This window comes from Lagopus muta, chromosome 1, assembly GCF_023343835.1.
Source record: "Lagopus muta isolate bLagMut1 chromosome 1, bLagMut1 primary, whole genome shotgun sequence".
Taxonomy (NCBI): domain Eukaryota; kingdom Metazoa; phylum Chordata; class Aves; order Galliformes; family Phasianidae; genus Lagopus; species Lagopus muta.
Genome location: NC_064433.1, coordinates 69,814,024 through 69,958,202, shown reverse-complemented (window position 1 = coordinate 69,958,202; position 144,179 = coordinate 69,814,024). Strand labels below are relative to the sequence as shown.

The 144,179-nt window shown below is 38.0% G+C and overlaps 1 protein-coding gene across 3 annotated transcripts; it reads right to left on the bottom strand.

Moving 5' to 3' along the window:
• Positions 1-41,122: 41,122 nt before the first annotated feature.
• ATXN10 (ataxin 10) lies at positions 41,123-136,267 on the bottom strand. Of its 3 annotated transcripts, none has more exons than XM_048952567.1 (11): positions 136,114-136,267; positions 129,367-129,558; positions 126,374-126,456; positions 107,490-107,586; positions 106,407-106,571; positions 95,038-95,118; positions 86,760-86,925; positions 81,885-81,993; positions 80,342-80,511; positions 58,847-58,910; positions 41,123-42,304 (listed from the first exon to the last, which is right to left on the bottom strand). In XM_048952567.1, exons 1-11 carry the CDS (start codon positions 136,242-136,244, stop codon positions 42,117-42,119), a joined length of 1,446 nt encoding a protein of 481 aa, XP_048808524.1. In that variant the 5' UTR covers positions 136,245-136,267; the 3' UTR covers positions 41,123-42,116. The 3 variants fall into 3 exon arrangements, with proteins under 3 accessions (XP_048808524.1, XP_048808535.1, XP_048808544.1); XM_048952578.1 differs by lacking the exon at positions 136,114-136,267 and adding an exon at positions 134,157-134,283; XM_048952587.1 differs by lacking the exons at positions 41,123-42,304; positions 58,847-58,910 and adding an exon at positions 80,028-80,224.
• Positions 136,268-144,179: the final 7,912 nt, after the last annotated feature.

Below are 144,179 nucleotides of genomic sequence, written 5' to 3'. Positions count from 1 at the left end.
TCCTCCTGGACTGAAGATGGAATTTTGAAAGCGTGTGAATGTTGTGAATGAAGCTATCCCAGTTCAATCCAAGTGGTATTACAATCAGGCCATTAGGGAGGCCTTCTGAAAATCCTACCCCCTCATTTAAGTCATGATAGCTCATTTTTTTTTTGCCTAGTAACGAACTAACTATAAAGAATAAAAATTTTCAGGACTCAAGAAGAGGGCCAGGAGGGAACTTCAGTGAAAGCCCAGAAATACTGGGCTTTTATCCAGTTTTTGGAGTGAGAGAATAGCAGGAGGACTTATGCCTGGCATTCTGCAGCTCTGATGAGAATCTACATTTAGTGAGTTGGCATAAAAAGCCATGACTCTACTAAAACCAGCACTATTTTTTTTTTCCAGAAAGGATCAAAGATTCATCTGCAAGGAGTAACCTTCCTGTTTTCAGTAACGTGATATACCCAAGCATGAAGCCTCACCATGCTTCTGTGAAATGAGAGGACAACGTAGTCTGGAACTACCAGCAAAACAGCAAAGACTTCTTTTCTCTTTCAGATCAACAGTAGTTAGAAGTGCTTTATTAAAAAGCAAAAACATAAATGTAAAAAAACAGCCTGTTATGTAGCAAAACATCATTTATATGATATTCTGATGCTTTTATGATTCTATGATTTTATCATTTTCTCTCCATTGCATCCAGCTGCAAATATCATTTGCCAGTCTCATTTTTCCTAGCTGCCACTAAATCTGACCACAGCAAAACTTGTATGTCTCATTACTTCAAGGCACTAATTTAGATGAATTATTTTTTGTATAAAACTACTCAGCTCAGATGAGGGACACTTTAATAGTTCTTAGAAAGTCAAATATCAGTGCTAAAAGGGATAAAGCACTTCCAGCTGCACTTCCAGAAGCTAGCGAAAGGAGAAGGTCAGAGAAATGTGTCACATCAGTGTGAAATCATAGCAGAGTTCTAAGAAGGAGCCAAGGTGCCACATCCAGCTCTCTGCTTCTCTTTTGGAAATGGCATTTTATAAAATCTGTTTTTCTCATCTAAATTTAAAGGTTGATTGAAGTTTATCTTAATCAAGGCCACTGACTCACGCACTGTTTCACAGCACTGTAGTTGGGTTTGAAAGACATGAGTGGTTTTGTGCAGGGTTTGTGGACATATCTGCTGTGGGGAGAAAGAATTAGTTTTAGACATATCCTGATGCATCATGGTGTTTATGCAGAAAATTTAAAGAGTTAGTCAGTGAAACTTTGATCTTTACCACATTATCTCATGAATGAGAGGTGACTTATTATCAGAGTGAATCTCAACTACAGTAACCATCATTTCCAGTACTCTTATCTTCTCACACCGTTGGTTATTCCTCTGTATCTATATCCCATACAAGTTTCAACTTTCAAGAACCAAGAAAAAGGGAAGTGGAAACACCCTATTCATTCCAGTATGTAAAACAAACCACTGTTTTTGGGTTAAAATATGGAAAGTAGTTGGAGGACATTGTTAATACTATTCAGCATCTCCTAACTGCTTTGTGCAAAGGTGCTGTTGAGGATACACAGAGAAGCCTCAGGAAGCAGAAGCTGCTCATCTTTAACAAAGAAAAAAATCTTTGCTAAACTATTTTAAATAAAATAAACTATGTTGGTTACTCCAGAAATAATGCCTCCTATTTATTTTCATGGAAATTACAATACATATAATGAGCACAATAATACTATTTGATAGAGAAAATTATTAGCTACAATACAGTCAAAACCTTTAGCTTTGCATTTTCACCAGTCATGAACAGGAGCTTACATGCTGTACTCGTAGAAACCTGCACCAGTGGAGGCGACCTACCATTGCTGTTGACACTGCTGAAATGCACCACCCACGGCCTCACTGTGTCACATCCACTGTTTGGTCTTCATAAACATTCAGCAAGCACTGATGAATATTCATACACATTCATACAGAAACATTTTTTTACAACAAATAATTTCCTTAATAGCTATATTCTGTGGGGTGATGGTAAAACATATTGCTAACAATTTAAAGCACACTGCCTGCAATCATTTTCTCTTGTCATCATTGCTCATTATTAGATTCTCATGACATTTTTTGGAACAATATGTGAAGTTATAGAATCAAAAACACTTGAGATTAGACGAACAATAAATACATTCCTGTTGAGGTAGCAGGTAATTTCTATTGACTGTTGCTAGACTTCTTTCTCAGGTGCTGTGCAAAATTTTTCATGTAGTTATGCCATGATACTTCTTTCTCAGTTCATAATGACCTCTGGTCTTCCAGTCCAGGCTTTCTTTCAATCAAAAGTATCTCATTGTGTGGTACGGTTGGGTATTTTTTCAGTGTTGACAGAAGTCCACTAGCATGCAAACCACCAAACTAATTTTTGCCCTTACCTAAATCAGGATTTAAACTTAGTTGGAACCTAGATTACTAGCAAGTGATGGGTGACCCTCAAATCACTTGGTTTAGATAAGAATATAAAAGCTTAACTTTTTTTCTGAAACCATACTGGTGCAGATATCAGCCTTTTAGTCTTGTGACAGTGGTCTGTCTTGTATGATTAATTGTATATCCAATCTGGAACTAGATTTCTGACACACCATAAAGACAGCTTTTTTTCATAATGCTTTTAAGTAAAGCCAGCAAGTAAAAAATCATGTTTTAAAGAAAAAAAAAACACCTCACGTTTTGAAATGTTAAGTACCAGATTTATTTATTTATTTTTAATTTAGATTATGTCTTATTCATTTTTTTTTCCATAACAGTAAGCAGCAGTGTTAGAAGGGGAACTCTAGTGCTCACACCAGAGTAATGATTTGGCCAAGGACTGTGATTAAAAAATCTAGAAAACAAATTCATACTAACAATAGTGAACCACTGAGATGGAAATGAGTAGGAAAACTGCACAATTTCCAACGCCAAAAATGTGAAAGGCTTGATAAAGCCTCAATAAAGTTTTGAAAAATGTAGGGCTGATCCTGTTCTAGGTTGGAAACATGCATTATACGATATCTCCCAGTTTTTTGGTTCTGTGATTACTTGACTCACACAACAAAATTCTTATGTGTGTTAATGTTCAAGTAAAAATGCCTCAGTGAAAAAAAGTTTTTTTTTTTTTCCATTAAAAATTATTTAAATGAGGGCTGCTCCAAAAATAATGTGTCCATTTCCGTTATGTTGGCCCATGAGATCAGAGGTGGATGTTGGTGGTATGGCAATAGAGGCTGTACCTTCCCGCCAGTAATCCATTACGTTTTGTTGCTGTGACACAGATGGCACAGGGGTAGTCTGTCAAAATGGTCATATCTTTCCACCAGACTTTTATATTTCTCTTACCAGAAATATCCCTCACTTAACAATAACACCTTATTCATGTCATCACTTTTTAGCAGCACATACATTTGTGAACAGTTGGTTTTCAAGCAAAGGAAAAATAAAATTTCATTACAAATCTCTGATGAACATCTTGAGATCTCATTAAGAACTGAAACTACTGCCATCACTAGTCTCACAAAAACAAGGTCAAATATCTCACTAGTTTTTTCTTTTTGTTGCTCTCCTTTTCTATGTTTTAACAAAAAATTTTAAAAAAATAAAATGTTTTGATACTTATATATATTAGTTATAACATATATTCTATGAGGGCCGCCACAAAAATAATCTCTCCTATTTTATTATATGGCCCACAGTGTCAGAGGTGGAGTGGTGGGTTACTGTGCAACAAATGGCAGCAGAGTGACAATGTGACAAAATGATGTCTGACATGGAAGTGTGAATGAAGCAAAGGTGTGTCCCTGAATTCCTTCATGCAGAAAAAGCAGCACCCACTGACATTTACTGACATCTGCTGAATGTCTATGAAGAACAAAACAATGGATGTGAGCACAGAGAGGTGGTGGGTGGTGCTCACTGTGTTACCTCCACTGATGCAGGTTTTATGAGTGCAGCATGCAGGCTCTTGTTCATGGTGAAAATGCAGAGCTGATGGTGGTGACTGTGTTCAAAAACACTGTTTTATAGCTGATAATCTCTATCAAGTAGTATTATTGTTCTTTTTGTATCTGTCGTAGTTTCCATGAAATAAAAGGAGGCATTGCTTTCAGAGCAACCTGTGTACAATAACAAAAAAAAAAAAAAAACCAAAAAAAACCAAAAACAACCAAAAGCCCATATTGCTACAGTAGTTTTCATTTACTCATTTTATTTCATAATGTTTGTTTTGAATTGCCAGTTGTGGAACTGGATCAAAATTCAGCTCTTCAAAAACGTGCTAGTAGTTTTGATGATATAAAAAAAAAAAAGTATTTACACAAAGAAAATCATAGGGAACAGAAACATACAACAGAAACAAAAGAATTGACAGAAAGGACACAAGTCACAACAGGAAAGCAACTTTTTAAGAGACTCAGAAAATAAAAGAGTACAATGAAAGCAGATATAAAGTAATACCCTCAAATTATGCGCACTGAAAACTGACATAGCAAAAGCAGATCTGACTTTGATAGGTGAGAGGACAGTCAGAGAGACCGCTGATTCACATATTGTCTATGGACGTCTGTAGAAACAGGGAAATCTCATGAACTGAAAAATATTAGTATGGAATTTTTTAAGTTAATAGAGGTGTCCTTGTAGATTATGCCGTTACGTTGATTGTTTGATCCTGAGCAAAACCAAAAACAGTTGAGTCGCACCTCTCAAATCCAGCACTATTTGCTCTCTCTGCTTGTGGAGCTCAGGTACTAAGATATAACATTTTTTTGTGAAATGATCTAACAAATTATAGGCTTGATTGCCATAGAGGAGAAAACAATCAAAACCTACATGGGGACAGATGAGAAGAATACTTGGAAAACTGGTACTTAGATAAAAGTTGGTTGGGTTGATTCACAAAAGAAATCTCAAGTCTTACTGCCTTTTCAAGGACTATTAAATTTCTCTAGAAACTTCTGTTTATAACTGGCCAACATTTTTGCCAGCCTACAAAAACAGACAACATCAGTGTAGAAGGGCACAACAGATGAATGAAAACAAATGATTTGTGATTAAGCCACAAATATACTTACCAGTAAGGGTTATGACATTGAATTTTTCTTTTATGACGGTATTTGTGATGTTCTACCTAGTTTCAGCACCATTGTCAACTATTTCACGACAGTGAGTTCAAATCTTGACTTTATTTGCTTTTGTTCTACCTCACTGGAAACAGGGAGTTGTCCACTCTGAGTTGAGGGTGGAGACTGGCTCTAAGAATCTCGGTTTTCAGTGTTTTTTCAGTGGAGATACAGAAGCCAGATGAAAAGCAGCTTGACTTCAGTCAGGCTCCAGATAACTTTTCTCAGCCTGGCAATCAGAAATACCATTTTGCTCAATAAATTAGCATGCGGAGGATTGACACACTGCTATTGCTGTGCTGTGCTGGTTGTGTACTTTATGGTTATGCAACTAAAACTGTGGAGAAAATAAAAGACTTTCCCCCAGTAGCACTAACGGGATCTTCTTGCAATCCCTATACATTCCTTGCACGCACAAAGCTGCAGCTCTGCAGGTAATGGGATAAGGGCACAGTGAGAGCTGCATGGCGATGCTTGTTTTCATCGCCACTCCTGGAGCTGTTTTGGAGCTGTGAAGTTAAGTGACTGACACGTCCTCCTTTGAGATCCCAAATGAGGGGTAGAGGTAGGAGGTGGAAGCACATCCATCTCGAATAATTTGTTTAAAAGCAGCTGGGATGTGGACATACTGTATCAGCTAAGAGCAAGGGAGCACTCTCAGAACCATATGAAGTTTAAACATGGGTGTCCAACCTTTTGGTTTGCCTGGGCTGCACTGAGTGAAGAGGAATTGTCTTGGGTCACGTATATGTAACTCACTCCAAAAGTAATAATACCTCCTATTTATTTCCATAGAAACTACAGCACAGATAATGAGCACAATAACGCTGATGGCTCAAATTCTCAGCTACACAACAGTATATTTCAGCATAGTCACAACGTTCAGTTCTATATTTTCACCATCGATGAAACAGAGCCTGCATGTTTTATTTGTAAAAACCTGCACAGGTGATCCCCTGTTGCTGCTGCCACTTCTGAAACACTGCTCACGTCCACTGTTTTGTCTCCGTAGACATCCAGCAAGCATTGATGTATGTCAGTGAGTGCTGTTTTTTCTGCACAGAGGAATTCAATGACACACCTTTGCTTAATTCACACTTCCATGTCAGACACCATTTTGTCAGACTGCTCCTCTGCTGCCCTTTTTCACCCAGCAACAAAATGTGACAGAATATCAGTGGGAATGTTCATCCTCTACTGCCATAACACCAACATCCAGCTCTGACTTCACAGGCCAACGTAATAAAATAGCAGGCATCGTTATAAAATTGCATCCTTTCTTCATTATGGAAGTGCACAGCTTTATGCCACCAGAACATTACTACAATGTGAGAAACAGACATTGCAAGAGGCAAATTTTGTCTTCAGGCTAGGAACGGTTATGGTGAAGTTTAGAGTTATCCCACCACTGTTGGCTGCACTCTCCATTGCCGCTCCACATGCTGGAAGAGAGTTTGCTAAAGACATGGGCGTCAGTTGGCTTTTCCTTCCCCTTGCTTATCAGCCATACCTCCAGCCAGAGTCAGCAAGAAGCAATGTTGACTGTAGCTACCTGGATTTCTTGAGCATTCCCCTGCTCAAGGGTATATTCAGTAGTGCTGTATTCCAATGCACATTAACATATACATTTTACAGATCACAGTTAGAAAAGCACTCCGATCACAAGTACTGTAAACATAGCTAAGTTATATACTATAGTCACTGCTTCCTGGCTATAATGCAATTCTGTTTATTGTACAAAATATTTACCCACCAGAATAATTTAGAGGCAAAAGAAATCTGTATCTACACATAAATCACTCAGATAAATATGACATCCTATCTCTTCACAACAACTTTTCTAATAAAGGAACTTCCTGGGTCATTTCCTAATGTGGTGTCCTGGTTCTTTCAGAGTCAATGGTAAAAAAATGTGAATATATATAAAATGAAACTTCCTGTAAATTATTTCAGTGCAGTCTAGATGTTGAAGTGTATTAGACAAACAAGATCTTGCAGGTTTCTACTCCAGTGATATGAACAATTCAATCAGCAGGATTGGAAGAAGTCAGAGTACTATGATACTTGGGTTTGTCTGCAATTACAAAGATGAATTTACATGAAACTGTTCTGCTGTCTGTGGCTTCAATGAAGACCACTTGCTTTGCCTAATCAAAAAAAAAAAGTATATATTTGAAAACCAAAAATATCTTGGTTTAATGACGCACATAGGCAGAAGTTTTTAAGTGGGTAAACTTCCTTGCTGTATAGCCTCAGTGCACCTGTGCAACAGCTGGATTTAATCTATGGAGGTCTGTATTTTAGAAGCCATTGCCGGATTTTAGGCTGGAAACTCAACAATGCTCCACCCAGGCATGTCCCAGTCCACAGACTACATTTAACATTTCAGTAAGTGTGGGACAATGCTATTCTGTGGGTTAAAGAAATCCAGGCATGATTTATGTGTTCTTGCTAGTTGAGCTGACAAGAAAATAATCTGAATGTCTGCATTGTGCAGCAAAACAGAACATCTAAACTTATTGATAAGTGTGATTTATATTTGTGCTCATTACAGAACAGACATGTGCAAACAGGATTCTGATCAATACCATCTAAGTCAATAATATCCACTGTTTCATAAGACATGAGCTGTATTTCCTCCATATCTTTCAACAGTCATTTGCGTGTCACTGTTTTATCAGTCTGTACCAACAAATATATCAGTTTAGACATAAAGATCAAACATGCAGTCCGAGGACCAAGCATAAATAACTATCAGCCAAATAACAGAACAGCAAGGGATTCTCTGAAGCTTACAGGCTTTTCCAGCAGTGTTTTATGAAACCTATCTTTGGACAGTATTTTTCCCCCCTTCAATCATGGGTAAAAATCTTGATACCACTGATGTAAGTGGAGCCAGGTTTTTAACCATTCTCCCCACCCTACAAATCCATCTGTTGAACAGATGGTATGAGGTCAGGGTATGATCTCATACCTTCTCAGGCACAGTATCAAACCCACGTGATCACATCCGAAACATCTAGAGCGAAGGATGTGAGTGCAACACAAATACCTCAGCACCATTGCTTCATCAGAAAGACGAGCAGAGCTTTTTGCAGACTTGCACAGAACAGGCTGTTCAAACCTTTCAAGACCATAAAAATGCTGCCTTGCCTGATTTGTAAGCTCTGTGACACTATTTCTAATACCGAAGGTTGGACCAGTTCCTTGATAAACTTCCCTTTCTACCTTCTATTTTCAGAACTACTCCACCAGCAGGGAGGATGACTAGTGATACACATTTTAGTAAAATTAATGGCAATTATTACTGAAAAAATATACCTCCTTACCGTTGTAATCGAGTGCTCAATTTATGGCCATCTGGGAAAGTTATTCCACAAGCACTGAATTTGATCATGTGACCCCTTCTACCTGTCCAAGTCACTCTAAGACAACATCTTAATATTACTCTGTAATGCTCTATTTTATCTAACTGTTGGATGATGCTTTTTCTTGACCTTTACTTTCCATCACTGAGAGAATTATCCTTTTTCACAATTTGGCTCAATACATCTCTGAGATAAAGTGAAGCTGCACCTCAGGAGGGGCTGATTAAAACATCCCACAAGCCCTGACATCCCAGTGGTTCAATATCCATCTAGGGGTGGGACCCTGGATTGTGTTCCTTGTTTTGGGGCCTAATTATATGTGACCTGAAGTGCTATCACAATCACAGAGACTAAGAATCCTCCAGAGCTGAGTCAGTGTCAGGGCCTTAGGTCTGGGAGAAGCTCTGCATTGGTTCAAATAGGTCATTCGAGTCTGAATGAAGTGGGAACACTTGCTTTTCATTTTAATGAGGGAAAGGAAGCAAGAGGGAGAGAAACTTGCTACAGCTGACCTCAAGCAAGTGCTTTTATTATAAGTTCTGCTAAACTGGAAAATCAACTTTTCACAAAGCCCATTATCAACATGGACCTTCATATTAAATACTGGTGGATTAAAAAAAATAAAGCACTCTATTACATTTTTTTTCTTAGATATGTTATTATTTTCTTCCCTTGTTCCACATTTTCCCTGGAATTTCCTTTGCTTAAACTAAACTAAAAGTTTGAGCTTGTACACTTAAAAATGCAAGGTGAGTCTCCTAATCTCATAGTGCAGTCAATCTATGGAAATTAGAAAACCTCATTTTAAACGTTTGTGAATGTGTTTCAGTTAGTGATGCATAAAAGAAGGATTTCAGCCTGCATGTAATTTACTGCTAAAAGGAAAAACAAAGTACCAAAATTGTGTATTTGAAAATACAAAACAAGCAAATCCTCAGCCCTCTCCCTGAGTACAACAACAGATCTCAGTCACCAAGGCTGTGGTGTGAGAAGACCAACTCAAATTCCTGCAGTGTGAGAACACGCATATGCCAATTACATCTGGAAACACAAAGATTGTGATATTATTTGGAGCCTGAAGGTTTTGCCACAATAGAATGTGAGAGGGTCTTTCTGTCAGTGACAAGCCCTTTCACATGTCCTCGCACTGAAAAGAAAGGAATGCCAACACACAGAGTCACTTCTCCTGTCACCATATTTTTCTTTCCCATGCTCATCTTAGCCAGCTGTTACATTGTTCCAGCTCATCTTTATTTGAACAGCTTGATGGTATTCTGGAGCAGCAAGGTGGACGGAGACGCCGTTTCCATCCAGATATGCTGCTTTTGCCAGTTTTGGCCATATTTCATTACACGGATTTATAGGGACAGACAAACAGCCGTCTAACCGAAGACTGGATGGTAAAACTCAGGGGTGCGGGCTCAGAACATCATTTATTTGCAGTTTAGCTCTTGATAAGAGCTTCAAAGCAGAAGTTAGCATATTTTGTAATACAATTGCTTTAACTACAAGCTCAGCAGAAATTCCTTTTGCAAAAATTCCCAGGAAGCATTCTCAACACAGCTCAACGCAAAGCTCATTTATAAGTGAGTTCCAATTAGGCATGGAGACATTAAGAACCAGATACTCAATTTTCTCCCAGCCCCATGATAAAAGGCAAAATCTCAACATAAGTACCTTCTTCAGTGAAGTCAGAGCTCTCAAAATCTAAACACATCTTTCACAAACATTTTGCCTAAGCAAAATATTTGTCAGCAAAAATTTCTAAAATTTTCCATTTTTCTTGCACAAGACTGACAGCTTTTTATCAGAAAAGGGCATCTTTGTTCTCATTTAATGCAACAGGCTGGGAATTATAAACTAGGAGGAGTTCTTATGAACTCCTAAAAAAATCCTAAAATCCCCTAAGAAATTTGAACATATTCAAAACACACTTCTTATATTGAATTCTATACCAAAGACAACAGACTTTGTTTTCAGTGTCTAAAGAAAACATGTTCACAGTTATTCAATGAAGCAAAACGAAACCACAGATAAAGTAGCAAACTCAAATCCCTTGAACAAAGCTACAGACGAAAACAAATGACAACATAAATGGATTCTAAATGTGAAATGATGTAAAGGAAAAAACAAGAAAATCTAACCTGAAAGGGATGCTCAGAGAGGAGCAATAGTAACCTTCCACAGAACACTACTCTGAGCTCAGTATTGGTCCTGTGAGAAACTGTGAATTTAGCAGTAAGAAGTCTAAAAATCACAGTGCTGTATTCTGCACACATGCCATAAATTAAAAGTAGTCACTTGATGTATTTCAGTTTCCACTCATACCATTAAATGTACAGTCTGTTGCACCTTATCAAGCGCAACAGAAATATGCTGCAACAGTGTTTTGATTTAAAGCTCTGCAAAGGAGATACACGAACAAAAAGAGAATCACAGCATTAAAAGACAAGCTGAAGAGCATTCCTGATGTTGGTAGTCCAGCTACTACTACAGTTTTATATTTAGCTCTGTTCACCTGTCCCACTGCACTTTACATTCGCATGCAAAACTTTCTAAAGTGAGTTCAGGGAGAATGGTCAAATATTCCCACTTTGATCCTACAGCATATTATAAGAGTGCAGAAAACAACTTAAAGTGAATCACATAGGAAATAACAGATTTTGTAGTCAACTTATTTTTCTTTTGGACAAGTCTATCAGCAAAAAAGCACCACACTGCCACAGCTGCCAACAGTGACTGCATGCCCAGAGAAGTCAATATAAATGGACAGGTTTGTAATCAGTGAAACTATGCTGAGGTTCATTCTGCTTGCAAAGGTTTACGTCTTGCTTTACGTCTCTGAAGCCTCCATATCCCACAGCTCTGCCTTTTATCACGTCTTGAATTAAAACAAACAAATATTCCTGACACCGAGAAAAGCAATACTGAATTTATGAATCACTGTACTCTGTTTATTAGCTTACCTCAGGTGAATGCTAGCCACAGCTACTGCTTTAAAATAATTTGGCTTTTGATTTAAGGAATTGCTCTCAACTCTGTTTTGCTTGGAAACTGATGAAAATATGAAAAAATATCTGAGATAGTTTCACTCTTGTCTGCTGTAAGCTGCAGTTACAGGCAGTGAAGAAGAGTAAATGGTCACTAAAAAGTTGCCAGTCTCAGAGAGAGGATGTAAGACTGCTGTACACAAGATGCAGACACTAGAGTGATATCTGCCTCTAGATTGATGGAAGCAGGAAAAATACCAGTTCTCTGGCTGCAGGAAGGAGTAACCGCATGTGTACTGAGCCAATGTATTGCCATAGAACCAATCCATCCCAAAACAGGCAACATAACTCTTGTAGAAAATTACCGCCAGTCTGAAGATTATAGATATCTCCCGAGGCAATTACATTCAGTATTCAAAAACTTTGATTGGCATTAAGAGAAGCGGATTGCTTTGTCCCAGCTGTGCTTCCTGTCGGTGCTGACAGGTCTCTCCCAGCTGTATGCCTTGCTCTCAAGATGTTTATCTACTGTAGGGTCCATTGTAACGGATGTAACTGGTGCTGGCAACCACCACCCCGTATCACTGTGCTTCCTACGCAGCTGCTCTTAACTCCAGGCCTCTCCACAGTGCTGAGCCTTCAATCAAAACAAATTGTTTGTTTCTTTCTGACCACAAAAAGAAGTCTGGTTTCATCGTTTGCTTTGGCTATGTTGCCTAAGTAAAAACACACTATAATGCTAGGAACTCTACTCAGCCTCTCTGGACTTAAAGCCATAAAGTTGCAGTTTACAGTTCTGACTGACAAAGCAAAATAATTCACAAGTGCTTTTGAGGCCTGGGCTCTCATTGAGGAAACTTTCTTTGTAGGTCTATTCATAATGAATTCCTGTACAACTCAGAAGGTGAAGATGCTCACTGAATGGTTTTGAAGGACGGCGTGAGAAAAGGTTTTCATGCACAACACTGGAACGTGAGCTAGCCATAGAGTGGGAAAGAACCCTGTCCCTGGTTCACTCTGCCTCCAGCACCAAAGCCCTCTCTCACACCAAGTTGCATTGCAGGGTAGTCATACCCGAAATCGTTTGCTTTGATTCCTCTATCAGCAGTCTGGAAACAGAAAGACTAATAATGCCTTATTTTCTGATTTCTTACTTCACCTGGTTGCTGGAAGAGCTATCCTGAATCCTCCCCTTCTGTCATACCCTGCAAAGGCCCCAGCTCTCTGGCACATCTAATTTCAAAATCAAGCCACCAGCAGAAATGTGCGATAAGAGTCAGCGTGGGCCCAGTCCAGCTAATGGAGGCAGAGGAAAGCTACACTGAACTGGGACAAATCAGTAAATTTAAACCCCATCTTTTGTATCATCTAACGGTATGTCAGAAGGTTGTAATGCAGTCTGAAAGAGGATAACACTGTGTGGTTTCCCTAGACTGGGAGGCACTGGAGCCAGTGACCCAGGAGGTGCTACCCATTCCCATGCTCTTCTTTTCTTTCCACTCTCCTTTCTTGCTGCCACACATCTAAATTTAGGCTGTAAACTAATTTTAACTGTAAGGAGCATGGAGTTGATTCCTTTGAGTATCTAACACACTATAGAAGCAGGATCACTAAAACACAAATGCTTATGTAAATTAATCTTTGATTTTGTAATCAATTGAGTACACTAATTTGTCGCAGGAATTGGCTGAAACAACATGCCTGAATTTTTACTGCCTCTACCATAAAACTGACAAGCGTAGATTTTCTGTTTTTATTTTTGCCTCCTTTCAAATGCAATAACTTCCCTTTTCATAAAATGCCAACATGTTCTTTTAAAACTGTCAGGCTGCCATCAACCTGGTCCTGATACAGTGCCAGGCCATGGCCAGACAAGATGAGTTACAAGGTAATCCTTTCCCTGCCAAATAATACAAAGATGTTGGCACTTTTCTCACGGCTGCAAATCAGCACAAAGGAACACAGAAATCAGAAACCTAAGGATCACTTCTTCCTCTGTTTGATGTTAGTCTTGCAAGAAAAGTGGCATTTTGCACAGAATCTAATGGTTTCATTAATAGCCTGCTGGTTTCTTCCCTTTCTCCAAGTTCTTTCCTCCACACAGGTCCTGGATATGATTTTAATGAAATTGAGGATACTCTCCCCACAACTCACTCACTGGATTCCTGAAGACTGGTTTCAAGGAAATGCCATTCCAGAGATGAAATACAAAGCAGCTGCAGAACTTTGGCTTGGGGCTGTACAAATGCCACCGAACACCAAATCGCTATATGCAGCTGAACTGGAAGCATATCAGGATTCCAATTCAGGAAGGCCATGCAACAGTGGGGACGGTCCCTTACATCACGTTTTTTTTTTTAAAAAAAAAAAAAAAACAAAAAAAAACCAACAGCATAGGAGGCCACAAAACTTGGGAAAGAATCCCATTTCCTCCACTTACCAGTGAACTTGCAAATTGGGTCTTTTCAAATCCATCACCAAGTAAATTAACTCATCAGTGTAGTCTGAGTTTTAAGAGAGACCTTTAAGGTCAGGCATGTCCAACCTGCAGCCTATGGGATGCATGCAGCCTGGCCCAGCTTACAGTATGACCTGCTGACTGCCCTACGCGTACATGGCGGCAGCTCCTCCAACTTGGCCCAGCCCATCACCTTGGCACCAACCAAACATTAGTGTGCTATGAACACTCCTTTGCACCAAAACAAGGGCATGGGGTGCAATGCAGTACCAGCCTGGTTTATGGCAAATAAGTGTATGGATTTAGATGCATTGACTAAACACTGTCCTGTGAACAGCAAAAAATGTGCAGCCATGCGTTCCATTTTGATAAAGGAATTTGAGAACAGGTTTCAAATAGCTAGAAAATTATCTTTTTTTTTTTTGTATATTTGCAATTCTCTTTTCGGTCAACATGAACACATTACCTACAAATTTTCAAACGGAATGTATAGAGTTACAATAAGATATTCAACTCAAAAATCTCTAGCAAACTTCTATAAGCCATCACCTACCAGAAATATGCCTCATTGGGCAATAACACCTTATTCAAGTCATCACTTTTGAGCAATAAGCACATCTGTGAACAACTGTTTTCAAAGCTGAAGCAAAGGAAAAATAAAATTTAATCAGAAATCACTGACAAACATCTTGAGAACTCACTGAGAATTGAAACAACTGCCATTGAACCAGACAGTTTCACAAAAACAAGGTCAAATACCCCACTAGTTTTATTATTTTGTTGCTCTGTTTTTTGTTTTTTTTTTTAATTTTTTAACAACAACAGCAAAAAAGTTAAAAAAAAGTTTTGTTAAATGTTTTGTTACATATCTACAGTAACTATAACATATATTCCATGAGGGCTGCTCCAAAAGTAATCCCTCCTATTGTCTGTGACGTAAGCGGCAGATGTTGGTGTTATGGCAGTGGAGGATGAACGTTCCCACTGATATTCTGTCACATTTTGTTGCTGGGTGAAAAAGGGCAGCAGAGGAGCAGTCTGACAAAATGGTGTCTGACATGGAAGTGTGAATTAAGCAAAGGTGTGTCATTGAATTCCTCTGTGCAGAAAAAACAGCACTCACTGACATACATCAATGCTTGCTGGATGTCTACGGAGACAAAACAGTGGACGTGAGCAGTGTTTCAGAAGTGGCAGCAGCAACAGGGGATCACCTGTGCAGGTTTTTACAAATAAAACATGCAGGCTCTGTTTCATCGATGGTGAAAATATAGAACTGAGCGTTGTGACTATGCTGAAATATGCTGTTGTGTAGCTGAGAATTTGAGCCATCAGCGTTATTGTGCTCATTATCTGTGCTGTAGTTTCTATGGAAATAAATAGGAGGTATTACTTTTGGAGTGAGTTACATATACGCGACCCAAGACAATTCCTCTTCACTCAGTGCAGCCCAGGCAAACCAAAAGGTTGGACACCCATGTTTAAACTTCATATGGTTCTGAGAGTGCTCCTTTGTTCTTAGCTGATACAGTATGTCCACATCCCAGCTGCTTTTAAACAAATTATTCGAGATGGATGTGAGCAGTACTGAACTTCCACCTCCTACCTCTACCCCTCATTTGGGATCTCAAAGGAGGACGTGTCAGTCACTTAACTTCACAGCTCCAAAACAGCTCCAGGAGTGGCGATGAAAACAAGCATCGCCATGCAGCTCTCACTGTGCCCTTATCCCATTACCTGCAGAGCTGCAGCTTTGTGCGTGCAAGGAATGTATAGGGATTGCAAGAAGATCCCGTTAGTGCTACTGGGGGAAAGTCTTTTATTTTCTCCACAGTTTTAGTTGCATAACCATAAAGTACACAACCAGCACAGCACAGCAATAGCAGTGTGTCAATCCTCCGCATGCTAATTTATTGAGCAAAATGGAATTTCTGATTGCCAGGCTGAGAAAATTTATCTGGAGCCTGACTGAAGTCAAGCTGCTTTTCATCTGGCTTCTGTATCTCCACTGAAAAAACACTGAAAACCGAGATTCTTAGAGCCAGTCTCCACCCTCAACTCAGAGTGGACAACTCCCTGTTTCCAGTGAGGTAGAACAAAAGCAAATAAAGTCAAGATTTGAACTCACTGTCGCAAAACAGTTGACAACACTAAGACTTACTCCAAAACTAAGATATCTGCACATATGGCATTGTCCAAAGAAATAAAAGTGGTAAATGCTGTTTTCTTTCGCTACAGTAAGAATATAGAGATATGTTATCAGGTGTTTGCAGAGCATGGTATGTTATGGAACAGTAATATTGTATGGAAGAAAGGTGATATTTCCTCAGAATGATTTTTTAAAGTAGAAATATCCTTTGGGAAGCACTGTGTTATCTAGAACATTACTGATAATTGCTTTCCATTAGAACAAATATGTATGCATATGCATACACACTACTTGTAAAAATGCCCATAAAATGAGTATACTAGCATCGCACACATCCTTTTTGAAAACTGGGGTAACCATTGGAGGTACTGGGCTCTATGCAAACTATTTAGCATCAGACCATTGCCATTTAACTAAGATTTTGGGCCAAGTGTCATCTTTGGAAAAGTTGAATTTAGAGCAGTAGGTTGGGCTCCGCAGGGTCACCAACCTCAAAGCATGTACTGTCAGAGAGATGAGAGTCAAATATAAAATGCACTAATTTTAAGGTGAGAAGTTTGAGAGAAGCATGCAAATGATGATGAGATTTTTTGCAAAGCTCCCTCCCAACAATCATTTGGAAAGCAGGAAAAGAATGATTAAAGGAAAGAACATAAGAAATGTCACACAGCTCATGGAAGGAAGGAAGTGATTCAGAAGTTTGTTTAGTTCTGCTCTGGAAGCAGTTTGAACTGCTCTCCAAGGGAAACTGATATCCAATAAGGGAAGAAAATCAGATGAATACATAACTTATGTACAATCTTGATAACTTCAGATAAGTTTAAATTCAACTACTGAAATCAAGTATTTCCGGTTTCCAAAACTCTTGTGACTTAGACCAACATCTTAATAGCTCTAAACCATGTTGCTGGGATGAAAAAAAACAATAATTCAAACATAGCTTGAGATACTTCACGCTCCTTCTCAATCCGTTACAGGTACAGAGCAAGATAAGGATAAGGAAGTCCTCAGATAATCTTCTGGTTATACAGTACTCCAAACAAAGAAATCGTCTTTTGCTTGCTCATTGTATTTAATCTGGAGTGTTTAACTAGAAAGTGGGATTATATTAAAAAGAAATTTCCAGGGACAGTTGCATTTCATTTGCACTCCAAATCTTAGTGCAAAATATTAGAATGTGATTTGTAATGGAAAAAAACAAATTTCCACTCTTGTATTTATATACAAGTACGTACGTAGCTCCATATGTAATTCCTGCTATTTTACTATGTTGGCCCATGACGTCAGAGGAGAATGTTGGTGATAAGGTAGCAGAAGCTGAACCTTTCTGCAAATACTCGATTACATTTTATCACTGTGCAACAGACGGCAGCAGAGGGGCAATCTGACAAAATGGAGTCTGACATAGAAATGCGAATAAGCAAAGGTGTGGAACTGAATACCTCCATTTGGAAAAAATGGCACCCATTGACACTTGTCAATGCTTGCTGAGCATTTATGGGAACCAAACCATGGATGTGAGCACAGTGAGGGAGTGGGTGGTTGTGTTTCAGCAGTGGTGACAGTGACATGAAAGACAAGCCATTTTCCAGGTGGCCGTGCAGATTTTTATGAGCGTGGCTTGCAGCCTCTTTTCATCGTTGGTGAAAATGCATAGCTAATGGTGGTGGCTGTTGAAAACCAGTGTTTTTCAATTATGATTTTGCTCTGTCAAATAGTGTGTTATTGTGCTCATTATATGTGTTGTAGTTTCCATGGAATTAAGTAGAAGACCTTACTTTCAGTGTGAAATACACAGCATAATTAGTAACAAATCTACATGGACAAATATTTTAAAAAGATTGTAAGGTTTAGCAGCACCTTCTTTTCTCATTATGTCATGTTATTCTTTACATCAACTCTAACCTCACTCAGTAGTAGCTTTTGATATTAAAGAGGAATCTAGTAGTACGAAAGGATATTAAGACCGATGTAAAATGCAGTATGACATGCTTTTCAAGGCATCCTTAAAAATTGGTGTAGGTTTTCTCTCTGTTACTAGAAGCCTGTTTCTTTGCTGATATATGAAAAGCTTTTAAAAGTTTCATTCATCTGTGACACAGAAACATACTAGCATAATAGGCTGTCAGTGAATCGTGTAAACCAAATGAAAAAATACCCACTGGATTTCAGTGTGTCGGGAAATCAGCATCAGAAATGTTCTCTTGTTCAAATTTCTTGCCAGTTTTATAAGCCCAAAGAACTCGGGCAGACAAAACACCAATTGCTCTATTTTGGACATCATACCTACAGCTCTGAGGTTTTGGGACAAAAGCAGTGTGGAAGAGAGTGGTGCAGAGGAAAAGGGGAAAGCCTAAATAGTTTCACAATGAGCTAACCATCTCTTCTAGGAGTAACGTCATGCAAAGTCATCACAACTTTTGCTCCCAAGGTACAGTGACATAAAAATGAAAGAGATAACTGAAGCAGACTAACCTAATTCCATCCTTAAGCAAATACTTCCTTATTCTTAGGAAGTATCATATGATGCTGGATATATTGATAGTGAGTCTTAATTCCAGACACGGGTCTAGGTGCACACAGGATATAAACTTAGTTCTTGCCTCAAAGAACTTCCAAACAAAGAGTTCAAGTGAGAAAATGCAGGTATAGGCAAACAGGTAACAATAGAAGATCCACAGAAATCAAGAAGGAGAAATGAGCGTGATACTAGATGCAACTAGCTACAGTAAAACTTCTTGTATATATTCTTGCAGAGCAAAGGCTCAGTGAAGATTCTTAAGGAAAATAACGTATGATTTTGTATGATATATAGGAGTTCTCTAAAATATGAATAGCAGCAGTAGAAGATAAACTTGACATGCTCAGTATATAGGAATGCACTGCGTTTACTAATTCTCACTAAAACAGCTCAAGCTGTCACCAACATACCTTGAGCACAGAGTGACTTTTTTTACAATCATCCTTATTTGTTCCGACATTTCAGCCTTCATTGTTTCTGTTCTCTTTAGAATTGGTGATAAACCACTCTTGCTTTGTTTTAGCAGGCAACAATTCATTAACACTCTACAATTTTTTTTAAGTTTCCCCAGAAATGCTTTCTAACATGCAACTTGGATAACTGCCAGGCATGAAAAGTCACATCTAAGTGAAAAGTATTAAAAAATGGAATGGACTTTGGAATGGAGAACATGTAACTTTTGTTGCCTAAGCCTTACAAAAATAGAGCAAATATGAGGAGTAAATGGCATGCCACAGTGAAAAGTCTTAAAGAGGTTGATTGCCTAAATCAACACTTCTTTCATGGGTACACTGATTCACAGCATACTGGTGAGTCAAGCAGTGCCAGCACTTTTGAGAATTACCTATGCCAATTTGAACTTTGACAGCATTTAACATATTTACCTCAAAGAAGAAATATCCCTCTGGTAGTCTCACAGTTTACCTTGAACCCTCCACCCCTCCAGCACCCTACAAATGGAAAGTGATAATTTTCTGCAACATAAATGGGTGTGAGAAAATATACTTTGAAACATTTAGCTAGCAATTTCATAAGGAGTAGTTTACCTTGGATAAGAATCCTGGTTTTCCCATGCTCATGGGAGTCAGCATGGCAGAGCTGGAAGCAATATTGTGGTGACTCTCTCCACTTGAACTCCAAAAGCTGTAAACCTTCACTACTCATTTGCTTCAAAGAGAAAAGGTTTTAAAGTAATGAAGGAAAAAACAAGATACTGCACCAGCACTGTCCTTCTCACTTCTGCAGCTGATCAGGAGTGAGGATCAGCTTCCTTTCCAAAACCCTCCAGTGTTTTGGCTATGCAAGCCCAAAAAGTGAAATTTTCCTTGCCCCTCTTCCTGTGGATTTTAAACATGAGCTGACTTCAGGAACAGAACCAGTGGGAGCAGGAAAGTGTTCTCACAACTGAACACCTTCCTTGCATTCTTTCCCAGCATTCATAGGCAGAAAAAAAAGCAACAAATAAACAAACAAACAAAACAATATAGGCAGACCAGAATAAAGTGCCACACCTGGCCATTATTAATTCCATAGTTAATCAATCTGGAAAAGCAACACAACATGATTAAAGCGGAAACTTGGGCAGAACTAACTTTTATTTCTTACTGTTGATCTTCCACTACTCTCTACATGTAGGCAATAAGAAGCTGTTGTTTTCAGAATGTGTGGATAGACAAAAGTCAGAGCTGACATGTTTAACCTGGGAGGAGGAAAGGTGAGATTTATGGTGAATGGCAGGAGCCAGTTAAAAGCTAAACACTTGTCATTTTAAATTGAAAGAAATCTGCTATCTATTGAAACTCTGCTGAGCACAGTTTGACCCCACCTATGGAGAGCTTGAATTACAGGATATTTGTTACAGCAAACAGTAAAATACAGAGGAACACGAGTTAGGAATCAGACTGGGGAGTGCATTGCTTTTCTTTCCCCAAGATGACAACATTTCTCCCAGTTCATATGGCAACCCAGCCAAGGAAGATTTAATTATGAATCAGGACTTGTCACTCACCCAGGATTGGTCTAATGCAGCAAGGAGCTGCTTGCTGTGGGAGCACAGTACATGCATTTACTTCCTTGCCCTCAGCCCACTGTATGCCCTATTTTGTGCCTAGCTGATGATGAGACTATGGGCATGGTTATACAAACAAATCAGAAACGGGACTAGCATCATCAAACATACTACAGCAGGGCACAGGCAGCAGGAGAAGAACAAACTATGTGATTACTTCACATCAAGGTGAAAAAATAGATCCAGCTTGGGAAATTATTACATGAGAGTAAGCTAGGTCAGACCTAACAACTGTCTAATCCAATATCCTGCCTCTGAGGGCTTGAGTGGGTGTATAGGAAACATAACAAGAATAAAACAGTCCTCCAGAGCATTATGGAGGGTTTAGAAAAAACATCATATTGGTGCTGATAAGCTTTACAAACCTGTGCAAATCACTCCTTCTGTACCTACCCCGGCTTGTTCTCCTTTCCCCAGTTTTTCTTCCTGCTCTGATACACATATTAATGGTACCTATTACAAAAGCAGGCCCTGATCTCTCTGTAAGGACTACAGAACACCAATCTCCATCTAGAAAAGAGGGGAAAAAAAAGTAAAGAACAGCTTATATTCTGCTCTTAATATGCAAAAACAGAGTGGTGATCAACAAACCCCTTCAGTATGTAATCCCTCCCCACATTTTCTGCTCCTGGAAAGGAACTAAAGCCAAATTTTCTTTCACAACTTTTTTTTTTTTTAATTTCCTGATGGGATTTGTCCCAGGATACTTAGAGAGCTGGCTGATGTCATTGTGAAATCTCTGAATTATTTTTCAACAGTCTTGGGAATGTGGAGATGTCCCAGTTGATTGGAAGCCAGCAAACGTTGCTCCAATTTTCAGGAAGGGCAAGAAGGATCCTGATAATTACAGGCCTATCAGTCTCACTTCAGTGCCAGGTAAAAATTATGGAGCAAATTATGCTGGGAGTTATTGAAAAACATCTGAAGGACAACAGCCAACACAGGTTCATGAGGGGAGGTCCTTTTTAACTAACTTCATTTCCTTTTATGACAAGATCACCCATCTAGTTGACCATAGAAACCAGTTTCTGTTATCTTTTTGGATTTCAGACAGCTTCTGATACTGCTTCTCACAGTATCCTTCTGGATAAAATGTTCAGCACACAGATAGACAAAAGCATAACGTGACAGGTGAGCAATTGGCAGATGGCTCAGACCCGAAAGGTTAGGTAAATGAGGTTACATCAGGCTAGCAGCCAGCCATTAGTGAGATTCCTCAGGGCTTCATATTAGGACCAGATTTCTTTAAATGACTTGCATGTAGAACCAGAAGACATTTTGAGCAAGTTTGCTGATGATACTAAGTTGAGAGGATCTAAATTGACCCAGTTTGGAGTGGAGAGGCCTCACAGAAAGATCTAGACAAATTAGGGAGCTGGGCAATCACCACTTTCATGACAAGAATAAGTGCCAGATTCTGCACCTTGAAAGGGGCAACCCTGGCTATACATAAAGACTGGAGGATGAGACACTGGAGAGCAGCCCTACTGAAAGGGATTTGGGGGTCTTGGTCAACATAAAGTTGGAAATGAGTCAACAGTGTGCTCAAGTAGCCAGGAAGGCCAATTGTATCCTGGAGTGCATCAAGGCATTGCTACACAGGCAAAGGAAGTTATTGTTCTGCTCTACACTGCACAGGTGTGGACTCACCTTGAATCCATCTGGACAATGCTTTCAGACACATGGTCGGATTTCTGGGTAGTGCAGTGTGGAGCCAGGTATCGGACTCAGTGATCCTTTCAGGTCCCTCCCAACTTGTGATATTCTATGATTCTATTCTGTGATCATCTGTAGCAGAGTACAGATTCAGACAGTAAGCTGAAATGCAGGAGGTACAACTTAAGAGCTGCTATGTTTGCAAAAACTGGATAATTTGATGAGCCATTAAAGAGTGAAGACAGCACAGAAGACTAAAAGACCTATCACCTGCTTTTTAAATGCAAACTGAGTATGCTATTATTTTTTTTAAATCTTCTTACAAATAAGCCAGAATGTCATTTGAAGGCAAAGTTACTCTTAGAAAGTAATGGCAAGTAGAAGCCACAGATTTAGCATAAACTACTTGCTTTCAAATGTATTTGGATACCATTATCATTGCATGCAGCTGTTGGGTTGAACAGCTATAATTGAGGGGTAAATTTGGCCTGTTCTCTAAAATCAGGCTAAAATGATAGTTAAAGCCATATTAAGTGTGGATTTTTTTGTTTTGCTTTGTTTTTCTTCCCTAAAGCATCAAAACCATTAGTTTCCTAGCTTAAATCTCTCCCTGAAAATACACTTTAAAATCTGACACTAAACAGCCCAGCTATAGTCCCAATGCAAAATACAGTACTACAGATGACACACTGGGAAAAATAAAACAAAATTAACATACCAATGTTTGTGGCTGGACCACTATACCATTACTGGCATTTTGCTTATGTAGTGATTCCATTGGTGTTTTGCATTACATGGCAAAACCATAGGTTCCCCTTCTAAGAAAAGAATAGCTTAATGTGCCAAATGGTACATCTGGAGAGAAGTACTGCCAGTCTGCAATGCCAAAAAAAAAAAAAAAAAAAAAAAAAGAAAAAAAGGGAAAAAAAAAAGAAAAGATGAAACTGATGCCTGCTGACTATGTTTCTAAATGATGATGTTCCTCACAAAATTCCTATTGAGAATCATATATTGGTAATGTATTGTCTAAAGCTTCCAGGCTAGAAGGCATCTTTAATCCATTACTCTATGGCTTTTTGATTGCTGTTTTTTTTTAGCAAATCCTGTAGCTGCAGGGGAGATGAGTGTGGTTTTGGTGAGATAACATTAATTATTACTGCTTTGCTTTAGCTTTTTAATTAAAATATTATGTTGCCTTGCACTGTTGGTGACTCTCATCAGGCACAGAATTTGTTTGATCTGAGTAAAATGTAAAATGAAGTCTTGCTTTACTAGTGTGAATTTTGTGTTATATGGTACTTAAGGTTCAGCATGTATATCAGAAAAAACAGAAGTAGAAAAGACTGACTAGATCCTATGTGGTTGATTATAATATACTTCTCAGAAGTACATTACGCTACTACTGTATGATGCACCTCTTCCAAGGCAGAGACTTCTGCTCATCTCTGGAAGGTTACTGCATGAATCAGGCTGTTGCTGGCAGTGAGATTCCTGCAGGGGGGCCTCTATGCTCCCTGTCAGCTCTTACAAGGCTCTGTCTGCATCGGCAAATACAAAATACAATCCATCTCAGCAAAAGTAATGTACCATATGTTGTTGAAGATGCTAATAAGGTACAAGCGTACCTTAAGCGTACAATAAGGTACAAGCGTAACTCATGGTAGACTCAGGACATCACCAAACATCTGTCCCAGCAGACAAGTAAGGGATACAAAGGCTCCTTGGAGCAAAACTGTGCTGCTAAATCTGTGCCAAACCATCTGAGAACACAACTGTACAAATTTTTTGGTAGCTGCAGAAGCCAAAGCAACTCTCTGGTTTTGAGGTTTGTAACAGCTCCTGCATTACAAAAGGCAATCCAAAGAATATGTATGATTTGTTTCCAGTAAAGGTGAGTGACTTTCCAACTGAATGCCTCCCTGGTTTGATGGTTCTAGGCATGTTTTCTAGAGTTTTTGGAAAGAGATCTATGCTATAGATCTCTAAATAAACGTTCCCAAAAATGTTGCTGTAAAGTAATCTGTAACCAGTCTGAAACAGTCTGTGGGCCATATCAGATACTCACTGAAGAAACGATCTCTCAAAGATTATTTTACCTCATAAAACTTCAGACAGCAAGCTGAGATGGCCGAGACAGACTCCTTAATCCAGAAACATGAATGCTCCAGGGATTACAGGTCAGTGCGTGTGACAATATAGACAGCTGGCATATTTAAAAATCTGTAAAACATGATGGGTCACTGTTACTAGCTTGCATTGCTGGGTTATGACTGTAAGGGGGAGGTAAATGTACATTTCAGGGTTACATCTCTTGGAGGCTACCATTATGCTGGGAAATTTCTTATCAGTTAAAACTAAGATATCAATAGAGCCAGTTTGGTCAAGCTACTGACTATGAACGTTACGTATGTTTCCACACCAATTGCTTCACTACCAGTTCATTTGAATGTAATTGTGCTACAGATGTCCCTGCATTTCTGCTGGATAGATACACTAGTTAAGTCTTGTGCTAGATAATTACCAATTCCCATATTTATTACTAATTATTTAAAATTAGAATGAACCCAATGCTGACCTTTTCAAGTCTCCATAATCATCCTACCTACATGGACGTGTAGCCAATCAAATAGGAAGCTTCCCCATTTCATTAAATGAATAGTGAGGATTTCTTTGAAATTCACTTGTTCTCCCTCTATCTGGAAGCACCTCAAAACAAACATACTATGCATATTCAAAGAGAGACAAGGTTGGAAAATAAAGTCTAGTTTGGGAAATGGGTGCTAGTTACTCACCTGTCCTCAAAATATAGTGAATTTTTTCCATTTTAGACATCGGATTTAGTCATTTTTAGGATTACACCTTAGTTCCTTTCTGAAGGAACACATTAGAAAATTAGTCTTATCTAAACTATTTCTCTTCTCTGACAGAATATTGATGGAATTTGAACAAAGAATTCACAGTGTATTTCTACATGTGGATGACATTGTGCCTGCATTCAGACAGACACAATCTACTGAACACTTTGAAAAGCTTTGGAAGACTGATATGTACAGAGCCTAATGATATTTATTTTGTATGTTTCTGTGCTTCATTTTATTGAACAATGAGGAAAAAGAACGTAATAGCAAAAGAACGAAGTTCACAGTGAAAATAGATGTGGCGTGGTTTTATCCCATGATAATGTAACAGTTCCTTAATATTTAACTTTTATAATAACAGCTAAATTAGATACATGCTTTCAGAGACAAACTGTTCCAGGCCTTGTTATTTCACAGATGGTGGATGTAGAGATTAAGTGACTGGCTGAAAGTAACACAGGAAGTCTGTGGCAAAGTCAAAAACTGATCCAAGGACTCCTGATTCCTATCCAGTGACTGAACCACAAGATTACCACTTCTTTCAACACTGTATTGTCATTTTTTACCTGTATATACTGTTGGACATGCTCTGTTAAAAGAGCTCTCAATGCAATTAAAAAGCACCATTTCTTATCTCCTGTAATACCCATGGATGGCCTCAAAAGCCCTGACCCCTCCCAAACCTGGATGGAGGTCCACGAGCCCCTTACACCATTGTTTGTAGATACACAGCACTGTCAGCCCATTTCTTGCCTGTTCTAACAGTCTGCCTCACAATCCATTTGCTAAACCTGCAAATTTGTGTATTTGAAAAGCTCCCCAATGCAATTTGTCCAGGACTGCAAAGCACACACCAGAAATAAAATTCAGAAATTTCCTATACCTCTCATCAGCTCTCTACCTCGGTTCCAACATAGAGTACCTCAGGTTTTTGCTAGGTGAAAAGGGAATGCAGAGGTTCAGAAACCACAAAATCCAGCTTCTGCAAATCTGCTAGAAATTCTGACTGAAAATATTAAATATGAAAAATGCTTGTGTAGAGTAATAAATTAATACAGAAGGCTACAGTAAATATAAAATTATTTTAAAATGGCTATTATTTCACTTTAAAAAATTCCACAATATTTATAAACATAAACACATGCATTTATTGTGCTATAAAACCAGTTCATCCAGGTTTGTTTCAATTAGCCAGATTCCATAATGTATGGTAGATCAAAACTGAAAAGGTGTATCCTTTCAGTGAATGCCAGGCAAGTTATGATTAAGATAGATTTTGGAATGGACTTTCCTGAGCAGCTATGGAAAAATCACATACTGATTGTTTTAGTTGTTCTCCCTTTCCCTAGCATAAAAACATGCTTTTATTAAACATGGGTCAGAAAGCAAGTAGCAGAAGGAATGGCTCTTAATACTGTCCTGTCCAACATAACTTCCGAGCTCTCAGCATATTCTGGTGTGTGAAGATAACCCATGTCAAGTGTACCTTCATTAAACTTCTTGAATTACTTGAAATACCTGTTAGCTATTTTTGAGCAACAAAATCAAAAGTTGGTGGTAACAGATATACAAAAATGCCATTTCCTCACTTAGTTCAAGAGTAGGAACTAGCAAGTCCTACCTGAATTTGTACTTGGATGCCATCTGCATCAACAGGAAGATGTAATTCAGACTAATAATTTTCAGTTGCTTTCTGCACTTTCACCAGTTCTCACAGATAAGTGAGGAAGTTTTGCAATGACAATGACAGCTCTTAAGGCAAGAGGATTATCATTAAAGAGAATTAGCTGAGAGTGGTCTCTTGTCAACATTTCAATCATGTCTTTCACTATCATGGCATTTGTCACATATTCTTTATATACACATAGAAATGCCAAGAAAACATTAAGTACGAACTATTAAGTTAGTCTAAGAGTTCCCATTATGAATAAACAGAGTACCTTACTTGTGCTACTCATTAATTTAGTTGTGCAAGATAAAAACAGGACTGTGCTCATACAGACAGCCATGAAGTGGAAACAAACAGGTCTGGTATGGAGAATCATGCTGTAAATTTGATCAGAAATCTCTGGAAGGCACTCTGTCATTGGTACATTATTCTACCTCATATCTGACAATTTACTGAGAGTTGACTTATGTGGCTATTTATTATTACCCTTGGGTATGCTGGGCAATCCATGCACACAGAAGCCAGTGTGCAGCAGTGACCAAAACAGTACACTCCAAAATTCCAGAACCTTGTGTTCTCTAGCAGTGATAAAACAGGAAGGAATAAGATGCAGAGTATTTCTATGAGGGTCCAAGAAGGCATACATACATTCAGACAGATTTGCAATCCCCCCATTGGCACTGTTACCTCAACAATAAGCCAGGATTTATTTTTTATTGTTTATTTTAACGGAGTGATAGGAGATACTTGCACAGAAGCAAATGAAACAGGAAGTATCTGTTTGGCGTTCAGGTCCTGGTAATTGCTAATGTTGAGGGTTGGAAGTTTAGTCTACAATTTGTCTTAAGAGCGGAGAGAAAAGGGATAATAAAAGGAATATGAGGAGATTTGTGACTGTTGCGGAAGAGCTTTTGGGGTCTGGCATTTGGAGTCTGGTCAATGTATGGGGCACACAAGGAGAAGTAGCTTCCACACAATCCTCCTCCCATCTCTAACACATTTTTCACAACAACAGATTGCCCTTGGCATGACTCACGTTTCCAACTTGAAAAAATCCTCCACTATTCCCCCCTTGATCCCTCAGAAGGCATTCGTTTACTCCTTTAAAAATATCAGGTCACACTATCTCAGCTGCATTATAAACAAAGACAAACAAAACAACCCAGAACAGTTTTTTGTGTGTGGAACAAGAACAAAACACTTCAAACCCAAAGAAGTTTCCAATAAGTCACTCATTGAAATTCAGGAAGAAAAAACCCCAAAGGGTAAAAATACCCCCACGTATCCAAGTTCTCTGAGGCCATTTCTTTCCCTCATCTGTGTTCCATCATCTTCTTCCTTATCCAAAAAAGCTGTGGTGTCCGTGGGAGTATGAAAAAACATTGGTGTGACCACCAAAATGAACTCTCTGTCTGGCAGCACAAAGCCACGCGTTATCCTGTCTCCAGGAACTCAGCCTTGCTTCAACAATCATAAATATTGTTTGATGAGAAAGCAAAAGGTAATCATTCATCCAAGCTGAATAATACTTTAAAACCTTGAAAAACACACTGGGATGTATGCTCTGTCATCAGGCAGAAAGTAAGTGCCATGGAAAGCAACTTGTGATTGGCCTCATGTGAGGATTACAGCCTGAGGGACAGTCAGCACTATCCATCTCTGACATGGGGTTATCTAGGCTGGAAAGAGCACTGGGTTTTGCCCTTTCAAAGGCCAGAATCAACCCTGTGGTCATTAAGTTTATCCGAGGGCAGTATGAATCTTTCAAACTTTCCTGACTCCCTCACATGGTATAATATTTCCCGTTTGTTTTTCTTGTCAGCTCCATCCCATCTTGAATATTTATCAGAAGCCAATCTTCACATTACATAGCCATCACTAGGCATAATTCCTCATAATTCCAGAAATTAAAATACTGTATCAGCAAGAGTGATAAGCCTTGACTACATCACTAAACGTGGTCACTTGAACACTGAAGAAAGCACCTATGCAGAGGCTGAATAATGATAGTTAGCCCATGCTATTAAAGTGTACCCAGAAAGCAAGGTCACTCTTATAGATACACGCTGCCTTCCAAAGTTTACAAGATTTTACAAAACATTTACATACATGTTTTTTAAAGAGAAAGAGAGAAAAAAACCTCATTACAATTTTGATGCATAAACACTCTGCTTGTGTAAGCAGATCCACATGATCTGTAATGTACGTCATAGTCTTACAAAAATTATTCTTGAGAAGATTATCTTTACAACTTGGTTTCACTTAGACAGGGAAATAAAAGAGATCTAAATGTAAATCGCTCTCCTTTCTTGGCCTCTATTTCCATCTCCCAGCAAAGAAGTTAATAATATATTTGCAGCGAATAAGTAGTAACCTTATGCTTACCCATATGCATTCTCCTTTTATGTTAATCTTTTACATTAAATGTGATGTTGGCACTCAAGGTAGAAACAGGTAATAAAACTGACCTGGTTATTAGTCACTGTAGTTTCAGAACTACATTCGTATTTCTTCCTTGGAGAATGTAACTGATTATTGACACAATGGAGGCCAAGCATGCATTTATGGTGCATGATATCATTGTGTGTCTAATAGAGGGAGTTCACTTATTTCACAGATGACTGCCACAAGAGAATGTAATTGCTCAATAATGTGTCAATATACCCATGGGAAGGATTTAAGTCATCTGAGACCTGTATTGGTACCTTGCCAGGGTCCCCAGCAGTACATCAAATTTGCACAAAATGGAGGAACTGTGGCCATTTTCCACAGTAAAGATAAACAGAACAAGCGAGGAAGTCAGGAAGCGCAAAAAAGGCATTCAAAATCAAGAAGTTGGTTAGACTTTCTGTTGTCATGAAGAACTTAAGGGCTTAATGCTAAAAAGAAAAAAAATCTCCTTCTTAAGTTTCTGATTTAAAAAACAAAGAAAAAGAAAGATTTAAAACAAAGTTTTGGGTTTTTTTTGCAGAGGATGAAGATGCTGCGTATATTGCAGTGTAGCCTTGAGCTCTTAGAAAATGTAAATGTCTCCTCATGCAAACTGATCATGATGTGCTGCTTTAAAGAAAAAAAAAAATATATATATATATATATCAGAAAACTGAATACAACTAGAACAAAGAAAAAAATGTTACCCAGATGCAAATAAAAGCTCTAAGAGTAACACATTTTTAAGAGGAGAAGTACAGAGGACGTTCTGCATCAGCAAAAAATAATCTCGGTAACAAAGGCTTAAAACCAGATAATGCACTTGACTGAAAAACTATTTATTGGAAACAAAATATTTAAAACACCTACACTCTGTTATTTTTTTATGTATCAAGTTAAAGTGAAACATCTGATTAAACCTCAGTGAGAAAAAAATTAAAAAAAAAAACCCAAACAATAAAACAAAGCAAAACAGCCAAAGCAGAGTTCCAAGCTCACTGAATATTGCAAATCAAGCAGTGTAATACAAAATCAACTCAATAAACAGAAATATTTTCTACTACTCAAGAACACAAATCGTCATATGGTGAGGATCAGCTTACCGGATGCCAACGGAAGGCTAATCAAACAATTGAAGTTCAGGTACATTCACCCAATATTTTGTATATTAAGTTCTTGATTAGAATTTAATCTTTGGACACGTTGAGAAGCATTTCAAGCCAATGGAAATTGCAGCTCTCTTCACTGAGACCCATAATAACATACAGAAACCCTGAGGTTGTAACAAAGAATGATCCAGACAACCCTCACTGGCCAGGGAAAACCTGGAATTTAAAGCTTCCCTCAGTTTCTCACTGGAAATTTATTCCTACATTTTCAAAATATGTTATGGGAAGTTTTCTTCCCACCATTCTATAATGACAATGGTCAGAAGAACTAGCTCATTCTCAGCATAAAGTGGTTCAAACCTCAGCCCCTATGTCAAATGATCTGATTTGATGAGATGCATCACAATAGGGCCTAAACATAACCTACTGCACTAAAATAAAATAACATCTTATGCGACTTCAGCTTATTTCAGGTTAGTTTTTCCAATGGGTCCTTTCCCTACAGCCCATAGTCTATCCTCCCCCCCTCTTTTCCTGATCTGATTTTTTCCATTTTCAGATACGATTTAGAAATCTGCCCAATGGCAGGTGGGTGGAGGTACTTCACATACTATGTTTTGTTGGTAGCGTAGCGGTTATATGTGCTCAATTCTTTTGGTTGCCCACAGGCATTTCCAGGGTGGTGTAAACAGACAGATGTGGGTTCTTTTCTGCTGTAGATCACACCATAGAGAGATATCAAAGGAAAAATAGGAACCTATGTATAATGTACTAGTGGTAGTGTTTGAAGTTCAGAACTTTAAAGACAGGCCTCTGAATGCATTGTTTCAACTGCTGGGTATGGACACTTAGGCCACTGGATAGCTTCTGAAATCAAAACATCACTGAGAATTTTTCCAAGTATTTGAAAGGCCATACAAATGAAGTGAACATAGGCTCAAGCACCAGTGTGTCAAACCTACTTGCATCTTCACAGCCCTGCCGTATTGTCAAATGCAAAAACTGGTCTTGCCTTCTCCTAGGTTTGGTTTTACTTTAGTGGGGCACCTAAACATCCATGATCTCTGTACTGTTGGCAGAGTAAAGGGGAAGGCTTCAAGGGTACGTATGACAAGACAGACATTCTGTAGGTATAGACTATCAAAGCTCTGTTATCTCTGGCTAGCCCCTATTAGCCAAGAAATTTTGCTCCTCCTTCTCTTTTTCATTTTTACTAGTACATTATACATAAATCATTTTTGCCATGTGATGTTTGTCTGCCATAATGGCATTTCATCCCTTGAGATCAACAAGCAGCACATGATTAAAATCATGTTGACTCAACAGTCACTCTTACTCTGGAATTGCCAGCTAATGCTTTTTTCATTGTTTATTTTTTCAGGAGGACTTATGTTAGGAATTATATTAGTACTTATATTTGTGTCATTCCATTTTACAACATGTCAGGTTACAGAAGGGCTTTGATTCATGGCTGGACAAAGATTTTTTTAAGTAGAAGGAGAAAAGAAACTTGCTTTTAATAGCACTGTACTGATACTTTGTGCTCACAATGCTCAGTTCCTAACCTTTATTTGGAAATGCCTTGAATAATAATTTCGTGTGAGCAGGAAGAAACTGGGGATTGTCTCACCCCTGGGCTTTCGTTTGTTACAAGGCCTGCTTCCTCCTTTGGAGAGTATAAGCATGAGGGGGTGTTTACATGGGTGGACAGTGATAGGACAAGGGGGAATTGCTTTAAACTGAGACAGGGGAGGTTAGATATTAGGAGAAAGTTTTTCACTCAGAGGGTGGTGACACACTGGAACAGGTTGCCCAAGGAGGTTGTGGATGCCCCATCCCTGGAGGCATTCAAGGCCAGGCTGGATGTGGCTCTTGGCAGCCTGGTCTGGTGGTTGGTGACCCTGCACATAGCAGGGGGTTGAAACTAGATCATCATTGTGGTCCTTTTCAACCGAGGCCATTCTATTACTCTGTGATTCCTGTCACTCTTGTGACAACAAGAAAGACAAACGTTGCCACTACTTTGGTTCTTTCCATCTCCTTCCTTCACAAGATGAGAAAAAAACTTCCTCCATAAAAATGTAATTATTTAGAAGACTCCACCTCCTCCTGCCTCCAGTATTTCTTCTATAAACACTCAGTCAAAGAGACATTTTTGGTGCAGTACTTTGCATAGCTCTCTTCTCTGCTTAAACTCTGAAGATGGAATGCAGTCACAGTCAGCTCCTGAGAGACAGCAACAATTTTTTCTTTATCTTGACTCTTTAAGATACCAGCCAATTCAGGATTCTTCAAACAGACCCTTCCAATCAGCTCAAGAGTTAACTTCCCAGGCTTTGCAAAAACAAGAAGGAAAAGAAAGCCCTAAGCTGGGCTTTTCAGAAAGAATTGCCTACAGCTATTTCCATGTATCTCTATGATCTTGCAAATGGATTACCACAGGTAGAATTACGTGTCAACGCAAATGATTTTTACCAAAAAGGGGAATTGTCTAGGGGCCTTGGGATTCATATACATATGTATCAGGGTATATGTGGCAGCTGTATTCTCACACTCCCAAAACACAGTATATTCACTGCATTACTTTTCCCAGTTGTGCATTTTCTAAAATGCTGGAATTACCCACATTATCCTCATACCTTCAGTACAGACATATTATTTATTTATTTATGTATTTATTTATTAGCTTCAGAAAAGAATGAAAAGATGTAAAAATGTTTCAGAAAGAGATGACTATAAAATGATGGGGATTTTGCAAGTGATGGCTACTAGTGGTGTAATAGCTGCTGCAAAACTGAATAAAATGCCAAGAATTCTAACTGTGGTAGATTTAGCTCAGATGTTAGGAACTATTTATCTGACTGATAAACAGTCCTGTCACCAGGTATAGAGATGCCGATGAATGCAATAAATTGCAGAGGGAGAAAAAATAAAAGTAGACAGACTGATACTGTGTGAGTAGGAAAATGTTAGTATCTCCAATGGGACAAAATGCACATGCAATTCAGACAGCATTGAACCAAGCTCCTGCTGCACAACTCCAGAAGAAGGGTGCCTTGGCTCTGTTTCACAGGGACCACCTCTAACAGCTGAAGGCAGTTCAGTGGCTAATTTAGTCCTTCGCCTCGCTTACCGATACTGCCAACAGGGCTGCTAATTAGTACTAGCTGTGATTGTGGTTTCTGTGATGTGGACAGATGCTTGCGAAAAGCTGGATGGAGACCACCAACTCACTTCAGACAGGCCACTAAACAGCTATCTGAGGGTAACCACTGGGTCTCTAGCAACTTTGGTTAGGTTCAAACTAGTGACTTCAAGGTGAAAAGGCTCCATATTCAATTACCAGTCCCCTGAGTCATCCCATCCACCCTCTATAGTTATTCCAAAGAGCTTTGGTAAGCAATATTTGAGGACATTACATGTGTTCAAAATGCTAAAAATATAGATCTGAGAGCGCAAGGGAAAGATCAGATCACCGAAAATTTTCTGTTCTTTTGATTAAGAGAGAAAAAAAAAAAAAAAAAAAAAAAAAAAAAAAGAAGAAGAAGAAAAAAGAAATCATGATCCTAACACCTTAGGAAACAGTTTCTATTTTTTCCCTTTTTTGTTCTTTAATAAATGGAAGTTTTTTGTCGTTGTTATTGTTTGTTTATTTTTCTCTTTTGCTGTCCCAATTAATTTTGTGCAAATATTAGAATACTGAAGAGAGTGTGTTCTTAAAAAAATATATACATTTCTTTTTACCTTTCTATTTTCTAAATAGACAAATGTGTAGTAGAAAGAATGGTGGGGGTGTGAGAAAGCTTTCAAGAGCAAAACATGATGTTAAAACATGGATTTAAAAAAGCCAAGCACTAAAATGACAATTCCCAGGGATTCTGCCCAGGGCTTCTTAAACGTACAGATTTGTTTTAAGAGTGAAACTGCCCTCTGGAACCCTGGGATATGGTATTTTCAAAGCAACTCATGAGTTCCAGCAATCTATTTTTGTCACCTATCCTGGGATCTGACAACTCTCACCAGGAGCTCAGTTAAACAAGCCTCCAGTTTTTAAACAAAGTGGATTTTAATTGAGAAGCACCTGTGGCGAGAGGCTACTGGCATTATTTAAAAGCAAAAAATCACAGAGGGGGAGGCGCGGGAATGAGCAGGAAAGGGTGGGGGGGTCCAAGCATACGTCATACCTGCAGCACAGTACCACTCCTTTCATAAAACTCCCTTGAAGAAATGTGTAGGATTTGACTGCACCCCATGAAGAGTGTTTTTCCCAACAAGCTGTTCCCAGGGTGTTGAAAAGCTATCATTCATAAAAAATTATTGAGGGGGAAGGAGGTAGCAAAGGGGAGTTCAGAAGGCCAGGGATGCCAGTGGAAACCACAGAATGAGACCCTCTGTAGAGCATGCACCTGTTTATGGCGACCATAATAGCTTAACTAGAAAGCTTAAAGTTCTAAATTGTGGGGGGTGGGAAAAGGGGAGAAAGAGGGAAAACATAATGAAAGCTTGTTCTAATATCAAAATACACTTTAACCCATGGAATGCAGGGTCATAGTGGATGGTGCAATTTAGAAGAAAGCATTGACAATGGAAAATATACTGCAGACATATCTTGGTATCATCAGAGACATATAGGCTCAGGCTAGCGATTAGAATAAGAACGAATTTATGAAGCATGGAGTAAAGAAATTGTTCATCAAATAATATTTATCATTGGCCAAGACAGCTGTTGAAAATACAGAGTGAGTGTCAAGGTCTGTCTAAATGCAGTAATGAATGTCTCCTACAACAAGGATTTAACAAGGAAAGTAGAAGAAAGTGAAGCATGAGCCATCCTGCAAAGACTGCACGATACACAAATGTTTAGAATGACAACAAATGTGCTGTAGTTTTAATGACAGTATTAGTGACATTCCCTGGTGATTTGTAATTGTGTTATGAATGCAATTTGTCCTTAGTAAGAGATAAAAATGTATTTGAGCTCTGTTGTCCAACTGAGAAGAAAGAATATTAAGACTGAGACTCCTCGCAGGTATTAGTAACATTGCTGGTTTCCAAGCAGGTAGGTATTTTCATCCATAATTCTCCTATAGGTTTTTTTTTTTTTACTTTTTTGCTAAGAATTCTCAAAAGTTATTGAGAAAACAAATCTTGAAGTGAATTGAGGGAAAGCACAGGCAGAATGGACGTAAGCTGTACTTCATGTTTTTCATTAGGCTTTTATCTTCTAAGGCTGGATGGTAGCATTTGATGCAAAGAGCATAGCCTACATACAGATACACTCATATAGATGTATGTAAATATATATGTACACACCTATATCTATATGTGCATATCTATATACACATATACATACACAGCTTAGGCTGTTTAGGAATTAGAAACACAGAATGTATTAGATTGGAAGTGACCTAAAGATCATCTAGTTCCAACTCCCCTGCTATGGGCAGGGTTGCCAACCTCTAGATCAGTCTGCCCAGGATCCCATCCAATCTGGCTTTAAATGTGTCCAGAGATGGGGCATCCACAACCTCCGTGGGCAACCTGTTCCCACACCGCACCACCTTCTGAGTAAAAAATTTATTTCAAACATCTAACCTAGATCTCCCCTCTTTTAGTTTAAAGCAATTCCCCCTTGTCCTATTACTTATCAGACCATGTAAGAAGTTGATCCTTCTCCTGCTTATAAGCTCCCTTCAAGCACTGGAAGGTTACAGTGAGGTCCCTTAGAGCCTTCTGCAAGCTAAACAAGCCAAACTCAACCTATTTTCACAGAAGTTCTCCAGCCCTTTGATCATCTTAGTGGCCCTCCTTTGGACCCTCTCCAACAGCTCCACATCCTTGCACTGGGAACCCCCAGGCCCGGACACAGATGGGGCCTCACAAGGGCAGAGTAGAGGGGGGCAATCACCTCCCTTTCCCTGCTGGCCACCCTTTTTGGTGCAGCCCAGGATACTGCTGGCATTCTGGCTTGGGGATGAGTGGCTAGATGATTGTGAAGAAGAAAGGGACCTGGGGGTGTTGGTTGATGCTCGGCTGAACATGAGCTGACAGTGTGCCCAGGTGGCCAAGAGGGCCAACAGCATCCTGGCCTGCATTAGAAATAGTGTGGCCAGCAGGAGCAGGGAGGTGATCATCGCCCTGTACTCAGCACTGGTGAGGCCGCACCTCGATTATTGTGTTCAGTTTTGGGCTTCTCACTACAGGAAAGATGTTGAAGCCCTGGAGTGTGTCCAGAGAAGGGCAGCGAAACTGATGAAGGGTCTGGAGCACAAGTCTTATGAGGAGCGGCTGAGGGAGCTGGGATTGTTCAGTCTGGAGAAGAGGAGGCTCAGGGGAGACCTACAACTTCCTGAAGGGAGGTTGTGGTGAAGAAGGGTTTTGGCTTCTTCTCCCAGGCAATGAACAGGACCTGGGAAATGGCCGCAAGTTGTGTCAGAGGAGGTTTAGGTTAGACATGAGGAAAACCTTTTTCCCTCAGAGAGTGGTCAGGCCTCACTGGAATGGCCTGCCCAGAGAGGTCATGGAGTCGCTGTCCCTGACAGTGTTCAAGAGGTGTCTCGATGAGGAGCTACGAGATATGGTTTAGTGCCAGTGGTAGCAATGGTAATGAGAAGATGGTTGGACTAGATGATCTTACAGGTCATTTCCAACCTTGTGATTCTATGATTACTCTGGCTACATCCAGCTTTTTGTCCATCAGGATCCCCAAGTCCTTCTCCATAAGGTTGCTCTCAATAAGTTCTCCCAGTCTGTTTTCATATTTGAAATTGCCTTGACCCATGTGCAACACCTTGCAGTTGGCCTTGTTAAACCTCATTAGGTTCATGTGGGACCACTTTTCAAGTGTGTCTATCTCCTTCTGGATGATGTCCTTCCTTTCTATTGTGTCAACTGCACCACTCAGCTTGGTGTCATCAGCAAACTTGCTGAAGGTACACTCAATCCCACTGTCTATGTCACCGTTAAAGATGTTGAAGAGCTCCAGTCCCAAGATGACCCCTGGGGGACACCACTTGTGACCAGCCTCCAGCTGGACATAGAGCCATTGACAATGACACTCTAGCTACAACCATCCAATCAATCCTTTATCCACCAAATAGTTCAGCCTTTGAATCCATATTTCACCAATTCAGAGGTAAGAATGTATTGCAGGACCATGTCAGAAGCTTTGCACAATTCCAGGCAGACAACATCAGTTGCCCCTCCTTGGTCCACTGATACTGTCACTCCATCATGAAAGGCCACCAGATTAGCCAGATACTGTCTGCCCTTGGTAAAGCTGTGCTGGCTGTTTTGGATCACCTCCACATCTTGCATGTGTAAGCTGCCTTAACACAGCTTCCAGGAGACTCTGTCCCATGATCTTCTCAAGCACAGAGGTGAGGCTCACTGGCCTGTATTCCCTGGGTTTCCCTTTCCCACCTTCTTGAATATGGGAGTAATGTTTCCTTTTTTCCAGTCACTGGGAACTTTGCCTGACAGCCAAGATATTTCAAATATGATGGAGAGCAGCTTGGCAACCACATCAGCCAGTTCCTTTAGAGCCCTGGGATACGTATCATCTAGTCCTATATATCCCGTAGACTTGTACACATTCAGTCTTATAAGAAGGTCTCAGACTTGCTCCACTCTTACACTGGGAAGAATTTTGCTCTCCGTTTTAGAAGTTCAGGGACATAAGAGGCGTGGAAAGCCTGACTGACTGTGAAAACCAAAGCACAGGACTTGTTAAGTACCTCAGTCTCCGCCATATCATTTATCAGAGGAGATACACAAAGAAGGATGCCTTTTTGTATTCCAAATTTCTGAAACGGCTGGAGTCTGGAAAGAATTGGAGGCATATTACTTTCACAATTGCCATTTGATTACCATTTGCCTACAAGCAACTGGAAATGGATCTCAATATGGAAAGCATTATTTAATCCTAAACAAGGACACTGCTAACAGGTCTGCATGTAAACAACAACTACCTAAATATCTCCCACATATAAAAGAACAAGAAACATTTGTCTTCAGTCATGTCTTTAGCCTGCTGTGACTTCCACATACCCAGGAGCAGCTCTTCAGGAAATGAAGTGGCAATCCACCTGGTGAACAACCCGGCGCTTCGAGTATCTCCGCATACGAACAGCTGGGAAGGAACGGCATCAGCACCTTGGACAGCGCCGCTGGGCCTCCAAGTGGGAGGAGGCCAGCTTCGAAGGCTGCGGTGCCCGGCCGCCCTTTGCCGAGCTCAGCGCACTTTTCCCTACGGATACCCCCTCACTGACAGATGCCAGAACGGTGGCATAAGGTGGAGACCTTAGCGATTTTAGGGAGGAAGTGAAAACTGAAAGAAAGAAAAAAGGGTTGCTTCTGCTTACCTCTCAATTTCTTCCTCTCTAGCATTTAATACGAAAAGCAAAGCCTGTGATAATACTGTAAGACAGCAAGTTCTAAGACAACATGAGACAATGATGCAGATGTAGCTAGGTATAAAGAAAGGTTTCGGTCGTTTTAGGTGCCACCTGACATTTGCATTGCTTTTATTTGTAAATAAAGGGGAGATTTTAAATCTCCCTACCCAAACACTTGCACCAAGTTAAAAACATAAAATCAACTGCTAAATAAAGATGGCGACAATGGCATTAAGTGCCAGGGATTTTATTTTTTGTTGGTTACAGTTACAAAAAAATGCATTTTTACAAATACTTAAGGCAAAAGAAATATAAGTCATTAGATGAAGCAGTAAAAATTCAGAATTCTACAAACATTTAAAATTGTTTCTCACAACAAGTAAAAAGAGGCTTTTGAAAATTCTACTCATTATATAAAAACTAGACCTTAAAAAGAGATCTGATCACTATTGTTTGAAAACACTCAAAAGCAATAAGATGGTCACAAGACTTGATCTGACTATTCTGCCTCTTTACAAACTCAATAAAGCTTGCTTTTTATGACTGATTCCTGTGCTGTATTAATCCCCTGCCATATAAAACAAGCCTATTGGAGTCTAGGACTCCACTGGGGGAGTACAGGGAAGCTGTTGTGTTCTGAGAATTAATCCATCTAGGAAAATCAAAAGCCAACCACTCACAATACAGTAATCAGCGTGTTCTCCACCATGAAAGCCCTACATTTCCCATTTAGAAAACACAACCATTACTCCATTATGCACTGAAACACACAAAACGCTTTCACTAATTTGTGTTTGTTATTATTTGCTTTATATTTACAGGTTTGTGCACATGATGGGTACACAACGATTAAGTTTTGTGTTTTTTTTTTTTTTTTTAAAGGAAGAAAAAAAAAGCTTCCTATTCCCTATTGCTTAAAAGGAAAAAGGGACTCCCACTGTTTTTTCCACTACCGAAGGTCTTTCTGGATTTGCTTTGTGGATAGGATTTTAACTCTTTGTTACCCTAAATAAAAGAAAGTTATCTGCATTTTTTTCTCCTCAAATATGAAGTTTATTTTCTGTTCACAATAAGTGCTTTTTTCTTACTTTGTTAACTATCTGACATGAGTTTCCTAACTAGCATAGCTAAAGTGTTTGAGGTTTTATAATTCCTCAGTTAAAAACCTTGTCACTTTATTTCTAGGTGCTACTCTATTTGATGCTTCTTTGTTAATAAGAGCTTTGTCTTTCCTTTTCAAGTCAAAAGATGTTGCCTTCTAAATAAAAAGAGTGAGGTTTTTTAGAGTCTTTTGTTTGCTTGTTTGTTTGTTTTTGTCACTTAGGTTCTAGAACTATGAATTTTCAGATAATGCTATGAAGATTGCCAGCTCTAAATCTGATGTGCTGCAGTAATTTAACTGTTAAATGAATTCTGGCCCAAGTACAAGAACTGAAGCTTAGGAAAATCATTAAGAGACCATAATCTGATAACACACCTTCTCAGGAAGAACCAAAACCATAAGCTCTTCCACTCAGGTAGCAAATGGCATTTATCTGTATAAAAAATTACTTTATGCACTGGATTTTAAACACAACCATTTTTAATATTCTCTGAAATGTTCCTGTCAAATTATTATTTTTTTAAAAAGATTTTTTGCTAAAACACTGTTTTTCTCCATTTTTTAGTTAACTTGTCACTAAAAGAAAAACAAACAAACAAACAAACAAGTACAGTCTTTTTTCCTAGTCATTATCCCTTTACTTTTATCCCTTACTTAATAAACACATGAAGACCTTGCAATTTTGTATCATGCCCTTGAAAACCAAAATGTGACTAAAATCTCACTAGATCAAGTTCATAGTTCCATCCATTCAGAATGAATGACATTGAAGTCTTACAGTAAAACTGAGAAGATCTTAGTAACCTGGCTAAACTCCTTATCAGTTTTAAGCAGCAAAATAAATTTCCCAGAGTTCAAAGTATGTTGTACTTTTTTTTTCTTTCCATTTTTAAGTACAAAACTGGATTTGAAAAGTGAAGCTGATGCATGTGGCACAAAGTCTGTTACAAGTAGTTTCAGGACATAACCTTACCTTTCCAGTTGAGAATTGATTCAATTACAAAAACATAAACAATTTAACTTTTCTGGGACCTTTCCGTTTGGACTGAAGATAAGCAAATGAAAGCAGCGATACATAAGAGCTAGTAACATTAAGTTGTAATTCTTATTTGGTAGATATGTGGAGGACTACATTTCTTCAATACCAGGGCAAGGTATGGCAAACACAGTGTTAACCTTAACTACCCCCCCTAACCCACTCCCACCCCACCCCCACCAATCCTCCCCTTTCGCAGCCCCCCTTCTCAAGCCCCATCTCATTCATGCCACATTCCACAGTGGCAGGGTCCAACAACAATATAGGAGGGTACCCAAAATGAAGAGGCAGGGCCCTCCATTCTTCTGCCTCTCTTGAATTAATTAACTGGAAATGAGTTTTGTCAATGTTTTGGAAAGGCAGAGGGGTGAAAAGAATCTGCTAGAATTAATCACAGTGAGAAACTACCTCTTCAGCAGTCTGCCAGAGTTCAGAAAACCCATGAGAAGTGCAAAATAAAAGGAAAGTGGGCTGACTTACCATCCAAAGGAACAAATAAAATTCAAACAAACACCAAAGTCTCCAAAACAGAGACATGCCCCAGTGCAAAGGAATGTAGCATCTGTTGCCACAACAGCTTCAGCTTTGTTTTTAATATACTTGTCACAAAGAGTGAAAGGTATCAAGGCAGAAAACACAATTTATTAACAATTTAATATGCTGAAGGCATGTTTTGTTTAATTCAATAAATATTTACGTACATTCAACATTCCAGTGATCTTTATGTAAGGACAGTTATTTAAGCATAATGAGAGAAAACAAAAAACTTTCACTGTTTTGCCCTGGTTCAGCACAGATCTTGTAAAATATAGAGGGCAAATTGCAAAGTAGTTATTTTAGTTGTGTTCTTTAATGATAGTTGCCCTCAGGCTTAGCAAAGGAAATTCTAACTCAATAGGTCATCTTTGCACTAATGAAACAGGAAAGTAATGACATTTCAACCGTGTGAAAAAGAAGGATTTTTCTCCATAAATTCATCTACCCTACGTATATAGAAAAAAGCAGACATATCTCTTTGTTTACAACAGGAAGGGAGAACAATTGTATGGCAGTTTCTCCAAGAGTGAACAGAACACATTCAGCCAACTGGAACTAAAATTGAAGAAGTCTTGATTGTCTCAGCAGGGAAAACATTTTAAAAGAGAAATCCTCTTTTAATGAATCAACTGTTCTTAATTTTTTTGTTCATGAAGGCTTTTTTCTGGCAGATCTCAGAATTAACTTCTCATCTTGTTTCTCTATCTGTAAACCCATACTCTCAAGGGCAGAATTATCTGCCAGCCCTTTCTCCTCCATCTGGGCAATAAGCTGTTGGTTTCTTTCATTTTGTTCAGTGAGATTTCGGATGGCATATACTGCCCACTGGTTCAGAACTGTTGAATAGAGTTAAGGATCATTATTTAATTTTTTTTTTCTTTTTCATTGTAATTTGTTAACATCTTTCCCCCCATTCCCTCAAACCCAGAAAAACAGAAGAAATCAAGGGCTTGAAAAAGTAAGATACCTACAGATTATGTCCCTGTACCCAAAAGACTTGCATATGAAGTAATTTACGTTTAAATGAGGTACATCCATTAACTTCAGTCACATTTACTGGGTTTTATCTTGAATAAAAATTTAAAAAGAACACAAACTGCAGGAATTAAAAGGACATTTTAAAAAATAGAATGATAGCTAATTGAACTGTGCTAATAAACTTCTTAATAAGATTAAAATAGAAGATAAAATCATTCACTTCACTGTGCTTACAGTCCTAACACCTCAACACTGCACATCCGAGAACCGGCAAACAACATGAACTGTACAGGTATAAGCAAGAAGATGACTGATTACTCTCAATGCAAACGTTGAAGAAACGCAGATAAAGAGAAACACATCCATGCTAACAACTAAAAATAGCAGAAGAATGTGGGAGACACTTAAAATATTTAACCTTTAAAATTATCTAGATTCAGTTCTTTGTGCCTGGATGCTTTTACAACCTCGCCAACATAAAAGACACTATGATCAGCGGCAGGTAGTTCCTGCTCGTGTTTAAATGGGCACAAGCTGCAACTTATTCACCTTCTAAGGTGGGCCCTTGAGGCCAGGATTGAGGCACACATTAGGGACATAGGCAAAGGATTTTAACTCCCAGGATTATCAGTCAGGCATTTTCCAAATGAGCTACACTGTTCATTTTATGAAGTGTCAGAGTTGTTAGCCCTAATTCTGTAACTGAAAAGCTGTGTGATGATATAATCTTTCCCAACTTACCCATACGGGAGGCAAGCAATTCTGCATCACACAAAAGTGGTTTGCCTGCAGGGCACCAATTATTTAGTACATGTAGCTTCACATCCAGTAGAAGAATATGCATAATTTACTCATCTCATTGATGTGTTTTGGGCTGGACAGTGTCTAAGCAGAGAGATGAGATAGTGCTGTTATGGGCATTTGCCAGGGCATGACTGGAGGGGAAAATCAATGGGGGAAGATGGGAATCTCAGCCAAAAGAATAAAATATGCAAATTGGACATTGTTACACAGTCTATCATGATAACATTTGCAAAATCTGCTATTTCTGCACCAGCCACTGCACATGTATTCTTACAACAGTCTTAATACTTTCTGTACATATCTTGCACGGAATGTTGTGCCCACCTCAATCCTGTCTCCTCATAACCACAGATATAGTTTAATGCCAAAAAATACTAGACTGAAATAAAAAGCCCACAAGGAATCCTCAACAGAGAGAAATGTTTAAATGAAGAGTATATTGGCCAAACATCAGAGGAAACATACATGCTAGGGAACAATACTGCACTGGCATGCATTAGTGAAACGGCCCCCTGCCCTTTAGCAGTAATTCGTATTTACTTAAACATTCATGCAGCACAAAACTGGAAACAGAAGTGGTAAAGCTGCAACAAATATAACACTATTTTTCCAACAGTTTTTCAAACTGTCAGGGAACACGCTGCACACTTCTGTCATTTATTCTGGCCAAAGGCTGGATCCAAGTGGGGTATTGACAAGGTAGAGAAATGTAGAAAAGAAAATCGTATTTCACATGGAAACCTAAAAAGGTGAACCTGACAGAGAATCAATGTATTGTCTTCTGGCAGTGTATCACTACTACGGTTAAATGAAAAGACAAGTGCCAAAATATGTATGTAAGTTAGATAAACTGAGTATTTCCACTGAAGATTACATTTGTGTATAAAAAACCCAACAAAATATCACAGAAATCCAATCATACAGAAGCAGAATCTCCTTAATCAGCTTCAATGGAGAGAAAAAACTTCAGAATGCTGGAACATGCAACGAATGGAGATGAATAAGCACATGGAAAGAGGCTGATACCTATCAGCCTTAGCTCCGATTTAGGGCATTTAATGAGTGCCAGAAAGTAACATGAAGTTCTTCCAGTGTATTTGAGAAAAATGCTGTCACCCCCATGGCTCTTCTCCTAGGAGGAGGTGCAGAGTTCTCCGGTGTTAAACCACAACACTGAATTTCACTTGCATAAAAAAATATCTCCTTAAAAAAAAAAATAAAATTCAAAGACTGATAGTTTTCGTGCAAAGAGCCTCCCAGAAAATAAAAAAGTATTCTTTTTTTTTTTTTTAATTTGTCTTGGGAATACTCCTGCTGCACTTCTAAAATCCACAGCAAATGATGTTTTCCTATTATCATATCCATTCATGCTTAGATAATATCTAAGACACCCCCATTATTTTATGAACTCTGTCAGCATTATGGCATTTATCATTATTGACTACTGTAGCTGAAGCTGCAAAATGGTTTCAATAACGTTTTTCACTCATTCAAAAACTCTTTTCTGTATACAGGTTTTCCATTGTAAATTCAGGCATGAATATGCATGATTTCCCTTGTTCACATGCTGTGTGAGGCTAAGACCTTTGGATGGCTGTGTGCAGAACTAGACAGTCTTAAGTGTCAGCAGAGATTAAAGCTAGTCGCCAGTTAATATTCACATTACCCTCTTGCTCCTCTCCAAAAATAGAGACACACAGAGAAAATTAAACATATTCGAGAGTCTCTAATCCTACCAACAATTTAAGCACTTTATTGTAAGCTCAGCTTTAGAAAGAGAGCTTCTAAAGTTTCCATAGTTACTACAAATAACAGCATGAGCCTGTTTGTTGTCATACAGCATAAAAGAAATGTAGCAAGCACTGTAGAGCTGACTGGAGTAATGCTGTCTAGATTTTTCCAGCAGAACATACTGCGGTGTCAAATTAATGTTACAGACAAGGAAGTGAAGATTACATCTCTCTATTGCAGTGGAGAGGGCATACAAAAGAAATTAAAATTTAATTTCATTTTTGCAGGAGCTTCACTACTAGACCGTGTCCAGTAAACAAGTATATGCATAGAAATTCTTTTCCAATGCAGTTTAGTACTGTATGCTATATGATTCCTAAATTATTTTTACTTATACAAACAATACAGAACCACCTTGTTTTGTGTTCCACACTTGTGTAACAAGTTTTCAAACAGCAATTTAACCATCAATCTCCTCTGGATCATAACTTCAACTGGCAGGGAGGAGGCAAGGAGGCAGAAAGGAAAGGTGTCTGCCCTAAAGAATAAAAAGTGTTGCTATCTGTAATTAACAAATACAAAAACTATGTCCCGTGAATTCTCTAGTAATTTTGCCATTGACTGCAAAAGGGAACTTTTCATAATTCTATTCTTTATTTTCTTATGGATTCTGCTACCACAGGCTGCAAGAGCAAGCTAGTGCTAGCAATAAAATACTGACTGATTTAGGAGTTTACTGCCATATGAAAATACAATTGCGTGTTGTCAGAAGCCAATAACCAATATCCTGTTGTGAAGCATTACTGGAGAGGTGGAGTGATAAAAAAAAACAACTCCTCCTTTTCATTCTCATCTCAGGTACTCAAATTTGCTAAGTCTGTTGTAACCTCCATGACCGCTCTTCTGTTCCTGGAAAAGTGATGGAACAACTTGTTTTGTATACTCTCTCTAAGCAATTGGAAGAGAAGGTTATCAGGAGTAGTCACAATGGATTCACCAAAGGGACATCTCTTCTTGGTGCTGCATAGCAGCAGGACAAGGAGTAATGGCCTAGAAGTTGAACACAGGAAGTTCTGTACTAACATGTGGAAGAACTTCTGTACATTAAAGATGATGGAGCATTGGAACAGGTTATACAGAGAGACAGTGGAGTCACCTATGGGAATAATCAAGATCCGTCTGGATGCCTACCAGTAAGACCTTTTGTAGAGTACCTGCTTTAGCAGGGAGCTGGACTCAATGATCTACTGAGGTCCCTTCCAAATCCTGCAATTCTGTGATTCTGTGATCTTTATGAATTGTTCTGTACAACAGTATGGATTCTACAGATGAAAAAGAGTTGACATAACTATTAATGAGTTTTGAATCTGATTTGGTAGATAAGCATGAATACATAAGTAATGCTGAAAGTACTTAGCTTGAAAAAGGAAAGTAATAAGTTCTCAAGCAAGTTCAGTATTATCATTAACTGATATAGGACATTAAAGAATAGGGGCAAGGAGACTGAACTATGTACTTTGTTCTTCTTAAGTTCTCTTGATGTTTATTATTTCTGAGAATTTCTATATGCAACATAATTGGTGGAGGCCTGATATGCTACATAGTTCAGATACTTTTATTTGTTTCAGTTTGAGAATTACCTGCACTACATTAGTTTTTCTGTAATTAAACAATTGCTTTGGAAACTCTCTTCCACAACAGTCAGTTGTTGAGAGGAGAAAAAGATGATATTCCTTGTCTGATTTCATTAACTCACTTAATTCAGATTTTTTGACTACTTAAACATTAGGTTTATTCAAACCAAATATAGGAAGAGATACAAAACATTATCAAGACTGACAACCCACACAATTTGGAATCATAATTAAACTGACATTTTATGCAATAGCTAAAGCTGTCTTTCTTCTCAAAAAGCTTTTCTGGAACAGGTCTATACGACTGGAAACCAGAGTTAATCAAAACACAGTCCTTGCTAACTATATTTTATACTTTCCAGTCTTCAGCACACAATCCAATTCTTGCTACACCTTCTACAGACAAGAATGAAATACTGAAGTGTTAAATTACAAGAATCACTTCCACTTATGGACCTGACTGGATCACCCTGGCGAGAAATAAAAAGATCTTCCTGTTAAGACTTTCAAGTCATTTTAAGTACTTTCATATCACAGCAACTTCAAAACAATTTTTCTCACCATTAAAACAGGTCTCTAGACAGCTACTGGCACTGTTAATCACGTTTGTTTTTAATGTGCTAAGACTGACCACATGTAGAAGATAGTCATGATTTTGGTCCCTCACTGTCAGACAAATAGCTTACAAAGTTCTACAAGTCTCTTCCTATTGGGGATTTTAGTAGTTTTTTGTAGTACTAGAAGCTGTAGAAAATGACATCAATTTCTTAAAACTTTTCCTTCATCTGTAAATAAGTTTTATGCAATAGTTAAAGCTGTCCTTCTTCTCAAAAAGCTTTTCTGGAACAGGTCTATAGGTTGAAGACATTACCTGAAAAAAGTAATCATAGAAAACATAAAGATCTAAGGATCTTAACATATTTACTTATTTTGAAGAAGTTATATAATATTTTTGGAGCACGTTTGGGACTCCATTTATTCCTGACATTTGATTATCACCATCAGAAAGCTTTAGGAATTCAGTCTATGCAAACTTGGAATATTCTGCTTAGAAGCTACAACAAAAAGGCCTAAAATTCTTTGGTTGTTGTATTTTTACTTAGCAGATTCCACAGCAGTCAACACCATCCATGTCTGCAGTTGCCACATCCTGAATTAAAAAGCTGGAAACAGGCAGTGCCTTATCAGCCAGGAATGTCCTTCCCTTCACCCTGCTTGACCTGGCTCTTGCAGAGAGTACAATCAAACTCATCTCATATAGCAGCTTCAAAGGTGGAAGTACACTGGATGCTGTAAGAGGCATTTATTCCTGATCTATAGCATCAGGAAACTGAGAGCAGAGGTTCAATTTCACTGCAAGTCTCATTTGCTCATAGGTCAGTAGGAGATTTGGACCATCCACCTTCAAGCCAGCTTCAATCTTGACCACTATGTGGCAGCAAAGCTTTGCTGGAAGTGCACTATTAAGGTGCCTGCAGCCAGCCCTGCCCTTCTCTTCCTCCTCCTTCTCACTAGGAGGGAAGGAGCAGATTGGTACAAGCACTTCAAGTCCAAACCCACCTCCATGAGCTATTTAGATTAAGAAAGAAAGCCTACCCATAAAAATCTGAACTAAGGTTTACAGTTAGAATTCCACTCTGCAGAATAATATTGCTTTGCCAGAGCAAGATCTCAAATGATATGATTTCAGAAAAGATCAATGGGCCAAACTACCAAATAGTTTCAATATTAGGACTGCGTATAATTCACAGTCTGAAGAAATTAAGAAACACCTGTAGGAGAAAATAATTACATACTGCATATTTTCTGTTCCTTCTGTCAACCTTCCAGCAGTAATTTTTTCCTTCACCAAACATCATCTTCTTATAGCTACATATACTTCTACCAGTCTCCAAACATCCCACCTGTTAGCTGTTTCTTAAAACATGCCTTGGGTATACAGTTTCCTTTAAAACTGAGCTGATGTACTATGTATAATAGGTATATTATAGGTATGTTATGTCTCATCTATAACTTCCAGTGAAATTTAATCCAACTAAACATCTACGGCCAACAATTTAAGACCCGAATGGGCAATTACTGATCTTTAGTCCAACACTTCTGCAAAGAATACAGACCACTGAAATTTAAGGCACTCTTGAAATCGAGCCTGTCACTTCTGTTTTATTCATATTTTTTACATATTTTTCTGAAAGATATCCAGTATTGACTGGGAGATTTCACTGAATCCTTAATATTCCACTGGCTAAATCTTTTCACTCATTACAGTCTGAGATTTCTTTACAGTTTAGGCTTTTTCAAACACTAGTTTTTATTATGGATTTGAAAAACAACACCACCACCACCACCATCACAAATCTTGATCGCAGCAATCAGTACGGATCTTTTTTATGAACTAACCACAGAAACTGAGGAAGACAAAAGATGCTTTCCTACATTCTTGACCCCTCTTCCTTCCATTTGTACTTTTCAGTGCTTCTTCTGAAGTTCAGGCACCGGGTTTATGTGACGAATTATGCCAAAATTTGCTATTTGGCTACAAGGCCAACACCAGCTGCCTCCTCCTTTCAGCTTTTTTCTGAGTAATTTCATTAAAATGAAAAAGATAACCCAAAAACATCCAGGTGGCCTCTTAGCACTGCCCTCAAAAATAGAGTTCTAGCTCTTCATGTTATTTGGAAATACTTTTCCAGCACTACTTAACCATGCAATGGACAGATCCAGATTTTGAGACTCTTTCTTTCAGGGCTTGCTTGTCTGATTTTAGTTATACACAGCCCACATCAGTGATGGCCAGATAACTGGTACCTGATTTTCGTTAAATTGATGTATACTACTTCAGTAATTTGACTTACTCGAGTAATTATATAGATTTTTTTTTCCACCTGTTTCACTTGTATTTCTAGGTTAGCAGATCACACCAGACACCACCGAAAAGTTTACTATATCCAAGCTCCTTATATATATGTTTTTACATTTGTCAGCTAAGAAACATTTACTCCATATTCTACGCGGCTCCTTTCATTCTCTGCAGGACTTAAAAGGAGAATGTCAACACACCTTAGCACACTAAGAAATTAAACATAATTTCTGTCAAGTACTATGAAGCTACTAAAGCCATACTACATACTTAGTTACACCAAGCTATGTTTTTACATTATTTTAATAATGTCTTATGCAACGGCTTAATTTTTTTTTTTTTTAATGTAAGCCATAACCTCTACTTTGTTACACTTTTTCCTATACTCAGACTTTTAATACTAGCTTAAGACCATGAATATGACACGTTCATTTTCACTGCTTAAGTTGCCCATTTTTAAAAAATTATGACTTACTTTTAATAGAAACTCATAATTTATGAGTAATGAGTCAATAAATCACCTGTTTTAAAACAGAAAGAATCACGCTCTTGATACATTTCAAGCTAATACACTACAGTTACTATATTCTATTACACTACTCTTGTTTTAAGAATTCATGACAACTAAGCTTAAGCACTAGTTATCTATAACAGGTACTAGAAAGTTAGGAAATAGGTACAATAAGAAGAAAAAGCTTCAATTACTGTTACATGTTCAAAATGCCTCAGCTTATCTTCTTTTCCCAAGTACAGAAAGAAAAAATTAAAATTCCACTATGTTGAAACTCATGTATCAAATAACTACTAAAGCTTACTGCAAGCACTGAGGCTTAAAGAACTGAAGCAAGGGGGATGGTAATTGCGTTAACAAACTCAACAGATATCAGGAAGAGTGTGGTCATCTTAAATTTCCTTAGACATACAAACAAATAAGCTCCACCCATACAGAGACATACATTCATGCACATTTGTATGTATACATACAGAAATAAACAGCTTTTCTAAAACCCTTATTAAAATGGAAATTAAAGAGGTCAAATAGAACTTCAAACAATCTTGCACGAGACTGGAAAAAACATCTTAACACATGAAATGCAGTCACGATAACTCTAATCTATATTTCTGAAAACTAAGAAAGTGAGATAAGCAGAATCACAATTTGGATAGAAGCTTTTTCTATTTTTAATAGAGATTCAACTACATGTGTAGATTATTCAACAAGGATCTCTATGCCTACCCACTTTTCAGCATAGTACTCAAGTATTTTATGGATTAAGGGCTTCTGAATAATGCAGGTGCTCTAACTCCCACACTAATGCTTTCAGTAATTTCAAATGTCACTTCATGACAAATAAAACAACGAAGGTAAATGAAACTCCAGTTCCAGTGTCATAGATATTAGATGAGATCCAGCATGCGTCTAAAAATAACATCAGTCAAATCAATGGGTGTTTTGAAAGATGCAACTGAATTATAACCAACTAAGCTTTTACCATCATGTTTTGCAGATAGCCACTGGCCACCATTACAAATGCTGTGATCACAGGAAATGTCAGCATTTCTTTGAAGGAACACTAAGAGATAAGAACAAATCATCAGGGTAAGTGGGGACTGCAAAAATACTCTTAGGGAGACAGAATGCAAAGGTTAGATTTTGGAAAACATTTTGAAAATTACAAGAACAAAGACTATGCAAAGATCCAGGGAAGAGAGGAAAAAGACAAAAAGATCAGGAAGAAGCTATGTAAGACAATGCATTCACCAGCTGAAAGTACAGACTGTTTTAACAATACTGACAGATAATGGAACAACAGAAAAATGTCAAAATAAAGATATTATGCAGAGCATAATTACATAATGTAATTATGTAAAAATACAATAATTAGCCATATTACATCTGAATTTTTTTTTGAGGCATGCAAAAAAACAACATCAAGAAGAAGGACTGAAATACGATAAGGCATTCCATGTAGGAGGCATTCCATACTCAGCAATATTTTTGAACCATTCTTAGGTTTATTTAAACAAACAAACAGAACAAACAAAAAACACCTTTAGGACTCAAATTTTTAGTCTCAATTCAGAGAATTTTTTAAAAGCCTACTGAAAAATTAAGCAAGCTGTCTGAGCTATAAAAACAACAAAGAAATCTTTTATTTGCTTGTTTGTTTGTTTATTTTGTGCTCTTGGTAACTAAAGATCTGCTTTAGTCTCAAGCCTGTCATGGATTTCAGTCCACCAAGACGATTAGGACGGAAGATAAATATGACAATATTTCATTTAGAAACAGAATTATTAAATTCTTTAGTTTTACATGCATGAGTTGGTGCTTACATAGATTACTCTTTTCAAGGGATTACAAGTATTTTAATGTGACATTTGAAAGAGTCTTCTTGCGTTCTGTATAGCTCTGTTAAACATTCTCCAGCACACACATTCTTGATGACAGTTGTCATTTGTTGCAAGTGAGGAGAAGTAAAATACTAAGGAACAGACTTCATATTTGCATGCCATCAAATCTGCTTTAGTATTTTATATATCTTCAAGAAAACTAATACTAACTTCCCTATGAAATTTGTATTTCAGTATTCTCACCAATCATTCATGAAATTAAGGAATCAGCAATTTGAAATATGCCACTGTTAAACACCCAAATAAATTTGATCTATTAACAGTTCTCGAAGAAAAAACCTCTATAAATTAATTCTGAGAGTTTGGGGATTTTTTTTGTTATCTTCTACAAGAGTTGCGTGTTAGGCAAAAACCCCAATATGCTTGGCAACTGTGAACTAATTAAGACATCACAATGTAGCATCAATTTCATTTACCAGGAAAGTACCTTTATGTGCTCTAAAGAACTCAAGAAAGTCATGTTATATATGAAATGAAGCTAGAAATTTGATACCAGAATTGTAACTCCCAATTTTCTTCCCCAGTCAAGAAGCTGAGAAAAAAAGGAGGCAGAACTTTCATTTCCCAGACAATCTCTCCATGAGCTGCACACTACATTCCTCCTGTGGTCTTATATTAAGGAGGACTTTGTATTAAAAAAAAAAAAGAAACTTTATTACTGATCCAGCCAACTGATGCAGAACATCTCACAAGAAAACCCTACATTTTTTGTTCTCAACCTCAAGTAGATATTTTTCCTCCGATAAAATAAATGCTTCAGAAGTGCACTCTGAGTCAGAAATTAAATCAACCAAATATAAGGATTAAGTCTTTTTTTTTTCTTGGTTCTTTTTGTTAACTCTAGGTGGGTTCTGTTCCAAATAATTTTCAAAATATAGAAAAGATAAACAGTGGGTTAAGACATGGAAGTTACATTCCAATTCTTAAGATGGGAAGTCAGTGTCAAGAGTGATTCAAAGTAGGATTAAGTTACACAAATGCCTTCTGTGCCCTTTTCAACAGGGACCACAAACCTTGATCTTGTCTCTTTATAGAAGTCCCACTTTGGATACTTCACTCAATATCCTATTAAAAAAAAAAAAAACAACATAACACAATGCACTACTTATGATGGAATCCACACTTCTGTGGTCCCCTAACACTTCTGTAAGAACAAGACCGGCTACTTGCAATGCTCCTTTCATGAGCGTAAAGATCCCCACATGTATAGTGACAGAAATAGACACTGGTGGGCAGATGACCTTCACAACTAAAACCAAAAGCATCATTGAGGAATAGCTTTGTTTTTCGTTTCATCATGAGAAGTTTGAAGCCTCTTGGGAATCATTTACAAAGTGGGCCCACTGCAGCTGCTACAGAATCCATTATTGTACAACACTAAAGGACTCCCCTGTGTACCACGTGGACCCCATAGGCTCCATTAGTATCAAACAAAATATAGCTACAAAGAGTTCACAGCAACTTGCAGAAACATGATGTCAACTGCTGAACAAGGTGAAAGAAATACGCCCCTCTCAGGGACTGTACTTGCTCAGCAAACAGTCATACTTGCACCTGTTCTAACTTCTGACTGGTTCATCTGAATAGAAAACACAGAAAGGAACCTGAAATTTCTGTATATGCCATTAACCAGAAATTCTCCATGCATTCCAGGGATTTAAAAAAGAATTGTCAGCATGTGGGAGTTCAATTGGATGGAACCAGCGTATGCCACTACATGATTTCTTCCTGCTTGACAATTTTAATTTTCATTTTATTTCCACCTATAGTAGTCACCTGCTACTCAGATGCTATTTAGCTATTGTCTCTGGCAATATGAACCTAAAGGTCCAGGTCAACAAGTTTCTGCTCTTCAACTGTGCTGACAAGTCCCATTTTTTTTTTACTGCCAATCTGTAGCTCCTCAGCCACTGTGGGGACACTAAAAACTGAGTCACTACTACCTTTTTGTTAAAGTCACAGTGCCAACCAGCACTGGTTTAGAGCAATTAAGATTCTCACAGTGTTCTATATCAGAGGATCAGGGTTGCAGCAGCAGCAGCCTGCGATAATGGAAAACTGCAGCCCTCTGCCAAAGAACACAATTCTTTTTAGCCCAAGCAGACTTCAGACTTATGCACCAAAGAAGCTGTCTATGGGATGAGGACAAGGGCAGTTTCTTCCAAATGGACAGAACTTGACAGGCTGTGGAGAGTTTTCATCAGTAGTTGAGTTCTTTTGCATTGACCATAGCCATTGAAATAATGTTGTTTTATGTATGTCATGAAAATACAGTCAAATAGTTCATTTTAAAATGGTGAATGCAGAGGCAGTGCCTAAAGCAAGCTTGCCAAAGAAAGATAACCATTACCGATATAATATTATGCTGTCTTTTCTTTCCAGACAAAAAGGGATAGCCACATTTACATGAAAATGCTCAACAATATCATGATTTACTCTAAAAAGTCAAGTCGCACTCCTGTTTTTGCTTTCTGTTGGCTTCTATTCAGCAGTGAGGCTTTTTCACTGTATGTGGCTTGTTTTACGTGGTACTCTGTAACTCAGAAATAAAATGTCTGTCAGTTCCCCCTAAAGTTTTTGCTGGCAACTCACAAAAACAAATGACCATTGTTGTAGACCATAGCAACTGGATTTCTTCTAATTCCAGCTAAAAGTTTCATGAACCACAATTATACCTGTTGCTGTCATCAAGTCAGAATAAGGCTTATGGAAGGAGCATCTGAAAATTAACTTCTTTTGCTCCATTTCCATCCACAATTCAAATTACTCAGACTAAGGACTAAAGACAATGTATGGATATCCACAGTAGCCACAGCTCCTTTCACTAATGCTGAATATTTTTATTGATGAAACAAAGCCATCTGGGTGTTTACTCATACAAGTAAAATTATGTGCATGCACATACCACACAACAATATCTTTTTTTTTTTCCTATGTGTGACTGCACTTTCACTAACAGAAAAACATGCCTAATTAGGGTTAACATAACATAGACACCTACAGAAGATGAATTCCAATTAACTTCTGTCACAAAATCAATGTATTGAAAACTGACTAAAGGAATCTCATAACTTTAAGACTGGTAAGCAATCTCCCAAAATCAAAATATTATATTTTCAAAACTGCATTTCACTTCTCATCTTCAAAATTGACCACTAACTAGCAGTTACTACATTGCAGTGTTCTGAATGCAATGACCATTTGTAAATTTGCAATAAATATTTTTAAGGGCAGTCATTACATTTTAAAAAGATGAGCCTAAATGTCAGGAAGATGCGAAAAACAGAGAACAACTTTCAGAGTGCCACTGTGAGTTAAGGTAAACTGAAATGTCTTCAATAATAAATATTTTTGGATGTTGGGGATCAACAATACTTTGATCAGAATGGGCTAGCCTCCTTTCTTGTGCTAAGCAACTGGTACCTGTGAAAGGTCAGAAACGAAGCTGGAAGGAGCAGTAAGAGATGAGAAAAAGGTAGCGGATGAGGAGATGGGCCCTTTTCTGATGTTATCATCTGTCAGATATGAGGAAGATGATGGCTAAGGGAGCAGAATAAAATACATTTTATTCTAGACACCAAAATATGAATTCAAATTGAAAAAAGCTGAAGTAATGCAAATGTATCAGCTGAACTTCAGCTTGTAATTTTATAACTAATGAACTTCCTGGTATTTCTATGCACATTACAAAGTTGTTCGAGAACTCAAAGGATGCAATTTTATAGTAATGACAGGTTCACATAGGAATTCATTTTAAGATAAGAGCAGACCCATTTCTCTTTCAGTGTGCTTCAATATGCAAAAAAAAAAAAAAAAAAAAAAGATTTATTAAATAAGATTTCTCCTCTCAAAAATGATAAAGGACTCTTAAGATCTAACATGGCAGTTTACTTTTTCCTGATGAACTGCATATTGTAGGAAAATGATTTTTTTCTACCCAGAAAAGAATTGTATCACTTTTACCACAATTACACCTTCTTTAGACAATTTTGTAGGTATGACTTGGAGGCAGAACTCGATAAAATCTTCAAAATCAGAGCATTTACTTTGTTTTATGTAGAAAATCTAATAACAGCTTAGCTATTGAGCTTGGATGTCTCAAAACAGACAAAGCTCAAATAAAAATGTGCATCTACGCAGAGCTTTAGGAGAAAATACAAGATGATCTTATATTAAAGGAAACTAGCTGAAGCTTTTCCAGCCATTTTTACAAAAGGAGACACAAGCAACACAGGTTTTGTGAAACCACAAAAACAGGCCCTAGGAAAAAAAGAATACAAAGGAAAGTTTCTGGACATGACTTCCTAAAGAAACCCATGTTGAAGAGCTACAGAATGATTTCCCTTCCTTGCAGCATTCTACATCCTCTTGGGAGGTGAGTGATTGTATTCAATTTTCAGCAACTCTTTCAACATCTATCTCAAGAGATGTCTATATACTTTCTTTAAGAAATATTCCTTGAAAGGAGACAAAGTACATTCTCTCTGGATTGCAAGGTTACAATGCGGGTATGTTTCAATTTTAAGCAAGTATGCTTTCAAATCAGTAAGAGCACTGTTCTGTTTCACAAGCACCACAAAATGGGTTTGTTCCAGGCAGAACTGGGTGCTAAGAGGGAGATGGGAATTAGCAAAATCTCTTCAGATGAATGCTATGCAATGCAACGGAGCTGGACACCCACATGCTACCGAGGCCTTGGTTTATGGGGTCTGGAAGAATCCAAACATTCTAAGAAGCAGATAAAAGCTGAATTGGATACAGGCAGCTCAGTACACAGCAGACAAGGAATGCTAACAGGCAGAAGAGAAGCAGGGAAGCAATAAATTCAAGCAGTACAGCACTGTTTGGAATAACTTCATGCCAAAACAATAAATGCAGTAGCCAGAAACTGCTCTCCAAAAGCTGACAAAGCAAATTTTGCCACAGCAGGCTAGTCTCTACTCTGCCCAAGTGCTACTACATTTTCACGTACCTGCATGCTATGGATCAGTGATGAAAGCTCATATTAAGATGTGTTACTGTGTTTAGCAAGCCATTAAAACCAATTAAGTGAAGTTTTAACTTCTGGCAAGAAGTTTATAGTTCAGCCATAAAATGCTGGTTTGTACCAGAAGTTGTAAGAACTTTGACAATTTAGTAAAAGCTCCCATGGTATTTTATTTTCTTTTCACTCAAGACTGTAAACTGCAGTTCTACTCTTTGAAGGCCTCAAATTATTCTCTTTTTCTAACAGTTAGAATGAAAAATTAGTCATAGAAAGATTCCAAAAGTTGCTGCATGGTTGTGCTTTCAAGCAAAGGAACGGTCACTCAGGATCAAAACTCCTTACTATGTTTTTTTCAGGGCTGCTCTTTTGCTTGGAGAAGGATAATGGGATCCTGTTCGTTCTGCAAACCAGCAGTGCCTCTTTCCAGAATGGGAACAGGGAAGTACTGCTCTACTGTTCAATGCACTGTCAGACACACTGCCAAGATTCTCTCTGCAGGAAATGTGATTAACATAAAAACATTACACATAAGGCAAGTAGTGATAAGTTGATGGACACTTCACATTCATTACTTCTCCACCTACCCTTTTATGACATATTTATATGTAGATGATGTTCTACATCGTCTACGTATCATCTACCTATCTACATCATGTATGGAAACATTTTCACAACTTTTCTTTTTTTTAATGATACTTGTTACAAAGAAGCTTTTTCATAAAAAGTACAGAATGGTTTGAATTGGAAGAGACCTTAACAACCATCTAGTTCAAAATTCCTGACATAAGCAGGGACACCTCTCAGCGGACCAGGTTGCCCAGGGGCCCATCTAGCCTGGCCTTGAATGCCTCTGGGGATGGAGCATTCACAGCTTCTCTGAGCAACCTGTTCACAGATCATCCTCTCTACACATGGTAAATAATCTTTTCCCCATATATCTAATCTAAATCTACTCTCCTTTAGTTTAAAAGCAGTACCCCTTGTTCCATGTAGTGAAGCCACTACAAAGTTTCCCTGGAGCCTACTCTTTTCTCGGCTGAAAAACTCCAACTCAGCCTGTCAATAAGACAAGTGGTCCAGCTCTCTGACCATCTTCATAGCCCTCTTCTGGACACACATATGAGTTAAATCAGTTGAAAGAAAAAAGAAAAATATTAGCTCAGTATGGGAAAGCTAACATTACTTTAAAATTGGAAAGGCACTTGATTTCCTGATGCATTTATCAGAATCTTATACAGAACTAATGATTAGCTGACAGAAAACAACTACTCTAGTTAATGCACCAGCAAGATTACACTGCAGTTCATGAACAGATGGGTAGAACAGTCCAGTTAATAGCTGTCCATCTTCAATGTGAACTTATTTCCTTCCAACAACTCTGTCTTAGAAAGACTGCTCTTAAACTCCAGAAGAAACAAAAAACAACAAAAATGAGGAACTATGTTGTTTATATTAAAATCTTCTCAACATTCCAATAACCTGCATCATTAATACTCTTGATTATACACATTATCATTTTGTAGCTTGCCTGCTTTGTCTCCATGTTTAGAGTAAGTTCTCCATAGTTACATTTAATAAGTGAATTGAATTGATTTACTATAGCTTACCGAATAGATTTCAGTTGAAATGAGAGCTCCAAGATCGGACACAACAAATATATTCTTAATTCGGAGTTCTATCACAATCAGCTGTCTGAATTTATATTTGTAAAACATTAATATTTATTGTTTTAAGAAGTAGAGTATAACTGTGTTTCAATTTACTTAATGTCCAGTTAATGAAAGCATCTTCATGAATTCACTCACTTTTGAACCAAGCAATAAAAATAAGCTACAAACTACTGAGGTTAGTAAGACTTAGATACTGAGTGAAAGCAATGTTGACATGCTTACATTTAACTCTTCACCTTCTTTCTTTTACTTTTCTAAAATGTGTCATATTTAATATATTAGAATTCTTCCATAAAGGATACAAGGATTGTTGTCATCAATGCTGCAATTGTCTAGAATCAGGGGGATGCCATCCAACTCGTAAACCTAAAATAAACACAAAAGCTTAAATCAACAGATTACTCAACAGTACTAATGATATTTCACACAAAAAATAAAGCAAAAATGTGAAAGTGATGTTTGCTTGATTTAGTTAAATGTAAAAACTAAATTGAAGAGTAAAAAAAGCTTTCATTAGCAGTAAGTATAAAACAATAGTAATGAAAACAGACGTTAACTTAATAGTCCTCTTTCATCTACCACATATTTGACTGAGGTATTTTTCCATCCAAGTTCTGTCATATGCTTATTATGCTGAGCCAGAGAATCTACACTTACTGACAGGCAATGTTTGCTTTCTGGAAGAAAAATGAAAAGCTACTGGGTGGAAAAAAAATAGGAAAAAAATGTAAAATACAAATGCACACACAACTGCTAGCTAGTGTGGAATTGCCTGTCTTGCTCATCTTCTATACACAGCCTTCAAATGTGCTACCTACACATACCTAAGCACAAACTCTTTGTATCAAACGAGAGCCACCAACTATAATTCCTTTGATAAGGTCTTCACTGTACTAAAGCAAACAAGCAAAGATGAGATCTATTATATTTCATTTTATGTATATACAAATGTGAATTCACAAACACCATCAAACATTCATGTTTGTGGATATGTAATAGTACAGACTTCTTATGGATTCATACACCAATACGCACGATCTCATCAACAGCTTAGGGCAAACTGATCTTAACTATATATGTGCAGCATAGTTATTTTAAGAAAAATATGCTCCATAAGAAATTTATCTATTATTTTAAGATCTACTGCAGTACCATACATCATCATGCATATTTGTAGGCTTAGGAAAGGTTACCAATTTAAATGGAAATCTATTCTAAATTACCTGCAAAATTTTAACCTTCAAGTATCTTCTTAAAACATATGAGCATTTATTTTGAAAATAGAAAACTAGTGATATTTTAATAAGACTTAATCATGTGATGTATATTTTTAATATTTTTAATATTCTTTAAAGTTCTTTAAGCTGTCTGGACATGGTCCTCGGCAACCTGTTATAGGCAAACTTGAACAGTGCGTCCAGACAAGACGTCCCTCCAGCAGCCCCTTCCAACCTCACACATACAATGATTACAATGCAATTACAATGATTTGATGGAAATCATACTTGCTTAAGTCTTACATTTTTTAAAATTCCTTAAAATTTAATTTCAAACCAGGAACTACTGAGCAAAGGAATTTAGGTACAATGCCACTTTAGAATGTGGATTGATCATGGGATTCTTTCTTTCACCTTTTTTTGCACAAGATCAAAAGCATTTTTATCTATCTTATAAAACAGCACATCAAAGTTTACACTACAGGATGGATCAGCTTTCTCAAATGTTGAGAGAAATTGGGTAGGGGGAAATTTACATTTGAAATCCAAAACAGATGAGAAAAACTAACTTAGAGACAGATCTGCACACGTCTCTTACAAGTTGTTCTTTAGATAATCTAATGCTGCAACATAAGAAAGAAACAGTAGCAGAGATAGATATACAGGCAGACAAGGCTTACATGCCAAAAAATCAAAGGCCATTGCTTGGTCTAGACCTAACTGGCACATTTGTGTTAACATGTGTAACTATACTTCCATGAAATACAGTTAATAGAAGTAGTCTTTAAATATTCATTCTTTCCACAATATTTTTGTGTGCTTTCCAAAGGTCATGTATCATGTATGATGTCATACTTCAAAACTTGAACAAATGTGACCTTTCAATTACACAGAAGTTGTGCATTCTTGGAAAATGTTAGTTCTTTGATTTTTACACTGCAGCCAAACTCAGATATGCCTACAACATCACCTCATATTTTCCACCAGTGAATGGTTGAACAGTACGAATTAATCTAGATTAAGTGCTGTCAACTGAAATAAAGTATGCAATCTGTTTCAGTTTGATTCAAATGAGATATTCAGTTAACAAAGTAAGCATTCTGGGAAAATACAATTACAATTTTAATTAAAATCCATGCTTCAAAAAGTTGTGGGGATATAATGAGATTCCTTCATAGCAAGGGGAAACAGAAGCATCAGACCACAGCCTTAGCAGTACCTAATGTAAAAAAACTTGCTAATGACCAGTAACACACATGCACTGAGAGTCTTTTGAATTGCATTCAATTAAAATGAACAGGCCCAGCATTTTTTTCTTTTTTTCTTTTCTAAATACCAGCACTCCAGCTTTAGTTTGTCATCTGTCTCTTATTACATACTGAAACAAGGAAAAAAAACTTTGCCATGTACCGAAGACAAACCTGTCAGAGAGCCTCATGACGTCAACTCCAAGAGCCCCAAATCCTGAGCAACCACTGCTAGAGAAGTTTCAGTCCATATCACTTGATCATGAGCCACAAGCCAATCCACCAAAGCTGCATTTTATGGTAACCCAGAATTAATGCAACTACACTAGGCTGCAAAGTAAGCCAGTTTAGCTCTCCAAATAGCAGAGCCACTTTTGCAACTAGAATGACAAAGATTCTCAAAGGAAAGGATCGTTGGGCCCATCAGGGTACTCCATATGCATGCTGAATCTCTCTCATCAGCTTGAAGAAAGGGTTGTTACTATAATCTTCCATGCTAGCAGATTTTGTAAATATTAGGAAAACAAAATCATAGGCCTCAACCCTTTTAAATAGATTTATTGGAACTTTACTGCCCAATATGAAGAATTCAGTGATTTTTTTCTACATAATTATTGGCCTTAGAGTTCTTCCGTTGAAAAGGAATATGTCATATCTCATTTTAAACCAGGTGCAAAAATATCCTGGAAAGAAAATATGTAGTAGTGTGAATCTGGCTGCAACCCATCCACATTTTTGAAGAAAATACTGGCAGAAACTAAGAAACAGGACAGTCCTGGAATGTCTTGTTAATGTTACAGTACAAAAGTTCATTAAATCTATTCTCCATTTACATTACTGGCAACATAGTTGGCCAATACTATGGAATTGCACTTCACCATGAAAAAGTTATCTTACTATGGAGAATTATGTTCTTTTTAATATATATAATTATAGACCATTTATATATATCTGATTAATTCTGAACAGCATTTAAAAATTAAAGGATGCTTCAGTCTATGTGCAGGCTGAAATCTTTAATTATATAGATTTGAAAAGTTACTCCAAGCAAATTTAAACACATACAGCTCTGCGATGGCTGTCTCAGAGTAGTATATTAGTGCTTTGGTCAAGTCAGTACTGCAAATTTAGACCTAGTATTATTGTGCCATTTTCTGAAGTTGTTTTCTAAAAAGAAGAAAAATGTAACACTCAGCATGCAAAGGCAGATGTCCTTTTCTGCGAGTTAAGAGAGCAATCTTTGGGCAAAGAAGTTTAGCTCCAGATTATTAAATTTCAATTAATGTTATGGAACTTAAAAGAAAAAAGGATTTATGAGGTAACTCAATCAGCAAACTTCACATGACTTGGTTCCTTCACTTTACTTTTTGCAATACTCCTAATTCTGCCACACAGTTAAGTGTCTAGAAACAAGCAAATAGCAGAACATGATTCAGAGGTACAGGTTTGCTATCGGTTGCCAAATGCCAGTCTTAGCTTGCAGTTCTTCAGGAATTGAACTGCCACCACCTGATTTCCCACTCTGAGATTCTCATTAATTTATTCACTCATTCTCATGATGCATAGCAGTAGGAATACAACAATATTTCTGGTACCCATATTTCTTTGTCGAATTTAATCTGGCTGTTGAACAAAAAAGGGAAAGGAAGAGAAAAAGGAAAGAATAACACAGCTGGGATGGCATGACCATGAAAAGCAAAGTATTGATTGCGTTTTCCCTTTTTTCTTAGTATCCAATATTACAACAATTATCATCTTTCAACATACATCTCAAACTCAATCAAGGTACCAACATCAATCTTACATTACACAACAGGTGAATATAATTAAATTTTGCACTTCTCTTTTAAGGAAACCACACTTATTCCCCTAGTGTGCATCATAATGCATGGTCTAGTAACCTTTACAGAAGGAAATGTGAACCTTCTTATTTCAGATAGCAAAGCATTCATTTAGATAATTTCTGTCCTGATCAATAATTCTGTGAAGTTTCAGAAGAATTAGAGAATTAGGCAATCAAGGTTGAATCATCAGGCAAAATACTGTTGCTACTAGTTTGTGGTTTGCTTGAATGATCATTACAGTCAGAGTTCTTCAAGGGCCTGCCGTAAGTTCTATCCTACTTAGGATCTCTATCAGCTACCTGGAGAAGGAGAGGGAATGCACCCACAATGAATTTGGGACAACTCTATTTTGTTGATGCTCTTAAAAGCAGGCTGTCATCCAAGACAGATCTAGACAGGCTATTTCCAAAAGAAGCCTTAAAAACTCAGTGATGACAAATGCAAAGATCTATGCCTGGAATAGACTAATTCCTGGCAAAGATGCAGGCTGTGGCCTGTTTGCATATACAGCAGCGTTGCTGAAAAGAACCTGAGGATCCTGCTGAACAGTAGGCTGAAAAGTAATCCAGCGTGCTCTGGCAGAGACGAAGCCTAACAGCACTACAAACTATATCAAAAGGAGCACAGCCAGAAGACTGAGGAAAGCAATTATTCTTCTAGGTACTGATTAAACAATAAGCAGCTTAAGGGGCTGAAGCTACACCATGTGAAGAGTATTTGAAAGAATGGCTTTTTCAGCCTGGAGAGTAGAAGGCTTAAAAATACTGACAGCAAGCTGCCCATGTCCACAAGGGCATTACTGACCAACTCTCCTGATTCATGTTCATAGGGGATTAAACAAAGAAAAACAGTCATAAGAATGAAACAAAAATTTCTAACTGTATATAAAGAAAATCTTTATTGTGAACATATGGAGCAGTTTGCCAAAAGGCACAGTGGACTTTCCATCTTGGGAGTCTTCAAGACTTGTCTGGATAAAGACCTGAGCAACCTGGTCTGAATCACAGAACCATAGAATTGGTCAGGTTGGAAAAGACCTCAAAGATCATCAAGTCCAACCGCAATCTAACCCTACTATCCTAACTCTAACAACCCTCTGCTACATCATGTCCCTGAGCACCACATCCAAACGGTTTTTAAACACATTGAGGATGGTGACTCAACCATCTCCCTGGGGAGCCTATTCCTGTGCTTAAGAACACTTTCTGTAAAGAAGTTTTTCCTGATATCCAACCTAAACTTACCCTTGCGCAACTTGAGGCCATTTCCCCTCATCCTGTCACCTGTCACCAGTGAGAAGAGACCAACCCCGCTCTCACTGTAAGCGCAGACATTGGAAGAGAGCAATAATGTCTCCCCTCAGCTTCCTCTTCCCCAGACTGAACAGCCCCAGTTCCTTCAGTCACTCATTGTAGGGCATATTCTCCAAGCCCTTCACCAGCCTTGCTGCCCTTCTTTGGACCTGCTCCAGAACCTCAATGTCCTTTCTGTACTGCGGTGCCCAAAACTGAACACAGTACTCGAGGTGAGGCCTCAGTGCTGAGTACAGGGGCAGGATTACTTCCCTAGTCCTGCTCAGCAGGCTATTCCTGATACAAGCCAGGATGCCACTGGACTTCTTGGTCACCCGGGCACACTGCTGGCTCATATTCAGCTGACTGTCCATCAGTACACCAAAGTCCCTTTCCATCAGGCAGCTTTCCAGCCACTCCTTCTGAAGCCCGCAGGGTTTGGAGAACTCAACTTTGAGCAGGAGGTTGGACTACAGATCCTGAAATCCCTTCCAGTGTTAATGACTGTGGGAGGCTAAGAAACTTCCATGTCACTCTACCAACTCCTGTTTGTTCAAGGTCAAGTTCTTTCTACTGTAATATGAACCTTTACTGATAATAACACTAGAAAGAGTTGTCAGAAAATTTATCACAGCATGTAATTAACAGAAATGGTTCTAGAAAAAAAAAATTATGGATTCTTGTCTACTGCTAGAATAATTCTGAATATTCAATGACCTCTCATGACACAGATATCTTAAATAAATTTCTTTTTCAGATGCCAGACTGCTCATTTAAATGTATTCTTTTAAATGCATATAATAAATCCATATATAAATTATCCGTGATTAGTAAAATTTCTCAACTATCTAAAATAAGATAACCAAGTACTCTCTAGAGTAACAGATAAGAATTCTTAATAAACCAATATATTGAAAAATATCTGTGCTGGCTGGAAAGAAAAGTGAGATCTAAAACCATGATATGTGACAAAAAGCATGAGCGCAACAGCAACATCGTTGATCCAATGCAAAATTTTGCTAGGGAACACAATGACCTTTAAAGAGCTTCAAGAAAAAAGTCTAGTCTACTGTCTACATCTACTAGGACAAGAAATAGTGGGCCTAAAGTAGAGAACATTCATATTACAAACACAGAAAATAGCTATAGTGGCAATGATGAGTCAAACACTGCAATATGCTGGAACATGAGACTCAAAGAATGCTGAAGCAGTGTCCAATACTGCAGGTTTTCACAAATGAGCTGCCAAATCTTAACCATGAATACTCTAACCAGTCCTGCTCTGGAAATGCAAATTAGGGTGATTCATTGAGACCCTTCTTTCGGCAAGTATGCAGGACTTCTCCAGTCAGAAAATCACACTGGATTAGGACACGCCAAAGAAAAGCAACCCCATGAAATGAACACTGAAGATTTGCAAGCAATCTTCAGTCAACATTAAAGATATGTTTAAAAACTTATTCCTTCTGAATGTACCTCATGAAAACTACATAATGACTATGTAATGAGAAAAATATACTCGAGGTCCTGCAACCAGACAAGCTGACAAACAGGTGCAGATTTTCTCCTAAGACCTGCTCAAGAACATAGATAATAACTAATAGGAATTGAAAATCTGGACAGAATCCAGCGTTCAGATTTGAGCAACAGAGCAGCTTAATAGGAAAAGAAATAAACCTACTTACCAGGTTTCTTCACACTTATGATAGTGCAGAAAATAAAATTTTACCTTATTTATTAGGGTTTTTTTTTTATTGTTTTTATTTTTCTAAACAGTGGAAGTGATAGGAGATAATGGGATGTTCTAACTCAAAGGAGAAAAGAACACTAATCCTCTAATCCTAGTACTAGTGAATTCCTAGGTCTACTGCAGACTACAGGCACTTTGGCTTAGAATAGAGGCAGCTGTGGCTTGTGGCAATCAAGTCTATTATTGGAGTTCACCACATCCTGCAGATCTACTGAAATATTTGTGGACAGAGGCTCCTTTCTCCAGCAGACTTGCCTGGCTGGTCTGAGAGCAACTTGTACTGGTGTGAATTACTTTGATAGCTAAGAAATATCTTTAAGTCCATTTCAGCGAAGGTAGTGACCCCAGAATACTCTTCCCCTTACCTTCCTGTAGATATATACTTAGGTAAGCTTGTATGACAAAATTGGCCAACTGTTCTTAAATCTGAAATTCAGAAATTGTGGCAATGATACTTACTGCTCCTGCTGCATTAACTTCTAGTATATTCTCCCACTTCAGTATTATTTCTTGGATAGACATGAGGTTGTTTTCAGCTCCCCCCAGAGAGATGACCCTTGCATCTCTCTGGGAAGAAAAAAAATAATTAGAATATAAAAGTGGAATTTCTTTATGATATTCTGAAACTCTCTGAAGAGAACTGGTTGAGAAGCTGGATTTTGACCTTACTGAGGCAGAAGGGAAGACAGCAAGAAGGTACTTTGCACTTCATCAAGACTGAGCGAAAACGAGCAGTAGCTGAAGTGTCCAGCCACTAGAATAGGATAACAAGCCATCTCAGTTGCTGAATAATTTTTTCCACTAGTCTTTCCAAAGCAAAACACAGTAGTTTCCAGCCATTGAGATGATAATATAAACACTTGAGAATTCAGAATAGGTTCCCGCAAGACAGTAACACAATTGGTTCATTTATTTTTAAACAATTCAGCTTTCATCATTCGCTTACGGTTCCTGAAACAGAAACCACTTTTCATGAACAAATAGATGCTGCCACAAGGAGCAGTATCCTAGCTTTTTTAAGGGCTAGATCTGCTACTTAATATGGATAAATTAAGGTCCAACACAGATGGATTTCACTTGAAATACCAAGTATTTTCTAGAATGGTCTTTGCCTATCCCTGTAGTAGGAGTAAGAAAAAAAATCCACACATAATAATGTTAAACATCACAGAATCACAGAATGGCCAGGGTTGGAAGGGACCTCAAGGATCATGAATCTCCAATCCCCCTGCAATATACAGGGCCACCAACCTCCCCATCCTGTGATTTATTTGGACAGTTGAATTTGTACAAATTTGCATCAACAACATAGTGTATGTTTTCTATTTTTAGTCACTTGCTATCTTATTCTCAGTCCACTAAAGACAGTCATCAAATGGTCTTCGTTTGTTGGCTTTCAAAACACTGTCATAAAAGTGGTTCTCATACTCTTCTTTATCACTGGAATAAAAATTATAAAGTTAAAGGAAATTAAATGCAAAAATCAACCATATGACTTGAACTGGGCTGAGGACACTTTTTATAAGAGACCACTGAAATTTCAAAATTGAATTTTGTTCCAAATAAGAGCAATAAGTGAAGATTTCCAGCTACTCCGGAGTTATGAAAAAATACTGAGATAAAAGTTGGGAAAGTCAGATGATTCATTTCAGCTACTATAATTCTTACTGCAATGGGAAGTTCCAAGTCATTCAGGCATGCCTATAAAACTTCCTCAGAAACCTATGAATTCAGCAAGGAAAATAAATATGAATCTGATATGGTATACTCCAACGATGAGTACTGTTGTGTTCAGCTTTACTTAGCACTCTCCTTTTACTTCAGATTGAATCAAAGGTTTGAAAAAATTCAGTGCCATGCATACAAATTAATCTGTGGCAAAGATACCAACACAATACTCAAATAACAAAAATAATGTGAGAAATGCTGTAGGATTACTTCAAGACATTACAATCTGTGCTTGTGATTGATGCATTTCATGGTAAATTTCTGCAGCTAAATACAAGAGCATGTCATACTCAATTGCACTGCTTGGAGAGCACTGACTTATGACAAAAAGTAAAGTAGCACAACCACCCAAGTGGTGGCAGTTTCCCATAATGACACACCCCAGAGTATCCTATTGCAATTCTGAAGTGACTTTAGTAGCAATAAAATGTTTTAAGGAACTGTAAAGAATAAGTTATTGAGTATATTTATATCATCTCAAACCTTGCAGCCAAGGAGGGTTAAAGTAAAAAGCAGAAAGCTAGTAGGCTTGAAAATTGGAAACAGCACACAGACACTATTAATGGCATTCACTATTCTCTGTTTCCATGTTCCCTTGTATGCAGGGCTTCCGAGATTTTAGTGATGGGTCAAAGAACAAACCATTAATTTTCTACTGTGTGTGTAAAGGATGCGCACCCTATTACACATTAAGTATGAAGCTATCTTTTATGATACTTTTTTTTTAGCATAGTAAAATAAAGCAAGTGTTTCAGGAAAGGACTATGAAATATCTTTTTAGAACTCTAGGGAACTGTAAGTAGCAGACTGCAGAACTGAACTGACTATTAAAGCCAGAAGACAGTTTAATGGTGTTTGGTGTTTGTGTTTTAAATGAGACCAGTCAGGGAAGTCTTTAGAAGTCTGCAGACTGCCACACAACTCCATTTTTTTTTAACAGTGCAGGACAGAATACTTCTAAATGAACAATGCTAATCCTATTCTTCATTTTATATGAAATGTTACGTTTTCCAATAAACATACAAACAGCTGAATTATGGTCTTTCAGAAAGAAAAAAGAGACGTCTTGCAATTACAATAATTGCTTTGTTTAAGGACTTGAAGATGTAGCCTCACACTCACTGCAAGGCAGTAACAGCATACTGAAGATAGCTACCAATTAGGTTAATGCATGAAGTCTAAACTTGGGATGAAGGAAAATTTAAGAATCTTTTGTATCTTCTTCCCTATGATCAACTTTTTGTCTTATGATATTTTCAAGTCACAGCATATTCTTCATCCAAAACAGAACAGGTGGTGCGTGATTTCAAACAAAGCAAGGCAAGTATATTTTCTTCCATTTTCTTCCATTTTTCAAAAATAAGTATGGGCTTCCTTTTTTTTTTTTTTTTTTTTTTTTTTTAATCTTATAAACCACTACAAAATATCAACTCTAGCCTTAGCACTTTCCTCTAAGGGCCTTTCATTTCTTCCTGCAAGTAATTTTATAATCAAATACTGTTAAATAATAATAATAATTATTATCTTTATTCAGTGCTTAGTACACAAATCCCAACAACTTTCACTGGAGTATTCAGGAAAAGACTGAAATATTTGATTAACTGCATGATGAGAACTAGGTTATTGTTTAAGGATGATCCAACATGCTGCTCTCCCTTCAATCCTCTTTCACAAGCAGCTATTGGTTTCTTCCCCCACATGACCTAGAAAAGAGGCAACTGAAATGCATCATATTTGCTTCACACGTAACAATAGCAGACTGATAAGTGTTGGGAGTTCATGTATCTATTTTTAATGCCTTTTTCTGCTACTATGCTTTTGTAGAAAGTACCTACTGAAAAGTAAAACAAACTGCTTGTAAGCAAGTCAAAAATAAGAAGTATTATATTATCATAAACTAAGTAACTATAAATGGAGTGACCTCTTTAGTGCAGTGTCCCACTGTTTATGAAGCAGACAATTTATTTTTCTTCACTGAAAGAATGCCATGAACTATTTCAGCAACATTTTTACTGGGACAACTACAGTCATATGTTTTATGGATAAAAAACCCTTGTGTTCAAAAACATTGCTGAAGAAAACAGTCTCCTGGAAGCAGAATATTCCACAGAATCTAAATGATTTCTCACACACTGAAATCAAACATTAAAAGAAAACAGAAAATTTGCACTGAAACATTTAAGAGATTTCACGGTTTTAATGCAAGGGAAGCTGAGGCACTAAAGAAATACTACACAAAAAGAGTTTAAACACACTGAGAGGCTTTAGTCAAGTTAACAATCACTAACACGATGTGTACATTCTTCCCATGGTATGGCGTGCTGTGAAAAGACAGTAGCTTTGAACAAATATTTTGTAAATTTGATTTTTAGCATTTATTTTCCATCAGTTGTGTATTATATAAGATAGCTATTTTAATAAAAAGAAGGGAAATACTCATAAAAGTGTCTTGATTTACCAACCAATTATGGAGTGGCTAGCAGCCAATGAGAAACAGAAAATATCAACGTACACGAAGATGACGAGCAAGACTTTTCCATCATTTAGAGAAAAACATTAACCTCTGTTTTGTAAAACAGAAATAGTTTAATTGGAGTGTTATTCTTTACCAGCTTGACTAAATAAATGGGATAAACCCCTGTTTGTGCTTACTATTCAGGCATTTATTGTTCCTCATATTTTTGAGCAAGAGAGTTATGCGTTGGTTTGAGGTCTTTTCTCTGCAGCTTTTTTACAAACAGATCCTTGACTCCAGGACTTTTCCCATAATGAAAATTATAAATAAATTTTTAACTGAAAAACAAATCTGAATGTTGATCCTTTAGTAACTGTTCATTGTTTGTGATACGTGCAACCGCTTTTGCTAAAGTAACAATATTTTAAACTGCAAGTTTTTCCATTGATAGTCACTACACTGTGTGATACTGGCTGCAGTATGTTTTTATAACGTTTCCCTTGTAGTTTTGGAAAGTCCCAAATTACGAATGGCCAACCACAGAAGGATTCAGAAACTAAATTGCACTCTGTATAATAGCACTTGGCTCCTTCCAGTAGTTCTGTTACCTGAAACACTTCTGTAAGTAATATAGCAAAGCAGAGTAAAATCCTTACACGTCCCAATACACCCTGCAACAGTTGAGGAAACCTGTTATCAAATCACACAGTCCACCTGCTTTACAACCTGGTTCCACTGCATACTAAATAGCCACTGCAAACTCCTAATAGTTAACTCACAAAGCACCCTCTTACAAACAGATAAATGTAATACTTAATGAACCTCCTGTAGATTGAGACTATTCTGTGTTCTGAGAACCATTTTAAAGAAAAACAAGCTACTGAAAAGGTTAGAAATTACAGAATGCCACCATTAATAATACAGGAGCAACGTACAGCAGCTTCAAAACTGTGCCTTGTAATTCAAGAGAATTACAATTGAACAAGCAAGGAATTACCAAATGTTTACTAAGAAATAACTTCTTGAAGAGCGTGTCTTTATTTTTGATTGCTTAGGCCAAGGGGACCCAAGGTCTACTTTCACTTACTGTGAATAAAGTAAGTTCGAGAATCTTTACAGGAGATGCAAGACAGAGTGGAAGCAAGGGAAAGACTCGCAAAGCTCATCCTAAGTAACAATATACTAGTACAGTCTGAAGGCTGCAACAAACTTGGCTTCTACAGCTCATTTCAGCAGAGCTTCTAATTATATTAGAGGACAGCAGCTTCAGCACTGGCTTGTGGTTGCCCTTTCAGTCATTGTAATGTGTTAAGATGTCTCCTGGCAGCTGTTGACTCAAGACAACTAGCATTCCTTGACATAATTTAGGACTGATTGGGTATACAGCATTGGTCTTGGGCTCCTCTCAAGAAGATGCATAGGAAAAGTAATTCTGTTATTTGATTTTGGTGTGGGAAGATGAAAGTGAAGATGCCTCAAACTGAGATAAACCATGTGAACGAGAGCCATGCAGCATTCTGCTACTTCCCCTCAACATTTTTTATTTACTGTAGCCAACAAGGACCAGCCCAGTCCTCACATGATGTTGACTGTATCTCTTTGCTCTGCCTTCCACAAGGCAGGATTGTCAGCAATTATTCTCTAAATTAACCTGAAATTCTGAGAAAATGCATCTTCCTTTAATGAATCAGCAAGCATAACCTTTGCTAAGGATCAGACTCTTATTAAGACAAATTTATCCACTTTGTTGAGATTAAAATCAACTTTACATTGAAAAAATACATGAACCCTGACATTGTGATTTATGTGTCTATAAAAATCATATATTTAGTATGTATGATATACAATAACTCAAGTATGCATGCTCTAGCACTAAATTTCATGCTGAAAGCTAGCTAATGCCTCAGGCTTTTGAACAAGATGATACATGAAGCTGAACATAAGTAGACTGCATATTAGTTTCTTAATTTATCTCTAAATTGCATCTATCAAAGGCTTTTATTTTATTTTATTTTTTTTTAGTATTTCTGTCTATAAATATCTTACAGTCTAGTAATAACAAGTGCAGATAGCATGAAAGTAAAATTCCCAGCTTCTGGATGAGTTCAACCATGTTGAACAGAATTCTAATTTTCTACACATAAATTTGCAAAGGAATTATTTTAACAAGTCTGTAATAAATGCATCTTTCAAATAGTAAATTTACATTAAAACATTATTATGTAAGAGCATATATATACATAGCCACAGCCATAAAACCAAATGTTTAAAACAATTTCAGTATTCTCTATAATTTCAATTATTTTCTTATTTCCTTTCTTCTCGTGCAACAGATCATTAATTTGATTACAGGTTTGTGTCTATGAAATCAAGACCGCAGATTCTATCTGAAATCTAGAAAGAAGTTCTTCTTTCAAGGGACATTAATGCACATTAAATGTATATACACAAAACATAATCATTAAAACTTCCTGAAATGGAAACTACATACACACAGAAACTCTTCCTAACAAAGTCCATAAAAAAAGCTCTCATGAATGAAGAGTCCATCTCAATACCGGATTTTTTTTTTTTAAAGCACCAACACAAATAAGAAAAAAATATTTTTAAGATCTAAAAATCACTATTCATTTTTCTTACAAGCAAAGAAAACTTCTGTACGTCTGCATTACTAAAAATGTTTTCTTTGAAGTTGATTTTCAAAGGAATAGTTTGACACTTTTATAGAAAAGCCTGCAGGAGTAGGTTGACAGTAATAGTGGGTCAGAAGGTGAGAAGAGAAAAAGCATTGAATCAGATCCTCCATCAGCACACAAAACACATCCAGGTTTCTTTTTAAAATTATGGTGCTGTGATTTGGCCTCACATGCTTCAACAGGATTTTCAGCAAACAATTTTCTGGACTGGCAACAGAAGGTATACTGATTGAAGTCAAGCAGGGAAAGCTGCTTTTCTAAAATAGCAATGCTAGGCTGAAGACATTACAGTTCTACCAAATTGATGACATGCTGCCACAGGAGTCCTTTTGTACACATCTTATGCAGATGCATAAAAACACATTTATAAACATATTCTGTAACACACGTCTTCATAAAAAGGCAGGGCATTTGACAAAAAGATGCTGACAGATCTTCTCAAAGAGAGATTATACCTGCAAATGCCAAGAAAACATTCATTTGTGTCACAATGAAGCACTTTTAAGAACCACCTGTGATATATACAAGGGCTTCCTGTAACCCACTCATTACACAGGTGGTGTAATGCTAGTTTATTTTAGTTTTACAGAGACAACTGCCACACAGTGCACAATCCAGGTAAGTATTACATGAGGCCATTCTATAAACAAAGACGTTTAAAATTTTTAGTGGATGTGGTACTTCACTAGGCCTTTAATGGTTGGAATAAGAGCAGAGTACTAACATAAAATCCATACAGGACCAGTACTAGAAAGTTATCCTCTATATTGCAATGGATACTTTGAAAGACACTCTCCCAGGCACTTTTCTAAAGGTGGCAGCTCAACATTACCTGAGTTGTGATCTCATTTCCACAGCAAAACTTATACTTTTAAAGCACTTCTGTGAGAGAATCCTTCTTAAGCTTTGCTGATGACTTTTATAGTACCTGAGCTAGACAAAAGAGCAATTAAAAGGTTCAACACTCTGAACGTTCTTGCTCTTATCTAGTAAAGCATTAAAACATATCGATACCTACAATACCAAAATAGTCCCATCCAAACATCTTATGTAGTGAAACTGTGCTTATTTTTACAGTTAAGCATGCAAGATTTCACCCCTTCAGTGATCAGATCCAAAAGGATCTTCCTTTTTGCTCAAGTCTAAACTAAGAAACTTGTACATTTTAGGCATATTACATTTAACATTAGGAAAAAAATGATTACCATATTGCTTCCTTCCTTCAGAAATTTATGTAGCAGCAGCCCTAATTTTCTACTCCCTCTCCCAACAGCCATACATAAATAAAAGTGGACTGGCTTTCATTGCAAGTTACTCCAGATCCTCTCATGCCATGTCAGGAGGAATATAATTACTTAAAATAGTTAAGTTAGACTGAACAGTTAGAACAGACAAGCACACACAATCTTTCTGACAAACTTAGGTGAGAAATATTTTATTTAACAAGTGGCTAAGTTGTCTTTTGTTTCTCTCCCAGTGAAGGAGAGAAAGGAAAACTGAATTCCAAACACAACAAATCTTGTTCATTCTGCAAGCAGAAGAGTCTTCAATTTAGGAAGAGTAAGTCTTAGATAAAACAACTTAGCTCGAATGTGTATAAAAAAATACAAGTTGCATCAAACAGCATCCTTATATGCTATTTTTGTTTAGACTTTTTAAGCTGTTCTTCTTTTTCCTTTTCTCACAGAAAAAATTTCACTGAGCTCTGTACTGCAATTACATCAGTACAAGCACCTCTATCAACTCAAATAAAGAAAAGGCATGTCAAAAAATCTCCCTGACGAACTGTCCTTCTCAGAGTGAACTCGTTTAGCTAAGAAGATTATAGTCACACGTACCACAGGCAACTTCATACTTATTTTTTTTTCCCCCTACACAAACAATACAACATTTCTGTAAAACGCTTTCTGAGATTAATACCCAGAGTTGGGTTTATCAGCATCGCCATTATGCAAAAACTTCTTGGCATAAGGATATGGATTCCTTTCTTTACTTCTGAGATCAGCTTTTCTTAATTAGAAAAGACATCTCAACAGCATACTTGTGCAAATTCATCATTAAGAGACCTTTGTCCTGTGCTGAATGGGCATCAGACTGGCGTAGAATATCAACTTTACACACTTTGCACAACTTTACACAAAGTAACAAGCAGCAATAAACTATCAATAATGACAATCAGCTGAAGGCAGCAAAGGCAACACATTAATATCACAACACCAAACCCAAATTTTGTTCTCACTAAATTAGCCTTAACCCTGAATTCAGAAATGTTATGATTTTTCCTTCAAGATCCCTCTCAAAAGGCAGCATTATATAGTGATCTCAGCATGCTGATGTTCCAACAGCTGACTGCTCCCTCTGTGCAATACACACAGCTGATGTCTCATGTATAGTTTATTTCAAACAACTCTGCATCTTTCAAAGATGGTATTCGTAGGATAGAATCTCCAGACAATACAGATTTCCTTGTTTGATCTCAAATGTAGTAGTGAACCAAAATGAATCATAATTAAAGACTGTAACCAAACGCTGTCAAATCTTCCTTTCATTTCCCTATTTACTAACTCCAGTAAGGTAATATGATTAAGGTCAACAGAATTCCTCTCTTTATAGAAAAGTCAACTGAAACAATACAGAACAAGGTCTATATTGTTCTGTGGATTATTTGAGGACTGATGACACAGAATTAAATTAATCTAAGTATTTTAGTTTTAGGGAAAAGTAACAAGGTTGTGACATTGTCAAAATAAGGTAGAAAATCAGTCATCTGACCTTCCAGCAGATTCTCCTGTAAATGGACAGGGAAACATGGGTGCAAATTAAATGCAATGACTTGTCTTGTATTTGTTTCCTTTCTACTATAGCTGTAGTATAGATTAATTGCATTCATCAGCCAACAGCCAAATTCCACTCCTCGCTGAGCCTGAGAATCCACCTTCTTTCTTTCAGTAGAGTTAATAAAATGTGTATTTGTGAAGGAAGCATGAAATACAAGCTACAGGACCACCTTCCATGTACAGCAATAACTCTCAGCACCTTCTCCTCCTATAGTGAGAATAAGCACTGTAGAACTGCACAACTAATGTAGGATTCTGGCGAGTTCACATGCAACTAACTCAACAACTGGTATTTTCAGAACAGCAGTTCTATTTGCTCTCTTCTCTTCATGCAAAAGTGTACGAAATCCAGGAGTGATTGATAGAAAAGGTAATAATCATAAAGTTATCAGTTACTATTACTAGTTGCTTATTCTTAAGTATAACAGAATTCAGTAAAAAACATGTAATAACAATTCTTGTTTATACAAGACACACTACAGAAGCCAGAACATACTGCTGCCAGCACGTACGCAACTTTTTGAAGTCCAAAACGATCATTTTATCAAACATTCTTCTTATAAATACCAATCCATTCAGCATATCAAAACATGTAATTCAGCAGTAAGCCTGGCAAGGCCTATTTTAATAAATGCATCTCAGTTAACAGCTTAAACATCTGTCTGCTCCCTTATATCTTCAGAACTGATCATAATAGTGTAAATAAAACTATGAGGAAGTTAAGTTGGAACGAATGCATTCCTAAACTAACAAAGTAGGAGGCAAAGAATGCTTTCTAAAAACAAAGAATGCTTTTAAACAAAATGAAGTAATAAAGCACTAAGATATATTTTTTTAATTACAAGACTTTTCACTACTGCCAACAAACTAGTATGTAAAGCCCCTACAACTTTTGCTCTTACAGAAGGGGGATGTCATAACTAGAGATAGAGAAGTAGCCTTTTGCAGAAGCATTATCCTTCCACTACTGGCTTTCTCTGTTCCTTTACCTCTGTTACTAGTGCTCCTCGTGTTAGCACTGCTCTATCATATGTTAAGACACATCATTTATCACTATTACTGGGAAATGAGGCCTACTGTGACTGAAAGTTACATAGAAATACTAGAAAAAGTAAGTATGAAAGCCTCGGCTTGTTAATGAGTCACGATACAAACAGTGCTTTTTAAGAGGCTTTGATACGGCATGCATAACCCTCTCATATCATGCAACATGTGGAACTGACTGAAGAGAACACAATTCCCAAAGTAAGCCAAAGTCAGTCCAGTGATTGGATGGTTACAGCCAGAGGGTTGTGGTCAACAGCTTTATATTTAAATGGAGGCCAGTCACAAGTGGTGTCCCCCAGGAGTCTGTCTTGGGACCAGTGCTCTTCAACATCTTCATCAATGACCTAGATAGTGGCATTGAGTGTATCCTCAGCAGGTTTGCAGACAACAGGTTCACTGCTGCAGTTGATAAAACAGAAGGAAGGGATGCCATCCAGAAGGACCTACACTAACTTGAAAAGTTTGCCTCACGTGAACCTAGTGAGAATCAACAAGATCTAGTACAAGGTGCTGCACTTTAGTCAGCATAATCCCAGACAGAAGTACAGACTGCCTTCATTAGGTACTGTGAAGTACTGTGTGCTGAAGCTCCCGGCTTGAACAATAAAGATGTGGAACTGCTGGAGTGGGTTCAAAGGAGAGCCATGGAGATGATCAGAGGATTGGAGTGTCTTGCCTATGAACACAGGCTGAAGGAGCTGGGCACGTTCAGCCTGGAGAAGAGATAGCTCTAGGGAGATCTTATTGTAGATTTTCAGTACATACAGGGAGCTTCTAACAGGAAGGAGATCAACTTTTTACATGGTCTAATAGTGACAAGACAAGGAGGAACAGTTTATACTAAAAGAAGAGATTTAAGTTAGATATGAGTAGGAAATTCTTTACTGGTAAGGTGTGGGAACAGGTTGCCTAGAGAAGTTCCATCTCATATCCTTCAACATAATTCCACAAAATATTCCATATATTGCACCTGGAATATTCCAGGTATTCCACAAAAACATATTCCATTCTCATAAACACCTATTACATTGTAAAAAGTCAGAGATGGAGCTGTACAAAAGCCAATAATAGAATTATTAATTTTTTTTCAGAAATATTAAAATCTTTCATTCAATACATTAATACGAACAGGGAGAGGGATCATCATTACCATATCTCCCATCCATATGCTCTGTGCACACATTATTATCACTTGTGAAGCAGTATAGCATTTGTCAGATTTTTGAACTTTCTATACACCTGGAGAAAAAAAATAAAGGAAAAAGGACATACACTATGATCACACCCTGCTGACAATTATAAATGTCTAATTTCAAGTGCTGCAGTTTCTTCAAATCATTTAATGGCTTTATGTAAAAAAGAAACTAACATATTTGTAAAATGAAGAAATCACAAAGAAAATATTTAGTAAATAGAAGCTAACTGATTTTTCAGTATTCACTTGTTTAATAGCTCCTTAGCAACACAGAATTAAACCAAGAGTATCTCATCATATGCAACTTCCTGCAGAGTAAACACTATTAACTGCTGTACTGTTAGTACTTGCTGAAATTAGTCTCATTTGAGCACTGTAAGAGGGAAGGTAAAATACTGTTATATTCTTTCCTACAAATTTGATACAGTCTTTCTTCCATGCTTTTCATTCTTTAGTCTGAAAACTGTTTCATTAAGAACTTTTACTTGAGTTAATAAAACCTATAGGAATAAAGGAAAATCTCCCCATATTTCCTTGTACACAATTACCTACTTGATCTTTTCAGTATTCAAATAAACCATATGACAGCATTTTTCTGCAGCTACAATTCCTGCTGAAATTAGAGTAGTCTAACAAGAGTTGGAGGGAAGATTTTCATAGTTGAAAACATTTTGCTGTTTTCCTCACTGTGAAAAAAAAAAAAAAATCCTTTATTTTCCGCACAGGAATTTCAAATATAAAAGGTTCAAAGTAATGTGATAGAAGCAGACCTATATTTTTGAAGTTTCATGAAAAAATTCAAAGGGGGGAAGAAAAAAAAAAAAAAAAAAAAAAAAGCAGTGATACTAATTCAAAAATTAAAGAATTTTGTACAATAATTCAATTTTCCTTCACAATGAGATCTATTTTCAGGCATTTTAAATGAAGTGCAAATGTGAAAATACTAAAGAAATTGGGCACTGGTAAGCAGTTTATAGGACTGAGGCAAATTCAGTGAGGCATGGATATGCAGAAATGGGCCTCCTGAGGCTAAGTGCAGAGTCCTACACCTTGGGAGAAATAACTCCATGCAGGTTAAGGACTAAGTGCTTCTGGAAAGGAGTTCTGCAGAGAAGGACTTAGGTGTCCCAGTGGACAAGAGGCTGACCATGAGCCAGAAGTGTGTTCTTGTGGCCAAGAAGATTAATGGTATCCTAGGGCACATCAAAAAGAGTGTGGCCAGAAGGTCCAGGGAGGTTCTCCTCTTCCTCTACTCTGCCTTGGAGAAGCTGCATCTGGAGCACGGTATCCAGTTGTGGGCTTTTTAGCTCAAGAAGGACAGGGATCTTCTAGAGAGAGTCCAGCAGGGGGCCACAAAGATGAATAGGGGCCTGAAACATCTCCCTTACATGGAAAGGCTGAGAGACCTGGGATAGTTCAGCCTGGAGAACAGAAGACTGACGGGGAATCTTACCAACGCTTATAAGTATCTGAAGTGTGGGAGTGAAGTGCATGCGGCCAGGCTCTTTTCAACAGTGCCCAGTGAAAGAGCAAGGAGCAGTTGGCAGAAGCGAACATAGGAAGTTCCATCTGAACATAAGGAAAAACTTCTTTACTGTAAGGGTGACAGAACACTGGAAGATGTCTCCTTCTTTGGAGATATTCAAAACCCACCTGGATGCTTTTACGTGTAATCTGCTATAGAATGCCTGTATAGGCCAGGCTAATTGGACTAGATGGTGCCCAGAGATCCCTTCTAACCCTTATAGTTCTGTGATTCTGTGAAAATGTAGACAGACATACTACATTTCTGTACAAAAGTTAACACATCTGTTGTATTAGCTCAAAAACACTCAAAAATAACCTCAAACTTTGCAAGACCTATTTTAATTCCTAACTATAGATCAACAAAATATTTTTATCAGTAATTGTCAATGATTTATCAAAAGTGTCAACGGTTTACAGGCTGGTTCAGCCCGGTTCTGTGACTAGCGGGGCAGGGGGACCCATGGATCCACCCCCAGGAAAGGAAAAAGGGTAGAGAGATGGGTCTAAAATCAAAACAGCGGCAACAACCTGAGGGGAAACAAACTAATTTACTAAATAAGATACTGGAATGTAAGGTAACACACTATAATACAATATAATACAATATAATTAGAATTGAAGCTCATAAAACAATGGAGAGAGAATATCCAAAAGCTGAAGCCCTTACTCTACTGCTGAGGTGAGATGATCTAGGGAGCTCACACACTGCCAGGATCAAAAAGAGAAGGGCAAATGACCTACGAAGGGCCTTTACATCTTTTCCCTCTGAGCAGAAATGTAAGAGAACAGCAAACAGTCCTATGGGGCATGTGGTTCTTCTTCTCTTCTGGAGCAGGTACCTGGAACTGGAGCATTAACTCCTTAACTCCCAGTGCACTGCATGATGTTATGATGTGGAATACCGATAACGGTACACATCTGCTCATATGTGAGAGTTTTGTGAGAAATAAGAATACACTTACCTTGTCTTGGTTTTCCTTATTTTTGTAACACAAGTTCCCAATCAAACGAATGAGATGAGCTTTAAAACCCACAGCTGGATGTGAAATTTCCTCTTGCCATGTCATAGCATGTGTGGTGGTAAAAATATTTACAGTCTGTTTTCCAGCAAGATGAGTTAGTCTCAGGGTATCTACAGAAAACAAAAGCACTTGAATTATTTTCCACGCAAAAAATTAGCATTACTTTGCACAGAGCTTTACTACCATTTCTAGTTGTTAGGTTCAAGAAAGGCAATGAAATTGTGTATTTTTAGCGTTATCTCAAAATAAGCTCAAAAGTTTTATAAATTTTTATTTCTCAATTTGTGCTACTGTAAACCACACAAGACTGTTCTCAAGGCCAGAAGGTACTTCTGAATCTTTTTTTCACACTTACATAGTTCATATATAAAGTCCAAAGGCTAGTTCTGACTATCTCTGCTCTCAGAGTCACAATTTATAGGCTACTGATACTTGTGGCATTGTAAATATGATCTGATTTTTGGTTTAAAACAGAAAATTTCTAGAAAAACTTATTTTAGTTAACAATTCTTACATAAATATGTATTAATTGTGGAATTACTTTTTTTCTCTCTTCTTCAATCTGTTCCTAACTCTGTAGTATGAGAAAAGATATCCTGAACATCTTGCACTCTGACCTATCATTACAAAACACTGACTGTCATAGTTGTGCAAACTGGGAAATACTAATTTATGTTATGGTAGTTGCTAGATGCCCCTGTAATCAAATACAGAGGTTGTTTTTATAATTTATCCTGAGCTCTAGAATACCTCAAAATATTCATAATTAACATGTGTTTCATTCATTCTTAGTATTACATTTTAGTGTTACATTTTTTTCCTTCAGTATTACATATTTCTCTTTAACATCCATCAAATTTTCACAAGTTATTCAGAAAATGGTACTACATGTCAATCTGAGACAGTGGTATAATTTAGGAAGGTCATGTCAGTTATATCATTCTCCTTCCTCTCTGAGTATACAGAGTCTCTATGGACCATCTTGGCTTCATTTCATTTGTGAGCAACTCTCAGTTTGTTGTTTCTTAGCAGAGGAAAGGTTCCTTCAAACTAAACTTCCAAAGTCACAGAATTTGGCTAAAACTTGAACTGTACTTAGTTTCGTGAATTCAGGAAAAAGAAGGAAACAGGCTTGGAGAATTATCTTTTCCACTTTTTGAGGTACTTGTTCACACATTCAGTTCATGGAAGAACAGTGGAAGCACTTCTTTTCGCACAACTTTTACTGTATAAATAGTGCAGTGCTGAGAGTTGAATAAAGGCTCTGTTGGGTAATAGGAGCCAACAGAGCAAGCTGAGCAGCAAAAAAATTCCAGGAACACATCAAATATTTGAAAATGTACATTAATTCAATCTCTTATTTATTTTTTTTTAGAAGGTCAAAATCAAAATTGCTACCAGTTGTGAAAAACATGTTTTCATTCACAGAGCAACATGATTTGGAGCAAGCCAACAGTTAATAAACGCTTTGGCTTTCACTTACCTATGGCTGTTCGAAGCAAATCAGGCAAGGTCTGCAGATACTCTAGTTGTCCATTGTTTGATGTCATTTCACAAAGAATGTCAAGAAGCCGAATTGTAACCAGGGCTTCCTATAAATGAAAGCTACATTTCTGAAAATGTTTTATGAACAATACCATAAGAATACAGAAGTTCAACTTCTATAGGACAAAAACTCTTGGAACCTCAGTTTCTTTTTGCCTTCTCCTTTCCTCTTCTTGATAGCTACTAAGAATTTGCGTAAAGAAAGGGATCCTTATACAACAATGTATCACATTGAAATAATTTATTTCCTACAGTCTAACAGTGTTATACGTGCCTTGAAAAATCATGGGGAAAACAAAACAGAGGCATAACGGATGTTTTTAACAAAAACACAGTAGCTTCCACAAGCAGAAAAGCAGAAAATTACTAGCTGAGAAAATTATTTCTGTATAAATGTTTTCTTTGACTTTATTCAGTAGGACCATCCCACTTTAAAGACACAAACACCGCCTGCAAGACACCAATTTGTTATCCGCAGGAATTCTGTAAAGTTCTGTGGTCAAATGAACTTTGGCTGCGAGAATTTACATTATTCTTGGGTAAATAGGATTCAGATCACAGATGCAGCATTTTGGTTAGGTATGAGACACAATCTTATTTGTGCATTATTTATTCAACTAGAGAACTATATTTTCTCACAGGCTATATTGACACATGTTTAGAACGACAATCCACCTCTATAGGAGTGAATAGTAAAATTTTGAGCACACATATTACTCAACAACCATATTGTGACTGCAAGACGATGCCACACAAGGTGTGGTATGTAAACTGAAAGTAGCCTTAAAAAGACTCATACACAGACCACATTAACTATTTCTGTCTTGTTTTCTTCACATCCAGGAAAATAATACCTTTACAAACAAATATCATTATATTTTTGAATCAATATAAGCCATATATCATAATTTAAATAATCAGCAATGGTGTTTAATGTTAAAGACTACGAATATAACATTTTTTATTTCTTCCAACAACCTTTGACAACAGAAATGGGTTTAGAGGCCAGATGCTAAAATTTCTTCTTAACATAAGTGTACAACTCAACTTGACCTGAATTAATTCAACAAAGTGCTTTCTGTAGCACAGAAACAGTCTCTGAATAAATTGGTCATTGTACTAGAATAAAATTAGCCTATCTCAACTGTATTTCAAAGAAAACAATAAGGTATTTCCATTTTTCAACTCACATTGCACTGTAACAAGACTGTAGCTTAACCAACATCCTCTTCAGCTTGCACACTTAACACTGATCTTTGTGCGACAAAAATTTATCATAGAATCACAGACTGGTTTAAGTTGGCAGGGTCCTCTGGGTCCACCTGCTCCAACCCCTGCTCCAGAAAGGACACCCTGTGTAGGGTACCCAGGACAACATCCGTGCAGCCTCTCAGTACCTCCAAAGAGGTAAAATCAGCAACTTCTCTGGGCACAGAGTTACACTTTGCGACAAGACTGAGTTACCTGCTTAACATCTGCAAAGCAAACAAGTGTCAATGGCAGCCATAAATCACTCTAGGTAGATACAGTAGACCTTGCTGCCTATGTGTACCTCACTTTCTGCCCAGTTACGTGATAAAGCTCTGTAGCAGATAATAATGGGAAAAGCCACACCTTACTTATTTCTCAGTCTTACGCTTTTTCACTTTTCATTACCACAACCCCATTGCCCTCTCCTTTAAACAAACAAACAAACAAATAAATAAAGGAAAATAAAATAAAAGAAATAGAATAGAAAAAAAGAAAACACCTTTGTTCACTGCTCTCTCCATACTTCTCTGCACTACTTTCTCTTCCTTCCTTTTATCTCATGATTTGTCTCAGGTCCACCACTGTTCCACTTGGATTTGGAAAGAGGAACAGATTGCTTAGAAAGCATAAATAAAGTCACAAATTCTTATCTACTTATGAAGCTTGAATGCACATACATTTTTGCACATATCCACATACATATTTTTTCAAAGCTGTGTTTCAAACCTCTTCAGGTTTCTCTATGGCTGCACGAAAGAAAGGCAATAAGGTAGGATATTTCCTTTGCAATTCAGAGACAGTAAGCTATTCAGACTGCAAAATGTTTTGAAAACTGACAGCCATCACAATTTGGATATAACCTGAGAAGTAATCAGTGAAATTACTGAAAAGTTTTTTGAACATATTTTCAGAGAGACACAGAAAAGATGTTCTTTATAGAGAGAAATCTAGGAAAGTGTTTTATTTTACAAGTACAGCTGAAAACTAGTGAAAACAAATTACTGTTGAAGTCAAGCTTGTAATGAAAAGCTATTTTAAACATTGGTTTGAACACTGCAGAAGCACGGAATTAATTTCTCATTGATTTGAGACAGAAGGTACAAGACCTAATGTTCCTTATGGAAAAAAAGCAGCATCTACATATAATAAATTAAGCAGTGGACCTGACCCCTGAGCCAGCATTCTGGGCCAGGTCAATGACTATTCCCAGAAGGCAGTTTTCAAATGCGGCCTCCTAGCTGTGGAGGCCACGTCAGCTTCCTAGTGCAGGCACTGCCTGACAAAGGCACTAAGCCTCAGGGCCAAATGGAAGTCCAGGCAGAGTTCAGTTTAATATCACAGATGCTGAATATAGCATTTTAAATGACAGACATTGTACACAATTGCTCTTTTTTTTTCCCTCCAGTTAAATACCATTTTTAGGCAAAACCTAAAATATTTACCTAAGCAAAGAGAAATTGGTACAGTTTTTCATCATTTCTGACAAGAAACAGTTTAATGAATTTATCTGTTTTTTTTTGTTTTTTTTTGTTTTTTTACCTATGGCAAGCATGTATCATGAATAAATGCATACAGTCAATCTACAAACACTTTAAAAAAACAAGCTATTGCCATTTATCTCACTATATTAAGCTCTTTATGACTTACTTTGTGATCCTTAAATGAGCCTCTCATATACCATACTTGTGAAAAGGATAAAAAGTCAGTGTCAGCTGGACATTATATATTGAGAATATTACTGTTCTCAATACTGCTGCCCCAAAAGATTCAAGCTGGACAGAGGCCTCTTTCTGCTAGGTGCAAACAAATGTTTTTTTTCCAAGAACTGAAACCACTGAATACTTGGAACGGAACCATACAGGAATAAAAAGGAAAAAATGAAGAATAAAAAAAGATGGAACTGTCTCAGCGTATTTCCTCTTATGTCAAGCTGATACCTTTTCCAGAAGTAGTCGATTAAGTCTGGAAATGCAGCTTAGATGGTGCAGTCACTAGTGTTTCAGGGGAAGCACAAGAAGTGAAAACCCCTTCTTTGAAAATAAGGAAAGCATTCCAGTGATTTTTTTTCTTATGCACCCAGCTATCACCTCTCCTAACGTGATTTTAGGTGTACATTCATAGCACTTCTCAAAATACATGTAAAATACTAGTAAAATTTAAACTAGAAAAACACAGTAAGTAAGGAAGTGCAACACATCATGTAGAAACATATAAAAATCACTATGTTCCACTTACATTACAATTATGACAGCTGTTCAGAAGTATTTCTACAAAATAAATTATTACAGCTTAATTTTGCTTACCCATAAAATACTTCCAAGTATTTTGTGTAGTACACACAGTGTACTACAGTGGCCCTCTGTCAAGGCAGAAACTAGTTGTGACTTCTTCTTAAATACAGCTTTTAATTATTAAGAAAATCTGTTAATTACAGTTCTGAAACTAAGTATAATTAATCATTAATATTCAACTAATTCGGTGTATTTCTTTTCTCAGGCTTTGAGTATTCTGTCTCATTGTCTTAAAAGAACAACATATCTTCAGTTGAGCTGAAAAACTAAAAATCTATGAAAGACATCAAGAATTGAGACTGATACTACTGTCCCTACCTGCTTAGAATACAATCATCTATAGCACAACACAAAAAAGCTCACTGCAAGATATGGTGTTAATTGTTCTATGCTCTCAAACGCATTGGTTAGGTCTTTGAGAAGCTTGTTGAAAGTCAAAGGAAAAACTGGACACCAAATAATTTGAAAAGACCTCTACCCTTAGATGGTCTAAATCTTCTTAGAGTACAAAATGGTGTGGCAAGTTGCCAGCAACTCTTGGATACTTCATAAGAAGGAAATAAAATAAGACCATCCAGAACTCAGCTCTGTATCTGAGGCTCCCAAAGTGCAGCCCACAAGCCACTTGTGACCCATAAAATCTTTCCTATTTAGCCTGCAAAGGGAATTTACTGTGGCTGTCCTCAACAGAAACACTTCATTAAGTCTGAAGCAATAATAAATTTCTTCCAACCAGACTGGAGTTGAGGCAAGTGTCTGAGGGCTCAGGAGACAAGAGCTATTTGCCACTAAGAATCCAGTAAACTCCATAACTTCAAACTGAGGACCCAAGCTAACCCCAGGAGAGCCACCTTTTGTGAAGAATGAAGGTCCACCAAAGAGCCCCAGATCACATAGAAACAGGGAAGAGTCAGCAATTAAAGCCCTCTATTCCATGGTGGGTCACAATACATTTCAGACATCAACCTTGCATTGAGCTCATTACATGTGCATTCCATGAAGAGAACTTATGTTCCAGGTCCTGAACAGTCAGGGACATCTGCCCAACAAGCAGCCAAATGCACTTCCAAAAAATCAGTTCTGGGGAACTTACTGGCATATTAAATATTAATTGAAATAACCATCAATTATTGTATAAAAACAAACAGACAGCCCTAACTGTGAACTTATTACTGCTTTCCCCATACAAAGGAAGCTCGGGAATGCAGTCAAGTAGTAATTCACCACTTCACATTCTAATACTGTAACATGTTTGTTTTAATTAGTCATACCTCATCTTCTGCATCTGCTGCAGAAGTCAGCCTGAGCACAGCTTCACATTTCTCTTGGAAACAGCCTGCAAGGAAATCAGCATGTCTCATGAACACATGCATTTCTTCACTGGTAACTGAGTTCTTCTCACTCACTTTTGCCATTATCAGCTCTAAAAAAGTAACCCTAGAATCAGAAGACACCTTGTTAATTATATTCACTAAGCATTACAGAATTATCAGTTGAATAAGCAAAGAGTTGCTTAAAATGATATAAACAATGAGCGTGCTACTAACAGTGGATTTTTAAAAAACAAAGAACACCGGCAATCACTGCCTGTTTGTTGGTTTATTTCTGCACACAATTAATTTAATTCATCCTCTGATGAATACAATCTGGCCAGATGTTCAATATTTTTGTCAGGTCTATTTCAATTTCTTATGCTCTAACACAACGTTATTACGTATATTATATATGTCAAAAATTTCCACCAAAAAAACTTTTATAAACTGTTGTTAAGTTAAGCAAAGCAAACACAGACTATTTGACAGCTTCCATATGGCCCTCGCCTTCCACAGTCCTCCACTAATCTTCCTCCCCAACCCTAAACCAGTTCAGAGAAGAAAATGAGGAAATAAAAATTGATGTGTAGGTTGCTCCAAAAGTAATATCTTCTATTTATTTCCATGGAAACTACAACTGATATAAAGAGAACAACAACTCTATTTGTTAGAGCAAATTTTCATCTACAAAGCACTTGTTTTTACATAATCACCATCATTTACTATGCATTTTCACCAGCCATGAATAAGAACTCTGCATGCTGCATTTGTAAAAAATCTCCACCAGCAGAGATGATCCATTGCTTCAAAGCTGCTGTGATGGCACTGTTGCTAGGAAAACATTGTCCATGCAATGCATTCCATTTTTCATCAGCCTGAACAGATGGAAATCAGCAGGTGCCAAATGCAGACTATACAGTAGATGTGAAAGGAGAATCCAGGTAAGATTGGCAACATGCTCCAAGATCTTCAAAATTATATCAGGCCTGGTGTTATCATATTGCAAAAGAAAGATTTTCTACTTATCAGGAAGTTCAAGCCTTTAGTGTAGTCAGTGATAATGGCTGATAGTTTGTCTAGATTCTAGTAAATTCTTAAGGATCACTCCTTTCCTATCCCAAAAGGCATCACTTTATCCACAGAGGTCTGCACCTTGAACTTATTCTTTGCAGGGGAATTCTCATGTCACCACTCCAGGACTGTCATTTTGACTCCAGCCTGTAGTGGTGATACCATGTCTCATCATCAGTGAGGATGCAAACCAAGACACTGTCACCTCATATTGGCTCAATAGGCTCTGAAAAACTTGCAGACAGTGTTTTTTCTGTCCCAGCATTTGTGGGACCCACCTTGCACAAACTCTGCAATATTCCAACTTTGCCATTAATGTTTCCAACGTACTGCAGCCAATATTCAGCTTCATACACAGTTCCCTGTGATCAACTGATGGAGACGCTCTTCATTTTGTGGTGTGACAGTTGTGCATGGCCATCTGGAACATGGCTTGTACTTCACATGCTGTCGTCACTGCTGGAACACTACACCCACCATTTCACTGTGCTAACATCCACAATTAGATCTCCCTAAACATTCAGCAAGTGTTGATGAATGTCACTAGACACAATTTTTTCCACATGAAGGAATTCATTCACACACTTCTGCTTCATATGCACTTTCATTTCAGACATCATTTGTCAGACTGCATCTCTGCTGTCATCTGTCACATGGCAGCACAATTTAATGAAATGTTGCTGAGAAGGTTCAACCTTTACTGCCATACCACCAACATTCATCCCTGACATCATATGCCAAAATAATAAAATAGAAGGCATTACTTTTGGAACAGACCTCGCATGTACACTGGGCTCTTTTACAATTGTCACTAGATGGATTACTGTAAATTCAAGTTAATTATTCATATATCCAAGGAGAGTAATTCAGCCTATTAAAAGTGGATACATAACATAGCTGCTCAGCTAAGTACTCAGGTCACTTAATTTAACAATTCTAATGCTGCTTTACTTCTGATGTCCCTTCACGCCATCATGGCAAACTCAGAGTATTTTGAGGAAAGAGAACTTTAAAGTGGCAGAGGCTCTACCACAGCTTTGCTGTTGAACTCCAGCACTGAAGAGAGAGCATGGGCTAGTGGAGTTAACTGTAATTCTCTCAATCTGAAAGAGCTCTATTTATTGAACAAATTCAACAGTAGGCTATTTTACTAAAATATTTGCAATTCAAATAGAAAGGCTGACATTTACATAAGTGGAGCAATTCAGATGTTTTTTCGTTCTTTCTTTCTTTCTTTTTTTTTTTTAAATTCACCACGCCAATTGTCAGAAGAGGAAGAAAAATGTCGTCTTCTGTGGAAACAGCATGGTCACTGCTTTATTAACCTCACCCCTACTGATCAAGTAACAGTTAATCAGTTCTTGCTAAACCTAGCCTTAAATGTCATTAATATAGCTGCATTAAACAATTATCTGAATGAGTACAAAATGCTTTTTCAATGTGGTAGCACAGAAATGTACTCAACACATTTGCAGAAGGGTAGACTTAAGTCAGAAGTCTACCAAACACTGGTAAACTCTCTCACAGGCTTCACTTACAAACATGATCGAATAACAACACAGAACAGTCATCATGTTTGTTCGGCAGGTTAAAACTGGGTAACACAAGCTTTCCTGTCTACAACCTACCATTAACCAACAACCTTAGGCTTTCAGCTTTGACAATCTAGACTAAAATCAGGCTAACTACATTGACATTTCACTCATCCCCAAAACAGGGCTAGATATTACTCATCTGTTTTTATCAGGTTTTGAGCATTTCAAGTGTACGTTAAGCTATGAAAGAAAAGCTCCTCATAGAATTTATGATTACTGGAATTATTCCCATAAAATATTATCTCCTGTGTAACAGAACACCAGTCAGCTACTGTTGCACCAGTAAACCAAAAAGCCATGTTTGAAACAGACAAGCAATTCTTTTGTAAAGAATTTAGAGGGTCACCCTATATTTACATAAACTGCATTAGTGATACAAAATTATTACTGCTAAGAAAATTTTTAGCATTACTCTTACTCTTGGAATAAAATCATGTACCTTGTAAGGCAGCCATAATCTTTCTGGAGAGAAATAACAGTGATATTTAAAAGAAATTACATGCAGGCAGTATATGAAGATTTTCTGTTCTCTTGAGGTATTTATATGTCAAGAACTGTTTTATTGAGTTGTCTTCCAGGCAGTCATTTCAGGACATGCCCATCTTTCCCCAGAATTTCCAGCAAGTCTGGCATTCAGCCAAAACTTCCTGAGAGCAATGCTTTTTGTTCTAATGCAAGTTCCCTTACATTCCTTTCTTCTACTGTTCCTGTTTTCCTCCAAGGCTCCCTAGAATTTTTCCAAGTTATTTCTCCAAAACAGTAAAACTTGCTAATTTCTTTTATCTGATCTCACAGTTGTTTAGCCATCAGATGATAGCTAAATGCAAACAGTTAACAATAAAGTGCCACAAAACATGACAAATGCAAGTACCAGTTTTAGCATGTCTCACCATGAATTTTCATTCAATATCTGAATACAAACGTATGTGTTTATTACATTTATTTGGAGTTGATTGTGCCAGTAAGTGCAGTGTTATCTTCCTTTTTTTTTTTTTTTTTTTTTTTTTTTTTTGGCACCACATAGGAAGACCTTTGTCAATCTCATGTTCCCCACTCACCCAACCAAATTTAATTCATTCCTCCTAAATCTAATCAAATTAGCAGGAGCTTGGAACAATTACTATTAAGTATTTGCAATCACATATAAACATGCTGTTGTTTCTCAGAATCTGCAAGCAAATTACAACCTTAATGTACAATTTGTACCTGGAAACCCATTATTACAAAGTACAGTGAAGTTTTGCTAAGCTCAACTAAAAACAGTAACATACAATTTCATAATGTTATTATAATTCAACAATTTTTACTGCAAATGCGAATCATTTATACCTTCCAAAATGCCAGACAATCGTAACATTCTTTCTATAACACTGGGATATCTCAGCATTGAAGCACTCCACTAACAGTGGTTCTGTAAGACAAATTTACCTCTTTCTCAAAATACCTCAATTCATAGAATGGCCTGTTTTGAAAAGGACCTCAAAGACCATCTAAGAGTCACAAGAGCTGAGTAGAGGGGGACAATCACCTCCTTCCCCCTGCAGCCACATCCTTCTTTTAATGCAGCCCAGAACACAGTTGGCCTTCTGGGCTGCAAGCGCTCACTGCTGGCTCATGTCCAGTTTCTAATCTACCAGGACCCCCAACTCATTCTCTGCAGGTCTGCTCTCAAGGAGCTCTTCTCCCAGTCTGTACAAATACCTGGGATTGCTCAGGCCCAAGTGCAGTACCCTGCACTTGGCCTTACTGAACCTCATTAGGGTTTCATGGGCCCACTTCTCCAGCCTGTCCAGATCCCTCTGGATGGCTTCCCCTCCTTCCAGTGTATCAACTGCACCACTCGGCTTGGTATCACCTGCAAACTTGCTGAGGGTGCACTCAATTCCATAATCAGTTTGTAGAAAGGACCCTGCTGAGTTCATTTCACGCACTGTACAGATGGTGATCAGCTATGTTGACAGGAAGTATGTTTGTGTAGGTTTATGGATTTTCACTGAATTTATTACTACAAATCATGTAAACTCTACTATGCTTTTCAAAAAGAAAATCACAGTTCAGTTGTGAATTTGATGCCTCTTGATTTACTGTCAAACACATGGAAATCATGTTGTAGAAAGTCCTTGCATGTCTCAGTTAAAAAAAAAAAACAAACAACAACCCAGCAATGGCATCTTTCTATGTAACATTCTAGAGTATTTAAAAATGCATTTTTTTGAGATATATGAGAAGACAAAACCAGGTCAGATAAACACATTTTGACTGTCATTAACTAGGGAAAAAAAGTGACAGTATAAACCGAAGCATAGGGAATTCATTGTTTCGAAACGAGACAAGGAGCCTTCACCGCAAGAGTGCCGCATTGGTGTCCAATAAGGCTGACTGAGCCAAATAAACGGAGAAAGGACGGATGCGGTATTGAGGTGTCTGGAGAAGGCAGCTTAAGCTCATGAATAAATGGTACCTCTCAGTTACAGTGTTTTCCATCACACACATTAAATACGCTTACTTTAAACATATTTACCAAAAAGAATTAACTATGTTGAGAAAGTTTGTGAGTACATACGTTAGTAGTGACTCTTAAAGTTGGCAGTTGCCTTAGATAACCAAGTATATGCAGTTTATAACCACAATATTTGCACTATTTGCAGTATTTGCACTATTCAAAGCATTTCCTGTAATTGAAATCTAGTATATTTGTGATATTGTGGCCATGATGTGTGCCATAAGTAGCTCTTGTTGTAGAACTGGTTCTGTAATCTGAATTTCCCATTAAAAGACAAATTCCTGACTTCTGAACAATTTTCTTTTTCATTTCCTAAGAAATTTAAGCAATTTGATGTTGCGTGCCTGAGTTTGCAAATTGCATGGAATAAGTACTGAGAAAACGTGATCAGCACTTCTAATGATACTCTTGCTCTGAAAAGTGTATGATGATGTGACAGTCTTCTATTTCTTTGCAAGTGATTACAGCAGAAACATGGTCATAGTACTGAGCCAAAAGACTGTACAGATACTTGAATTCTTTGCCAGATTTGAGATTTCCCTGCACATGTACGCAAGTATTTGGCAGAAGAATGCAGAAAAAGCTTACTCAAGTTAGGCACTAGTGTGGACAGTTTAAATTAATGCCTTGAAAGTCTTAATTACATTGTAAAACTTTTAAAATGCATACATCTACTGTCATTTTTAAGAAGGTTTCTTGCATTAATCAACAGCAACAACATTACAAAACAAATGTTTAAAATTTTTTAGGCCTCTGAACTATTAGATTTGGTTTGGATTAGTGTTCTCAGTGGATGATGTATTCATTGAACTAATTAACAGCAGTGAAATTGGTACTTGAGTAATGTAACTGGCACCACTTCCTGCTACAGGACTGCTGATGACCAGTGGCAGGTTTTCATTTGTGGTAATGTTTATAGATTTACAGACACAAAATAGCTGGAGTTAATTGTGGGATTATAGTCCATCCTGAATTTGAGTTTACGATCAGTTACACCTACATAAGGTGCTTACAAGTATTGTTACAAATCAAAAGAATTTCAGATTAAAAAAAACAGTTTTCATCAATGACATAGACGATGTCCTCAAGTGCACCCTCAGCAAGTTCGCAGATGACACCATGCTGAGTGGTGCAGTTGATACATTGGAAGGAAGGGAAGCCATCCAGAGGGATCTGGACAGGCTGGAGAAGTGGGCCCATGAAACCCTAATGAGGTTCAGTAAGGCCAAGTGCAGGGTGCTGCACTTGGGCCTGAGCAATCCCAGGTGTGTGTACAGACTGGGAGAAGAGCTCCTTGAGAGCAGACCTGCAGAGAATGAGTTGGGGGTCCTGGTAGATTAGAAACTGGACATGAGCCAGCAGTGAGTGCTTGCAGCCCAGAAGGCCAACTGTGTTCTGGGCTGCATTAAAAAAGGGGTGCCCAGCAGGGAGAGGGAGGCGATTGTCCCCCTCTACTTGGCTCTTGTGAGGCCCCATCTGCAATACTGCATCCAGGCCTGGGGTCTCCAGCACAAGAAAGACGCGGAACTCTTCCAGAGGAGGGCCACTAAGATGATGAGAGGGCTGGAGCACCTCTCCAATGAGGAAAGGTTGAGGGAACTGGGATTGTTAAGCTTGGAAAAAAGAAGGCTCCAGGGAGACCTCATTGTGGCCTTCCAATACTTGAAGGAAGCATATAAACAGGAGGGGAAATGGCTGTTTACGAGGGTGGATAGTGATAGGACAAGTGGGAATGGTCTTAAACTGAGACAAGGGAAGTTTAAGTTAAATATTAGGAGGATGTTTTTCAATCTGAGGTTGGTGACACACTGGAACAGGTTGCCCAGGGAGGTTGTGGATGCCCCATCCCTGGAGGCATTCAAGGCCAGGCTGGATGTGGCTCTGGGCAGCCTGGTCTGGTGGTTGGTGGTCCTGCACATAGCAGGGGGGTTGAAACTAGATGGTCTTTGAGGTCCTTTTCAACCTAGGCCATTCTATGATTCTACAATATGATTCTATGATATAAAACAAACAAACAACCTAACCCAGTCTTGGCTGTCCTCAAGAGGATCACTAAAACAAAAAAACAGCCTCTCCCACTAACCACTTTGGAGTTACAAGATATTTAGAGGCTTGTGATAGCAATGGTAGTGGGAGGATGGTTGGACTGGATGATCTTGCAGGTCATTTCCAACCTTGCAATTCTACACTGGGTTAATGAACCTCTATCAGCAGACACAGTAAGCACACACTTCATTTTTTGTTTCCAGTTGGTTAACCTGATGAAAGGAGAAAGAAGAACAGTATATCCCTCATTATTCCCATCTCTCACCTGTATATCTATGCTATTTACCTCAATTTATAACATATTTCTTTCGTTCCTCTATCCTATGTCTGAATGATCATTTGTAATAACACTTTGGTTTTAGACAGATCAAAATTACAGAAAAAAAACATAAGTCACAGGGATTTTTTTAATGTGTTGTCTTTTACCTGCAACTTCCCTAGGCAAAGGGGGAAGAAAGTAGCTATTTTGAATACACAAACATAGGATCACATAATGTGAGAATATTCTAATATTATTATTATTTTTAGTTCTGGAAATACTAAAAAGATTAAGTTATTACAAGCATCGGCACATCTACTTTTGTTTGTTTTTATGTTCCACTAACCAGCACTAGGTATACTTCCATGTTCAGTAAAGTCTTTTTTTTCATTTCTTACAAATACAGTGGGAGCATGAACAGATGAAGACATTTGACATATAGCTGTAAAACACTGCAGGGTGTGGTGCTCTTATGAAATCAAGGCACAGGCATGAAGTCTTGTGTGTTTTTTTTTGTTTTTTTTCTGAAGTATTTCTTTACCAAGTAATGGCGCCAACCTGGATTCTGCAACCCTACATAAATCACTGCCAGTTGTGGCTAAACTGTAATGTTAACCAACCAATTTAAAACCATTACTGACATAGAAACATGTATTTAGAGATTTTGTGCCAACTACGAAACCACACAGTTTTTCAATCATGTGAACAGGATACTCTATATGGAATGCTAAATACTAAAAGCCACATTGGTTTTGGGGTTACCTTTCTTGATTGCTCAGTTTGGCATAGAGGGCTTTTACCAACTCTGGACATTGCAGCAAATAGTCTGTAACAATTAAGAACCTAAAGAAAAAAAAAAGAAAAATATTTATTACTGGTTGTACAAAGAAAACAGCTTCTCCATTATTCCAAATGGTGCTACTTAATTTTACTTGTAAAGAACCATTTGACATACTTCTAATACTACTTCGCTAATTGTGTATTGTTTCCCCTACATTTTCCCATTTCCAAACAAGCTTGGAGGAAAGCTAGTTAAGATCTTTCACCAGTTATAGAAAAGGAATGCCACAATTCCAATAATAAATGACTAATCCAATTTTTAGGTATCTAAGCAAAAAGCCAAAGTTTAGGCTTGAATACTATTATGGTATTCATCACAACACTGATTTTAAGCATCCAAATAAATTCTCAATAAAATAATAAAATAAAATCAAACAAAGCATCCAAATAAACAGAAACTGCATTGTCAGATGCATGGAAGCAAAAAACTTCTCTTAACTTGCCAAAAAAACACTCCCCTTCTTTAACACAAACTGAAGCCAATATCCAAATTCAACTCCTTGCTCTGTAAGGGGATGAAATAGAGTCTATGATCTGTACTATGTACTAGTACTGTGTACTATGATCTTTGGAGAAGTCTACTTCTCCAAAGTATCATTCACAACATTAGACACTGGCCCTGTAATTTCAACCTAGTCAATGTTCTTTCAGCATCATTTAAAAAAATAATTTAAAAAAAAAATCCTTAAATTATGAACCTAGAAGTAGTGACAGTGTTATGTATTCTGCATAGGTATACGAATATTAAACTATGCATTTTTCAATCTATGTTTATTCCTATAAAATATAAATTAATTACTGAACAAATCTCAGAACATCCTCTGCTCATGAAGCTGCTGTGAAGAATAGGCATAGTATGATGAAAACCAAGCATTTCAAATATTCCATCCATCTCCTGCCAACATTCCACTCTCCAAATAGCCTTTTGCTTATCAAAAATCCATTAATAGCCAACAGAAACATTACATAGAAAGCCTAAAGATTTAACAAATTACTTTTAGGAAAAAAAATCAATAACAATTTGGGGAATAAAAGAACAAGAAGTCCAGAAAGTTAATAGCTATTATTGTTTCCAATGCTAAATGTAGACTCAGCCAGCACCTGGTTCAGTTTTTTTAATATGGAAATTTTAGAAGGATAAATGTATATGTATATTTGTACATACACATATATAGACATATCACAGAATGGCCCAGGTTGGAAGGGACCTCAAGGATCATTAATCTCTAAACTCCCTGCCACATGCAGGGCCACCAACTTTCACATTTAATACTAGACCAGGCTGCCCAGGGCCCCATCCAATCTGGCCTTGAACACCTCCAGGGATGGGGCATCCACAGCCTCTCTGGGCAGCCTGTTCCAGCACCTCACCACTCTCTCTGTAAAGAACTTCCCCCTGACATCCAACCTAAATCTTCCCTCCCTCAACTTAAAACCATTTTAACATCAATCTAAGAGTTTCTCAACACAAATTTGAATATATAGACTTCCTCACAATTACCAGCACACATGTAAATGTTGTTCCAAAAGTAATGCCTCCTATTTGTTCCCATGGAAGCTACAACAGATACAAAGAGCACAATAACATTATTTGATAAGGCAAATCCTTAGCTATAAAGCACAACTTTTCAACAGTCTCCATCTGCAGTTTTTTGCCAGCAATGAACAGGAGCTTGCATGCTAAGCAAGGAGACCCACCACCACTGTCACCACTGCTGGAACGCACAACCCACCATCTCACTGTGCTAACATCCACAATTTAGTCTCCCTAAACATTCAGCAAATGTTGATGAATGTCACTGGATACAATTTTTTCCAAATGAATGAATTCATTGACACACCATTGCCTCATATGCACTTCCATTTCAAATGTCATTTTGTCACTGTCCTTCTGCTGTCATCTGTCACATGGCAACAAAATTTAATGAAATGTTGGTGGGAAGGCTCAACTTCACTGCTATCCTGCAAACACCTGACTCTGCTATCATTGGCCAGTACTACTTTTAGTGCAGCCCTTGTATATTTCAACACTAAGCAGCAACGACTCAGATGTAACACCACAATTACATCAAACCATTGACACAGCAGTCAAGAAGAATACTTCCACAGTTCTTGAACCAACAATTCATGGCATAAGAGCTATCCATGGCATAAGAGCTATAAGATGATAACTGACTGCATTTCTTAAGAATTTGAGTAGAAGCAAAGGTTTCCATCTGCAGTCATAAAAGGGACAAGTGAACAAACAAACCCCAAATCCATATCTACGGCTGTGAAAAACACAGCCCTGTGTAGCTTCTCAATGTAAAAATTTCAGCTGACAATGAAGCATGTTAATATTGCATTTAAAGAACAATACAAAGCTTGATTTTTCAATGTGGCAACTGGAACTATAAATTTTGTGTTCTACCTTTCATGATCAATATTGCTTTAGGGAAATCTTATTGGATACTTGTCGTGCAGTTAAAAAAACTAAATACTTCTCACAAAATATATGTATATAATGCTAATAATTGCAAACTGGTGATTACTACTGCTAAATGGAAGATCCGTATTTCAGTCATTGTTTGGTCTTTCAGTCATTATTTGGACTATACTCTTGTATTTATTCACATGCATCTGTCACTAGAATTAGAATTGGATTAGAATTTCATAGCTAGACAAGTCTGAAGTATTTTAGAGGAAAGTTTTTGCTTATAAAGATGCATGTACTTCTATATGTGCTTCTTCATCTTTTAACTTGAAGACAATCCATATTTGATTTTCTCTTTTACCCTATCTACTGCCTACATTACTCCATGAAAGAATACGGTGCATTACATTTTTCAAGAGCATTGCCAGGAGATGTCATAAAAAAATCAGTAGTGGGATAAAGCACTTCTCTCTAGATACCATGTTCAAAAATTCTGGTGGTAGTAAAACAAGAGTGCAAGAAATTAAAGTTGCCATTTTCAGTCTTCAGCTCTCTTGTTTTTCATTTAGGTAAGGGAGAAGAAGAAGAATGAAAGTAAGACAATCCAGAACCTTGAAATAAGAAAGACACTTAGTTTCAGGTTATTGACTTAACATGGCATTACAAATGCCCAAAAAAGGCTTTGATAATAGATTTAAATCTCTTTGGAGGCCAACACAAGAACCACTGGGATAAACTCAGTACCACTATAATTTAGTGAAAGAACTGGTGAAAATTAAAGTTGTTATGCAAGCATTGCAAAGTAACAAATGAACAGTGTTATTAAATATGCTAATGTTCTTGAAATTTAAAAATTGTTTGGCTAAAAATCTTGTAAAAACTTAAAAATATATATATCAGGCACTTACATAGTAGGTAACTACAGGAGGAGATGCTCAAAGATTTAAAAATAGCAAAGGGTTTCACTGTTCCAAATGGAACTAGAGCATCAGACAAGACAAAATAGTATAAGCTACACTTGAACTCAGTATATCCCAAATATATATTTATAACATATTATACTCCAGTCAAAGCTGAGTGTAAGCAATCAATTTGATCACAAAATGTTATGCTCCATATTAAGTTGATTTGATTATATTAGCAAGTCCGGAGGACAGCATCCTTTGTCTCAGAAGACAACAAAATTTTTTTAGGAGAAAGAAGAAAAACACATAGGAATTCTCTGTTTGATCAGCAAATTTCTCATCTCAAAACCAAAAGCATATTTCACCATCTCAAACAAAGTCATGCCACCCATTCCTTAATCAGAATGAAATACTAATTTTTACTACAACAAACAAGCATGACAAATAATGCAAGTTTTGAAGAAAAGAAAAGAAAATTTAGGCAGCCAATTTTTTAAAGCTGTCTCACAAGCCTTTAAAACAAAACAAAAGAAAAGAACAACAGGAAAAAACAATGTACTTGGGACCAGAACACACTTGAGAAACAGAAGTATTCTGGCCTTCCACAACAGCATAAGCATTCTATCTAAACCACTAAAAGAAGACAAAAAATAAACAAACAAAAAACAACTAACGAGAATTGGAGTGCGTGTAATTACTCAAACAGCAGAATTAAAGCACTTCTTGCTCAAAAGGACAGTAAGGGAAACCATTTCTATATTTAAGGCTTAATCCCAAGTACAGTAACAATACTCTTCTCCTGAACGGAATAAAACACAACAGTGAATATCCTTCCATCTTCAAAAGTTATTACTTGTAATGAATGAATCCTCCTTGCACAGGCCATGATATGGTCCACTAAGTCAACTCTCAGGCCTACAAGACCAACTTCAAACTACCTATAATATTTCTTACATTTAGAATACACTCCTGTTCAATTCAATAGCTACATGTGGAAGACACCGAAAGGAGATTTATTTTTACTTTTGGGCAAACTCTGAATCACTTTTTTTTTTTTCCTGAAGTGCTACAAAGTAAAAAATTACTTTCTACCCCTTTGTCTTCGTAAAATACTCAAGAAGAAAGAGGTGAAAGGACAAATAAACACGTGAACCTGAGCTTTGAGAGACTGGGGAGATCTGTGCCAATATGCTGCTTCTGCAAATAGAAAGTAGAAGCTACTCAGATCTCTACAATTAAGGAAACTTTTCCAATTGTCAGTACTATTTAAAACCACAGTTGAACTTGGAACCTGCAACATAACTCGAACTTTCCTGGAATTAAAAATAAGAATTACCTTCTGAAGAGCAGAAAGGAGCAGGGGAAACCCTAAACTATCAGAGAGGACAGACAGATTTGCCAGCCCCAAAAGAAAAAAAAGTAACATTTTCTGGTTTTTGCACTGCATGCATACTAATTAAGCAACAAGCACTCTACTGCAGAGTTCCATCTTTGCCTTCAAATCTGTGTCCATGGGCAAGACTCCTTGCCACAGGAGCAACTAGTTTCTGTCCACACTTCTTTCCATAAGCCAGGACAAAATAACCAAAGGCAAAAATGGGGAGGCGTAGTCCCATAACCTAATCTTTACAGTCATCACCAAGCTGTGGTTTCAAAAAGAAAAAGTAGATGTTCAGAAAGACTTATTTCTAATGCCAAACAGCTGACCATACTCTTAATATCATTTTGTTGGAAGCCAAAAGGCATATTATGCCTCTTATTTAAAATGGAGGATTTCTGTTCCTCGCTTTTCAGGAATCAAAAATGCAACCTGTTTTTTCATAGTAGCAGCACTGCATGTTGCACACACTTGGAAAAAGTGATGACAAAGCTATACTCTCATCTCTAATGGAACCACCAAACTATTTCTAAAATAAACAGCTTTTAGATTACACACTGGTCTCGGTTAGGATAAATTATAATGTAGTTTTGTACTACTTTTTCCTAATTATTTTACAAAACACATATGTTTGCAGGTTCAATATTTTAAAATAGATTTCATGTGGCATTCTATGCTGGTTTCTCTTCTAAATACAGCAGCTTCTAAACTGTGTGACACACTTCACTGCTGCTGATTAATATAAACCCGAAAGGGAGTTGGTACGCATGTGTTGTGAAACACAGAGGAATGACTTTTTAAAGGCTCTACAATTTTCCAGAGCCTAATAGCATAGGCTTCTGCATGTTTAAAACAAAAACATTTTTGTAGAAAAAAATGGCAGAGCTTGGCAAGTCTTTTCATCACATTGCACACGTAATGCTGGATATTGCTTGTGCTTTCTTCTTCCCTTGGAACTGCTGCAGAGGAGCTTGTTAGAAGATTCTTCAGATTTTGGTAGTAACCACATGGGAATAGTGAGTGGGAAACATGTTTCAGTTACTGAACAGGGTGTTCCAGCTGTGTTTCCTAAGGGAAGGATCTGTCCAATTCCCAGATAGTATCCTTAGGCAGGCAACAGTTGCCAAAATAAAGCAGGATTATAAAAAGAAACATAACCTTACAGACTAAGCATATTCACTTACATGCTTAAAATATGGTCAAAACAAATTATCAACTTTTCAGAAGTGCATTAGCGTCCATAATGGAGGTACACTGGAAAGATGAGGATACACAGAAAATAAAGGATCGTCTCACAGGAGCTTGCAAACCATGCTCATTCCTTTGAATGGAAGTGGGTAGACTGCACATTGGAAAAAGTAAAATCTAAGTATGAATAATGCAGAAAGACCGATCACAGTTTAACCGACAGATCTGTTGTGAGAGATAAAATAAAAGAGAACTAATATTAAATGAAAACAAACAAACAAACAAAAACCTCAAAAGAAGGTGGAAACAACAGAAAAAAAATATTGAGGTTTAAAACCTTTCCACTTGCAAGAAGGAATGCTAATTCCACAACTGTGTCTATGAACAGAGCAAACTGCAAGACAGAGATCAAAACCAATACCTCAAAGGAGAGCCTACTTGCCTAAAGGACAAGTTTTCAGGACTGAAGGCAGGACAGGAACAGTAACATACACCAAGCTGTAGCAGCTTAAAAAATTTTCCACCAAAGTCAGCAGATACGTATTCTTAGGCTAACAGCCTAGACAGTAAATGCACATTACAAAGGTCCTTGCATTTTCCAGAGAACAACTACACTGCAAAGAACTGTTGAGTAGATAGGATCATTTAATTACTATGGCATAAATCAAACCAAAGAAAAGAAACTTACTAACTTGTTTCTGCAGAGCCAGTCTTTGCAAAGACTTATGCTTTGAATCGCATTCTTTAACATCATTCCCCTCTAAACATTCTGAATGCAGTAAGCTCTGGGCATTCTTTACAGGCCAAAATACAGATCCAAACATTCAGGACAAGACAGGTAATTTTCAACAGCTTTCAGTCCGTAAAACTTCTAGTTTTGTCTTGTTCTAACATTTTAGCTAAAGGCTAGAAAACAAAGGAGTATACATCCAGTCAGGCTACATTCTGAAGAATCTGTTAGAGATGCCTGTCTCAGATCACTGCCCTTGGGAGTCAGACCAGCAACAATCTCAGTATATTGCCTAGTATTCAAGATTACAGGATCGCTGCCACAAAACAAGTTAAGAAGCTGCGTTGACTGAAAGTTCAGAGGCATTTCAAAAATACAGAGCCTAATAAATGTTAATTAAAGCTATTTTGAAGTAATGCTCTGTATCCAATATTAAAGATGGCAAAGAAAGAAATATTAAAAAAATATCTTGGAGCTGTTCAGAGGATCAAGCTTCTAAAAGAGAAAGAGAAGGTATCAGTAAAATGTGTGAATTACATTTTGCAACTTAACAGATTTCAGAGATAGAGGCATTTCTGAAGCTTACAAGTAACCACAAGCTTAATGAAATGAGCTTTCAGACCATCTGGTATAGATAAACAGGTACCTGATCCTATAAGGGCATTCCATATAGAACCAATTTACTTCTGAAATTTATTAACTATTCGTTAGCTCAGTGTATGCTACAGAAAACAATAAAAAGTGTGTCACTGAGAAAGACAAATGTAGGCATGTATCATTGAACCTCCTTTTTTTCCATGTTCTGAGATAATTTCTGTTATCAGTCTACAAAAATCTCATATAAATGCATCAGTGCTTAGTCTCAAAAATCTCAATATGCTTATCTCCAAACCAGATCTTTTGGGATTCAAAAAAATGCTTTTAAAAATGGACAGCATGCTTTCCACCTCTGAATAGATTCAGCAGATGCTAATCTGAGGTCTTCTCTCTCATAACCTTCTCCTCTCAGAAAGCACAGCCACCAACATGCAACACTCCAGATATTCTTTTTTCTCCAACAGAAGATCCTTGTTTTCTACTGAATAGCTTTTGATGCAAGAAGTAGTGAAGGGGAACCCAGAAAACGATGCCCTGTCTTCAGAGACGCTTCCTTCACCCTTTTTAATTGGAAAAGAAGCTTATTGCAGTCAACACAGGAATTGCAGGAGTTCTGCCACCAACAGCCACTTCTAGAAAAGAAAGCTCTCAAGAACTGCTTAGAATAATCTCAGATTTTCTCTGACAAAGACTTCTTCCTAGAAAATTGCTGCAAGACTAGAGGGAGGAATGTCAGAAGCCAAAGGCTGGAATGAGGTTCCTCCTAAACTCTCCCTGAGGACTTTTCCAGCATGGAGATGGAAATCCAGACTCTAAATATGAATGGGATCAAGAACTGAGCAAGAATTGTCAACTGAATGAGAAAAAGATTTTCAAGATGTGCTTCCCCTGCTGTGATGGGGCTACAGTAGGAAACCCAAACATGTGCTTAGCAGAAAGGAGCAGGAAGGACCCCATGGGAGAGACCATAGTTCAGCCAATTGCTTTAAATCCAAATGTTTGCCCTGGCTGTCCTCTCTCTGTTCTAATGATTCATAGCAGCAAATGGAAAAATAACTTAAGCATCATGATTATTTTCAGAATTCATTGGATACTAACTCTAGAGGAACATTAATTTATAAGCTTTAGTAAGTAATAAAATGAAATAGAATACAATCGTGAATAAATGGTTTGCCTACAACCAAAACTCATCTGGTTATTCAAAGAAAGATTTTCAATACGTAAGAGCAATGTTTGACGGCAAGAAAGCACAGCCAAGATGAATAAACACATGTGGCATACACTTTTTATTCAGCGTAATAAGAAACCAGATGCTCAAACTGAGACACAAGAAGGTAGGCAGAAATTAAGTAATATTTTTAACTTTAAAAATAAGAACATTCGAAATTCAGTCACATATGAGTCTGGCAGTGAGCATAACCTCTTGGAAGATGACTAGTTTATATTTTAGCTCAGCTATATAATGCAAGAACAGCTGCTTCAAAATGGTTTCTGTGCACTCTGGTAGCTGTGGAGTAAGTGACTCAAATCTTCACAACAAAGTATATCAGCTTTGTTGCAAATTCTGCAGCTATGCAAATTCATCTAAACATACCACTAGGATCGTACTTCCGCGAGAGGTAAAGTACAGCTCCAAAATGTTCAATGAATTGCTGACCAAATATTTTTTCTGTAGTACAGTTAGAGAGCCAAGACAAGAACCTTCAACTTTCCTCAGCCAAAGAACTCATAAATAACATCACTTCTATCAAAATTAGAAATCCTTTTTGCTGCTAAGCTTTTCTCTTCAGAGCAGAGAACACTTTAAGAAGAAATTTCTGGATGCTATCAAATAAAGTCTAAATAACAGCTCTAGCAGAAGGACACTTACACCTCAAAAGAATTCCAGCTTATGCGTGACAGAATGGAGCAGCATTTTAACCTAGTAAATAGAGAACACCGATTAGTCCACAAAAGGTTTTCTACAAAAAGCAGATTCGATATTGCTGGAAATAGAATTTTCCCCTAAGTTTGGAGAACTGGAGAAAAAAACAGCTAGACTATGCAAGGCATGAGAAAGTCAGCAGAAGTGCTGGCTGGTGCACCTCCTCTTGCTCAGCAACAAGAGCAAGAAAAAGAAAGCAAGAAAAAAATTAACCTGATATCATCTTAGTATTATATGAATATATCCATTCACATTTCTTTAACAGGAGGAAAATCAGCAGTAAAAAATGAAACTGGCTTTCAGGTCCACCTTAGGACTATCCTCAAGACAAATAATATTCTCATACTCTAGATAATAAAGAGAAATTTTTAGGCAAGAAAGTTTGGTTGTATTACATCAGGTATAATAATGCTCTTGTACCATGCGCTTCACAGATCGCAAAATTATAGAAAGTGGCAGGAAGTAAAGCAGAATCTAAAATACAACTTGTTTTCTTGTGAAAAAATATCCAGATTCATAAGATTAGTAAGTTAATAACATCTGTATTTAAAGCTAAAGAACAACTTGTTGCCTAAGAGAAACATTCTATGTTAATACTACCAAAAAAAGACAAACAAAAATACCTCTTGCTAGTTTGCAATACAGATATTGCAAAAAAATAATAATATATATATATAGTAATTGTACTACTCAAAACGAGAATACTAATTTGCTAGGCTTTCCCACATCTTTCAGTACTCAGAATACTGTCTTCAGAGATACTTTTATAGCCACATACTTATGTCCACATGTTGCACTGTATGATGTAAGATCAAAGCGTGATATTAATGTTCATACAGTGGCTAAGTGGAGTAAGAAAAAAAGTTCAGAGAAGGGCAACAAGGCTGGTGAGTAACCAGTAGTAACACAAGCCTTATGAGGAGTGGTTGAAACTACTTAAAATCTGGAGAAGAGTAAGACTATTTAGATCTTGAGAAGAGGAAGCTCAGGTGGTGACCTTATTGCTTTCTACAGCTACCCTAAATGAGGCTGTGGTGAGGTAGGAGTTGGCCTGTTCTCCCATGCAACTAGTAATAGGAGTAGAGGGAACTGGCCTCACGTTGCACTAACAGAGATCCAGGTTGGATGTCAGGAATTACTACTCCTTCCCTGAGAGAGAGGTCAGGCAGTGAAATGGGCTGGTAGTGGAGTCATCAACCCTGGAGGTGTTCAAGAAACACTTAGATGCTGCACTGAGGGATATGCTTTACTAGGAAATATTGGTGAAATGTGGATGGTTGGACTGGATGACCTTAGAGGTCTTTTCTAATCTTGGTGATTTCTTGGCTTTCATATCTTAGTTAAAACATTACCTTCAGCACATAAAGAAAACAAAGGATAATCAAGATAATTACCTGAAAAGTCATCTGTTTCACGCGTACTTCTACTGACTGTGGCTAAAACTAATGATTCGGTTTGTCACTTTTGAAATGGAAGTCTAGTCACCTGATCCTAAAACTAAGTTTGCTTTCTGCAAACTACTTATGTCCTATGCAAACTGACCTGGTTAGGAAAAAAGACCACCCCCCCAAAAAAAAAAAAAATGAAGTAATTTTTTTTTCAGTACTAATGCAAGGAAATCGGAGTTTCTAAATATCTATTTAAACCTTGATAATTTTTCCTAATTAAATTTTTACTTTAAACATGTCCTTCAAGAGAAAAATAAAAAAGTATATGGAGTTTTGTTTTAATAATCCTCTTTTATCCAGTATTTTTCTCATATTAAAAAAAAACCCTGAATTATTGTGCATATCCTTGTTGACAAACACAGCATTTCTCAAATGCATAAGTGACAGAAATATTTACAGAAATAGCCATTAGCAAAAAATTCAAAGCTTGATGGAATAAACCCACCGATTAGTTTTAAGAAAATGAAATTTAGAAGACTCCACTGAGTCTACAACTCCTGTTTACATCCTCAACAAAGACAGTCTTAGTTTAAGGGAAATGAAATGAGTCAGTATAAGCTCATGAGAAGAAATTGAGATCAAATTAGTAACTTACATACAGATCATCATTTACTACTTTTCAGAGCCACAAATTCAGACACTTTCACAGAGAGATTGATGCTACTAAAACACTTATTTAAGAGGAAAAAATGTCTAAAAGATACATACGACCACTCAGACTCCAGTCGTTCTTTGTAGACTTTTATGATGTGAAGAGCCACAGACAAGTTCCCAGGATCCATCAGTTCCTTCACTTTCTCTGAATTAAGGCAGGTAAATAAGACCATACAACAGTAGGCAACAATTTTCTCATCACTGTAGGTTAGGCAGGTTCTTCAAGAGAAAACGAATAGTTAAGACAGTAAGTTAAAACTGATGCTGGAAAAACACACTTAAGGACATTCAGCTTGTTTCTTGTCTGCTGTCTTTCAGAGAATCATGAGTTTGCCGTAGCTCAAGAGATATAAAGTCAACTGCAAAGGAAGAAAATCTGAAACTGGAAGTCAAACTTAAGATGTGATTTATAATACTAGTACAATATCTGAACTAACTAGAAATTTAGGAATTGAATGAAATAATAATAATAACCTGTATCTATTACCATACAATCCTCTGACAAGCGGACTCCAAACATACACTCATCCTGAGCACCAAATTCAACGAATATGCCTTTATCAGCAGCTTATTGTGAAAGATTTGGCCAACTACACCAAAAATATTGTCATGTGTCCACACAAAATGGTTTATGTAATGTTTCATGCCACATCATCAATCTCCAGAAACGTATTTCATTAAGGCTAGGATGAATGGCAAAGGGAACGGAAGACACAGATATTAAGCCACTTTTTGTAGATCCCATCTAATCCACAAATAACTGACTGGTCTATACATAAGCAATGTGAATGAAAGAGAAGTCACATTCTTGGAAACAAGCAGTGTATAACTACTTGAAAATACCTCTGAAATAAAGCTTATGCTTGAAGCTCATTATTTAAACATAATTTTCTTCCAGTTTGTGTCAAATAAAATCAATTTACTGTCAGTTTATAACAAACAGGTTTTCAAAGGTCCTGACCCCTGTGGTTGACTAACAAAAAAAAACATCTACAGGATATGGTCTCAACCGCTCTATTTTCCCCAAAGTTATTTTTCAAAGCTTTATGGTGCTAGAAGAAGCACAACTGTCGTGTACAAAAGATTTGAATAAAACCACAGAAATTACATTATAAAAAAAGCCGCATCCATGCTTACAAGAAGAGATCTGGGAAAGCACACTTCCAAATGCTATTCTGGGAATCTCCATTTCCTGCTGCAATGTTTCCAAGAAACTGGAGGCTACATCGAAAAGCTGAAAAAAAGAAAAAGAAAAAAAAAAAAGAAAAAAAAAGAAAAAAAAAACCCAGAAAACATATTAACTGGAAATTCAGCAAAACACTAATCAATTTCATAGAAATGAAACTTTTCAACATTACATATATGTATCTACTCACACACACACATACACAATACATCTCAATTCGGCTTTCTGTGCAGTTTCTCACTGTTATTGTATGTTAATATTAGCTTTTTCTCCTCTAATGGAATTAATTTTCCACATTCTGGAATTGTAATCAGAACAAAACTTTTTTTCTTTCCACCTCCAATGAGACTTACATTAACATCAAGCAATGGCCGCTAATGATTACAAAAACTAACTGAGTCAGTGAAAGTGCAAGATAGGTGGAAATGAATGAAAGCATAGAGTTGCAGTTGGTGCAAACTGAAACAGACCCATGCAGAAGCAGTAGCTCCCACATTGCAGCGGCCGTTTTACCTCTAATCAGAGGAGGTTCTTTATAGCACTGGATTAACATAAACAGGCTGCTTGCCATCACTCAAACTCTGCAAAAGCTGGTCCGCCTGCTACTAGAAGAGCTCCCCGGATGCTCTCCGTAAGTTAGCTTTAAAAATACGTTACAGCAGGCAAAAACACAACAGGAGAATCCAATCTACTCCCAAGATACCCACACTAAATTTTGTGTAGTAGGACAAATATTTAATATGGTATGTTAATGTAGTTAACCATTTCAGGTCTCTACCGCAGTAAAATTAGAGCCAGTACACTGAGCAGTACTGCCTCTCATTTTAACACTATTTAACGATGTATTCCTACTATTATCACAAAGGATTTATTTCAAACTCCTCTTAATACAGTTTTAAAACAAAGGAAGAAGATGAGTCATAGAACCATAGAATGGTCTGGGTTGAAAAGGATGTAAAAACTAGACATTTAGTCTAGTTTCAACAGCCCTGCTATGTGCAGGGTCACCAACCACCAGACCAGGCTGCCCAGAGCCACATCCAGCCTGGCTTTGAATGCATCCAGGGATGGGGCATCCACAACCTCCCTGGGCAACCTGTTCCAGTGTGTCACCAACCTCTGTGTGAAAAACTTCCTCCTAGTATCTAACTTAAACTTCCTTTGTCTCAGTTTAAGACCATTCCCCCTTATCCTATCACTATCCACCCTCGTAAACAGCCATTCCTCCTCACGTTTATATGCTTCCTTCAAGTATTGGAAGGCCACAATGAAGTCTCCCTGGAGCCTTCTCTTCTCCAAGCTAAACAATCCCAGTTCCCTCAACTTTTCCTCATACGAGAGGTGATCCAGTTCTTTGATTATCTTAGTGGCCTACTCTGGACCCGCTCCAAGAGCGCCATAATTCCTGTACTGGAGGCCCCAGGCCTGGATGCAGTATTGCAGATGGGGCCTCACAAGAGCCGAGTAGAGGGGGACAATCACCTCCCTCTCCCTGCTGGCCACCCCTTTTTTAATGCAGCTTAGAACGCAGTTGGCCTTCTGGGCTGCAGGCACACATTGCCGGCTCACGTCCAGCTTCTAATCTACCAGGACTCCCAAGTCCTTCTCCACAGATCTGCTCCCAAGGAGTTCTAGCCCCACAGGTTGTACAAACACCTGCGACTGCTCAGGCCCAAGTGCAGCACTTTGCACTTGGCCTTGTTGAACCTCATTAGGGTTTTCATGGGCCCATTTCTCCAACCTGTAAGATGAATCATAGATGTTGATGGAGTTAATATCAAAGAACCCCTCCTTCCCAGTACATGAAGGAGAGAGACCAACTTTTTACACAGTCTGATAGTGATAAAACAAAGGGGAATGGCTTTAAACTAACAGAGGGAAAATTTAGGTTATATGTTAGGAAGAAATTCTTTACTCAGAGGCTGGTGAGGCACTGGAACAAGAAGAAGTTGTGGATGCATCATCTCTAGAGGTGTTCAAGATCAGGCTGGATGGGGACCTGGGCAGCTTGATCTAGTGAGTGTCAACCCTGTCCATAGAAGAATAGTTAGAACTAGACGTCCCCTCCAATCTCAGCAATTCTACAAAAAATATAAATACGTAAATTAACAAAAATCAAAAGCACGAACCCACAGAGCTCACAAAATTAAACACTTTTGGTCTTACTGACAGCTTTCAATAGCTTGATCATTTTTTACAGGTTGATGAAAAATCTCAAATATTAAAATGCAGTTAAACAGATAGTACAAATAGTTGTCTGTTATATACAGATGTGACACAAGTTGTCAGATTCAGAAAACATAAGATCTCTTTAAAAGGTGTTGTGCCAGCTGGCAGTCACATCTCCTACCAAGGGTTGGGCATATGTCCTCTTGGGAAAAAAAAGAAAGCGAGTCAAAAATGAGGCAAATTGGTTTTAAAGAATATTAACTTTTTTCCCATGCATCTCATTTAAGTCCAAAATATATATGTCTCTTCCGTAATGCACTTCAAATCATCTCCTCGTTTAGGCTTTGTTTTTACTACTTTACTTCTTTCTACTTGCAAATCTACTAGTCTACTTGCACTGCAAGGTCTATTTGCACCTTTTTATTTTCTTTTTACCCCCTTTGCCCATCACCGTGCTGCCATTTCTTCCATTCATCTGATTCCCATCCTGCTGACTGAAGAGTTTTTCTGCAGGACAGCTATCATGGGCACACTACTCTTCTAGCAGACATCTTATGGAAATCACAGAATCACAGAATTGTAGGGGTTGGAAGGGACCTCCAGAGACCATCGAGTCCAACCCCCCTGCCAAAGCAGGTTCCCTACAGTAGGTCGCACAGGTAGGCATCCAGGCAGGTCTTGAACATCTCCAGAGAAGGAGACTCCACCACCTCCCTGGGCAGCCTGTTCCAGTGCTCCGTCACCTCACTGTACAGAAGTTCTTGCGCATGTTTGTGCGGAACTTCCTATGCTGCAGTTCCCTGCTAGAAAAAAACCTAAAAAGGTGGTAAATCCTAATAGGATTTTATTTCTCTATGTGTACTCCTTACCTATTCTACTATGAAAAGACCTCTCAATTTAGTTTTAGTCTACTTTTTAACTAAGATTTGCTTGACCTTTTTTATGCAGCAATTACACTTAGCTCTTCAGAGACTAGGCTGTCAAAAAATACCAAACTAAGGAAAAAGAAGTTAAAGATCCTTATTGACATTCTTACAGTGACAACTATAAAAAGCATATGTTTGTAATATGATAATAAATATCCAGAAATTACCTATTAATCACACATTAGAGTCTTAGTATTTGTGAAAGTAATCAATCAAAGTTCTCCTTTCATCTTGATTCCCTGAACAAATGAGAAGGATCCAGGGAAGACCATGGCTCTTTCCATGCCATGAAAAAAGAAACAGTTTAATCTGTAAGTGCTTTTTAATCCACAGAGGCTAATATTTTTCATTTACTTTGAAGAAGCAAATCAATATATGGGCAAGCAGTTAATCTGTGAGACAAAAGCAGTAGTATCTACTCACATTAAGCGTATCTCAATATTGCAGGGTTTCCTCACAAAAGTAATCTTGTGAAAAATCTCAAGCAGTTTAAAGGGAAGGTGTAATTCTACAAGCACCTGAGGCAAGTGATCTACTTCAGGAATAAAGATTACACAAATCAGTGTATAAATCTTTGCTCAGAATGTGTCAACTCAATTCATATGCTCTGCCACAGTTACAATGCAACTGCTGCAATATTTTTACAATTTTTGATTTTTCTTTTTCCTACTCCTCAAAAATATAATAATATTACATTAAAAATATAATTCATTACAGAGTACTCAGTGAGATGTCAGGTGAACGGCACATAGCAAATACACTTTGTGTACTGGAATGTATTTATGTACAACACTTAGTAGTCACAAAGGAAAGCAAATGATGAAGAGGTGTGAACGATGGTATAAGACATTACAGCACCACAACCAGAATAGCCCATCAGAGCACACGCTCTGCATCACTGTCTGCATAGTTATGCACTAAAAATACAAAACACAAAAAACCTACTAGGACACTCACACACCTCTGAGGTCTACTTGGTTGTCTTACCGCAACACATATCAGAGAAATGGCATTTATATCCAAAAAGGATTCCACATTAAAAATACTAGCATATGACCAATACCAAGTATCACTGGATTTTGATTTAAGCATTGAAAATCTATACATTGATATTTAAGTTTTTTTGCTTTTGTTTTTTAAAGCACAGATTAACAACAACAACAACAACAACGAATCTGTTAATTCATAGCAAGACCCAGGGGTACTGATGAGTTAAGGAAACAAACAAATAACAGACCATGGAAGCCTCTTAGCATGTAACTTCCAGGTTCCTTTTGTTTGTTTTATATCTATCAGACTTCATTGCTACAACGCATCTTCCAGTAGTCCTTACAAATCGCTAAAACATATACTAATTTCTCCTCTTCAAAAACACATTGTACTTGGAGGAAAAGCAACAAAAAAATCTAGAAATGGATTATTGAGTCCAACTCCATTACACAGCTGAAAGAACTCTGCTATCCATTCAGTAACACATTGTCTAAAAAAGGGAGACTACTTCCCTTTTTCTATGAAAACTTAGGATCTTTACGCAGCTAGAATGATTGCCAACCACTAGTTTCAGCTGCATTAGCTATTATTTGTAAAACACTCCCCATAAAAATTATGAAACACTTTGTCTTTTCCATAGAAGTGATTTATTGAACCCCTTAACTCTGTCCCCTCATCTTGGTGTCCATCAGTGCTGACCTTAACAAATGTTTTTGTGGGTATAGGGACAGCTAAATTTTAATTAAAAAAAAAAAAAAAAAAGTAAAAAGTTACACTGTGTGTGGTCAACCAGACTATTTTTAACCTGATGGTCAACCACTGTGAAATTATATGTACTAAGATGTAACTTCTGATACACAGATCAACCCTAGAGCTGAAGAAGCTTTTTGCCCAATTGAAATTCCAATAGTTCCTAGAAACTCCAAAAATAATCTTGGTATAAAATATGTACAATGAACATTTTTCCTAATGAATTTTAGCATGTTTGACTACATATAAACTGATCTTTTTGAATCACTCAATACTACCCATGCAAAAATGAGGCAGCTGCTATTGTTTTATGCCCCTCCAAGACAGTGGTTTAAATGTACTCTAGAACATCAGTATCTTCAAGAACACAGTTCCATATGTTCCCTTCAATCATTCATGATCATAACCAAAAGGAACCACACTCTAACACACAGTTTTCACTTCATTATACTGCAGTGCTACTGAGACACACTGAAATAGACACGAATATTTCACAGGCCTGACTCTCTATTGCTCCTTACAGTCCAAAAGAAGTCATTTCAGTGCCAATTGCAGAATCAGACTGTGTATCAAATGAAAAATTAAATACTTCAAGTTATTAGGACAAAGATTTAAAGCGCCGCATTTTGAAAAAGCAGTACACTTTTGTTCTCCTCCATGTGGTAGTATTTCCAAAGAAAAGTTACTGAAGTTCCAGCTTACAACAGTCATGAGATTTCCATTATTTTTATTTTGAGGTAGGCAGAACAGACAACTATAAATATGTACTTAGCCTTTTGCTTTTCTCTCTTATCAGAAAGGCCATCTACGTAATGTTTAGTCTGAACATAAGCAGGCACTGCTTAAAGATACAAAATAAATCCAATCCCAACGTGTATAAAGAAACGCAACATCAACTGCAAAATTGCGAACATAACACTAGCAAACTCGCATCTCTCTCTAATGTTTTGCTGACAACTAACTAGGCATGGAAGACAGAGTTGGTGCACCTCCTCTACACTGGGTGCATACACAAAGGTTTACAAGTATTTATGCCAAATCCCTACCTACTGACAGCCAGCACACATTTTAAACAGCCTGTCACTGTGAGCTTTGCAAATCTGAGTTGTGAACTGAAAACTTTATATAGACCTCTTCTGGTTGTTTGCAAACAAGTGCAAGATGCTTTTTGATGATGCCATCCCTGGAAAAATAAAACCCTCAGCTCAGCATAAGGTGTAAACCTCTATTACTATAAAACCTTAGTTTCCACCACTATCATCCGGTCACGGACTTCTTTCCTTGTGGCTGCAAATTAAAGCAACTTTCAGTCATAAAAAGAGCTATTTGCCTCTTCACCACCATGAATCATACCACAAATACTGATGAAAATGTATTTTCCTTGGAGAACAGTCTGTCTAGACTATTCAAATTGAATGTACAATACATATATGGGCTCTGTCATTTACAGTTATTAAAATAGTGCTTAGTATTTTATTTCTGTAAATAAAATGAACGCCTAGCTACTGATTATATTTTGGCATTGATCATACTGCACTTGCTGCAATGCAGACTAATAACCCGTTTTTACCATCTGTGGAATACCAAGAATGTTGTATTTAGTAATTTTCTGTTTCCACTCTTCAACTCCTTCACCTCCAGAAGAAAGCAATTCTTAATTTTCCTTCAGAAATGACAACTCTAATAATAACGGAACATTACATTCAGTGACTGGACAACCATTCTGGTGCTGGGAGATAAGGGTCTGGGCAACATCTTAACACTTCTTTTTTTTTTTCCTACAAAGGAGAACTTGCCTCAAAAACAGAAGAATAAAAAAAAAAAAGTTATGTAAAATGTAAAGTTATAAGTGAACTAGAATGGAGACGGGTTGAATCAGTAGACAACCAAATGAGTTTCTAATATAAAGTAACTTACAACAAGACCTCATAATAGTAGATTTCAAAAATAGTTTTTGTTCATTTACTAGGAAAAGAATCAGTTTGACAGCGTGTTGTCTGACATGAAATCAGTTTCAAACAGAACATTCATACAGAACTTGCAAAATCTTATTAAATATAGTAATGGGGCTTTATCTTCTAGTGTTTTAATTGCATTGTTTTTTAATTTTAGAAAGAAACAATCACAGGTATGTTCATTTCTGTAGCAAATTAGCTATTAAAGTCTAAAGGCACAGTAAATGTGAATCCTGCTATAATCCCTAAAGCAGCAAAAAAACATGCTTGAGATTACTCTCCTATGTAAAGTGCGTAAGTGCTTGCAGACTGCCAAAATGCTTTAATAAGCTTCTTACACACATCAGGATACAAAATTCTTCTTTTTTCTTTTTTTTCTTTTTTTTTTTTTGAGTCAGCCCAAAAAGTTGAACCTTAATCTAATGTCCCTTTAAAGAGCTTGCTCCAGCAAAATCAGCAAGTTTGAAGTACTGGGGAGTCTGAACCCAGACTTAAACCACGCCAGGAAACAAAAAAACCCAAACCAACAACCAACTATAAGGACTGGCCACCCAGTGTGCGTTATTCATGGTATCTAATCATATGACACGCTACTACTACATGATACCTTGCACAGGTCTAAAAAGTAGGAAATGATTAACATTTAAAATACTAACCAAGATTACAAGCAATCTTGCTTCAATTATTTAATGTTACCATAAGTGTTATTTTCGATGGCATGCTGCAGATGTTAAAGCAAACTTTCCATTCAAGTGCTTTGTGTTTCTTTAGAAAAGTTAAATGATCTTTTTCTGTAAATCTGTGAAAAGGTTATCAGAATTTTTCTGCCTTGGACAATTTATATCTGGGTAATAATGTGTCATGGTTGTCATGGTCCGTTTGTAACAGGCAGAGATCAAATACACTTACATTTGGTATATTTAGTTCCATATCCACTTTATTATACAGCAATGGTTTTGGCGCCCACGTTTTGGGGCACTGCCATTGTGACATACATTTAAAGGTTGCTTGTTTTCTCTAATCTCCTTGTTATGTTTCCTTCCATATCACACATTATTAAGTATGCAGAATGGAATAAAGGGAAAGAATTTGATATAATCTGGCACAAATCTTGTCACTTTTCCTTTCTGCGCTGGCGGCATTCCCTAGAATTCTCACTGAGAAGAAAAGGACAGTCATGCAAAATTTCTCTGTCAGCCCAAAGCTGTTAACAAATAGGATGCAGCAGAATGAAAAGGAATCTTATAGCTTACGTCTGGAAAGCCACAGTTACAGACAGATGCACTCTTTGTCCCATCAGAGCCATGCTAAATAACTTCAAAATGGAAGCTGTGACATGATACTGACAATCAAGAGATTGGGTACGATGCCCAAAAGGCTAACTTTTACATAATTTTTACTGTTTGGATTTTGATTCAAACCAGAAACAATTTACGCAAATAGACGCGGGTGTCTCACATTGTTCTTTCTTCCATGGAACCTTTTCTAGCTCCTTTCCATTCTCCCTCCATCTTCACTTTCCCAGCAGGAAGAACTACAGCACTCTTGGATGTCTGTGGAAGACTCTTAAAAAAGGGCACTTCCTCTTAGTACGAGTGAAAACTTCTCTCTATGTTATGTTTCAGATGCTCTGCCTCCAGGAAGCTGTCTGCACTAAATGACTTGTTTATCCTGTTCTCTCTATCTTGATCTTACCATCTTGAAGTCCCAGCCTACAAAAACAAAAATTAACAAGAAAAACTACATAAATCTGGCCATATCCTGCAATAGCACAAATGTATCCTTTATCTCTTCTGCTTCTCCTTCATTACAGCCACAAGACAGAAAAGAAGCTGTGGCCTGCACTAGGCCATCATTGCAAATAACCGCAGGATCTATAGGGACAGTAAACAATTGGCACACCCTTCTTTCCTGTTCCAATGCACAGCAGTAAATTAGGAGATAAAGACTAGTTCCTCGTTCTGCCTTTGATGCAGAGGGCAGCTACTAACACAGGCATCAAGCAGCAGTCGTGAGGTCAGACCATCAGGATTACAATGGTACTGCTCATGCCAGAGCTGCCCATGCAGCTGCTGATTTGGCATACAGCATCAGAGCAGAGTAAAACCACAGTCCTTCCAACAAAAGAAGGAGACAGCAAAAACATTTTCCATCTACAATACCAAAACTATTTCTTTTTACACACCTTTACCTTTACAGTCGACCAGTGGTCATCACTTTACATCTACAGATATTTCTATAGGTTTTGACTCACATCTACTTCTGCCTTGCCTCCTCATGAATCTTGCTGACACACTTGCTGGTAGGGTGGGGGATAGTAAAGAGGAAGGAAGGAAGGAAATGGCTTACAAAACACTGTGTTTAAAGGTCCACAGAAACACAGACATTGGTTGAGACTTGAAATGAACAGCAAAGTAACCAGAAACCATTCTAATTAAATAGACATCAGCAAACTCCCATTTCCTTTGCGCTTCAAGTGGATATCATTCCACATAATAAAACCACTATGCATGTGTCATAAATCAGCAACATCTTGGCAGGCTGCACCAGAAAGCCTCCAAATTGAAGGAGCAAGAAATAAAGAAAAAAAAAAAAAAAAAACCACCAAAAAGAAGCAACCAAACAAAGAATCAGTAATAAACACTGCCTAAGAGCAGTATCAGCAACTAGAAAGGGGAACTCTGCAAGATTGCCCATCAATCTACTTACTGTTGCAATTTAAGGATATCAGCTCAGTTTGGTCTTTCTTAGAAGAAGAAGAATGATCCATAGATAATCTGAAACAGCCACTGTCTCAGTCTATCAGTACACCAATTAAAAAGAATTTCCACAAACAACATGGAATGGACAGTTTTGATCATCAGTACAATGAATACCACACTGCTGGAAGGCACTAATGCTTCTGTTACTGCTATAAGGTCTGGTTTCAATTCCATTTACTTCAACTGTCAGAAAGGTGAGCTTTTCTAGCCAGGATCTGGATTACAGCCTACTGTAAATAAAACAATTTAGCTTAGAACTGCTTAAACCAGTCGATCACCACAGAAGCAAGCAGGGAATCAAGCCCAAGACAGGAAAGGAGAAAAAAAGAAAAAAAAAAAAAAAAAGGAAATCAGGATCAGAACTTGGAAAAGGTTGGATGGCTGGGGTTTCTTTTTGGAGTTGGGAGGTTTGTTTGGTTTTCTTTTGGTTAAGTATGAGGGGAGTGAGTGTAACAATATTCCACAGCATTATCAAAGGACAAGTACAGCAAGCTGGAGTTTACTATATTCAGAAACAGGATCCAACAACTACTGTGGTATCACAGGTCAAGAAATGATGATTCAGGCCCTCCTCAAGCTTCTATTTTCATGTTCAAAGCTCCATTCCGCTCCTCTTCTTTTTTTATCATTGAGAAAATGATGCATTTAAATAGCATCCTTTATCCTAAACTTGTCATTATTACCTGGATTTGAACTTGCTCACCTCGAACCTCATTCCACTCCAGATGTTATGAAATAAGGGAAAGAAATTAAGACACATGCAAAGTTTCCATATTAATATTAGAAGTCACAGGCAAGCTATATGCATGAACACAGATGTATCAGGCTGAAAACGATAATGCTATCACTCACCCAAAGTGACAGCATTTGTGAACTTATCACAATTTTGACTTGTCTTAATCCAGGTTCGGGTCTTTCCCTTCTGCGGACAGCTGAAGGAGTTGTAAAAACTGGGTCCCCATTTTGCAGTTCATTTAAAAAAAGTCAATGAACAAGGACTTGAACCAAAGCTCACCCAAGTCAGAGTCCCTCCACTGCCTTTAAAGATTTTGGACCAAATCGTGAAGACAGAGACCCCTCTCATCCAGCAAAGGTGATATCAGGGTGACATATGAAGAGTGAAGCTTGCAGGAACATCATCTTCTTTGCAGATGTTCCAAAGACAGACACTTCACTATGAAGCCATGAAAATATTCACCAAAAGACACAGCACAGAGAGCAGCTCTAAAGTTAAAACTATGATATAGACATGACTGAAGATTTTTGAGTTTTGTTTTTCTGTTTCTTTGGTAAATTACCATCAGCCAACAGCAAGAACACTTACATCCTCCCTATACCATTAACTAAGCATAGGACCCTGTACTTGCTTGCTAGCATAGATGTTTCTGGGAGACATTCACAGCCACCTTTCAAAGGCACTCAGACTCACAGAAGCTTAAGAAAAACAAAACAAAACAAAAAAACCAAATGATACCAAGAGAACAAAGAAATTGCTCAAAACTTTCCTCTTTGGTGAAGTAGTAAAATGCTACGTGCTATAATAATTAGGGGATCGCAAAACTCTAAAAACACAGGATTTTTAAAAGCTATGGAAACATGAGACTAAAATCCCAACACAAGTGCAAATAGCAGTTTACATCTACCAGACAGCATATCAACTGATTGTTAGGGCACATACTCTGCAAATTCACAAAGACCATGAACATCCCAATATTATTTTTACCAATTGGAAACACACAAAGGCCAAAAACAACACCAATAACTCAAATAAAAAACTCATGCTTATGTTTACATAAAAGTTTGATGAGTATAATATATTCGTCACACTCCCGCAATTATTCCCTGAAAATACTATAAATATTATTTTGACAATGTAATTATAGTTTTTACTTTAACAGTGGCAGCAAAGTACTGGCACCAATCCCCTACACAAAAAGCCTAGACAGATAAAGCAAAGATCACACATGGAAACTGGCAACTCTTGAGATCAGGGCCGCCCCTTATTTATACGACTAAAAAAGCCTATTTAAGTTAGTGCCTGGTTTATTTAGTTTTGCTAAGACTAAGCAAAAGGATACCTCAAATAAAAATAAATAAACAAAAATGAAGATGAAGATACTTAAATCCTCTTTTCCTAATGTAACTAATGTATGCTTCCTTCATGGTGCTTGTTGGGAATTAACCTCATGGACTGTGAATCCATTCAGGAATCTCTCTTTCCCGCTTCCTCTCCCTTGAAAGAAAAGCTAGCATGAATACGTACTCAATGTGATAAGAGACAGTATTTTTGATCCTGCATGACGAGTAAAATGGCTCAAGCTTTATAAGAATTTACTTTCATTCCATGTAAATCAGCATACATCTGACTTGCACAACAAATTTGCAATATATTAATTCATAATATTTACTCAAAGAAAAAAAAAGGACCGAAAAAACCCACAACCCAAGAAACTGCACGCATATATAGTTTGCTTCCTCCTCTGGAGATAAATATAGATAGAACTGATGTGGGAAGAGAGGAAGGATTAACTTTAAAAAGGACAAGCCTGTTGGTTTAAATTTAGTAGCCACTGTGTTATATAATCTCCAGGATATAACTAGGAAGTTGCATCTTCTCCAGCTGTAGTTACCTTACAATCAAATCCATATAACCAAGTCAGTGTGAAGATACTTGGTTTTCAAACAACAAGAAAAGAAATGGTCTTGGCTTACAGGCAATAAAATTTAACAATGGTTTCCCAAATGCACTGTCCAGTAAAATTTTACTGCTCTATCACACTTTCCAGGCATGTTTTAAAAATATTTATTTTTCATATACAATATAAAATGCAAACAGGAAATGAAATCATTCAGTGCAATGTGTTTAAAGAAATACAAAAAAAGCAGTGAAAAGCAGAATGCAAATTTTTAAAGCAGGAAATAAAACAGAAACAATACTAGCATTTGGTAAAGAATATTTAGGCTCCATATATGACCACTCCAGTTCTTTTTCCTGTTAAAATACTGTTGTGGTTTAACCCAACAGCAGCTCAGTACCACACAGCCGTTCACTCGCTCCCCCCCAGTGGGATGAAGGAGAGAATTGGAAACAGAATAGGACCACCACCACGGCTGCCAGCAACGCGAGGTCTCGCCCCCTGCTGACCGACTCCTTGCAACCCCTGTGCAGCAGCCACCCCGCTTCCATCCCCGCAGTGCTGCTGCGGCCATTGCCTTGTTTAGGGGAACAAAATAACTAAATACGTGAAATACGTGAGTAAAAATGGATAAAAATCTAAGGGAAGTTAAAGATAAAGGAATATCTATTTAAAAATTTAGGAAAGATAATCAATTCAGTATCCATCACCAGGTTTGAGAACATCGCCTTCCACCCTCAGCATCAATCAGTCTCTGCTTTCCAAAGCAGTTCCAAATTACAAATAGCTGAATGCACATTGAGGAAAAGGTCAGATAAAAAAAAAAAAAAAAAAAAACATTTCATGCTTACTTTCACTGCAAGAGAGAATAGAACTGAAAAGTTTCTCTCTCCTTGCCTTTCTTAAGGAAGTAGAAATCCCTAATATCAATTCATTTTCATTTTCAGGAAGTTTTGCAAAGATAACTCAAGGAGTAAAGATCACAACCAACCCAAAAGGCAGCAGTGAGTGAAATCGTTTTTTGCTTTTCGTTAATTAAAAGAGAATACATGATGATAGAAGATCATGTCCAAATCAGTTGGAACACTGAAAGAACACTGACTGAAGATGAACCCTAAAAATTATAAATGCTGAGGTAGAGGGGAAAAAAAACAACCGAAAAAAAAAAAAAAAACCAATCAAGCAACCCTCCCCCCCACACACAGACTTTTTGGATTCAGCAAGTTCTCTATCTGAACAACACTGCAGGCCTTCTCCTCTTCTGCCCAAGGAGGTTGTGGATCCCTGGAGGCATCCAAGGCCAGGCTGGATATGGCTCTGGGCAGCCTGGTCTGGAGGTTAGTGACCCTACAAATAGCAGGGGGGTTGAAACCAGATGATCATTGTGGTCCTTTTTAACCCAGGCTGTTCTGCGATTCAAGATAAGACATGCTTTATTTCCCCAAAAATCTTCCTTCAGAAGAAGCAGTGTGAACAAGTGTCAGACAATTTATAGTCATGTTGCTAAACAGTCTACCAGAAAATGCTCATATTACTATAATCAGCGCAGTATGAAAATCCTACATACAGTTACACTTCAACACTGTCTTTAAAGGAATGTTTCAAGTGCTGTTTTGAATACGCTATCTGTAGCAGCTTAACTATATCTGAGTGCTTTACAGAGAATTGGAAGCAAAGTCAAATTCCTATTCAAGGATCCAAGCTTATTATCCACTACAATTTTGCCACCATTTCTGGACACGACGTTATGATGAGCAAATAGTCTAAAACCCCATGCAGCAGCTAGCACATCTGGACATTGACAGAGTACCCATGACACTGACATTTGTTGTTAATAGTCTCCTATTAAGTCATTTTTATGTAGCTTTCCCTGGTTGGTGTAAACCCACAAGAACTTTGACGCATGAGGATGGCATAACAATAATAACCCCTAACATACTGAACTACTTCTCAGTTCTTAGGAGATCTAGTTCTGCTTCTAGGTTTAAAGCTTGCTCAAGTATCACCAGCAGCACGGAGCTGAGGAACATCAGTGTAAAGCTTGGAGCACCTCCCTCAGGCACACACAGTGCAGTACCTCTCAGTAGCTGACACAGTTGCACTCAGGTCTGCTTTAAAGTACAATCGGCTCATTCAGAGAACCTGCACAACAAACTGTTCCTCACAGAGCACTTATCAGGCATTCAGTGCCTTTTCATCCAAGAGCACAGCACAGCAAAGTATACTGGTGGATAAATACTTTTCAGCAATTATGTTGGAATTCAGAGCACATTCTTCAGCATCTGCAATATTTTGAAGCGGTGAAAGGCTTGAGATCTATTTACAAACAAGATTAAAGCACCTTCTGTCCAAAACGTAAAAAAAAAAAAAGTAGTCAGTGAAAGGATCAGACTAATGAACATCAGCTTGCTTTAAAACAGGCCGGCCCACATTGTAATTTATCAAGTAGAAACAAAACTATTTTTTCCCCAGAATTCAGAGATGAATCCTACATCCAGTTTCCACTGTGGAATCTGAAGAAGGTCTATCATCCTAACAAGGTTAAATGTAACTTTTCACAGGTCTCCTAAATTTGTTGGAAAGCTTTAAGATTTTCCATAGGAAAAAGGGGAAAAAAATCCCCAAACCGAACCAAGACACACACTATCACGTGCAGATTTTCTATTTGGGCTTTTGACAAGGATATTTCCTATGTCTGCTGCAACCCCTAACATACTGAACTACTTCTCAGTTCTTAGGAGATCTAGGTCTGCTTCAAGTTCAGTTAAAGTTCATCCAGCAGCTTCATCTGCTCCTCTGGCAAGTGCTCTTGGTCTTTGTACCCACAGCAGAAAAAAAAATGTTGTACTGGCTATTTTGTTTTTAATTACAAAAAAAAAAAAAAAAAAAAAGAAAAAAAAAAAGAAAAAGAAAAAGGATGTAGAGAGAGTACTAACAAAATTCCACTAATCTTATATTTTGCAGATTCACATTTTTTTCACTAGACTGTTAGTAAAAATTCGAATAAGTTATTTGTTTATTAGAAGATCATGATTTTCTCTGCTTGATTAGGAACTTTGCTCTCCAAAGGAGGAGGGAGTAGTAAGAAAACAGCACATTTACAACTACGTGCAACTCACTGATATAGATCAGTCTTGATTCTGCATGGAAGGGCTACAAATCATTAAACAGTTGTTTAGCATCACTGTTCAGCAAGCCCCAGCACTCACCTGAATGTTGGCTTTCACCAACATTTCTTAAAGGAGGCCCCCTTCTCCACAAGCTACAAGATATTAATTGATCAAGGGAAATTGCCACTATGTATTTTACGGAAATACAAGAGAAATAAGAGAAATACAAGAGAAATAAGTAGAGTGCAGTTAAAACTAAGAAGAAGGGAAGAAAGAATAGAGGAATAGAGGAAGAGCAGGGACAAACAGCTATTTGAAAGCAACACTGTGACTGGAAGGCCTAAAAATGTTCTTCTAGTGTACATATTAAAAAGAAAGAAAATAATTGTTAAAGGGATGGCTGGCTTGCAGGTGGGGTAGGACTATCTTTATGTGCCATATGTAGGAATTAACTAGCTATTTTTAAACTCTCTAAAGTCTTAGAGAGCTATTCCAGGACAGACATACTAACTCACCTCCAGCTTTTCTTGTCCACTGCCTTAGTAGAATAACATGTACTCAAAACAACAGCTTTTTCTGCAGCTTATTGACATTTATCTTTTTACTGAAAATGAACAGTGAGAAATGCTGAAAATTTGCAGTAGATTCAGTAAATGTAATGAAGTGAGGACCCAGACAAGCATAAAAACTATTTATATGGTTACTACTCCTTGCAGAAAAGATGCAAAGAAATCTTGGTTTTGATCACACTGCTTCCCATGCATCTTTTTTTTGCTTCTATCATTAATACATCATTAGAACAGTAGTTCTTCTCCCCCTTGAAAACCACCACACTGACTACAGTGCTGGCCCAGGTATATATACCTCCACTTTTTTTTTTTTTTTTTTAATCCATTACAAATTGTAAGTGCACTGAACTTTCATACAAAACTTACCACATCTTTCTGAGACTTAATAAACATGGACAGATTTGAGAGTGAAAACAAATCACAGATCAGATTAAAAGATTTTCTCAGATTGAACCAAAATCTTCAATTTATTTTCTTCATAAGTTCAATAAAGTTGAAAGTTCAACTGTCTTTTTATCTTACAGAGAGATGGTTCAGGAAAACCTTAAGAAAAGCATGAACTGAAACATTACATAGTGTTGTTCTCCCTGCAATACAGTATTACCTTTTTATCTTTGTATTTTACGAAGATTGTTGCTATAGAAGCAACAAGAAGGTATTTAAAATACCTTAAGGGCATAAAAAAGCATTTAAGTATAATCATCAGATTCAAGCACCAATTTAAAGGGGGAAGCAGGACATATCCAAACAAAGAACTTGAAATATTCTCCTTAACAACATATAAGGGCTGCTCTGAAAGTAATTCCTTGTGTTTTATTACATTAGCCCAGTATGTCAGAGGTGGATGTTGGCAGTGTGACAGTAGAAGTTGAACCTTCCCACCAAAACTTTATTACCTTTTGTTGCTGTGCAGATGGCAGCAGAAGGGCAATCTGACAAATTGGTGTCTGATGTGGAAGGGTGTATGAAGCACCAAAGTTCACCAAATCACTCAGCAAGGAGCTCTGCAGAGACAGTGTCCTGGTGGACAGTAGATGGTCCATAAGTCAGCCCTTGAGGCTACAAAGGCCAACAGTATCCTGGGATGAATTAAAGAGTGCTCCCAGCAGGTCAAGGGAGGTGATCCTCCCACTCTAATCTGTCCTAGTGAGTCCACGCTTGGAATATTGTGTCCAGCTCCAAGCTTCTAATTTCAAAAATGACAAGGATATCCTTGAAAGAGTCCATCAGAAGGCCACAAAAATGATTAGGGGTCTGGAACATCTCCTGTACAAGGAAAGGCTGAGAAACCTGGAGCTGTTCAGCCCGAATAAGAGAAGGCTGAGAGAGGATCTTATAAGTGCTTATAAATATCTAAAGTGTGGTAATCGAGTTGATGGGGGTGGACACTTCTCAATGGTGTGCAGCAATAGAGCAAGAGGCAATGGGCAGAAACTGGAATATCAGAATTTCCTCATTAACACTAGGAAGAACTAGTGTAAGAGTTACAGAGCACTGAAACAGGGTGCCCTGCAAGGTTGTGGAGTCTCCTTCCCTGGAGATATTCAAGACCCATCTGGACATTTTCCTGACCTGCTGTAGGGAACCTCCTTTAGCAGGAACTCTGGACCCCACGATCTCCTGAAGTACCTTCCAAACCCTGTAATTCCATCATTCTGTGAATTAACAATATGCACTTGTCCTTAATTTTGTTTTTAAATGGTATTTTTTCAGTCTCTCTAGGCTGAGAAATGTCTTAAAAGTCATTCCTGCCTGCTGTCAGTTTCTCCTCCTAACAACCATTGAGCAAGCCTTCCTTTTGTCATCCATGGGATTTAGTCTTTGTGCTCCCACACTGAAGACCTGCACTAGCATCACTGATCTTTTTCTAGAAGGATTCCAGCAGTGGATGAAGAAGTGAACATGGTTTATGCACAACATCCTTACATGCCTCAATGGCTTCATTTTGAGCCAAATACAGTATCAGAAGGAAAAGCAGTATCCTTGATTCTTCCAGTTTCATGAAGGTGTTTGAAAATAAGTTACCAAATGACAGTAGTTTCATTTGCTTTCACAAGAATTATAGAAAAGCAGCAACAGGAACTCAGTAAAAACTTATTTCAAGTAAAAGAACTGAAAAGAAATAAAAGCAGCAAGAGAAACAAAACATTCTCTATTCCCTGCAACCACAGACAATAAAGAGTGAGGTCCACTGCCCTGTATCAAGTTCCACACACACACAGAATGTGAAGAAAATTACTGAAAATGCCTTAATTTTTGGTTAAAAGGAATTTGGTAAAGATCAGTCGTAATAACTGGCATTAAACAAGAAGAATACTCAAGACAGATTTCCTCTTCACTATTTGAAGGAGTGAAAAAGAAAAAACAACTAAAGACATGTGAACATTACTCAAATCAGTACGCAGTTCCTGGCAGCTATTACTCCAGCCAACAAGCAAAAACAATATATGAAAAAAATTAAAAGTTAACAAAAAACCCTCATAGACAAGATTTGTTTATTAGAATAATTTATTTCAACGGCACTCAAAATAATGGGAGCGTTCCTTCATCTCAGTATGTTCACAGATCAAAAAAAGAGACAGCAAAACAGCAGAACATATTTTGAAGGGAAAAAAAAAAAAAAAAAAAAAAGGAAAGAAAGGGGGTAGAACAGGGGAAAAAGGCAGTGAGGAAAAAAAATGAAGCTAAGATTTTTTCCAAGTAGCATAACAGAAGGCCCACAGTTCTTAACTTTTTAATCAACTTTTGGAACACCAACTAGGCAGAGTTACCTTTGCCCTTCTATCCCACCATTCACATCAAGTTAGAAAGAAAGGAGAACAGAATTAGCATGTTGCAGTTCCAGAAACAATTAAGTTTGTGTACCAAAAAAAAAAAAAAATCAAGAAGGTGACATCATACACCACATGAGTTCCCACATAAAAAATACAGTGCAGACAATACATTTGAAAAAAATCCACATCCTTACCAATCAGTAATGGTTCTTCTTTGACCTGCATTCCATCAAGCAAATTGATCAAATGGACAGAGGTAGTGATGAGACCCAAGTTCCTATTGTGAAATTGGGGGAAAAAAAAAATCTTGTATTAAACACTCCCAAACAAAGCAAAAAGCCTTTTCACTTCAGCTAATAGCATGCTTTCAATGTTTTCAGAAAGCCTGAAATAAGAAGTTGTTTCTCTTACTGTTTCTGACTAACAGCCATACTAATGCCATTAGAAGGAGAAGGAACAGATACACATTTTGTTTCAGACTTCAACAGTTTGACATTCAACACCTTGGTTTAGCATTAAATGGGGAGGTTGGTGGCCCTGCATGTGGCAGGGGGGTTGGAGATTCACGATCATTGAGGTCCCTTCCAACCCTGGCCATTCTGTGATTTTGTGATCTTGTGCATCTCTGTACCCTTTCCCAGTTCTTAACACTTCTTTATGCCTTGCAAATGCTAAACAGACATTAGAAAAATAATATCTAGAAAGCAATGAGTTTTTTACATTGTTATAGCAGCAACTTTCAAGAAAATCCACATAATATTCATTTACTGGTTGCACTGTGGGACCAGCAAGCAACCAAGTTACGTATTATCTCTCACTAAGACATATTCTAATAATACCTGGTGGAGGGAAGGTTCAAAGTATTCTTCGCAGGAAGCAAAGAAGATGAAGCACTCATTCATTCTCGTTCTAATAATACGTCAGAGTGACAGTAAATATGCACTAATTTACAGTCTATCAGAAGTGAAGTTGGCATCAAAAATGCCAAAATAATTATATAATTATTTCACCAAAAATCAGCAATCTTGAAAGCAGACAATATATGTACCAGGATATGAATGGAACAGGAGTTAAAAACCAAAACCCAATAAGTCAAAGAATACATTATAAACAGATGAACTTCACCTTTCAACTCAATTGCAGTTTAAGTAGTTTAGCTGTTTGAGAAGAGATCAGCTAAAATCAGCTGAGTGGCTGAAACCTTGTAATACCATTTATGTTAAATCTCCACACCCAAGCACAAGTTACTGCAAAAATATCACATCATTGCAGATGAACATTAATTATTTCTCTTCTGCAGCGGTTTCTTAGACAAACACATTATCTTCCTGATTATGTTCTAACACAGAAAAGAAACCAGAGATGCATTTATAAATAGATAATACACATGTATGTTTCAATAAATTTTATATATTTCCCATTTGTTCAGACCCCAAATTTCTTCATGGCATGCAGAACAGAAGCTGGAAAGTACAACATTTCATATTCCCCAGTAGCTTCAAAGTTATTAAACAACCCATGTGTTTACAATCATTGCATTCTATCCTATAAAGAAACAGTTCTGATTTTGGTAGAAAAAAAGTGTAGGTTTTTTTTTTAAATACCTGAAAATTGAACGCTTAAAAAAAAAAAAAAAATCGAAGACATAACTTCTCTTCTTCTCACAGCTTTTCATTATTCAAGATATTTAATTCCTAAATAAATTGTGCATTTGTAACTGATTAAAAATCAACACAAACATGACTCGTATAAAGACAGCTCAAAGCACCTACTGTAGGGCATAAAACGTCATGTTGCTACAGAGCAAAACCAGCACCCTCAGAGTGACTCACAATGTCATTTACTGTTACAAACATCGCCAGAACTTTCTGTTCAGACAGGCGTTCCCCACCTCCTGCAATCTACAGGGAACTACAATTATTAGCACCCAGCTTTCTATGCCGTCTTATAACAACGTTATAACACTATAATAACTATAATCCCAAGGGTAAGCATACAGCACAAGCATAAGCTGTGCAGAGCACATTAAGAAGTAGGTTCAATACCTGAATTCCATTAGAAAAAAAAACATTAGACCCATTAGTAGGTAATATTTTATCATGCTGCCAAGAGGAATAATTCTACCAACTCCCAGTCATGCAATTCTCTTCCCTTCCTTTTGTCAAGCTGAATAATTAAGAAGCGACAAGAAGTAACAAATAAGGAAACCCAGGCTGCTTGAACACTCACTCAGCAAAAAATAATAAATAAGTTTTCTGTCAAATCATTTTCTTGACCCCAACACAATTACAAGTGCTAGCAATGTCAAGAAAACAACATTTAGGAGCCTGACTGAGTTAAGCAGACTTAACTTATTCTAAAACCAATGACTTCTACAAAAAGCCCTGCAACTTTTGTGCTATTAACAAAAATTCTGCCCCAGCACAGGAGTTGAACTTTGTCCCAGACCCTATTTTATTTAGTTCAATAAAGTTTGAGAAGTCCCAAGAAACCAAATTTTAAGATTGTATTTCAATTCTTGAAGAATTAACAACTTTGAAACAGGTCTGGTTTTCAGTTAGGGGTTTTTGTTTGGATTGGCTGGATCTGGAGTTACTTTTAAACAGCAGGGTAGACTACCAGGTTTTCTGTTACAACTGCTAGCTCTATCCCAAGCATCTCTTCAGTGTCATAACAGGTTAAAAAAAAGCCTAAATAACTTAATGAGCCTGATTTAACATACATGTCAGAGTTGAAATGCACTAAACTAAATATATCTATACATGCTGTCTAGATAGTATACTCTGCCAGGACTACTAAGCAGATCTATATGTACTTTAAGGAAAAATACTGATCTTCTAACTGTCAAGGCTGTTTACTCATTCATTACATTATATAAAAAAAAAAAAAAAAAAAAGTCTAATTCCACAGTCAAACTTACAAAAGGCTTGTACAATTTTCATAATAAACCTATACTAAGAACACAAACTGTAATTTCCTTATGTCATTCATCAATGCCCCAAACTCTGACCTACAGACAGGCCAGCTATTTTTGCTACTTGCATACATCATTTCAAGTGACCGAATCAAAAAGGAAATAGCAGCTAATAAATCAACACAGCAGTGTAAAGTAAGAATCTCTGTATAAAACCACACAAACACCAGAAGATTATAATTTTGTATGAGTTAAAATGGATCAAAACTGCACCTCATGACATGTTGATTCTTGGCACACTGAACACAGGCATTCCTCAGACATCTGAAACATTCTGCTATGAGCACCAGACAGGTGTCTACATCCAGTGGTTCAGAGGAATCTTTACAGGCCTGTTCAATTTCATTTGAAGCTCTCATCAGGATTTCCAGGAGATCCCGGAATAGACTTTCTTCTGCCATTTCTCTGAAATAAATAAATTTGTGGTAAATCACAAAATAAATAAATAAATAGATAGATAAATAAAGCTCAGTTAATAAGATAGCTCATATCAGGTCAGTTATACTTATTTTTACCCCTAAGATCTTTCAGCAACAATCTGAAACTGTCCTTAGCATACAAGATCCCTGAAGCAGAAAGCGCAAAATATGTGCATACAATCATCCCACCAGTCTTTTCAGGAAAAGAGCTGTGAGGGAGTTACGCCCTGCCTTGATGTTCCTTACAGCTTTCCAACACCACCTCAGAACATTTAAATAAATAAATAAAAAGGCTACTAAATACATATTAACACATGTGTTAGGCCCCAACCTAGCTGGCCTTGAACACCTTGCTTCTCTGGGCAACCTGTTCCAGTGCCTCAAGCCTTCAAAGTAGAGAGTTTCCTCCTTGTATCTAACCTAAGTTTCCCCTCTTTTAGTCTAAAGCTATTCCCCCTTGTCCCTTCCCATCACTACCCAATTGCATAAAAAGTTAGTCTTCCTTCTGTTCATTTGCTCCCTTTACATACTCAAAGGCTACAGTGAGGTCCCCCCTGAGCTATGTCTTCTCCAGGCTGAACATGCCCAACTCCCTCAGCCTGTCTTCATAAGCAAGACACTCCAGCCCTCTGATCATCTTCATGTTCTTCATGTCCTTCAAACCCACTCCACATCTTCATTGTTCAAGCCTGGGGCTCCAGCACACATTAGTTCAGATGAGACCTCATGAGGGCAGAGCAAAGGGGGTCAATCACCTCTCTCTACCCGCTGGCCACCCCTCTTTTGATGCAGCCCAGGATTCTGTTGGTATTCCAAAGTTACAAGAGCACCCTGCCGACTCATGTCAAGATTTTCATCCACCAGAATCTTCAAGTCCTTCCCTGCAGGTCTGCTCTCAATGAATTCTCCTTCCAGTCTTACTTCTGTCTGGGATTATGCTGAGTAAAGTGCAGCACCTTTGCTGAATCTCATCAGAATCACTTTCCAGGCCTGCCCAGGTCTCTTTGGATGGCACCCCTTCCTTCTGCTTTTATCAACTGCACTACTCCGCTTAGTGTCATCAGCAAACCAGCAGAGGGCGCTTTCTATTTCACTATCTAGGTTATGAATAAAGATGTTGAAGAGCACGGGACCCAAGGCAGACCCCTGGGGAACACCACTCATCATCAGTCTCCACTGCTTTCACTGCCTTTTTATCCCTCAGATTAACCAGCAGGTCCTTGCTCAGCCATGCCCGTTTCCTGCCTCCTCTTACACTGAGGGATGGAGGGCTCTTGTAGTCTCAGAAAGATATCCTTAAACAGGTGCCAGCTCTAAGTCATTCCTTTGCCCTGAGACAGTTTCCAAGGGGATCTCATCCAATAATTTCTTACAAAGCCATAACTTCACTTCTCTGAAGTTCTGACCTCATGTTAACCCCAAGCCTATATTCCTTGAGTTCACAAACTCAATCGTACAATGGCTGCTGCAGCCCAGCCCGACTCCTGTCTTAAGATCTATGATGAACTTATCTGCACTGGTGAGCACAGGGTCTAAAAGCTCTTCACTTTGGGCTGTCCAATATCTGGACCAAGAAGTTATTCTCATTCCCCCTTTCTCCCTTCAAATCTAGGTTAGATCTCTGTTAATCAGCCCAGCCAGCTTGCTGCCCAGAATATTCATGCCTGATGCGGTCAGTTGTGTCCCACCTGATGTCAACACACTGTGGTATCTCAAAGGTGCATCTGTGATGAAGCCCAAAGCTCTGAGCATGGCACCAGCCCCTCAACCAATCACTCACCTATCTTCCCTCTTCTCAGGTCCTAATCTCCAACTGGGAGGATAGAGAATGCAACCTTGAACATCTTTCCAAAGGACATAAAGATTCTCTTTAATATTTTGTAATCTCTTTATTGCAGCCTTATATGAATGAATTGAAATAGCAAAAATGGGCAGCAGTCCTTCACCTTTACCATGCCCAGTAGCATCTCGATATCATGAACGATGGCGCCCAGCAGACAGGAAACCTCTCTAGAGAATCTGCGCGGATAGCAAATAGGTCCACACCTCCTCAGCCACTCCCCTAAGGGCTGTGGGATACTGGCAGCTCCCAGCAGCTCACTCCTCACCTTGGGGGCTCCTCAGTTCCAAGAGGAGCACACCATGATCCCTCACTGTGGGACACAACACACCTGCACCAGAGCTAATCGTCTCAGCAGTCCACTCTGCCTTCTTTATCAGACAAATACACCAGTACTGTAAGTAAAAGAACAGTGCAAAATCCCAAACATGGAAATAATTATGCAAATTGACCAGAAAGATGTTGGGCACGGTACAGCACTTTCGTTCAGCAGATTCCCAGGACCAACATGCACATTTGCAGATCTATCACCCACATATGCACAACATTTCCCAAGCACAGCTATTCACACACACTGCCCTGATTTTATGTTCAAGGTGATGACAATGCATTAAAACTACTAATACACCATGCTAAGAAAAGAAGCAACACCACAGAGTGTTTATTGAACATTCCTGTACAGTACCATAAATTTCTTCATGCAAAAATTCTGACTAGATTAAAGAAAGAAAGGGAAATACAGATGCAACTTCCCTGAAGCTTAAGCAGACTTGTAGCATATTTAAGATCAAACAGGTAGGTTCTAAGCTATTAGATGCAAAATTAAGGAATAAGTCTCGAGAAAGTAAGACACAATGGTAAGTAATACCAAATGTAAGTAATACACATAAACCCTCTTCCAAAAGAGCATTGAAAGTTCTTGGTCAAACAAGATGATATAGCACTACCTGCGCTCCCCCAAATATCCAAATATATGCACAACTAACAGGGCTACCCATTCTTTACCAAAAGTGATCACTCTTCCATAAATCAAACCACTATAAACATAGTTAAATTAATAAAGCATGAGATTACAGATCTTCAGGAAATACGATTTTATGCTAATACCTCATAGTAGATCAAGGCCAATACACTAACATTATTTCCAGCTACTTAATAGACACAAAAGAAAAACACAACGCATCATCAATGAGAATTATCTATAGGGGAAAGAAAAACTACGTTTTCCAGAGGAATAAAATGAAGGGAAATAAACGAAGTGACAAGAAAGAACAAAAGACCTGGTCCTCACTCATAAAGAAAAGAGTAGAGCGCATATAACCTGAAAGCAGGTCTGGAATTTGGTTTTAAAAAACAAGAAAAGACATTCACAGGATTCAAACCTTCCACCTGCAATAAGTGCTGCAGCTCCTGCCATTTCAACACAGATATGCATGCCAAAGAAACATTAAGTGGCCAACATGCCACCATGCATGTGGCAAACGTATGCAGACACAAGCTACATTCTGGCAAAGGATAACCCACTAGGCCCTGTCTTCCCTATTGAGAAAGCATGTTTTCTCTGTAAAGATGACACACAGACATTATTCTATCACAGGAAACCTCTCAGTCTGATTCTATGGTTGCAGTTTGCCTTACATATGTGTATGCCATGTGTTGATATCACTTCAAATGGTCCTTTCCACAGTCAACTTCAAAATGAAAAAAAAATCAGTGGTCAGTGCAAGACATGCACTAGCATACAACATTCAATTATTTTAATTGATAAAACAGACTTACAAACAGGTAAAACAAAAAAAGCTACAAGGACTTCTGTGCATGTTCTAGCAGCTCTATTGCTCTTGAAAGAACACCTTAAAGTAATTCTGATTCTGGAAAAGTTTCTGTTCCACTCTTGTTAGAGTAACATAGCAGAATGATAGTCTGAAGCAGACACTGGATCGCAAAGATATCAAGCTCCTGTGAAAACTTCCCTGAAGCTCAGAGAGGAAAATATCATTCAATGAATATAGTAAGAGATTAGATGTTCCAGTAAAACACGATGACTAAATTTCTGCCTAACTTATGAGAGTAAAGGTGGCATACACAAGGAAGTGCCTGTCTTCACCATAAACACAGAAGTAGATGTGGACTTCCACATATCAGCAAGGAGAGACAGCCCTTCAAGACTCTCATACATTGCGAAAGAAATCAAGTCAGATGTTTCTGTGAAGAAGTCAAATCTCTTTCTACAACAGAAATGAAAAACTTTGTGAACACACAGAATTTCTCCTGAACAAAGAAGTAATGATTTAAAAGCTGTTCAGTAAAGCAGGTAATAACTATATAAAATATGACTCTCACACTTAAACTTTCATGCATCATTGCAATTTGAGTGTGTGCTACAAATACATTTTAATTAAAATCTTCTCCATGGACATAAAACTCAATTTTCAAACTAGCGTGGAGAGCAGGGAATGTATAGCTAACATTAAAGAATGTTAAAAATGTTTTCAAGAAGTTTTTTTGTTTGTTTGTTTTTAAAGTATTCCTCTTTCCAGATCTTTCTTGCCAAAAGATTTTCGTAAAGATATAAGCAGCAGCTACAAACATTTAAAATGTATTTTTGAAAAGGAAAATATTTCCCTTTCATAGTATTTTCTTAATCTTTTACTAGGAAAAATTAGCATTACTTTAGGAAAAATTAGCATCACTCTACGAAATTAGCAATAAGTCCTTTTAGTAGCTTCTATGTGAAAAGATACCTTTGTGTTAAACATGCCTTGAAATTCATTCAGAACATTCCGTCAGTATTCCAGAAACTTCTTCCTGCATTTTATTCCTTAAGCCAGATCTTCACAGTTCACTACTGCCACTTGTTTTCAGCATCAAACAAAACACGCTGCAGGAGCACCAAAAGAAGCAGAAGCAAAGGGTACAGCAGCCCAGCCTTCAGAGATAAACAATTTCTTGTTATGCCAAAACAACACATTAGAACTCACTTATCCATGCCGAAAGAAAGATTACTGTCACTCCTTGTATGACCTAAGTGCTTGATTGTTAAAAAAAGAAACCACACAGGATGGCATCCTATCAAACACAGATTTATAAACATTAATGCAACTGTTCAAAAGACCAGACCTTCAAAAAAATCATGCTACTTGTTGGGATTTCCTATTTTTACTTTATGTTTTAAAAACTTATACATCTCATGCACTGAAGTACTTATCTTCCTGCGAGTACAGCACTGCCTGGAACAGTATAAAGCTACTTTCTTCCATGTGTAAATTAGGAACAAATCAATTCATTTCCTCAAAGGCACTTGAAGTCTCAATTGAAACATGTGGGAAACCTGAGTTGTGCTAAACTCCACATAACTGAGTTATTTTAGGCCTATTTTGCTAATCTTATTTGCTTCTGAATTACAGAACACTACCATTCCCTTTTTACGTTTGTTAACATAAGCACTGCAGATTTATCAATTGCATAATGACAAAATAATTATCAATGAATGTCACAAGTTAAATATCAAGTGCTCACTGGGTTATTTCTTCTGGTTCAATAGCACCAAGGAACATTAACTTTCATGGCTGGCCAACTCTGGAAGTTGCTCTCCTGTTCATTCTGTCATGCCCTATGGGCTGTAAACCCACACTACACCCTCTCCCTTTTGGAAGAATTATGCTCTCTTCCACTTCACCATCTATACACAAAGAACACTGGTTACTGTGGGGATATCTGCTCCCCTGTCCAAGCTGGTTTCAGAAACGTCAGGGATGGAGGCAAGAAAGAGAATGCTTTAGTGTGTAAATCTAATGTTTGCTCAGGTCCTTCGGCCTCCCCAGAGAAAAAAGAAAGCCAGAAAGATTTCTCCTATACACAGAAGGGAGTACTTCTGAGAATATCCCCTCCAAACTTCAAAATGTTGGTTTAATTAGCCATAACAGAACTGGGAGTTAAAAACAAGATAACTTTATGCAAAGATCAAACTTCCTAGATGTTACAATCTTCAGCTACTGTTACAAGGACAGAGCACCAGCTTCCCATCAACCTACACTGTCTCCTACTCTCCAAGAAAAACTAAAGCTGAACCACTGCATATTCAAAGCACCCTGATGCAGCCAGCAGCATTAGGTGGTGCTGCAGAGATCCACCTCTAACCTTACAGAACAAGGATGCTCCACGTCAGCTGCTTGCTTTCTTCAGTAACTGTATGTTCTGTTCTTCATGTCTTTAACTTACTGAAACTAATCCCCCCTTCCTCTCACTCATTCTCTGCTGCCCAGCACGAACAAACCACTTCCATCCCCAAGGCTTTGCTCGGACTGCAGCAACACAGCGAGAAACCACCACGTGTGCTCGTTATACACATGAACTCACTTCTTGCCTAGCAGGGAAAACGCTGCCACCTGCCCCGTACCCATAAGACCCACCCATGGGAGGTCACCCCACTGGTCCCCACCCCACAAGTGACCTCCGGGCCTTCCCAGGTAAGCCACAGCTTTAACAACATGAATAAGCGACGCTCAGCCACCGGTGGCCGCTTTCCAAGGCCTCCTTAGCAATATCTCCAGCAGAGGCGAGCGCCTCGAGCTCACGACCGAACATCGCGGCAGACAACAAACATCGCTCGCAGCCGCGGGGACCACCCAGGCCCGGCGGCACGGCCGGAGCTCCCTCCCCCGGCGCACGTGGCCGCAGGCGGGCCCTCCTCCACGCTACCTGGGCTGCGCCTCCCGGAACAGACCCGTCAGCGCCCGCACGCTCTCCAGGCGGGCCGACGGCTCGGCCGCCACGAATCGCTTCAGTCGCTCCGCCGCCTCAGGCAGCGCTCCCGCTTTCGCCGCCGCCATCGCGTGCCCCGGCGCGGCCCAGCTCCGCCCCCGCCGCGCGGAAATGGCGGCGGCCCGGCCCCGGCAGCGGGCCGTGTGAGCGGGCGGCGCGTTGCGCGGCACCCGGAGCTGCTCAAGGCCCGCGTTGCTGAAGGGATGCTGGTTTTTCCTCCGTTCGCCGCTTTCCGTGTTTTCTGTCTGTAGCAGTGTCTGCTGGGCTGGCCCATGGGGTAAAGCGGTCACTCTGGGCCGTGCTCTGCAAACATTGCCTTTTCCTCAGAAATGCCCTTGACAAGCTAGCTGTAGGGATATCTTCCCGTTCAGTTTCTGTTCGCCGGCCCTCAGGACCATCCTGTGGCTTTCTGCACATCCTGAAAGGCGAATGCTTGCCACGTGCCACCCAAGCATTTCCCAAATGTTTTCCTCCCTCTCTTCCTATATACTTTCACACATGCCTGCCTCCAAACGGTCCAAACATGTTAAATACTGTGTGTTCTAAATATATATACAAAATATATTTACACTGGGATAAGAATTGAAGTTCTCAGTGAATAAGATCATAGAATTGCTCAGGTTGGAAAAGATCTTAAAGATCATCGAGTCCAACCACAACTTAACCAAACTGTCTTCTAAGAGTACTAAGCCAGTGGTACAAGGCAGAGCACTAAGCCCACCCCTCAAAACTAGAGCCCCACCTCCAATATCACATCGCCTCAAGAAATTCCTAGCATCTTAGTTTTTAAATATTTGGCCTTGCAACTTTAAAATATACCACAATACTTTCAAATGTCAGAAGAAAGAAAAACATAAACAGAAATAATCAAAGTCATGAGTAACTGGAGCATATTCAGCTATATATGTATCTTTATTATACAAACACAGTCTCTTGTAGCAACAACTGATTCTCTCCATTTTGGAATGATAAATGAGGCATACTTTGCCAGCGATTTCACTTAGTAGAAGGGGATTCCAGTTTCATTTCAAAGCCCAGAAGAGCTACAGAATATTTCATTTTCCCTCTCCACCTTCTTTAGACCTATTAAAGTTTACCCTTGTCTAAGTTTAACCATAAGGGCCAATAAATAAGATAACTGCTTGTAGCCACATACCACAGAAGGCCTCAGTAGACAGGAACCAAACTTAGTTCACCAGACATGTTACAAGGAATTCAAAAATAATGCTTCCGAAGGAAAGCGTGATACAAAAAAACACAGGTTATCTGTTCCCCACCATTCACATCTGGTGGTGGATGGAGCTTGAGTTTGCAGCAGATAATGAGTAGTGTTACCCAGGTGTCAGTGTTGGGGCCTCTCCCATTCAGTATCTTTGTTGATGACCTGGGTGAGGGCATTGAGCACCCTCAGTAAGTTTGCCAATATCACCAAGTTGGGAGGAAGTGTTCATCCACCTGGGAGTAGGAAGGGCCTATAGAAGGATCTAGACAGGCTGGATTGCTAGGCTAGTGCCAATGGGATGAGGTTCAACGTCACAATCAGAAAGGTCAGCATTAGTGGAAGGGTGATACAGAAATGTAGTAGCAAAGGGACTAGCACAAATAGAAGGGGATTACAAAAGAAAAGTGCTCACCTGACACCAGAGATCAAGGCTTGCAAGGGAAAACCACAAGAGAGAGATTTCCAACAACAGATCCTTCCTGAGTGGCAGTCAGCCCTTAAATGGGGTCTAAAAGAGGTTCAGCCAGGCTCCACGCCTTCTAGTCACACAGTTGAATTGCCTTTGTCTGTGCTCCCAGGGAAGACTGGGCCCTTTCCTCAGGTTCAGGCCGTGACTCAATAGTTACCATACATTCAACAAGACCAGTGCCAGGTCCTGTGCTTTGGCCACAGCAGCCCCAGACAACTCTACAAGCTTGGGGCAGGGTGGCTGGAAGACTGTATGGAAGAAATGGACCTGGGGCTATTGACTGGCACTCAGCTGAACATGAGCCAGCAGTGTGTTTAGGTGGCCTAGACGGCCAGTGACATCCTGGCTTGTATCAGAAATAGTGTAGCAAGCAGAAGCAGGGAGGTGATTATCCCTCTGTATTCAGCTCTGGTGAGGCTGCATCTCAAGTACTGTGTTCAGATTTGGGCACCTCCCTACAAGAAAAACATCAAGGCTCTGGAGCGTGTCCAGAGACAGGCAACAAAGCTGGTGAGGAGTCTGGAGCACAAGTCTTATGGCTGAGGGAACTGGGATTGTTCAGTCTGGAGAAGAGGAGGCTCAGGGGAGCCGTTACTGCTCTCTACAACTACCTGAGAAAAGGTGGGGTTCGGCCTCTTCTCCCATGTAACCAGTGATAGGACTAAAGGGAATGGCCTTAATTTGCAACTGGGGAGATTCCATTTGGATGAAAGAAAAAATTGCCAAAAGAATGGTCAGGCGCTGGAATGGGCTGCCCAGGGAGGTGGTTGAGTCACCATCCCTGGAGGTATTGAAGAAACATTTAGGTGTTGTACTGAGAGACACAGTTTCGAGGGGAGATATTGGTGGTGAGTGGATTTTGGAGGTCTTTTCCAACCTTGATTCTATGATTCTACACTGTTAGGAAAGGGGCACAGTTTGGCCAGCAGTCCAGTTCTATTCACTATCACTGCCTTTCACTTGCCATTTTGCCTGTCTTTTACAAAACATGTATCTTGTAAGCATCAAATCTTTGTTCATCCCTTATAAACATTTCTTTTCAGGGATTCTTTTTCAATGACATTTGATGTTTTAATGTGAAAGTTAACCAGCTTTTATTCCATTAAGTATGAAGGTTTATAGTGACTGATGAATTACGTTGCCAAGTATTGTAGTTCAAATATCTGAGAATACCAACTAGACCATAGAAGTCCTAAGCATTAAGATGGGGAATTTCTCTAATGAGAGTTCAGATTGCCTGTTTTGTCAAATGCTTCCACAATCAGTATTACTGATTATTACTTGTGGATCCATGTGAAAGTAGTCTTGCCTATGTATTTGATCTCTTTTGAGGTTGTAGTAATTTTTATGACATTACTCACAGATGTTATTTCTTGAACTCACCTTTACTACTGTGTTTCACACTTCATTTTTTTTTTAATTTATTTCTAGCCTCTAACAGCTAAGTCACGTAATATTTCATTTATTTTCAGTGTCTGAGACCAAAACCAATCAGTGGAGTTTTAAGTTTAGTTCTGAACTACTGAATTGAGCAAAAGGAGACCAAAGTAATCATTTAGGATCTTTCCATTGTTTTCTATTTGTTTTTATTAGGAAGGTATGTAGCAGCTATATTACAGAATAGGCCTATGCTGTGGCCAATTTTGTGAAATCAGACAGATCCCTGAAAAATCCAGTCTTTCCCTGAAATAGCATACTGTCTAAATAATGTCAGTTTGTCTTAGCACAGATTTAGAGGACTACCGGAATGAAAACAATCCACCCAAAGCTGGCTGTTCTACCTGAGAATAAACAATTCAAGCCCTACTTTTAAGAATTCTGTATGAAATTAAGATGTAGAACTGTCTTTTGAGACACTGACATTTGAAGCTGGAGAAAAACATTGGAAGTGAGAAGGAACTGTCACAGCTGAGACTCTGAAGGGAGAGAGTTCCCCTGCTTGACAAATGGTAGCTCTACAGGATGGTCAGAACAAAGCAGGTCACAGACTTTGAATCCTCATGTCTCAAATGCTGAGAGCTGATTATTAATTTTAATCAAAACATGTATGTTAGCTTGGCCTTTTTTTATTGAAAGTACTTCCATCAGAAAATAAAATGTAGGTTCTGGAAAAAGTTACTTTACACTAAGGAAACAAATCTCTCAGTATGTTTTCTTTCCGGCACAAACATTAGTTTTCTGTCTCTTATTCGGGCCTGTATTAGATTAAGTACGTATTTGGCCACAGAGCTTTGAAGCTATAGACCAAAGATTTTATTTTTGGTCTAGTATTTAATAGGATCCAGTGAAACTGATTGATGCACTTAGGAAAATGCTTTTGATTAGCCTTTGTTGCTGAGCAGTGAATTCCACTGCAGATTCACCATGCGGTGCCATGGAGTATACCCACATCCAGAACCTCAGTTTCCCACTTACATTGGGCAAATTATGGAAATTGGCTTAAGAATTTTGAACATTATTATGACTAGAAGCACACCTAATAGTAGAAGAAGAACTATCTTAACAACCAGGGTGGAACAAAAACAGCTTTTATGAGTTTTTGGGGGTATTTGCAAGCAATGAAGAATCTATATGAAATAGATTCTGCAGACTGTCTTAATACCAGAATTAGTTATTGCTGTCCAAAACCAAAAACTCAAGAGTTTATTTGCTTTCAGATAAGTTATTGCACATATGTAGGAGGATCCACATAAGAGTGGATCCATTTAATGTTGAGGTGTATGTGTCACTCATTTGTTCTATAATAGCACAAATCAGTCCTTCATGAATAAGAGATCTGGGTAGGAAAAAAACCCGCTATGTCCCAGAGATCTTCAAAGCACTTGCCATTTGTCGCAAAAATGTATGGTGTAAATAGGAATGAATTTTATCTTCTGTTCAGTTTTCAGGCTCTGAGTCACTGCAGATATGCTCGACTCATTTGTTTGATGCCGTCTGGCTTCCAGAGCAAATAGGGGACTTCTTAACACTTATCTTGACAAAGTTTTTATATCATATCTGCATGGAGTTTTTTCATCAGGATCAGCATTGTCATCATCCTGCTGGGCAATTGTACAAGCATATTTCAACAAGAAGAGAGACATGCTACTTAGGATAGCTGTTAACTGAAATATAGTTCTGTGGCAACCTCAGGAATTTTCACCTCATTCATGGATGAGCTGATTTATATAATGTACAGTTTGACTTTACATTTTGGTCTGATACAGCAAGAAACACATCTAAATCACAGGAGGATTGGTGTTATATAAAAGGAAACTCTATGTACTCTAACACAGAATCCTGCAATTTTTTTAAGGGACATAGGTTGTCATACACACCAAGAGTGTGTGTCAGCCTGTGTCCAGCGCTGGATCATCATCTCTGAAGTTCTCCATCACCCTGATGTTAAACAGTGAGGTTATCAACCAGGAAACACTCAGGGAAGAGTAATATGTTTTAATCTGGTTGCTTATAGCTTTGTCCTTGGCAACAGCTCCCTCAGAGAATGGAGGAAAATCCAGTTCTGCTCTGCCACCTGCTCCCTTTCCCCCTTTCCACCCTGATCTGCTTCCTGCTGCTCTGCCCACACCTTCCCAACAGGTCACATTCCACACATTGCACAGCTGCGGCCTCTCCCGTACTGATCTGAAAATATCTCTAGCTGCTTAATCGCAAATGCTAGCTGCTAACAAGGTACTCTCGCCCCCTTTCTTTGTGCCTTCTCCTGGCTCTCTTGTCTGCTTCACAACCTCCTCCATCCAGTCCATTTTGATTTAGTGGTGACAAGAAGCAATTCTCATGCCACCGAAGAGCAAGCAAGCAAAGCAAAAATTACGGCCAGGGTGGTGTATCCTTCTGTTCTGCAATTTATTCTCATGGATAGAGAATTACCCAGGGTTTCAGGGAAAAAAATATTAATTCCCACAGTTTAATGCCTATAGGGAAGGATGGTGATATTCCAGGCAGTACAGAAAGCAGGGAAGGACATCTCCCTTTGCAGGGGAGGTTGTCATTGGCACTGGTCATGAGAAAAAAGATGGATGTGGGGAAGGTGACAGGAAGATATAGGTCTACAGAAAGGCATGCCCACGGATGGATTGGGCTGTGCAGAGGCATATCTGATGCAAGTTGCAAGCATTTTGTTTAAGGTTTTGCAGGAAAGAAGGATTCTTGAGAAAGACTGTGAAGGTGAGACCATGCAGTTACAATTTGCCTCTTGTGACCTTTTCAGCTATCCAGTGTTACTTTAAGTTCTCAACTCCTGTGTGAAAATACTGCCAAGAGTAGTGCTAAGTTTGAGAATTGTGCCATATAATACGGATTTCATATATGCATACAATTGGATCTCATCTCTCATGAAATTCTTGGCTTTTCCTGTGTTTTGATAGCAGCAACAATATTTCTGGATTGCAGCAGTACAGATAGCTGAGCATGCAGTAACTAACTACAAAGTACGTGCACTTACATCCAACCCTGAGCTCACCAGGCTTTTGTGCATTCCCAGAGCATCGGTGCTTCTCAGGCAGATAGCTCATCCAGAATCTCAGCCTGTGTGTGCAGTAACACAGGCACGTCAAACCCTGTGTGCTAGGGTCACATTATGTTCACAGAGCTGCATGTGAGACACTTACCTTGTAGAGGCTGCAGAAGCCATCAGCATTCATGCACAGCACCTCCAGAAGTCCTGTGAGCAATCCTGGAAATATGACTCTGATTTTCTGCTGCTTGAGAAATTCAATTCACCTGCTGAATCTCCAAATAGTTCACTGCCTTTGGCTGTCCTGTAAAGATACTGTTGGACTGGTCAGAATACTTTCTGAAAATAGATTTTCTTCACAGAAAACAATAACAAATATCCCTCTTACAGAATGGAAATAAACAAAAACCTTCTCATCACCTGGCCACTGTCAGTGATTAAAGGCATGCACTCAAATATTTTCAACGAGCTTGCAAGCAAGGTAGTCCTCAAGAGTAGATGTGTCATGTTTGGCCCTTTATGAATGGATGAGTGAAGAGAAATGCCCGTGGGGAAGCCTGCAATACACAGCGCTACTCCCATTTATCAGCATCAGTGCACACTGTCAGTGCTGAGGTATTTGCTGGAGGGAAAAGATAGGGGCTAGAACAACAACAAAAAAAAACAACACCCAATATCGTGACTCAGAGTATCTGTTATTTGGGGTTACTGCTAGTGACTGGCAAGGAAGGGTGTGAATCTGAGAACGTTTTTAACTGTGGAATTGGGCTCAAACCCCTCAAGGTCCATCCACAGACTGACATCTAGTGGACGTAAAACGTGGACTGCAGAACTGAAATTCTCATCTCCTCAGTCCTATAGATTGAATGCATTTATTGTGGATGTTCAGTTTACTTCATTTATTAATTCAATTTATGAAATATAAAATAATTTAATTAGCCTATCTATGAATACTTATTATAAACTAAAGTAGCAGGACACAGTTATATTTACAGCATTTCATTTAGCCTACACAGACAGATTAGGATCTAAATAAATCCCATAAGAACAAGAATGTAGGTCTCCCATCTAAAGCCCATCTAACAGTGCTTTACCAGCACATTGTCTTTATAAGGTGGGGCAACAGAACTAGGATTCATATGGTATCTGTTATGAAAAACATTTGATTTTGGAGCATTTCTGAAAGCCAGTTTTATATCACCACTAAGAAATATTACTTTTGAGGACTCTGTTGATAACTCAGAAGTTGCTATATACATTCTTTATCTCTCTAAAAGAGAAAGGAGACCTATTAGACTGATGAACAGATACAGAACAGAGAAATAAAAGGGTTCAAACATCAGTTCTCCAGAATCTTCTTTTTGGGGCTCTCTCAATTATTTAATTGAGAAGATCTTAATATTATGAGAAAAGGGCAGTGAAAACTAATGAATGTTTATTTTGATATAATACTCTGAAGCACATGAAGGTCTAGTTAAAAATCTCAGTTTTTACTAATTTCTTAGTAATTGTGTATATTGGCTTTTTTTTTTTCCTTTGAGAGAAGCATGCAACCAAAACTTTATAAAAGGGAACAATTGTTACCAAAGTAACATTTTCAGAAGAGCTGTAGATTTGGGGATGTTTTACTGCCTTTAATTTGAAAACACAAGAGAAATTTGCTGAAACTTTGCTGTTATCCTTGTGGACCTGAAAAGAAGAAAACTGTATTTCTTTTAAACAAGTATTCAAAGACTGTCCACAAAGTGCATCTAATTTCGAGGCTGAAATGGATCTTTGATCCATCGTGTTTCGTATGATTTGTTTCCTACAAGATTGCATCAGTAGATGAAGGTTAAGTGATCTATAAATTATTG

Coding starts and splice junctions, on each gene's coding strand:
- ATXN10 (XM_048952567.1), bottom strand. CDS start 136,244: ATGGCGGCGGCGAAAGCGGGAGCGCTGCCTGAGGCGGCGGAGCGACTG. Junction 107,587..126,373: donor AGAAGAACCATTACTGATTG/GTAAGGATGTGG, acceptor TCTTTTTTTCAG/CTTTTCGATGTAGCCTCCAG. Junction 95,119..106,406: donor CGACTGGAGTCTGAGTGGTC/GTATGTATCTTT, acceptor TTTTTTCTTTAG/GTTCTTAATTGTTACAGACT.